This window comes from Callorhinus ursinus, unplaced genomic scaffold, assembly GCF_003265705.2.
Source record: "Callorhinus ursinus isolate GAN/ISIS: 27379988/994484 unplaced genomic scaffold, GSC_fseal_2.0 scaffold24, whole genome shotgun sequence".
NCBI lineage: Eukaryota > Metazoa > Chordata > Mammalia > Carnivora > Otariidae > Callorhinus > Callorhinus ursinus.
The window spans coordinates 1,183,704-1,317,957 of record NW_027397086.1 but is presented as its reverse complement, the minus strand read 5'-3'; the positions used below and the strand labels follow the sequence as shown (position 1 = coordinate 1,317,957).

Below are 134,254 nucleotides of genomic sequence, written 5' to 3'. Positions count from 1 at the left end.
TCGGCTCTGCCCCACTCCCACTCCGTGTGCATTTTCTGCTCACTCCTTCTGTCCCTAACTTTATCGCCCACCCATGGAGGATCCGCTGGGTCCCTGTGTGGCGAGGGCCACCCTGACCGGGGAGCACTCAGGGGGCCCTAGAGGCTGCTGGATGGCCTATAGAGCTGTACGTGGGTGTCCCTGCATCGTGCCTGGTACCCCAGTCCAGTCAGCTGTGGTCCTGAGAATGGCCTTCCACGTTAGCAAGACTCAGAACGGTCTGCAGAGGAAGGGGGCTGAGGGAGCAGGGAGTGGGAGGCCCCCTGCGGCCCTGCGGCTCCCCAGCCAGTGACCTTCTTGCTTGGCCAGGCCCCAGCCGCAAGAACAGTCCTTGCCTTCAAGGAGTTTCTGGTTTCTTGAGCAAACTGAGATTTCCCCATCTGTAAAATGGGGTGGCGGCAGTACGACCTGTCCCTGGAGTTGTGGGCAGACTCGGAGACCCCATGGGTGTTCAGCACAGCGCCTGGCTTGTGGCGAGCGCTTGGAATGGACCAACTGCGTAGGGATGGTGGGGATTTCTGTAGGGAATCCCACAGCCAAAGGTTTTGGGAGAGCAGGGAGCAAGGGCCTTACCCTGGGCTTCAGGACAGCCAGGAGCTTCCCAACCAGCAGGGAGGGAAAGCCATTCATGGGCGTTTTCCTGGGAAGGTGTCCAGATTCTCAGAGGGGTCTGTGACTCAAGATAAAAACCCATCTGCATGGAGAGGAGGAAGCCCCCTGCCCCTCAGCTGAGCCACTCAAGAAGGACCGCTCGAGTGAAGTCAAGTGATTTCTGAGCACCCACTCTGTGCTGCTCACAGCCCTGCCACCTGAAGCAGGGGTGCGTCCGTCTCAGCCTGGAGATGCACCGGGGAGCTGAAGAGACATGGATGGGGGAGTAAGTGGTGAGCGAGGATGCTGGGGGGTTGAGAGGGGACCTCCTGTTGGAGGGCACAGGGCTGGCCCAGAATTAGGATATCAAACAGTAGGATGCATGACAGCCACCAAGGAAGAATCCCTTTTTTAGGGACCAGTAGACGCCAGAAAGTATTTGGTAGCATCAAATAGCCACAACTTTAATTACTAAACTCTTAAGGAAAATCACCGATAGGAAGAAATCGTCTAGACCAGCATTCCTTGAACATGATGTAGGAAATACCTGGCAAATCTTGTTAACGTGCGGGTTCTGGTTCAGGCAGCAGGACAGGCACTGACAGCAAATGGCACATTAGGTGGAAAATTACTAAAACCATTAAAAGCCATTATAACCAGGACCAAGCTGTGGATGCCCCCTAGTGAGGTTCTAGCTAATGTAGAAAACATCAAAGTGAAATCTGTTGTATTAAAAACTAGGAAGAGACCATGGTTGTCTAGCTGGAATATCTAAGAGGCAGTGGTGGGATATAAAAATCTACAAAGAGTCAACAGCAATAATTAGTTACAAGTGGAAAAAAATAAAAAATTCCATGCACCATAGTATAAAAACAGCAAGATCTAGATCCAAATGAAGGATGATTTTTAAAAAATACCGAAAGACAAAAAACAAACAAACAAACAAACAAACACACCACAAAATATCTGGGTAGGAAAATATAATGTAAGGATATTTAAGCCTTCTTAAATGGAGATTTAATTAAGTTCCCACAAGGAAACCATGCTTTTAAGACTATGGAAAAAATGTTTTTAAAATTAATATGAAAGGAAAATGTGCAACAGTTGCGAATATATATTTTTTTAAGTTTAATGAGGGAGAACTTTCTGCACTTGATGCTAAAACTTAACTATAAAGCTACAGTAATCAGGATAGCATGGGGTGCCTGGGTGGCTCAGTGGGTTAAACCTCTGCCTTCGGCTCAGGTCATGATCCTGGGGTCCTGGGATCGAGCCCCAAGTAACAGGCTACCTGCTCAGAGGGGAGTCTGCTTCTCCCTCTCCATCTGCATTTGTGTTCTCTCTCTTAAATAAATAAAATCTTAAAAAAAAAAAAGATCAGAGAGGAAGGGGGAGAGGCAGAGGGAGAAGCAGAATCCCCGCTGAGCAGGGAGCCCCGACATGGAACAGGGGACCCTGGGATCATGACCTGAGCCGAAGGCAGACGCTTCACCGACTGAGCCACCCAGGTGCCCCTCAAATAAATAAAATCTTAAAAAAAAAAAAACAAACCCGGGGCAGCATGACTTTGCCACAGAGATAGGTCAGTGAAAAATAGAAAGTCCAGAAAACATTTCGAGTGTGTGTATCTGTCAAAATGGCATTTAAATTGGGAGAGTCAAGGAAGGCTCATAATATGCAGAGTTGGTTATCTGGTTATCTGAAAAAATAATTCTCTTTATAATTGTACGCAAAACTAAATTCCAGGTAGGGCTAAAGAGCTAAGTGTAAAATAGACCTCCACTGGCGACAGAGGAAGGTGGAGGAGGTCTGTAACTCGGGGTGCTAGGTGGGACGGAGGGGAGCCTGCTTACGTCTGGAAAACCACTCGGAAAGACTGTATGGTCCAGGGAATACTGATCTGGACCACGAGGTGGCTTCTATTGTTGGACGGGAAAACTTGATGGAATACATCCAGCGTTGGCGAGGGACCCAACTCAGACTCTCATTTATTGCTGGTGTGTGTGCTGCCACGGTGTTTGTGGCAAGTAGATAGCTGGCCTCTCTGAATAGTACACGCACCCCGTGTTCACATGCCTGTATGTGCAAAGAACAGTCTAGAAGGACACATTCTCAACTGCTGACAGTGGCTGGCTTTGAGGAGGGAGCAGGGTGAGGAGGGTTTGCACTACATGCCGCACTTTAGAACAGAACTGCGCTTGTGCTTTGTGTAATTAAAAGTAACTGAAAACGTGCGTGGCTTTTGACCTGGCAGGTCCAGTTTTAGGGTTCGCAGCAGTGAAGGGGGACAGTCTGTTTTCCTGAAGCTTCCAGTCAGACCGTGTAGATTCCACCTGTGCCAGTGTGCCACGGGGGCGGGCGCCGGGCAAGTCTGAAATGTCGAGTGGAACCGAGGAGGAATGGGTTCGGGTGCATCCTGATTGCACAGATGTCGCTCTCGGGCGGCATTGAGGTGTTTGCCCAGAACGTGGTAAAGGAAGGCTTTCCTGCAGACTGTGGGGTCCATTAAAAAGTGCAAGGAGATGCTGCCAACCTGCACCCTCAAGTGGACTGTATCATCCTGCATCCTCCCCACCCCTCAGCAACGGAGGGGGCGGCGGTGGCTCCCCTTCTCAACCCTGGGATCTGTCTTTAAGTTGTGGGGTCAGTGTGGCTTTAATCTGCATCTCTCTGATGACGGTGATGCTGGGCCTCTTAACATATGCTTGTCATCTCTTCATTATGTGCCTCTGCAAGACTTGGGCCCATTTGTGTGCTGGGCTGTCGTCTTATCAAACGAGGTTTTTTTTTTTTTTTTAAAGATTTTACTTATTTGACAGAGAGAGACACCGCGAGAGAGGGAACACAAGCAGGGGGAGTGGGAGAGGGAGAAGCAGGCTTCCCGCGGAGCAGGGAGCCCGATGCGGGGCTCGATCCCAGGACCCTGGGACCATGACCTGAGCCGAAGGCAGACGCTTGACTGAGCCACCCAGGCGCCCCAAGAGGAGTTCTTTATGTATTCTGGCAATGAGTCCTATAGTCTCCCTTTTTTTTTTTTTTAAAGATTTTATTTATTTATTCATGAGAGACAGAGGAGGAGAGAGAGAGAGAGAGAGAGAGAGGGAGAAGCAGGCTCCCAAGGAGCAGGGAGCCTGATGCGGGACTCGATCCCAGGACCCTGGGATCATGACCTGAGCCGAAGGCAGACGCTTAACCATCTGAGCCACCCAGGCGCCCTATAGTCTCCCTTTTCACTCTCTGTAGGGTCACCTGATGAAAACAAGTTCTCAGTTGTAATATATACCAATGTATCTTTTCCTTTACAGATAATGCTTTTTGTGGCTTAAGAAAAATTCCCCTATTCCGAGGTCATGAAGATAGACTCTTCTGTTGTCTGCTAGATCTAGATTTACTGGTGGTGTATTTTCACACCTGGATCTGTCACCTACCTGGAGTAGACTCCAGAGGTCCATTTGTCTATTCTTGTTCCATGTCCTGCTTCATTTACTGTGGCAGGATAGTAAGTCTTGATATCGGGGAGGTCAAGCCCTCCCACCATCTTTAAGGGTCTTGGCCATTTAAAATCATTTCTATTTATAATGAACTTTAGAATTAACTTGTCAATTTTCACCAAAATAAAGATTGGGATTTTGACTAGAATTGCTTTAAATCTATGGATTAATTTGGGAACAACTGGTATTTTTATAGTGCTAACTTTTCCAACAAAAAAATGGTGAATTTCCTTATTTGTTTAGGTCTTTAAAACATTTTCCCCTGATTTTTGTCATTTGTGCAGAAATACTGTACATATTTTGTTAGTATCCCTGGATATTTGATTTGATGCTATTATAAATATCATTTTAATATTTTTCTTTTATTACTTGCTAGTATACAGAAATACAACTGATTCTTTTTTTTTATAAAGATTTTTATTTATTTGACAGAGAGAGACACAGCGAGAGAGGGAACACAAGCAGGGGGAGTGGGAGAGGGAGAAGCAGACTTCCTGCTGAGCAGGGAGCCCGATGCGGGGCTCGATCCCAGGACCCTGGGATCATGACCCGAGCCGAAGGCAGATGCTTAATGACTGAGCCACCCAGGTGCCCCTACAATTAACTGATTGTTGACTTTGTATCCAGCAATCTTTCTAAATTCACTTATAATTTATCTGTAGGTTCTGTTGAATTTTCTGTTTACACAGGATTATCTGTGTAATGAGTTGTCTTACTTCCCAACACTTACCCCTTTGTGTGTGTGTGTGTGTGTGTGTGTGTGTTTGCCTTCCTGCACTGGCCTGGACCCCCAGAACAATCCTGGGAAGAGGTGCCAACAATGGCAGCCTTACCTTTCTCCCAGTCTCAAAAGGAAGACTTTCAACATTCTGCCTTTTAAAAATAATAGATAAGCTTTTTCAGATTAAGGAAGTACCCTTTTATTCCTAGTTTGCTAAGAGTTATAAAAAAAATCACACATGGATATTGCATTTTACTAAATTACTTTCATGTATCCTTGGAGAAAATTATGATCTATTTTGTTAATGTTGTGAATTAGCATTGATTTTCAAACGTTAAAGTCGCTTCTCCCTCCTAGAATAAACCCATCTTGATATGATGTATTATCCTTTCTACGTATCACTAGATTCAGTTAGTGGTTTGTGTAGGAGTTTTGCATCTGTGTTCATGAGTGAAATGGTCTGTAATTTCATTCTTGTTATGGTTTTGGTATCAGAATTTTGTTGGCCTTGTCACAAGAGTTTGGAAATGCTTCTCATTTTCTTCTTTTTTTGGGAAGTGTTGTATAAGATTACAGTCCTTTCTTACATGTCCCTGAGAGAAGTGTGTTAAAACCTCCCACCAGGATCACAGATTTGTCTGTTTCATCTTGTAGTTCTGTTGGCTTTTGCTTGAGATATTTTGAGACTATGTAATTAGATGCATATAGATTTAGAAATTAAGTCTTTTGGTTGAATATACTTCATATATTGTCAAGTGTATCTTTATAATTCTAGTAATACCTTTTGCCTTAAAGTCTACTTCTGCTATTAATAACAGCTATGCTAACTTTTTGGGGGGGCTGTATTTGTGGAGTGTATCTTTTCCCAATTTTTACTTTCAACCTTTGTACCATTACATTTTAGATAAATACATTTTGTTAACAGCATGTACATTAAAAAAAAATTGGCCTTTCAACTGGAGAATTTAGTCCATTTAGGTTTTTTTTTTTTTTTAAAGTCATCTCTACACCCAATGTGGGTCTTGAACTCAAAACCCCAAGAGCAAGAGTCATATGTTCCACTGACTGAGACAGACAACCTGTTTAATGTAGTTTATTTATTTAAAGATTGTATTTATTTTAGAGAGAGTGTGTGTAGAGAGGGAGGGAAAATGAATGTGAAGCAGACTCCACACTGAGTGTGGAGCCCAACTCAGGGCTCGATCCCATGACTGTGAGAGCATGACCTGAGCCGAAACCAAGAGTCAGACACTTAACCGACTGAGCCACCCAGGAGCAACAAAAAAAGGTGTTTGGTGTGTCTGGGTGGCTCAGTCAGTTGAGTGTCCAACTCTTAGTTGGATGCTCAGCAGGGAGTCTGCTTGAAGATTCTCTCCCTCTTCCCCCCCGACCCCCAACTTGCACATGCATGCTGTCTCTCTCAAATAAGTAAATCTTAAAAAAATGTGTTTGGGTGGGGGGGGCGCCTGGGTGGCTCAGTCAGTTAAGCTTCTGCCGCTTGATCTCAGCTCAGGTCTTTTTTTTTTTTGACAGAAGGAACAAGCAGGGGGAGTGGCAGGCAAAGGCAGAGGGAGAAGCAGGCTCCCCGCTGAGCTCCCTGCTCCCGCTGAGCAGGGAGCCCGATGCGGGGCTCGATCCCAGGACCCTGGGATCATGACCTGAGCTGAAGGCAGACGCTTAACTGACTGAGCCACCCAGGCGTGCCCTGTTCAGCTCAGATCTTAATCTCAGGGTCATGAACTTAAGCCCCATGTTGGGCTCCATGCTGGTGTGGAGCCTACTTAAAACACGATGTGTTTGGGTTTGAATCCCCCCACCCTCCTATTTGCTTTCTCCTGGGTCCACCTGTACTGTGTTTCAGTCTCTCTCCCTTCCTGCCTCCTTTTGGATCAGCTGTTGTTATTCCATTTCTTCCTATCAGCTTGGCAGTTAGACAACCTTTTGCAGCTTTAGTGGTTCCCTAGAGATTACATCTTACGTTCCCTTCTCAAAGCCAAATGTTCTTGGTACCTGTATCTTTTTCCTAGACAATTTAAGAACTAATTCAAAAATACCTCCATGCATCTCCTTCCTGAGCCCCACGCCATTGTGTTAGGTATGTTGATTCTCTATATTTTAAACTGCTGAGACATTGTTGTTGTTTGATACAGTTGATGCTTATTTATCCACATATTGGCTGTTTTTTATTCCTTCTTGCACGTTGGACCTTCCATTTGGGATTATTTTCCTTCTTCTTGAAAACATTTTGTTTTTTCTTAGTGTAGACCTGAGGACGGATTCTGTTTTTGGCCGACAATATCTTGATTTTTACCTTCATTCTTGAAAGATATTTTGAGTGGATGTAGAAGTTTGGTGGGTTTTCTTTCAGCACTTGAAGATCTCATCCCATTGACTTCTGTCCCCTTGCTTCTGTTGAGTCTAATTGTTGTACCTTTGAAGCTAATGTGCCCTTTTTGTGCTTCTCTGTCTGCTTAAAGATGCTCTTTTTGTCGTTGGTTTTCAGAAGTTTAACCGTGCTGTGCTTAGATACATATTTCTTTTTAATTATCCTGCTTGGGATAAGGCTTCTTGACTCTAGGGCTTGGTTTTTTTTAGTCCATTTGATAGGAGACATAAACAATGGAGTAATTTGAACAGAGAAAGATTAATAGAATTTTGAACTATGACAGGAGAGAACACGGAAGGTAGAAAGAGAATGATAAAAGTTACCCTAGGGCTGAAGGTGAATACCTAAGGAAGGCAGACGTAGGAGGGCCCAATTCCCAAGGCTGGGATTCAGAAGTCCCTGGAGAAGGTGTGGTTGTAAAGAAACTCACTGTGTTGTGTTGCCCGGACCAGAGCTGGGGCAGGGCTGGATGAGCAGGACTGATCCCTTGGAGGTACAGATGGGCTAGCTCTGGTAGGTGAGCATGCGTGTGGAACTGGGAACCTGCTTGTCAGCCGGTGCACGAGTCTGAGGTTTGCACTGTCCATGTCTGGGGGTGCCGCAGCGAGCTGGTCCCCAGGCCCTGGGCTGAGCAGCAAGCTTGCTGAGAGACTGCAGGGTGTGGGTGCATAGCTGGGCAGGATGCCACTGGATGTCTCTGCACACGTGTGTCTAGCAGCTGTATGGTCAGAGCAGGAGCGAGCTGAGCGCCACAACCACAGCCCTTCCCCTCCGCGTTCCTCCAGGGCTCCCCTCTGACAAAACGCTGCAAAGGGGAAATGCAAGGAAAGCGTAGGCCAGGGCACGAAAAGCAGCAAACTGATAACTGGTACGATCAGTTTTGGAGTTTTGTTTGTTTTTTAAGAATAGCTTTACTGAACTATAATTTACAGATCCTAAAACTCACTCATTTTTGAGTGCACAGTTCAGTTATATTTAGTAAAGTTACCATCATCATGATCCAGTTTTTAAAAAAGTCCATCACCCCAAAGCTGCCTCATGCCCACGTGCAGTCTATCTGCTGCGCCCCCAGGCACCCACCCATCCGCTTTCGGTCTCTATGATGCGTTTCTCTGCACACTTCATAGAAATGGAAGCAGGGAATATGTCGTCTTTCGCGTCTGTGTTTTTGAGGTTCATCCGTGCCGTGGCATGATGGCACGTCATTTCTTGTTAAGTAGCGCTCTGTTGTATGGAGATGGTCTGTCCATCCTTTTACAAGTCGCTGGGCGTTCGAACTGTTTCCATTTGGGGCTGTTACGAATAAGAATGCTGCTCTGTCTACTGTCTGCTCTAACCTTCCTGTTCTTCTGGTGCTCCAGTTACACTTCGGATTTTTATTTTTTTATTTTTAAAGTTTTACTTATTTTTCTTAAAAAATTTTTTTTAATTTAAATTTCCATGAGTTAATATTCAGTGCAGTACTCGTTTCTCGATCCTGTTACACTTTGGGCACGCCCAGGTCTCTTCCCACCTGTGGTGTCCGTCCTTCTCTCCCGGGGCTTCATTCTACCTGGGGCTCCTCCTCTGTCTCCAGGTCACTGAATCTGTTAAGCATATTCACTGAGTTCTTCTTGGCAGTTACTGTATATTTCGGTTCTGGAATTTCCACTTGTCCTGTATTTATATTTCCCTATTATTCACCCAAATTCTCAATCTCTTACTTCTAGAACACAGTAAGCACTGTGCTTCCCAAATCCCAGCCCCTGTGGGTATTTTTTTATTTAAGATTTTATTTATTTGTATTTATTTTACAGAGAGCGTGCACGCACGCATGAGTGGGAGGAGGAGCAGGGGGAAAGAATCTCAAGCAGACTCTGCTCTGAGCATGGAGCCCAATGCGGGGCTCAGTCTCAAGACCCGAGATCATGACCTGAGCTGAAAGCCAAGAGTCGGATGCTCAACCAACTGGGCCCGGGTCTTTTTCTGTTCGTACTTCTTGTCTCCTTGCGTCCTTGGTTATTTTTTTACTGTATATGAAAAACTAAAGAACTAATTTGAGGCCTAGGATGATGTTCACCTCTTCTGGTGAGGCTTTGTTTTTATTTGCTTCTGGCCGGTGCCCGGGATGCCAGCAGTCCACTTTCAGGATTGAGAGGATTGGAAGCGGGCTCAGTCCCTTTGGGGGCCAGTATACTTGTAGTCTCCCTTACAGCCGGAGGGTGCTTCCTTGGGTTCTCAATTCAAGGCACAGTGAGTTCTAGACTCTCTTATTTTAAATTCCCTTTTATCAGAAGTGCTGCAGAGCTTCCCGGCTACCCCTTCTGAAATTGGCAGGTGCCTTTACTATGTGGCCCCAAATGTCAGGCTTACTTCCCTGGGTTTCTATCTCCTCCTGATGCCAGGCCCAATAATTCATTCATTTGCTGGCCTTCTGATGAATTCAGGCAGTGATTAAAAATATTTTGTACAGCTTTCCTAGCAGGAGGGCTGGTCTGAATGACCAAGTCTGCCACTACCATACGTAGAATTTTTTTTTTTTTTTTTTAGATTTTATTATTTATTTGACAGAGACACAACGAGAGAGGGAACACAGGCAGGGGGAGTAGGAGAGGGAGAAGCAGGCTTCCCGCCGAGCAGGGAGCCCGATGTGGGGCTCGATCCCAGGACTCTGGGATCATGACCAGAGCCGAAGGCAGATGCCCAACAACTGAGCCATGCAGGCACCCCTCATATGGTAGTTCTATTCTTAGTATCTTTGGGAAGCTCTGTACTGTTTTCCACAGCAGTTACACAGGCTTACATTCCCAACTGGGCGCAAGGGTTCCTTTTTCTCCATATCCTCACCAACACTTGTTATGTTTCTCATACTAGCCATCCTAACAGGTGTGAGGTGATAGCTCAATGCAATTTTGATTTGCAGTTCCCTGATGATGAGTGATGCTGAACATCTTTTCATCTACCTGTTGACCATTTGTACGTTTTTAAGAAAAATGTCTATTCGGATCTTCTGCCCATTTTTTTCGTCAGATTGGGGGTTTTGCTTTTTTTCTTTGAAGGTTTAAAAAAATTATTTGACAGAGACAGAGAGTACAAGCGGCAGGGAGGGGGCAGAGGGAGAGGGAGAAGCAGACTCCCTGCTGAGCAGGGAGCCCGACTCGGGGCTCAATCCCAGGACCTGAGATCATGACCTGAGCCGAAGGCAGCTGCTTAACTGACTGAGCCACCCAGGTGGCTCATTAGATTGGTTTTTGCTATGAAGTTGTAGAAGTGCTTTATGTAGTCTGGATATTAGCCCTGTATCAGGTATGATTTGCAAATATTTTCTCACATTCAGTACGTTGCCTTTTCATTTTGTTGGTTTCTTTTGCTGTGCAGAAGCTTTTTAGTTTGATGTAGTCCCGCGTGCTTATTTTTACTTCTGTTGCTTTTGCTTTTGGTGTTAAATCCAAAAAAATCATTGCCAAGACTGATGTCAAGGAGTTTTCTGCTTATGTTTTCCTCTAGAAGCTTTATGGTTTGTCTTAAATTCAAGTCTTTAATCTATTTTGAGTTAATTTTTGTGTATGGTGTAAGAAAGTGGTCCCGTTTTTCTTTCTTTTTTAAGTAGCCTCCACACCCAGTGTGGAGCCCAATGTGGGGCTTGAAGTCATGATCCTGAGATCAAGATCTGAGTGGAGATCAAGAGTTGGATGCTTAACTGACTGAGCCACCCAAGAGCCCATGTCCAGTTTCATTCTTTTGGATGTAGCTGTTCAGTTTTCCCAGCACTATTAATTAAAGAGACTCTCCTTTCTCCACTGTCTGTTCTTGGCTCCTCTGCCGTAAATTAACTGACCATATACTCATGGGTTTATTTCTGGGCTCCTTGTTTCATGGATCTGTGTTTTTTGTTTGTTTGTTTGGTTTTTTTAATTACAATCTCAGGGCACCTGGGTAGCTCAGTTGTTAAGTGTCTGCCTGTGGCTCGGGTCATGATCCCAGCATCCTGGGATCAAGTCCCCCACTGGGCTCCCTGCTCGGCGGGAGGCCTGCTTCTCCCTCTCCCCCTCCCCCTGCTTGTGTTCCCTCTCTCACTGTGTTTCTCTCTGTTGAAAAATAAAATCTTTAAAAATAAATACATTAATTAAATTACAATCTCTCTGACATATAGTATGAAATCAGGGAGTGTGATGCTTTATTCTTCTTTCTCAAGATTGCTTTGGCTGTTCAGGGTCTTTTGTGGTTCCATACAAATTTTAGGATCACTATTTCTGTGGAAAATGCCATTAGGATTTTGACAGAGATTGCACTGAACCTGTGCATTGCTTTGGGCAGAATGGGTATTTTAACGTGTTCTTCCCACAAGCACGGGGTAGCTTTCCGTTTATTTGTCTTCAATTTCTTTTATTAATATCGTCTTATTTTCAGAGTACAGGTAGGTCTCTTTCACCTTCTTGGTTAAATTTATTCCTAGGTATTTTCTTTTGATGCGATTGTAAATGTGTTAATTAATGTCTTTTTCTCATAGGTCGTTAGTAGTGGCTAGAAATGCAATGGAGTTTTGGCTTTGATTTTGTATCCTGCAACTTCACTGAATTCATTCATTAGTTTCAAGTTTTTTTTGGCAGACCTTTTAGGGTTTTCTATATATGATATCGTCTCATCTGCAAATTATGAGTTTTACTTCTTCCTTTTCAATGTACATGCCTTCTGTTTCTTTTTGGTGCCTAATTGCTGTGGCTAGGACTTCCAGGACTACGTCAAACAACAGTGGTGAGGGTGGGCATCCTCGACTTGTTCCTGATCTTCGAGGAAAAGCTCTCAGCTTTTCACCAGTGAGAATGATCCTCGGTGTGGACTTGTCGTGTAGGGTGGCCTTTCTTATGTTGAGGTGTGTTCCCTCTATCCCCACTTCGTTGAGAGTTATCATAAATCGATGTTGACTTTTGTCACTTTTTCTGCATCTACTGGGATGGTCCTATGATTTTTTCCTTCATTTTGTTAATGTAGTGAGTGTATCACATTTGTGTGTGTTGAACCCTCCCTGGAATCCCATTCCACTTGGGTCATGGTGCGTGATCCTTTTAACGTATTGTTGAATTTGGTTTGCTATCATTTATTGAGGATGTTTGCATGTGTGTGAATCAGGGCCACTGGCCTGTGATTTTCTTTTTTCTTAAGATTTTATTTGACAGAGAGAGTGAGCACACACATGAAGGGCGGGAGAAGCAGGCAGAGGAAGCAGGCTCCCCATGGAGCAGGGAGCCCGATGCAGGGCTCGATCCCAGGACCCTGGAACCATGACCCGAGCCGAAGGCAGATGCTTAACCGACGGAGCCACCCAGGTGCCCCGGCCTGTGATTTTCTCTTCTTGTGGACTGCTCGTCTTGTTTTGGTATTAGGGTAATGGCCTCGTAAACGGAGTGTGGGCGTGTTCCCTCTGCTTCTATTTTCTGACTGTTTGGTAGAGTTCATCAGTGGAGCCATGTGGTTCTGGACTTGTGTTTGTTGGGAGGTTTTTGATGAACTGACTCGGTCTCCTTACTAGTAGTTGGTCTATTCAGTTTTCTTTAATTTTCACGATTCTGTCTTGATAGGTTTTATGTTTCTAGGAATTTATTGACCTCTTCTAGGTTGTCAAATTATTGGCATATAATTGTTCATAATAGTCTCTTTACGATCCTTTGTATTTCTGTGGTATCTGTTGTAACATCAATTTTTTTTAAGTAAGCTCCAAGGTGCACTTCCCCTCCCCTTTTTAGTTGTAACATCATTTTCATTTCTGATTGAGTACTCTCTTGGGGAGTCTAGCTAAAGGTTTGTCAATTTTGTCTTTTTAGTCTCTATTCCTGATCTTTGTTATTTCCTTCCTCCTTCTAACTTTGGGCTTCATTTGTTCTCTTCCTAGTTCCTTGAGGTTGCTTCTAAGTCAGGTTGTTTTAGTGTTTTCCTATCATCTTCCCCCTTAGAACTGCTTTTGCTACACCCCGTATGTTTGATACGTTGTTTCCATTTTCGTATGTTTGATACGTTGTTTCCATTTTCATTTGTTCAAGGTATTTTTTTAAAGATTTTATTTATTTGAGAGAGAGAGAGCAAGAGAGAAAGAGCATGAGACGGGGGAGGATCAGAGGGAGAGGCAGACTCCCCGCTGAGCAGGGAGCCCGATGCGGACTCGATCCCAGGACTCCAGGATCATGACCTGAGCCGAAGGCAGTCACTTAACCAGCTGAGCCACCCGGGCGCCCTGTTCAAGGTACCTTCTGACTTCTCCTTTGACCGGCTGGTTGTTCAGTTATATGTTGTTTACTCTCCACGTTTTTCTTTTTGTAACTGATTTCTAGTTCCATTATTATTCTGGTTAGAAAAGATGCTTGATAGGATTTCAATCTTCTTAAATTAAGACTTGTTTTGTGGCCTAACATCTGTGTTCCATGGAGAGTGTTTCATGTGCGTTTGAGAATGTGTATTCTGTTGCTTTTGGATGGAACGTTCTAGCAAGTCCTTCTAGTCTATTGTGTCCTTCAAGGCTGATGGTTCCTTACTGGTTTTCTGTTTGGATGACCTGTCGATGTGAATGGCATACTTAAATCCTTTATTATTCTATTGCTGTCCTTTCCCCCCTTTAGGTCTATTAATATTTGCTGTGTATAAAGGTGTTCCTATGTTGGTACCAAAGTATTTACAATTGCTATATCCTCTTTTTTTTGGAGGATAAATCTTTCACTTAAGACCTGTGATGCCAGCATAAATGGGAGCCTTCAAGAATTGGTTTTTAATTGTTGATTGTATTATCGAAACATATTCAATTTTTTTTTCTGACTCTATAGCTAACTACCTTCGAAGATTCCTTTTTATTTTTTGAGAGAGAGAGTGCACAAGTTGGGGGGGGGAAGGACAGAGAGAGAGAATCCCAAGCAGGCTCCATGCCCAGTGCAGAGCCCAATGAAAGGCTCAGTCTCATGACCCTGAGATCATGACCTGAACCGAAATCAAGAGTCAAATGCTTAACTGACTGAGCCATCCAGGCGCCCCTAAATTTCATTTTTTTTTTTTTTTTTAGAAGTAGGCTCTATGCCCAACATGGGGCTTGCAGCCACAGCCTTGCGATGAAGAGTCGCATGCTCTACCATCTGAGCCAGCCAGGCAGCCCAGGAGATTTTCTTAGTAATAATTTTTTTTTCTTTTCCTGCCACATTGGCTAGAGTCTCCAGTACAAGTAGGATCCTTAACTTGTTGATTTTAAAGGAAATGCTCTGAGTATTTTAACGTTAAGTATAACGTTTGCATAGGATTTTTGGAAGGTGACTTTTATCAGATTAAAAGTTTTTGATTTTCTAAGAGTTTTGAACGAAAATTATGGGTATTGCATTTCTAACAAAGGCCTTTCTGACGACTGAGGTGATTATGTGGTGTTCTTCCTTTAATGTGTTAATATGGTGCATTCAGGAGCAGCTAGGCCATGTTGTGAAAATTTATAAACCCTGACATCTCAGTAGATTAGTTCGCACAAGTTCATTTTCTGTTTATGTATAGTCTAGTGTGGGACACTGGGGGGTGGTCCCTGTCTGGTCTCCCTCCACTTGGAACTCTGTCATCTAAGTGTGTCATGGTGGAGAAAGAGAAAGCATGAAGGTGGCACACGTGCTGAGTTCCCAGGCCCAAGTGACATGTGTCTGGCTCCTCATGGACCTCCCTGCGGGGGGGCTGGGAAGCAAAGTTTCCCCTGTGCCCAGGAAGGAGAGGTGCTCCGGATGTGGGCACCCGAATAAGCTGTTGAGCATAAGAATTCTAGAACGTTCACCAGCTTACTGACATTCCATCCTTGCATTTGCGGGTAAGCCCAGCGTGGCCAGGGAGTACTGATTTTTATATGCTGCTGGTTTGGGGTTGCTAAGATTATTTTAGAAGTTTTGCGCAAGTATTTGTAATTTTTCTTGGACTGTTGTCTGGGTTTGATGTCAAGACTGTATTCTACTCAAGACGAGTTGAGAGGTGTTTCCCCTTTTGTTCTCAGGGGCGTGTGTGTTAAGACGGAAGCTACTTGTTCGGGACGACTTGCTGGTAAGCCTGTCTGGACTTGATGCAAATGAAGTACCTCTTCTCTGTAGCACTTTACCATGGCTGTGATAGTTCATGGGGTGCGGCGGGGGGGGCGGATTTTGGTTAAGAAGAGTGAATGAAGTAAAGTGGTCTGCAGAGTGCTTGGGACCTAGGATCTCTGTGTATGTGCATATAAATAATCTTGCCAGACCCTGTTCTAGGTATTAACTCCCTGAGCCTTACAGACCTGTGAGGTAGAAGCTGTTATTACCCCCACCCCCAGCTGGAAAAACTGGGAAACAGAGCGGGGGCCACTTACCTATAAGCTGCAGAACCAGGACCAGAGCCCTTATTAGAAGTTCCTCCAGTGCATCCCCAGCAAATGCAGGACTAGAATGACCCAAACCCTGCCTGACCGGGTTCCTAAATCATGTACCCCTAGTGAATGAAACAAATTGATGAGTGAGTGATGGTTTAAATGAATGTGCAAGGCTCTGCCTCTCACCCTGCTGGAGGGAACCGGGTGGGGCCATCACACCCCCAGAAGACTGGCCCTGTACCACCCATGGCTGGACATGGATTTGAGGTTATCTGAGCCTCCTGAACTGCTGGGTTAAGCATGCAGGTTCCTAGTCCCCTCTGGGGGTGGCAGGCTCAGCCCAGACATCCGCACTTGGCCTGTGACCTCCTAGTCACCTGCAGGGAAGTTAGGGCCAGACCAGGCTGGTTCTTGGTATTGGCAGCGAGTAGAGGACTCAGCAGCTGACTGCTTCTTTCTTTCTTGGACACTGGGAGATGGGCAGGACAGTGAAGGGGGATGACACACAGGCTGGGATTAAGTCCACGGCTCATCATGAGTGGAGGAGAGGTAGCCCACGTCAGACAGAGGGAAGACCGGAACCTATGGGGCTATTTCCAAGCCTGTGCGTGTTGCCTTGGGGGTGGGAGGGGGATGGAATCTTACAGAAGGCGTGCCTTCAAAGACCTTGCTTTAGGGGCTTTGAAAAGTAGCTCCAGGTACCTCTGTGTCCCCTGAATTCCACCCTAGAAATTTCAGTTTTACCAGACTGCTGGGGAGGGGGGAGGCGCGCAGCAAAGGACTTCTGCATTAATCCACTTACAGAGCACAAGAGCGAGGAGGGAAAATCCAGACGGGCTGGTGGACTCCGTCCCACCCTCCCCAGATGGCCCCAAGAGCCGCACACGGGTGTGGGAACTGGGACGTGTGCAGGGGCAGCTCGGATTGTCACGTGAACGCAGCTTTCATTGTGTTTATTTTCCTTTCATATAAAAGTTACAGGTTTGAAATGTCTGCAGGAAGATGCCACCATCAGCCAGGTTAGTGGGGATATATATATATATATATTACAATGTAACAGGGGCGAGGCATGGAGGAGAGGGAGGTGCTTCTGAAGACTTGGGTTCCTTCTGACCTGGCATGTGCCCACCCTTCCCCGGCTTCAGCCCCACCTGCAGGGACACCCGGTCCTGGTCCCCCAAGACCAATCACAGCCCGGCTGCGGGGCTGGCACAGGGTGGGGCAACTCCCAGAGCCAGGAGGATGTCTTAAGGAGGCGCGGGATGGGGAGCCTGTCAACCAATAAGTTAAACACATACAGCCCCTGCGGTCCTCACGCAGGGGCTACCCTGACCCACGGGCTCCCCGTCCCCCGAACACTGCTCCCTCCACCTGGCAGGGCTACCAGAAGAGAGGGGAGGGAAAGTAAAGCCCCCCCACCATCTGCTGACAGGTGCGGGAGGCGGAGAGTCCGCATCAGTACTGGGGCTGTAGCGGCGCCCGCACGTGCATGCAGCAGCATCCAGCAGAGCGATGGGAAGGGAGACGACAAGACCGCAGTGAGGGGACTCAAAGTGGGCACCAAGCCCACCCCAGCACCGCTGAAGAACAAAGACCACACGCTTTAAATAAGAAAGTGACACGTTTGGCCTGCAGCGGCCAGCCTGCTTCGCGAGGGGGCTCCACTGGCAGTTCTGGATGTCCTCCCCTCTATGTCCAGGACCCCAAAACAAGAGTGGAGAAAGCTGCTCAAAACTCAGGAAGGACTCAAAGTGACATGGTTGTTTAAGAAGTTCGATCCTGGCATTTGCTTGGCCAAGTCCCAAGCCCAGGAGAAGCAAGCACTCAGTCACGCAAACCAGCACCCAAGGGGTGTGGGGGCAGCGGCCCGGCCCGTGTGCAGGGACCTCCCTGCAAACCTGCCTCCGACGGTCCACCTCACCAGCGAGCGCCATTTCCAACAAGGAAGGTGGAGAGAGCAAGTACGCCCCGGGGTGGGAGCCGGGGCCGGTCAGCCTCAGCGGGCGCCCCCGTCCATCAGGGACCTCCCGTCCTTCCCTGGGCAGAGCTCACTGTGCACTGGTGGAAAGGGCAGGGCAGCACCCCCCCTGGCTCTGCCAGGATGGAGCAGGGTAGGAGGGGAGCCCATGGGGGCGGCGGGGGGGGGGCAGGAGATGGAGTTTAAGGCACACAGCAAGCGAAAGAAGAGGGGTCTGCCGGCCTTCCCCAAGACAGAAAGGCCCCTCCACTCTCCCACTTCACTCACCCCGGAACTCCTGGCCCCGGCTCAGGTACAACCACGTCCTCCCTTGCTCCATCTTCTTCCTAGCTCCCCGAAGCGCCAGGCGGTCGGGGACATGAAGGGACGGGAAGATGACGGTTCTGAGGGCCAGTACCGTGACGGGAGCGCCAGCCCCAGGCCTACTGGAAGGCCACCTGGTGAACCCCTCTGGGTCACATCAAAAGCTCACACCATCTTGCATTTAAAAAGCAGGACAAGGAAAGTAAAAGGAGCCTCCCCGGTCTTCTCTGCTTTCTGCCCACCCTACTGAAAGTCCCTCTGCTTCCAGGTCCCCCACCTCTCAGGGTCCTCCACTCTTGTCATTTCAGCAGGTTCAGGACCCCAGAATGTAGGGAGGGGTGAGGAGCGTCCCACTGTGCCTTGGTCTGCCCATCTCCCTGTGCGGCTCCCAAGTGGGAGGGGGGCGGAGAGAGGACAACGGGAAAGCAGAAACCGAAACCGAAACCGAAACCGAAACCGAACCCGAACCACGGGTTCACAAATCAGGACGAGACCTGCCTGCTGGCTCCACGGTGGGCCTGGCGACCGCTCCCGCGGAGGAGCGCAGCAGGAAGCTGCTGGGGCTCCTGCCCCGCACGGCAGAGGGCTGGCTGGGCCCTGGGGCCGGGACACGTGCAGCCTGCCCGGGGACAGGTGCAAAGTCCCTCCCGGTCTCGGAGCCTCTCTCGAGCGTTCTCCTCGCTCACGGCACCTACTTCTAGGTCTTCTCCTCCCGGTCTGTTTTTCTTCTTGTTATGTTCCTAGGTTTGATTTTCAGAGAAAGTTCCCACAGGGCCTCCTCCGCCAGGTGGTCGCTGAAGTCATTGAAGAAGTTTATGATGTCATCATTTCTTCGGATATCGTAGTGCCTGTGGGGGGGGCGTCCGGTCAGGGCCGGTGTGGGGCCAGCAGCCCGACGGCCCCCCCGGAGGGGCTGTGCGCACGGTCCCAGCACCAGAGCTCCGCACAGGTGGAGGGCTGGCAGCAGAAGCCTGTCGCCCCTCTACCTGCTGCCCCCACTTCTTGGGCCCATGCCCTGCACCCTCCCTGGATGTGGTGTGTGGAGAACCAGCTGGGTACAGACCCCAGTGCTCCTTTGTCCCCCCGCCCGCTCCGGCACTCACGCTTGCTGGAAGCACCGCATGCTGTCCAGAATGTTGAACTGCTGCCACCGTTTGGAAAAATTCACCTTCCCGTCAATATAGTCTGGGTTTCCCAGGTGAACAAAGGTGAGGTCCTGCAGGATAAGCCCCCTGGGAGGATGGAGAAGCCCAGTTACTGCTTCAGAGGGCACGTCTGGCCTGTGTTGGTCTCTTCCTGCTTGAACTCCTGACCTAGAAACTGTGGGTCCCTGGGAAAGCCAGCTCAGGTACGGCAGGGGAGCCTTGTAAAATTAATACATGAACAGGAAAAAAAAAATAACCCAAACCCAGGGGGGAGGCAGGCACGGACAGCCTCTTTGTTAACAGGTGCTTCTCATTACAGAGGACGCGAAGCCATAAGGGTAGCGATGGGGCCCAGACGACATGCTCCCAGGAGCCCAGCCAGCCACCCCCCAGGGGAAAGCAAGGTAGCATTCTGGGAGGGCAGCCCCCACCCCGGGCCACTGTGGAGTCTTCTGGCCCCCTCATGGAGGTTCCCAGTATCTACCAGCTTAGTAAGGGCTCTGACAACAAAGAAACCTGTCTAGCTTTGACTTTTTCCACTATTTCCTTCAGCCAATGTGACTAGGACTGCTTTCCCCAAACCCCTCATTTCCTCAATGCCATGGCTCACACTTGGGGAAACGCTCTCAGGGCTCCTGGGTGACTGACTGTAAGGTGCAGCCAAGTCTGAGGACCCTTGGTGGGGGGAAGCCTGGCAGATGCAGGAAGGAAACGGTAGCGGGACTGGGAGATGGGACAGCAGGACTGTTTTCATTGGACCCTTCCTTTCTGTTTTAAAAGTAGAACCTGCTCCTTGTTACGTAGTTTAGAGTTAAAACAGAAGTCTAATTGTCTGAGCTGGAAACCCTTAAGGGAGGATTACTCTGTCTACACCTACGTCTCCCCCAGAGCAGCCGGGGAGCAAACCTGCAGGGGCTCTACTCACAGGTAGGGGATGCAGGGTGGCTCCACCTCGGAGAGGGCGGCCCGGTAGGCGCGGAAGGAGGATGAGCTGTCGATCAGTGTACAGTACTCGGCCAGGCCCTGGGTGGGAGGGACAGTGTGAGGGCTGAGACCATGCTGGGGCCCCAGTGCCAGCCTCCGCCCCGACCCACCCGCCGCTGCCCAGCCCTGGGCCCTGCCTCAGCTACAGGGAGACTGGGCCTGCTGCGGAGAACTGGCTCCCAGGCCCGCATGTGCCTGCTGCAGAACCACGGCTCAGAGGGCCTGGGGCTGGGCCTCCTGCTGGGTGCCACCCCGCACTGTAGCCCAGGGGGGCTTGCACACCAGGAATGGGCCATCCCTGGCTCCTAGCCTGCCTTTGATCCTCGCTGCGCTCAAGGCAGAGCTGTCTAGGCTTAGCAGGTGACCTCACCGAGCTGCTGCCGCCCCTCCCACCCACTGCTTGCCTCTTCACCTTTTAGCTGCCTTGGACCCGGAGCGTCACCTCCTCAGGACCTCCTAGGTGTTTCTGTGGCAGCCAGTGTGAAGGTCCCACGCTTCTCCATACAACAGACTTTCAACTGTCTCTTTCTGTCACCCCTTAAGATAACACTTGGGTGGCCCGGCTAACACCCAGCCCCTATGGGCTTTGCCTCTCTTCTCAAGGAACCTCCCCACACAAGGATAAAGGTCTAGTTCCTTGCCAGGCCTCCCCCAAAGCCCTCCTGGTCCAGAGCGGGTCCCCTCCCCAGTGACACGACCACACTGGCCTCTGTTCTGCTGCTTGAGCGTGCCAGTCTCTAGACGTTTCTGTCCCCTCTGACCGGAATTCCCTTCCTTCCCAGCAAACTCTTCCTATTTCGGTCTTGGCGTGACTGACCCTTCCTCAGGGGACCTCCCTGACCCTTGAACGGGCCAGACGACCCCATACTTTCCCCTTTGGCAATTACCCTAAAGAAATCATCAACAGGTCTGGCCTGTTCACAGTATGTTCCTAAGGACTAATGCTGCTGGCAGCCCAGAGCAGCCCCTCCGGAAGCATGGGTGCAAGGAAGGAAGGAAGAAAGCAGCGAAGCAGGGACCCAGGTATGATCCTGCAGCCCAGGCAGCAGGACCCTGTGAGGGGACAATCCCAGCACCAACCACACCAACCACAGCCCCTCCAGGCCCAAAGATCGGAGATTAGCCACAGCAAACTGGGGGGTGGGGTTGGGGGGTGGTTGGCGGCCAAGCAGACACATGAGCACCTTCCCCAACGGCTGGCTCGCCAGAGGCCGGGCAGGGCCTCCCACCTCCTCCCTCCCCGCCACTCACCTCCGAGGTCTGCTTCTGCCACTCCAGCCTGCGGATGGGAGCCGAGTCCAGGGCTGAGAGGATGGCCAGGTAGGAGTTAAAGTTGTTCAGCTTCCGTAAGTGCTGCAGGGAGGGGGAGGCGGCCGTGAGGTAGGCCCAGGGCTGCTGGGCAGGGCCTGAAGGAGGAGACTCTGGGGAGGGCAGCCACCGTTACCTTCATGATCTTGATGAACTTCAACAGGAGCCGCTCCCTGTCCTGGGCTTTTTCTTGTAACATGATTATTGACCGGACCCTGCAGGAACCCATGGGAAAAAAAGATGGCTGAACTGACCGGTCTCCTTCTAGGAACCCCTAGGTGGTCCTAGTGGAGAGAGAGGGATGTGGACACCTGCACCACATGCCCAGGGCTTTTGAGGTGCTAAGCACAGCCCCCCCCCCCATTTCTGCTCTCGAGGAGCTCATAGCATCCCAGGGGTAGGCTGAGAGGTCACATAGCCTGATGAGGACCCCGGGCCGTGTGTGCAGATGGAGGCTTTGTAACATCCAAGCAGAGATTTCCTGACAAGTGCTGACCTGAGCACCACTGGGGCTGGAAATGCTCCTCACGTGGCCTGGAGACCCTCTGGCTTCACATGGCCACGGCCAGTCCCCTCAGAGGGGGCCCCCCCCGCACCTCCTCCTTGGAACCCCGAGGCGTGTGCTGAACCCCGAGGCGTGTGCCCAGTAGGGGGCTGGGTCGGAGGCTGGGCTCAGGGCTGTGTGCAGTTTCTGTCTGCCCTACAAGCCCCTGCCTCCTGTGGTGGCTTGCTACAGTTCAGCTCACGTTCCTGAGGAGCGGAGCACTTCCTGTGGTGGGGAGAAAAGCCGGCAAAGTGGAACATGACCCAGGTTCCCTCCAACAAGCAGTCCTCAGAGCGTTTAACAAATCTTAGATGTTCCGTCAGTGGCAGCAATGGGCGGGGTGCAGGGTGGGGTTGGATGCAGTGTGGGCTCCGTGGCTACCACGCTCTGACCATCCTCTGTTTGATGCAGAGAGGCTGGGGGCACCTTTAAGTCACATCTTGAAAAGCCAACCATTCTGTTACACATTATGGTATAAGTGTACCTTCGGGCTTCATTTTGCTTTAAGAATTCAGGCCTAATTAAAGTATTAACAGAAGGCACTCCTTTGCTGTTCTCTTTCAGGCAGCATCTGTGTGAGGCTCAGCCCTGAGGTCGCCAGGCAGTGGGGAGCTGGGCCATGACCAGCGCAGGATGGCACAGTGAACACCCCTGCCCCTGCCGCCACCTACGGCAGACATTACTAATCAATCCCGGCTCTCTTCCCTGTCCCAGGCTCCTCCTCAGCCAGCGTGCTCTCTGCTGCCTGCAGTTCCAAGTAAAGCCCAGGGTCTCGGAAGGAGCTGGGAGGAAAAGGGCACCTCCTCCTTGTGTGAAGGAGAGCACAGGGACCGAGCCAGACGTGCTGGGATAGAGAACCGGGGCTTCGCACAGCCGCCGCTTCTTACCAGTAGGACATATTGTTGAAGTGCTCCGTGAACTGGGTCAAGTTGGGGCTCTTCTCCTCATTCTGCTCTTTTGCCCAAAGCAAAACCTCAGGAATCTGAAAAAGGAAGTAGACCGGATGGAGCTGGAGCCCTATGGCTTCCCGATGACGGGCACTTTCTCCTCCTTAGGGACCAGCAGCAGCTGCTCACCCCGGGGCAAGGGACAGCCTTCTTCCCAGCCCTGCTCAACACCATACCTCTATTTTATAAAAGAGCTCAGCATCCAGCAGGGTCAGCTGCTCGGCTATTTCATGGCTGTGAAAGTCATGCAAAGTCCCCGGCCTAGAAGACAGAGGCATGAGATGAGTGGTGGGGACAGGGACAGCGGGAGCTGGCTGGGCGCCGTCCTGCGGCCTCAGAGCTGGGCGGCCAGAGCGAGCAGCCGCCCCAAGCCTGGCCTCACAGCAGGAGGACGGCAGCTTCAGAGCCGACCAGTGGCAGGGCAGGACCAGACTGCACTCCTGCTGGGGACCGTGGTGCCTCTGCCCGGTGGGTCCCATGGCTCCCACAGGCAGTTGTGCTGCCTGAGAATTCAGCCTGGCCCCACGGCCGGGGCCCAGCGGGAACAGAGATGGCTCCACAGGGATGAAGACTGAAGCACTCGCCGACAAGGAAGTGATGCTTCAACACCTATGACTAGGGCACAGGTAACAGACTAGAGCCTGTACAGGTTAGGAATGTTCAGGATGGCCTGGGGGGTGGGGGTGGTCCAGAATTCACAGCTACCACGTTAGTGCCGGGAAGACAAGAGCTGACCACAGCCCGGAATGCATTCACCTGTCCCTTGTCCTAGTAAGTGTCCCCAGGTCCTGCTTCCTCACTTCCAGGTTGAAAATGGGAGTTTTTTAAATCACCCATCATGACACCCCTGGAGGAGAGGCCCAGGCCCTCGGGAACCCACTGGGCTGTCCACAAGAACCGCCCCCCCCCCCCCCCCCCCCCCCCATTGCAGGGCCTGGTCAGAACCAGGAAGAGAGGCTCTAGGGCTGGGGAGGTGGCTACCGGGCACCACTCCTGTGGAGGAGGGCCGGAGAAGCCATGGGCAGACAGCTGGTGGCTCACCTGGCGGCCACCCCCCGGGCTGCCAGGGGCTGGTCGGAGTTGGCACACCTGAGCAGCTTCTTCTGGTCCACCTTGTCCAGGATGTTCTTCCGGAGCACGCGGGCCAGGCTGAGCTCCCCGTTGCACACCAAGCGGAAGACCAGCTCCATCAGCAGCTTCAAGATCTCTTCTGTCAACTCCACGAGGCTAGAGGGCCAAAGGCCACACAGTGAGGGGCCAAGACACGGCCCAGGAAGAGAACGGCTGCCATCGGGCCCAGAATCCACCTCAGAATACCCAAGGGTCACAGGGCAGCGACCAGCAGGTCTAGGAAACCTCTTCAGGGAAGAGAGGAAGAAAAGGTGTCGGGATGGCCACCCGGAGCCTCAAAAGCGCCAGGAAAGGTCCCGTCCTGCCGGTGACACAGAACGGCCCCGCTCTCAGCAAATGCTTGCTGGCACTGGACAAGCTCCAGGGCCCCCGTCTGGGCCCGGGGCCACGGAGACACTCCCACTCCGATCCTGCCCCAGAGGAGGCCCCTGGTCCTGCCTGGGTGGTGAATCACTACGAGGCCCCTCAGAGCGGCCGCCCACAGGCCGCTCCTGAACTCCCTCTGCACAGCACTTTCCGTGCCTGGTGGTCTCGGTGCTGGCCTGGGCTGAGGCCATTCTCCCCGCAGAAAGGAAGTGCCTTGAAGGCAGGGCCGGCAGTTTCCTTCACCACGGCTCTCCAGACCTAGGAGACTGAGCGGCTGGACGTGCACTTGTTAAGTGAATGGTGACGGTGACTGCTGAGTCTGGGGAGAGGTGGGGGTGACTAGGCTACGCTGCATGTGCGAGGGACGGCCCCCCCACGAGGAAAGCGGTGTGGCCCGTGGCTGGTATGGGTACCTGGGTCATTCTCCCCAAGGGTCTTGTTCAGGTGGGCGGGAGCAAGCCCGTATCAGAGCTGCAGGGTGGGGCTCTGTGGGCACACAGCTTGGGAGAAGCGGGGGGGGGGGGATGGGACGGGATGTCCCCAGCTCAGCAAGGAAGCCTGCAGCCCCGGTGGGGAGCCGTGAGGTGCCCCGGCCTGCCTGCCACCTCCTGGGCATAAGCACTCACCACAGCTCATCCACCACCCGCACCAGCACAAAGAATGTGTTCTTGCTGACGCGCTTCTTGAATGTGTCGGCGAAGGGAGAGAACTTCTCGTACGTGGAGCGTAGGTTAAGGAAAGCCATTCTCACACAGGCAGGGATGGGCTGAGGAGAGAGGACAGCTACTTCTCCCAGCTGCCGTTTCCAGGGTGCTTATGATGTACAGGAGCCCTGCTTCCACTGCCTTTCCGTCCAGTCCCCCCAAGCTTCCCGGGGGACTTACTGAAACGCCGCGGGCTGCCCTGCTGAGCCTCAGGTGGAAAAAGGTGGTCAAAAACCACATGCCCTAAACACCCTCTCAGTGGGACTGGGGGGGGGGTCCCCAGGTGCCTCCTGCACTCCTGCCCCGAGTTTCCTCCCAGCCGTCTCTCCGCAGCTTCAGACGCCCCTGCCCCTCAGCAGCCACACACCAGGCCACCTCTAGCTCCTCGCCAAGGTAGTGGTTTCTGCCTGGAGGGGCAGAGATTCTCGCCATCCTCTCAGACCCTGCTCTGGCTGTCCTTCCTGCTCTTCAGATATCCACGGGTGCTCAGGAAGGGGCCTCGCGCCAAGGATTGTCCCCAGAGCCTGCAGTTGCCGTGCAGGGTAGGGGCTGGGAACCTGAGCTCAGGAGTGTGTATGGGTCACTTAAGCTCTCCGAGGCTGTTTTCCTGAATCACGTAATAGGTAGTAATTTAACAGCATATGTAATACAGTAATAATATATCAAGTAGTTTTATAGCTAAGTGAGCCTTCACGTGCACGGGCTTAGCGTCCTGTCCGACGCTAGGAAGTTCTCAACAAGTGTGAGTTACTATCACTTGTTGAGCCAGGCCTGGGAGCAACTGAACGTGTGAGGCTATAGGGAACATAAGTCTCTGCAGTGGGGGCTCCTTCCATCTTGAGGGACCAGGTCCTCTAGGGCTGGGGCACGGGGACGGTGAAAGGAGCCACAGAGGTCCAGAGGAGACAAGAGGTCGAGCCTCAGGGCACGCAGGAAGGGAAGGGGGACAGCCTGGAGGACTCAGGACTTCCTGCCCCGGGTAGTAGCAGCTTCCAGCAGATGGCAGTCGTGGGCTGTGACATGGGAAGGTGGCCCGCTGTTAATAGCAGCAGCTCAGGTGAGCCTCTGCAGGAGGAGCAGGTTTGAGATAAAAGTCAATGACGCTGGGTCCTAGGGCCTGGGGTCTTCCTCAACCATTATTGCACGGTCATCCTTGAAAGGGTGAGCCCGTGAGGCAGATACGGGTGACGGGTAGGAGCCAATTCTGTCTGGACATGGTCTGTCAACTGCTGGGTCTGCCACCAGGCAGAGTGACTGTGCCTTCCCCCGAGGCTGTTCATGTGAGTCTTGGCTCCCATAAGCCCCGCACACTTGGGACCTATCACCTCAATGGCCTGGGGCTCGGCTCAGAAGCTGCAGGTGCCAGCGACCTGGGCCTCCACCGGAGCCTGAGTGCGTTCTCCCTCTTGCGGTGTGTCAGCTCCTTCTAACTCCTTTTCAGGACTTCCGAGTGACCACAACTGCTGTCGGGCAGCATACCCATGATCTGGCACCTCCTGTCATCCCACTCAGCACTCAGACAAGGAAGGAGACTGGAAGAGAAAGCCTGGCCTGAGGTCCCAAAGCTAGGGTGCGGGGGAGCCAGCAAAAAAGGCCCTCTCTCTCCTGGCTGGCTCCCAAGGCTCCATGCTGGGAGGGGTGTGGGGCCAGGGCTGGGGGACCACGGGAAAGGATATCTGTACTGCAGCTTCTTGATGAGCTCCTCCGGGGTGATGAAGGTCCTGTAGGTGGTCAAGAAGGCCTCACAGTACAACACCAAATCTAGAGCGAAGAACAACTGATGAGTGATGCCCGCCACTGGCAGGAGACAAAGATGGGCAGCTCGCCTGCCGCACATACCTGCCATCCCTGACCACACCTCAAGAGCTTCTTATCTGTCCTAAGACTCGATGATTCAAAGGGTATTAATTGTGGGCAAAGAGAAAATAATTCAAACTCATCAGCAGAATTCTGAAGCTAAATCATAGGTGATACTTTAGACGGGAGGGCCCAGGAACAAAAATCTTGGGAATTTCCACATCTTGAGAGACCTAAGATAAGGCTGTTCTTCTCTGGACACGGACCCCCTTCTCCTGTCTTCTCTCATTCATTCCCCAGCTCGCCAGGTGGAAGACGCGAGAGGGTCCCCGCTTCTCCAGCGCAGCAGTGCAGGCTCCCGTGCCCTGGCCAGTCAGCTCCAGGACAATTGAAAGCAAAAGCAACACCTGCTCCGGCATCTGGGATCTGGGGTCTGTGCAGGGGTGGGCCTGGCTGGAAGCACAGAGCATGGCCCGACAGCATCCTGCTCAGGCTCCTCCTTCCTGGATCCTAAACTCACCAGCTCCCTGCCCACTGGGACTTTTGTTCAAAGACGGGCTAGGTGAGGAGGCAGAGATGGGCCCAGCACAGGCCACTGCCTGCTTCTGGAAGAACAGATCCAAGGCTGCATGCCCTAAGCCGTGGGTGATCCAGTGTAGTACCACTAGGGTGGTCTCCGGTCCACAGGACGCCAACGGCCCAAGGAACGTGGTATGTGGCCCAGGGCCTCTGCCCCCACCATCCATCCACGTACAAATGACTTTGTTTCCCCGCAGCCTCAGAATCTCTCCGTGACTGAAATCAAGTGGAGGTCCCTGCTGGCAGCAGCGCCTCCTTTCCTGGGCACCGCTGGCCACCTGGAAGGCCCTGGACTGCCCTGCCCACGGGGCTCCCTCTGGCCGGGGCTGCAGCTGGCTGCACTGCAGGAAGCAGAGCTTGCTGCTCCAAGCTGGGGACAGAGCCAGCTCCCACTTCAGTCCTTAGGATAAAAATGAAAACTGTTCCTCTTGCCCAGCTGAGGCTGGTGCTCAGGCTCGCGTGGAGGAGGGTCTGCTGCAGAGCAGCAGAGCGAGGGCTGCTCCTGAGCATGGCCTCACGTCAGCTCCACGCATCTCCCTGTCCACTGGGGACCTCTTCAAACAGCTGGGTCAGCTGAGGTCGGGCCGGGCCGGGCCGGGGCGTGCCTGACTTTGAACTCAGTCCCCAGGACCGGGTTCTGCCCCAGTCCAAAGAAACCAGGGGTGGGGGCGCCTGGGTGGCTCAGTCGTTAAGCATCTGCCTTCGGCTCAGGTCATGATCCCAGGGTCCTGGGATCAAGCCCCACATCAGGCTCCTGGCTCAGCGGGGAGCCTGCTTCTCCTTCTGCCTCTGCCTCTCTCCCTGCTCATGCTCTCTCTCTCTATCTCTGAGTCTCAAATGAATAAATAAAATATTTAATAAATAAATAAATAAATAAACAAACAAACCCCAAAGAAACCAGGGGTGAAGAAACCCCAGAAGGCAAAACAGTGGCTACAGTGAGTTTGTTGGGGTTTCTTCTTTTTCTCTATTCTTTAAATTCTCTGCAACATGACCATTTCTGTACTACTTTCATAATTTAAAAATTCCCAGAATCATTCTGTGTAACACATTTGGGGAAATCTGCTGTAAAAATGGGGACATGGTCATATATAAAAGTAAAGTTGGTGGGTGAGGGTTTCAGGATTGGGGCATTTTAATTCTTCCCAGAACTGGCTTTAATACTGTTGTCATATCCCCTTTTTAATAACTTTCAAAGATGCAGAAGGGAGAGGAGTATGGGGAGCCCCCCACTGTGTGGGCCCTGCAGCGCCCCTCCCCCGTCCTGGCAGAGGTCAAGGTCATGGCACCTCCTCTCCCCCTTTCTGCCAGAACCGGAGGTGGAGTGAGCACGCTTTTGCTAGCACAGAGTCCACCCAACAGCAGGTCCCCTGCTTTTCCAGCCCGGTCAATGGATCAGAAGCCCGTCCTAGGACGGTGCCACCACTGCTCTAAGACCGGGCTCCGGACAGAACATGTGCCGGGGTCCGCTTGTGGAGGCCACGAGTGAAATCCTGTCTAGTGTCTGGAATAACACAGTGGGTCAGACATCAGGAAAAGCTGAAACAGCTACCTACGTGTTGCCGTAACGTTAACATCGTTGGACGTGTTGTTACTTGAGGTGCCGTTGGCAGAGAACCTAACTAGGTTCTGCACTCGCAGCAAACCCTCTGACGCCTCTGGGGGCCCTTGGGGTCGTCACTACCCTTTACCCGTGGAGGGTGCACCCTGAGAGGGCTGGTCCCATCCCCAGGGTGGGCTCTCCGCACAGTGGCCACAGGGCACCAAGACCACGTTCTAACCCCCGGAGGGCTGTGACAGAGACCAAGGCCCCTGCCCAGAGCACTGCTGCACCTTTCCTGTCTGTCTCAGTAGCGTGCACCAGTAGGATATCTCCAGACCCGCCGCGGACGTCCGGCCCGTCGTCACCCTGCAAGGACAAAGCAAAGGAGGGCGTGCAGCAGAATTCAGCCATGAAAAGAGTCGGATCAGGAAGTTGTAGGCAGAGACGAGATGACCGAGCCGCTGCACTGCGGAGAGCCCGGGGCCACCTTCCCTCTGCCCCCCCTCACCTGGGAGCAGTGTGACCGAGGGCAGAGCCTGCTCTGCACTCTGCAGACAGGACAGACCAGAACTCCTCTGGGAGGTGGACGGCCCTGGGAGCTGTCCAGACACCAGGGCACGTTGCACTGGGTCACTCCAGAGTTGGGGGACGATGGCACCATTAGATCTCTCCCTCTTCACCCACCCAGGGGGCAGGGAGGTGAGGAGGGGAGTTCTCATGCTGGGACGGTGGGACCCACAGGGAGGCAGGCAGGACGGCCACCAGGCACTCCCAAGAAGACTGTAGAGGCAGCAGGGCTATTTCCAAGTACAGTCACGTTCCTAAAACTGCAGCAAGCCATCCTAAATTTACATCTGTTTCCCCAGGTGCAAGGAGAAGTCACTTGTCATAACCTCACAAATTCTTCCACAGGGAGCCCTTAGAGGAGTGTAAAGCGTCACAAAGACGTTCAATTGTGCCTGACGTCGCTTCTATGATACCAGCTGCCCTCTGCCAATTAAGTAAAGAGTCTTACTTTCATGTGGGCAAACAGAAGCTTTAGTCCATAAGGCAGAGCGAGTGGTCAGCAGGGCCAGGAATGGGAGCCCAGCAGCACAGCACCAGGCCTGCCTGAGTGCCGCCCCCCGCCTCAACCTCTGGTTCTGAAGGAAACCAACCTCATGAGCCCCCATGGGTTCACGGCCCTCAATTTCGGAGATGCACCTGCCGCTCCAGGGCATCCGTGTTTTCACCCCTGGACTCCAGAGTCCCGAGAGCATCTTGGATTTCCAGCTAAGGCTGAGGGTAGCTATGCCCAGGACCTGATTTTTCAGAAGGACTTTCTGGCAAGGGTCATGAAGCATCACTTCTCTCTGCAGAGAAGCCAGCTGCCCCACTGTCCCCGCCTGCCCTGCCCTGCCTGTTCCGCTCGGCCCAGCCCGACACTGTGCAAAGGGCAGAATCCGCTTGCTTGTCTGTGCGTCCGTGTGTGCGCTGCCATGGAGCCGGAGCCCAGAAACACAGTCACTTCCCCAGGGCTGGGTCGGGGCTATCACATTAAGAGGCTCCTCTGTGTTTCCAGAATCGCACAAGGCCCTTCTGAGAAGCCACAGGACAGAGGCAGCTGCAGGCCAGAGATTTCTGAATCAGACTGTGCCTCCCACCAAAACTACAGTGGGTTATTTGGTCAATACAAATGTGAAGGCAGCTTATGCTAATGAGGGCTCACCACGCTCAGGCTCTATGCTGAGCACCCTACACGGGTTTCACTGTTATAATATCCTCCAGAGTCCTGTCCTCTGGGGCTTAGAGATGTGACGTGACTTGCCCAAGATGACTCTCTAGAAGTGTCAGAGAAGGGGACAGTGCACTTTCTCCAGGAGGCCATCCATTTGCCCAGGATCCTTCAGCACCCCCGGTGGGCCAGGCACAGGTCAGGATAAACGCCGTGCACAGAGCCCACGAGATGTGGGGTGGCCACCTCATGTGTTGGTGCCTTGCATGCGTCCTTCTGTTTGAGACACCTCAAGGTTACACTGTCCTCAAAGCCCCCTCACCCCTTTATGGACCAGACCGCACAAGGCCTGTACTCACCTCCTGCTTGAGTGTCAGCCTTGCCATAATCTCATTGTGGTCGATGAGGGACAGCTCATCCACTTCCTCCTCCGATCGAGCCAACTCTGAACCATCTGGTGACCTTGAGGCCCTAGAGAGAGAAGTGGTTTGTGTTGCAAGGGTCCAGCAGACCCTGGGGTCCAGAACACCAGGGGGCTGAGGTAGTGCAGCCCTTTGCATGACTCCGAGTTATGACTGCCCCTAACAGGTTCTCCTGGAACTGCAGCTCCCACGTGAAGGCCACACTGCTCCCCACCCCAGCACAGGGGGCCTGAGTGGGGGCCGGAAGCCAGGGCACGGACTGGATTTCCAGCACCACTACTAATGACTTGTGTGACCTTGGGACATTTCTTGCTCTCTGTGGATGCTCTGTCAATGGAAGGGATTAAGAAAGAGACTGGGGCGCCTGGGTGGCTCAGGGGGTTAAGCATCCGACTCTTGATCTCAGCTTAGTTCTTGATCTCAGGGTCATGAGTTCAAGTCCTGCGTTGGGCTCCATGCTGGGCGTGGAGCCTACTTTAAAAAAAAAAAAAAAGAGAATAAAAAAAAGAAAAAAACGAAAAGAAAAAAAAGATCAAGAAGGTTTCATTGAGCTATTTAAGTAAGTGATGGGATGAGTCGCTCTGTCAAGGCCACCATATGCACAGTCAGTATCCAGGGACAGGAAGAGCAAAAGGGCAAGCGGGTGGGGAGAGTGTGCATGGCTATTAATGTCGTTCCTCAAGTCTTTTCCAAGGGCCACCTTTCTGTGGGACCGAGAAGCATGAACCAGGCAGACTGGCCCTTGTCCTTGGGGTGCTGGGTGTGGCAGGAGAGACTGACGTTAAAACGAGCAGTAGGGGCAGTAGCCTGAGCAGAAAGCCCAGGCCGGTGTGAAGGGCAGCAGGCCCCTGCGGCAGGACAGCCGAGCGGAGACCTGCGGCACTGAGCAGGAGTTTGCTGGTGAAGGGGGAGGAGGAGAGAACCCCCAGCAGAGGGGAAATGTGGGGCAGCGAGGGGGCATTCCAGGAGCAGACGGATGCTGGTGTGCAGGCACCTTGCTTCCCTAGCATTTCCTCCCGTATCCCCATTTCATTCTGATGATTTCCACCGTGCTGGCCTTGCGGTCATAGGCTACATTTTTAACCCTAAGTATGTGAGACATAAAAATTTATGCCTTCAGTAAGACAAGGATGGCCCAGAGCAAAATCACACATGGTCCTGGGAGGAACCATCTGCTACATGTCCCTCCAGTGTCGGGTCTGCGCTCTGGCCTTCGTGGAAAGAGGACAACATTTTCACAATTTCTTCTAAGCAGTCAATGTGCTCATCCTTCTGTTTTTTTTTTTTTACAAAGGCCATCTGCAACTCTGAAAAATGGTGCTCTTGGGTTCAGTGCGGCTGGAGGCAGAACCCGTGGGCTCCTGTCGCTTGGCGCAGACCCCGTTTGCTACTAGGTGTTCAACTACAAAACCCATCACCCCCTGCTTAACCCGTGGGGCGATCTTCGCCTGGGTAGATGGATCAGGCAGACTCACGGATAGCACCTAGGACTGGCCACGAGCAGCCTGGGTGGGCAGCCCTCTGCAGCAGGCCCCTACAGAATGAATGCTTTCTATTTTTATCCCTGTCTCTTGCTATTTCATTTTTACCACCTCTTCAACCATTTATGCTTAGGCCTGACAAGTGGGTACTGCCTGGCTCTGCGCCCAGAACCCCAGAGGTAGCTGAACCTTGGCCTAGAGAGGCAGGAAAAGCTTGAACTTGCGGAACAGTTCCCTAAGAAGGCGATGTCAACATGACGTTGTGGACGGCAGAGTGGATCTGCAGGCCCCACACATGGAGATATTTACTAGATATTTCTAAACCTGGTCCGGTGTGACTTGTGCTAATACTGAAAAATGTTACAAAAGATTAAAGAGACACACAACTAAATGTACTGACTCCTGACTGGTCTTGGTTCTAAAAAAAATAAGCTACACAAGTTAGTTTTAGGGAGAACTGGGGAAGATGGTTTGCGTATCAGATGGTACGGGGGGGTCCATTATCACTTTTCTTAGGTGTGATGGTGGTATCGTCATCTGGTAGGCTTTTAAACTATTTTAGGAGGAGGGGTGCCTGGGTGGTTCAGTCAGTTGAGCACCCAACTCTTTTTTTTTTTTTTTTAAAGATATTTCTTTATTGAGAGAGAGCGTGAGAGCGAGCACAGGCAGGGGAGGGGTACAGAGAGAGGGAGAAGCAGACTCCCCGCGGAGCAGGGAGCCCTGTGCGGGGCTGGATCCCAGGACCCTGGGATCGTGACCTGAGCCGAAGGCAGATGCATAACTGACTGGGCCAGCCAGGCGCCCTAAGCGTCCAACTCTTGATTTCGGCTCAGGTCATGATCTCAGGGTCGTGAGATCAAGCTCTGCGTCGGGCTCTGTTCTGGATGGGGAATCTGCTTGAGATTCTCTCTCTCTCCCCCTCTTGCCCGCACCCCGACCCCCACATGCTCACACTCTCTCTCTAAAGTAAATAAGCCGTTTTAAAAAATTAAAATATTTTAGGAGGCACACTGAAGTACTCAGGGGCTGTGTGTCATGTCTGTAACTTACTTTCAAATGGTTTAATAACACAATATACACACCACATCTAGTAACTCACAGTAAGTTTTTGGGGGGGTGGTCTTTGACACCCCCTTAGTGCGCCTGAACTTGGAAGAGGCCGAGGAAGGTTGGCCTGGGATTTAAGACTGTCATGGGTCATTTGTAGAGCAGATCGTATGTGAACACATAATCAGGAAGTAAGGCAGACTGCATGCCAGAATGAAGGCCTTTAAGGGTGGGATTATCAGTGACGTATCCGGTTGACTCACACATTTCTGTACTTGCTATGTTTTCTACCCTGAACACACAGAATTGCGCGAGTCAGAAGAAAGGAAAGGGTGTACACCTCAAGCTCCCGCAGGCCCGGAGTGCTGGCGGGCAAGGGGCCGCCCTCCCCAGCCGGGCCTGCAGCTTTCAAGGAACCTGCTCCACCTGGTCACTCCCTACCTGTCACTGTCTCTGCTCTCCTTCCCGGCCGTGCTGCTGGCCGACGAGGGATCTCTGGGATGTCCGTCTTTCATAGCTGGTGATTCCTGAAAAGAGAAGTCAGTACTGGGTTTGTGACAGGTGCCCCATGCTGGGAGGATCTGTTTCCCAGCATTCCCGCCTGCAAGTGGCTTCCGAGCGCAAGTTCCTACGGAGCAATCCGACATGTGAACAAGGTAACCGTGAATGTGGTTAATGACACAGGAAGGGCAAGGCCCTCTTCGGACTAGCATCTTGCCTTTATGGACAGTGAAGGTGCCCCTACTTAGGACCTCTGTCAGCTGCCAACCTAGATGAAGCCATCTCAAGCACCTCCTAGAAGAAAGGACTGTCACGGTTGCCACTACTCGGCCAGGCTCAGCCAAGCACTGTGCTAAGGGCTTCATGTACCTCTTCTCACCTGGCCCTGACCAAGACCCTGTCTGTTCAGTGGCGTCACTGTGCCCACTCACACACAGAGACACAGGCTGGGAGCGATTAAAGGCCCTGCCCAAGACCACACAGCTAGAAGGCTACAGACTGCATTCAAACCCAGGGTTGTCTGCCTCCAAAACCTGTGTCTTTAACCACGGTGCCCTGCCGGCATGCAGCAAACCTTTGCTGACTTCCTAGTTAAACCAAGTCCTCAGGACTGCCATGTTCAACTGCCTCCCAGTATGGTTCCAAGGGGTCTAACTGCTCAAGTGCATGAGTGCAACCCCCTCTCCTCCAGCGGCCTGGCCCTGGTAATCTGGGCCCACCCCACTCAGTGACAACATGGCTATCTGGCATCCCTGGTCTGCCACCGAGGCCACAACAGAGAGCAGGGCGGCATGAATACACGGATTATCCTCAGGGACAGTGCTCTGAGGAAAAGTCAGCACTGAACGTGGTCATGGGTGGAGGGGGAGAGCCACGGAAGGCCAGCTAGGGATAGGCTCCATCGTGTGGAGGCTAAACTGGATGACGCGGGGGCACAGGTGACCAGAGCGGACAGGCGAGGAGCGAACATCGGAAGAGAAACAGCTTCCAGGGACAGGGTCAAATCCCACCGGAGTGAAAACTCCAATGTTCTATGACTTGCTAATGCCTAAAGTGGGGCTTGCTTTTGTGTGGACAGCTAAGATCCTGTGGGGATGCCCTTGGTGTGGGGGGGCATCTTACAAGGAGTGACCATACTTTTAATGGTCTGGGCCCCGTGAGCTGATCACCAGGGTGGACTCGAGTCCTCATAGCACCTCCTCTCAAGGGACTCACTATTTTTTGAAGCTTTTGAACTTGTTCATGTTTTGCTGCAGCAAAACCCAGAGAGCTGACCGCTCAGCAGAACGGCCGTATCGAGCTGGGACAGAAGTCAACCAAAGGTGGCCACATCAGGTGTTTCTCTACGCTCTCAGGAGGGAGGTGCACTAACACAGCAGGGGCTCAATGCCAGACCCACCCGGCTTCTGAGGAAGCTGTTCCTGTGGGGGTGAAGAAGAGTGCCGGGGGGGAGCATGAGGGGGCGAAGGCTCGGGAGGCTTGGTGGTGTAGGAGAAAAGACTCCCGCCCTCTGGGTAGGGGACAGAAGATGGACCTCAACACTAGAAGACAAGATAGAAAGAAATCCCGGAGAGCAACCAATGTGTGGCCAGGCCAACACCATGCTGCCTCTGCAGATTTCCAGAAGACCCCTGTGGCCTGAAGAGTGCCACACGCACTGAAAGCAGAGGGAGGACCTCCTCCAGGAGCCATGTCCTCTCCCCACGGAGCCATGCTGGCTCTCGGCAAGGCGGCAGGGCCCCAGCCTGCTAGTGACCGGGAGGCTCAGCCAGGCAGAAGCAGGGCCCAACCCTGCCAGGCCAGGCCACATGCACGAGGCAGCCCCGAGGTTACTTACTCCTCGAGAGTGAACCAGCTCCTCGCTGCCCTGGCCAGAGGAATACAGATTGACGTATTCACCCTCACCAGCCTCCTCACTGGTGTTTTCACTCTGGGGGAGACAGGATGAGAGGAAGTGCACATGTGACAGGCCCCCTAGGCAGCCGGCACGGCTCGGAGAGAGTGGCCTACCGGGCTGGCCCTGCCTGGGGCCCTCCTCCCGTGGGGAGGCAAAGGGGCAGCAGCGGGCCCTTGCTGCTCCTTGGGAAGCTTCCCCCCTGGCCAGAGAACGCTGCCGCTTTTGCCACCTCTTGCCTCTGTGTTACAGGGGACGCAACCTTCCTGCTGGATCTTCCCCAAAGGGGGGGAGGGCCATTCAAACTGCCCCAGAGGCGCACTCCTCTCTGAGCTGCCCCAGAGGGGGCTCCCAGTGCCATGGGAGCGGCAGGCCGAAGAAGGAGAGAGGCAACACCAGACAGGTCAACACGCGGCCGCGCCCTGCGCCCTGCAAGGTGGTGGCCCCGTGCCCCGATGAAGAACTCAGCGAGCGCAACGGCACAGGCAGCAGACCCTCCATCAGCACCACATACAGCAGCAGAGGCCACTACCCCTGACCTCCGTCAGGGTCCTGTCTGCATCTGTCTTCCAAACGCGTCGGTGGCTTTCTCTAACAACGCACAACCCAACGGACAAGCGGGAGCATTTTCTGCCTCATGCGCATCAGGACTGTCTCTGACTGGTCACTAATCTGTTGGTGGAAAATCAGATTCCCCATCTGACGGGAACTTCGTACGGAAGGTTCCCACTTCTGTTCTGGAGACAGACAGGCTACTACCGCACTTTGTGACCTTCCGGGGACCCGGACCTAGCCCCGCGGCTACCGGGCACGTGCCAGCAACGGGCGGTGATGGCGGGCTCGTGAGCGGCCATCCTGCTTTCTCAGAACGGGCAGCCCCACGTGGAGGGCGGTGTGTGCTGAGTTCTCACCGAAGGCGTCTGGGGCGAGTCAGTGAGAGAGATTTCGGAAGGAAGGCGGACAGTGTTCCCATGAAAGTTGCTCTCCTGAGAAGATGAGAGAGGCCCGTCCACGGTGCTGGGAGGCAGACTGGCCACGGCTGGCACCACTAAGTCAGAGCTCTGAGGCTGGTGGACGGGGGGGAAATGTGCAGAGGAAGAGGAGGTAGGCGGAAGGAAAGGCTGAGCAGAAGCTTGGCCGTGAGGCACGAAGTCCTGGGAGTAGGACCTAAACACAGACTTACACTACGGATCCGGGTGGAAGACACACAAAAACGGGAAGACGGGAAGAAGAAAACAGACAAGAGAAAAAGTCGTTAGATTAACTCAGCTGAGCTGCGGCAGGCTGTTCACAGCAATTCTGACGAGGACCACCGACCAGGCCAACCCAACCCCCGCACTCCTCTGGCCGAGGTCCCCCAACCTGGGCACATCCTCCCTTGAGAAGGGCCTGAGAACCGGCCAGCCCCTTCTTCGGCGTCTGAACAGTGGGACGTGGGCACCCGCAAAGAAGCGCCAGCCCTGCATGCTGTCCAGGTGGTCCAGCTCCGTGCTCCGCCAAACCCAACCCGTGCCCTGGTCCCTTCAGAACTTGTGGCTAAATTCAGCACGTGCACCCAGACACCTGGGTCCTATTTACTCATTTTGAATCTTCTGCATGAATCTCTGCGGTTTTATCCCTTGAAAGTCAAACACTACAGCCTTTTAAATGCCGTAATGCACCTGAAATGCTTTTGGAAGGGTTAGGCCTTAAAAATGGTTGGAAGGACTGTGCTATCAAAATGCTAAAAATTTCTGAGTTCACGCCCCTTCCCATACAATCTTTTCCTTTTTTTTTTTTTTTTTAAACAAATGAAGGGGTCTTGCAATGCTTCTGATACCACCCTACAGGGGCAAGGCTACACTCTCCCAGATTCTCATCAGGAGAGAGGTCTGGGGCGCCTGGGTGGCTCAGTTGGTTAAGCGACTGACTGCCTTCGGCTCAGGTCGTGATCCCGGAGTCCCGGGATCGAGTCCCGCATCGGGCTCCCTGTTCGGCGAGGAGCCTGCTTCTCCCTCTGACCCTCTCCCCTCTCATGTGCTCTCTCTCTCTCATTCTCGCTCTCTCAAATAAATAAATCTTAAAAAAAAAAAAAAAAGAGAGAGAGAGGTCCGGAGCCAGGCTGAGGGGTGACAGTGAATGCCCGCAGCTTCTTAGTCAACGAGCACTGTCCAGGGCCTGGGCTCTGCTGCAGGAGGAAGGACAAAGGAGCTCTGGGACCAGGGGCCACCAGGCTCAGAACCTGACAATGTCACTATGTCCCATAAAGGGCCTGACAACCTGATGCTGTCTCAGGGTAATGGGAGAGGGGCATGTGGAAGGGTCTGTATCCAAAGTCCTTGCCAGGCCCACTTTCCCACTATAGATGCCGGAATCTGACAAGAGCCAAGTTCAACGCAAATGTGCACATCACTCACTCAAACGTTCTCTGCATTTTGCCACTGGATTTCAGAACCCAGGACAAGGAAAAGGGGGGAAGAAGAAATAAAATTTCCAACAGGAGGTTAAAACCACTCACATCCTTAAGTGCTTTTACAAAGTTATACTTTGCCCTGGACTGAGAGTGGCCACAACTCAAGTGACAGGCACGCTCCCCCTCCGTCCCACCCGCTGCTGGCCTGGCCCTGGCTTCTTCCTGGCTGGGCTGATTAAAACTTCCTTTGGCTTGGATGGTTTACATCAAACTCAGGACACCTGCCCGTGGTGCCTACTCCCTCTCACACATTCTATTTCTCCATCTAACTCCCCAAATCAAGATCAACCCTGTATGTGGCCAAACGAGTCGGTGCGGAGTGCCATCCATGTTCTGAGTGACAGACACTGAAGGTTTAGCTTCTTGGTAAGAAGCTCCGTGCCCAACCTTCTTTCTGAACGAGCTGCATGAGGGGATCCCCAGCCCCGAGGCTCTCATACGGGGAGCTGAGGCACCGGAGTATCCACAGTGCCCTCACCAGCCAGGTGCCACATTTCACCAGCCTTTCCCAGCGACCACCCAGGCCTGCGGGACTCACCCTAGGCCTTGCTGGGGATGGCAGTGGGGTAAAGTGTTTGGCTTCTGGGACTCTCCCCCTCATAGTGAGGCTCTCACTGGCTGGGAAAGGCCACAGAGAAGACAGTGTGGGGGAACGCACTGGCCAGGGGATGGCAGGGCCCGGTCCTGGGAGGCCACGCCGAGGGAAGCCCACACCGCCGCTTCAGGCAGTGGCTTCGGTCTCATGCAGGGGCCCGGTTCTCAGATCTCTTGCCTGCGCATCTCCAAGGGTAGGTGCTGCCTTGAGATCTGACAGAGGCCTTTCCCTTGCGCATGAATTCAACTAGTTTAAGATCAATGTTGCTGAATGTTTGTATCTCTCAATTCATATGCTGAAATCCTAACTTGCATACATGGTGGTATCAGGACGTTATCAGGTTTGGGAGGCTCTTAAGACCTCTCATAAATGTGATTAGTGCCATATAAAAGAGGATCCAGAGAGATCCCTTGCCCTTCCACCACGTGAGAATACAATGAAAAGTCTGTGACCAGAAGGGGCACCAGCCCTGTTGGCAGCCTGACCTTGGACCTCCCGCTCTAGAACCGTGCTGTGTATTACCACCCAGTCTGTGGAACTGCGTTCGAGCAGCCTGAACAGACTGAGGCATATGCCAGCTCTTTCAAGAGCCCTGACACTGCCCTCGCTGACCGCCCCCACCCAATGTAAGCTTACTCAGCACTCGAGCAGGCCCTGCAGTGACTGAGCACCTGACGTATCTACGTACGCGGTTTCTGCACAATCACATGACGTTGTCAAGTCTGATAGGGCCTTCTGAACAAGCTCTGATCTGAGTCGGGTGGCCTACCCACACACACCGTGGGTGTCTCTTCTGGGAGATGGTACAAGGATGACTACTGAGGGCACAATCTCAAGTCACACAGACTGGGCTCTGGGCCATCTCTTTCTACCTGTGTGACCTTGGGTAAGTAACTGAAGTTCCTGAGCCTCGGTTTCTTTCTTTATTTATTTAAGTCACCTCTACACTCAACGTGGGCCTCGAACTCACGGCCCTGAGATCAAGAGCTGCACGCTCCTCCAACTGAGCCAGCCGGGCACCCTGGTTTCTTCATCTTTAAAACGGGGATGGAAACATGTAATAATGTATGTTAATTACACTTGAATAAAAAAACAAATAAAAATAAATGAACCGGGTATGAAAACACCAGCACTCCTCTCGGAGGGTCTGTGTGGATTTACTGAGCTGGCGCCCTGCAGTCCTGAGCACGGTGGTGGCACGTGATGCACACTCTCAGCTCTCCTCCCTCACCTGCCAAAGTACCAGTCTGGGAGCCACTGCAAACCACAGAGCTGAGGGGCTTCACGGGGTCTACTACCTATTTCCCCAATGAAGGACTACGTACGCACTGACTCTAATGTTATAACTGAAGCGCCCAGAATACCGCCTGACTCGCAGCAGTGTCTCGGCTCCGAGCGGGGAAGGTAACCGACAAGCTTCCCCCGCCACACTGGGAGACTGGGGACGGGCGGAGAGGCTCTGGATGCCCCCAAGGACGTGTGCTGCAGGGGAGAGGCAGCCACCAAAGAGAAGGCAAGGCGGCCGGCCCCCATCTCCAGGACAAAGCCTCCCCAGCCGGCCTGCCATCCCTCAGCAGCCCCAGCCTGTGAGCAGCTCTGGTATTCCAGCTATGCAGTCCTGCTGGCACAAAAGCCAAGCTTGAAAAATACCTTCAAGGGGGTGGGGAGATGCAAGGCACGGCTCTCTAAGCACACAAAGCACCCTCAGTGCCCCTCCTGCAACTCGGGAGGGGAGGGCCGCATTGGGGCTCATCATCACACCACTGTCCACAAGGCCAGTCTCTGCAGAAGTACTTCTAGCCTGTAAGACCACATTCTTCATCGCGGCAGGGAGAAAGGCAGGCGGGCCGCCGAGGAGAAACACCACTTCATCACTGCCTGGAGTTTACTCTAGGACCTGGCTGGTGCCTGGCTGTGCTTCTGACAGAGAGCTGTTGTGCTCTCTGTAGCAGGAATTTTTATTTATAGCCAGAGTAAGCCTGTTTGGGCTGAGGATTTTATACCACGAGGGGGGCTGCCTGGCTGGAGACTGCAGATTTCTGCGGAAAATCTGGGAGTGCCAGAGCAAGTTCCTGGGAAAGAGAGCAGTTAGGAGGGGCTGCCTGGTCCCCAATGTCAGCCTCGATCACACCATCAGTCAAAGTGCCAGCAAGGACCATCTGGGAAGGACGATGCCTGCTGGTCAGATGAGATGCTAAGGGTTTGCACAGATCATCTCATTTCATCTACACAAAGGGCTGTTATGATCCTTATCACAAAGATGAAGAAGCAGGCTGAAAGTGCAGGCCACACACCTCAAAACACACAGCTTGGCTCCTAAGAGAGGTGCGGGGGATGCCCCGCTCACCGAACATTCTGGGCATGTGACAGGCCCCAAACGTATAATCCTACAGCTCTGTGGGATACACATACTATCTGGCTAGGAGAGCTCCCTGGCTCGGTGTTTTGTGATGACCAGCAAGCAACAGGCAGGGAGCTGAGGCTTGACACACAAGCAGGGGATGCAGAGACAACATCTGCCCTCACGAGAGATGCAGGAACTGGCAATCTGCTCTTTTGAAAACAGACATGTGAACGAACCGCTGAGTCTTCTGGGTGGAAAAATGATGGCTGATAACCCAATATGTCCATGTGTGCACACGCTAGAGAAAGCAAAGCCCCCCGAAGCTGGCCAGGCGTCAGTTTTCAAGGATACGTTGTCTCCACTCTAGTCTTGGCACGAAAGATGACTAGGGATGAGCCCTGTGCTGGCAAGAAAGCAGGAATAGAGATCTTTAAATGCAAAATTCTGATTCCTCACTGTAACAGACATTCCATTTAATTCCTGTGACTGTCGGGACGAACGGTGGTGCCCGAGGGGGCAGAGAGTGCCAGCAGCCGTGGGCCAGAGCCACAGGCCAGTGACCCTGCCGGCTCTGCAGTCGCAGTGACTGGAGCTCCGAGCTTTGAGGAACTTTCAACCCTCCCAATTACGGGGCGATGCCATCATTTGAGTGAATGGACTTACTGTCATAAAGTGTCTGGGAAGCACAGAAGTTGCCAGAGATTGGTCATTACTGCATAGTCTTGGCTCAAGCAAGGCTTATGACTTCAGTGTTTCTGGATGCTGCTTACCAACACAGAGAAGCTATTGGACGGCTAGTTTTCAGGCTTACATTCGTCTCCATCATTTGTGAAGAAAACACACCCAAGGGCAACTGCTGCTTTAGTGTGGTTTGGGCTTCCTTCCCGTACGGAGAAGCACTCGGAACCACAGCTCAGCACTGGTCCTGGGCCCACACTTCCCTTAAACCAGAGACCGCGAGTGTCAATACAACACGGGGCTAAGTGCTTTCTCTTGGAAGGAAGTCAAGCTTTCAGCCACTGCACAACACCCTCCACCATCTCCGGGGGATCGGTCTCCTGGAGAGAAGCAGGCCTGGTTTGGCTCTTAAGAGAAGGAAAGTCACCAGGAAGGACCCTTGATAACATTCCTCGTCACTCTGTGTGGCACACTGGGAGGAAGCCTGCTCGATGTGTCTCCTCTCTCCTTCCTGGTCCCAGTCAACTACTCTTTACCAAAGCCTTCCTTCCGGGGGCCCCCTTAGGCCCAGAAGCAACTTCCTTCTTTGATGCCTTTGTGTTGATTTATAACAACTATGTTTTACATAACGTCAAAGGGTAAGTTTCCAAAGCCAAGCAGCAGCTTCTGAGGCCCAAGCCACCAGCACCTGCCCCGGGGACCTCTCTCTGCTCCTGGCAAGGAGAGCCACTTTTGTTGGCCCTGTTGTAGGAGTGATGGGACAGTGCTCATCAAAGAAAGGCAACATCAGCATCACCCTGGATCCAAAAAGTACCTTCTCTCTTTTTGAATAAACTTCTTAGTGGAATCTATTTTTAAAAACCATTTGAACTGGGGCGCCTGGGTGGCTCAGTCGTTAAGCGTCTGCCTTCAGCTCAGGTCATGAACCCAGGGTCCTGGGATCGAGTCCCGCATCGGGCTCCCTGCTCCACGGGAAGCCTGCTTCTCCCTCTCCCACTCCCCCTGCTTGTGTTCCCTCTCTCGCTGTCTCTGTCAGATAAATAAAATCTTAAAAAACAAAAACATCTGAACATTCTAATTAACAAAGGATGTAAAAAAAACAAACAAAAAACCCAAAAATGTTTTGCTGGGGAGAATTTTAGGTAGTAAGATGGGTGAAAGTGGAAATGTACTGCATTTCTTCTCGTGTAACATATTTTTGCAACCCGAATCACAAGATCCTCCTTGAAAACAACAGATTCTGGGCTAATGGTTTCATGGCCAATAATATTCTTGCAAAAACCTCCAACACATTTTAGGATGCTCTGTATATTCACTAAATATCGACCTTAAGAGCAGCGACTCTTTATAGAAAGATCTAGTACAGATTAAAAAATGATTTGAATTCGGTTCTAGAAATCTGACTGAACTATTTTTACTCAGTTTGGATTTAAACAGCATGCCAGGGACTCTAATTTATACTTATTCTTAGAACTCTATTTAGAGCTGTGGCTACACTCTGTAATGTGTCAGAACATGAAGGACAAAAACCCTCTTCTGGATGTCCAGCCTACATGTGGGCTTTTCTTTTTATGTAGCTTTGCCAGGCCTCCATTATTTACTGGCAGTTATGCTGTTCATAAATGTCAAATGGACACTGTTCTTCACAGGGCAGATCTGGATTCTTAACCTTAGCTCTAACTAAGACTGAATAAATGAAACTTTCAGCTTCTCTATTCCGGTTTCCCCATCTCTAGAGTGGAGTAAACACTCCATCACAGAGCAGTGACAAGCAGCCTGAAATGTGAAGGTACAGGTGAGTCTGTGTGTGTGGATGGCACCCTTAGGGTTCATGTCACCACAGGACCTTCACAGGGACCAAGGGGGTCCTTTTGGTGCCAGACCACCCGGACTGTCACGGATGGAGTCAGAAGCATGTCTGCCAAGGGGCTACAGCTATTTCCTGGGTCTGAAGTTGGTCCAAGAGCAATGACCATCCAAAATGCCATGAGCACCAGCAAAAAGCAGCAAGAAGTCTTCAAAATGAGGGGCAGAAATGGCTGAGTCACAGTGGCTACTTCGGCAAGTGTCCAAGGCCAAGGGTCTCCAAGCTCTGGGGACAGCCAGCAGCCAGGGCCGTATGGGTTAGCAGAGAAGGAAAATGAGAAAGAAATTGGGTTTTTGGCCACAGTCTGGAACCAGTATGTCTGATGCAAGGAAGTGGATGAGTCAGCATCATGTTGTTGTAATGAAATGTGGGGAAGTAGGGAAAGATGGATGTGGTGACGGGTAGAGGAAGAGAGCTAGATGCCTCCTTGGTCCCTGCTAACTGCTTTTGGGTGAGTTAAGATCCTTCCAGTCAGTTCGGCATCAGAGCACCTGCCACTTGCTGGCTCGGCCCTGACCTACATACTGAGGCCGCAAGCACATCATAAGCCTCGTCCTTACCCTTAAGAGGATTTATGACCTTGAGAAAAAAGAACTTGAGCATTACAAAAGAAAGAAACACTTTCTCAGTGTGGAAATAAATATTATAATGCCTCCCTTCTTATTAAACACCGGTTGTGTGCCTTACACTATGCTATATGCTTTATGTCAGGACAATTCCAGGCTCTCATCACTGGACAGGAAATGGAGGTCTACTGATTTGGGGACAGCATGCTCAGGTCCACACAGCAAGTTAAGGAAAAACATGGTGCGGAAGGGGATGGAAGACATCAGGAAGGGTGGAACAGAAAACAGAAGAAGTACGTGTGGGAGAGCTGAGGGGTTGCTACCAGGAGAAAGTGGGGGGTACGGAGGGCCCCGGCATGGAGACAGATGAGCAGAAGTAGCTGGTGAGGCCACAGAAGGCTCCGTAGTGCTGAGGGGACACGGGAATCTGACTAGTGCTGAGAAGGGGACGTGGTGGCAGGAAGGCCAGCAGGGAGGCCACAGAGGCGGCACTGGGGCAGGGGAGTGATGACAAGGTTGGAGAAGAGGACCAGCTCAGGGCGTATGCTAGGAGTGCAGCAGGGCTTGGTGAGTGGGCGTGTATGTCACATGTAAACGTGGTGTGTGTGTGTGTGTGTGTGTGTGTGTGTGTGTGTGTGGCGGAGGTGGGGGGAGACAGTACCTCATTTCCTTGCCCAGGCAACTCAGCGGATAGTGGAAACATGCACAGAAATAACAAGGATGCAGGGCGCCTGGCGGGCTCAGGTTGTGATCTCAGGGTTGTGGGATCAGGCCCCACATAGGGCTCTCCACTGGGAGGGGGTCTGCTTGAGATTCTCTCTCTCCCTCTCCCCGCTGCTTGCATGTGTGCTCTCTATATAAATAAATAAATCGAAGAAGAAAGAAGGAGGAAGAAGAAAGAAGAAAAAGAAGGGGCGCCTGGGTGGCTCAATTGGTTAAGCGACTGCCTTCAGCTCAGGTCATGATCCTGGAGTCCCGGGATCGAGTCCCGCATCGGGCTCCCTGCTCAGCGCGGAGTCTGCTTCTCCCTCTGACCCTCCGCCCTCTCATGCTCTTTCTCTCTTTCGCTCTCTTTCAAATAAAAATAAATAAAATCTTAAAAAAAGAAAAGAAAAAGAAGAAATAACAAGGATGGGAGCAGAAGGGTTTGGCTGTTCCTGTCATCCATTAGTTGTGTGGGGTCTAATTCCCTATCCCAGAAAGTCCAGAGTCTAGCGAGATGCCTGCACTTGTGGCTGTAGACTATACTCTGTGGTAAGGCCCCCCAAGAATGGGGTAGAGTATGAGAGTCTACAAGTTGCAGGACCTGAAACACCCACCAGCTCCCGAGCCTCGCATACAGCACAGCCCTCACTCTCCCTGAGCCAACAGTGCCGGGCCACTCCGAAGGAAACCCCTGGCATGTCTGGCAGGCCAGCAGAACAAAGCACCCCCAGGAGAGATGGAGCTTGGAGAAATACTCCCCCTCCCTGGGCTGCAAGTGCTGTCCGTGGACACTCCCCCGCTCTCACCTCTCAGAGTGAGTGAGCTCTAAGCAGGGCAGGAAGCCATAAAGATAAGGTGACCTCAGGAAGAAGCAAGGGACAGAGGCGAGGGAGGCAGGGGCTTATTTTTTTCCAGCAGAAGACACACAGTGTGTTGTGCCAAGCAAGCCGAGCCCATGGACTCTGCTTGTCTCCGGGCGATTCTCTTCTCTTTGCCCCGCTCCAGCGTCTCTCCTTTACTCTTTCCCTTCCCGTGTGGCCGTTAGACCCGTCTTTCAGCCCCCAGTCTCCGTGGCAGCTGCTGGGTACTGCTCAGGGCAGAAAAGGCGAGGGACAGATGCGGCAGTGGGCCTTCAGGAGCTGCCATGTGTCTCAGGGAGTGGGCCCTCGCTGCTGCACCGCTGGGGGACGGCACGGCGGAGAGACAGGGCAGGCCCTCCAGTGAGAGCATGTGTGCTGATGTCCAAAGACCCGAGTTCCACACTCGATCACCATCTGCCCAGAATGGGACACTGGTGGCTCTAGGGAGCCTCGCCCTGCCCTTTGTAACTGACGTCCTCAAGATGATACAGACTTGACTTCCTGACTCCGAAGAGTTTTTTTTTTTTTTTTTTTTTTTTAAACAAATGACAGTTCCTATGGATACTCCTCAAGTTCTTCACAAAACCTGGGTCTTCTGGCAGTTTTACTTACTCAGAATCTTCTGGAAGCCAAAATGGTAAAGAAGTATTTCCACAGATTCCCAGCACCTGAACAGACCTCTTGGTGACAGTAAAAACCTGCACCTTGCAGTCAGCAAAGAAAGGATGTACCAGAAGACAGTTTGGGGGTGCGGGAAGGTGACTTCTCCGACATCAACATTTCCATTCCTGAAGAGCACTGGCAACCCTAATGGTTACTGATTTTTTTAATTAAAAAAAAAAAATTTTTTTTTTTTGAGAGAGAGAGAGAGAGAGAGAGGTGGGGAGGGGCAGAGCGGCAGAGGAAGAAACAGACTCCTTGCTGAGCAGGGAGCCCGAAGCGGGGCTCGATCCCAGGACCCTGGGATCATGACCTGAGCTGAAGGCAGACGCTTCACTGACTGAGCCAGCCAGGCGCCCCATGAGAGGTTTTCACTTCCTTGGTCAAGAGTAAAGTGAACGTAGACCCCATCCAACTTTTAAGATTCTTTTTTAGATTCACAAGACCAGGGTTCAGAACCAGAGCCAATGCAAACCAGAGAAGGGCCAGGAAAAGGAGACAGCACATGGGAATTCAGTGCGGAGGGTAAGGGCTGATGCCGCAGCGACCAGAGCTGGAGTGGAGGCGGAAGGCAGCCAACGTGGTGGGGCTGCAGTGAGAACATGGCAGGCAGCCCCAGGGTTACCAGTAACCAAGAGACGGTCTGGGGACAGGACCCCAGCGTTCTGTCAGAGAGCCATCTGTAGGAAGGCACATCACTGAAACACCTCCCAGCGCCCCCATGGGGCAGGCACATTGATTGCCAAGGCCCAGCGGGATCAGACCAGGAACAGGGGCCCAGCCTCCCTGGGCCTTGCAGTGGCTGCCCAAGGCTCTCTACATCTTTCCTGCCTCTCACTCAGTCCTAGTTTCCCTAAACACCTTCCTCTACTGAACCCGGCATAACGGCCCAGAGGCCACACATCAGGGCTGGATGCCTGTCTGCACAGATGCTCCAGTTTCCTAGGATGCAGCACGAGCTGGGCTGGACAGCAAGTCTGTGGACTGCAAGCAAACACTTCTGTGGGATGAGAGAGCTGAGCAGATGCGGTGGAAGATGCCGAGGGGGCAGGGGGGTGCGGGGGGGCACCCCCTGGCCTGACCCCCAAGGGCCATGCTCAGGAGGGAGCAGCTGGGGAAGCAGTCGGTTTCAGTTAAGGTGTGCTGACCCTGAGGACACACGGAAGGGCTGACTACGGGCACCACCCTTCAGCTGGCTCCCCCATAACCTTGATCGCTGAGCACTTACACTGGAGGCCACCTTCCAGAATGCACACTAGGCTTTCTAGCCCCCATCCTCCAGGTAGATCCTTTTGTGTGGAACATCTTGGACTCGTTCTCCTTGACCTTTACTCCTGATCTCCCTGAAATCCTAACTGTTCTTCAGGCCACAGTTCAAATGCCACCTCCCCCCATGGAGCTCTGCCTGACCTTGTCCCAGCTCCACGGCCCAGGGGGTTCCCGCTGACGGCCTGTGATTCCCCTGGCCTAACTCACACCGTGCCTCAGGACGCCTCCTGCTGCGTGACCCGCACACTCCCTGTGCTTGCTGTATTATACTCAACCCGGAACACCGAGGAGACTGAACAAGATGCTTTTTCAGCCCCTACTTCAATTAAGCTTGGTCAAAGCAGCTTTCCTGCTCGAACTCAAGAGGTTTTCTTTTTTAGAAAGAGAACGTGTGCGACTGCGTGCATGGGTGGGGGGAGGGGCAGAGTAGAGAGAGATTCTTAAGCAGGCCCCACGCTCAGGACAGAGCCCGATGTGAGGCTTAAGCTCACGACCCTGAGATCATGACCTAAGCTGAAATCAAGAGTTGGACACTTAACTGACTGAGCCACCAGATGCCCCAAGAGGTTTTTAACGGTTAGACTCTTCCCCGTCAGAAGTAACAGGTCGCTGAGAGGGTGAGGTGTCTTCACATTTGACCAATGCTGTATTCCTAAGGGGCACCCCTTCAGAATTCCATGTTGGAAGGATAACACAGGCCCAGGAACGACAGAATGATGAGATTCAGGAATAAAGGGCCGCTCTGAGAGCAACCCACAGCCCTTTATCTGGGGCTCATGTCAGAATGCAAGCAGAGAACACAGGAAGAATATGTTGGCATTGCACTAAACCACTTCTCTGGGGTTTCAGCACATCAGATGTCAAATGTTCCAAACATTCAGGCCATTACTAACATCTCTGGAGGCTGGGGGACTTTCCTTTTAAGAAATAAAGCCCCTTTAGTAGCTCACTCCCTTGGACTCTGTACCTTGGCGTTGGTACAGAGAATGTGGTCTTTCCAATGCAAGGTGCCCTGAGACTCCCCTGTGTCCCAAGGGATAAAAACCATGACACACTCATGCCCAAACTTCATTGAAATGCCCTCAAACTTTCATCAACTCTGTAGCAAACAGTTCTGCTCACTGACAAGCCCTTTAACCCCAAACTGTTCAAAAGGCACACTGTAGATGCTTTCTTAGGATAACTCACACTTACTTTCTGTTCATAGAGGAGAAAAAACAGTCAAGAGCTGGATTATGTAAAGGCCAAGTTTTGCACGATTTGTGAAAGGAGCTTGCCAGAAGTGCCTGCTGAGGATACAGAGGGTGTCTGTGTGCCAGGGCAGGGCCGGGAGTGGGGAGGGAGGGGTGTTTAGCCTTTCTACGGCAAGCACAGGGTTGCTGAGGGCTCTAAAAAGTTCGGCCCTAGCACCCACAGGAACAGTGCATTCCTCACAGCAGGCAGGACCGTCTCAACCTGGGCCCCGGACGGATGATTCTCAAAGACAGAAACCAGACAAGACCACACAGGGAGCCTGAGCTTGGCTAGGTCTCTGCGAGTCACCTGGTCAACCAGTCACGAGGTCATAGAGGGAAAAGGAAGTCCAGGTAGGTGAAGCCATTTGTCCAAGCTGTCACGTGCAGAATGAGGACGGAGCCGAGCCTAGAACCGCGGACTCTGAGACCAAGAGCTGCAATAATCAACTTCCCTACCTGATTTTACTTAATCCTCACAACCACAAAATAAGAGGCAAGCGTAATCTCGAAGGAAAGAAGAGGAGACCAGGAGGGATAAATAAACTCCCTAAAGGCAAAACTGATTTTAAGCAGAACCCAAACATGGCCCCATCCAAGCTCTTCCCCTGCTGCTCAGTCTCATCTTAACAGATTAAAGGAAGAACGGTAGCCCTCTAGGTTCCCGGGCAGATGCAGATTTCAGCAAAAGATAACAGACCAGTACTGTGCCTCCCAAAGTGTCAGTGTCCCCCAAGTTTCAGAAGTAAACTATTTACAAAATTGGCTGCACTCATTCCCTTCCCACGGCCACGTCCCTCGGCAAGGTGATCGGGCAGCAGCCCCCGCAAGGGGCGGAGTCCAGCTCCCTCCTCCTGGAATCCCAGGCTGGCCTCGTGGCTCGACGGAGAGAATGCCAGGAAGTGACAGACAGTGAGCCGGTTCTGAGCCTAGGCCTGAAGATACCTTGCCTGCTCCCATCAGTTCCCCAGGCACCCCGCTGGCTGCCGTGGGAGCAAGCCCGGGCTGGCCTCACGGAGGCTGGGGGGGTCAGCAATAGCACTGCCACAGCAGGCCGCTGTCCCAGCCGAGGTTCCAGAGATGTTGGTGAGGCCAGCCACAATCAGATGGGCCGTCACCCTGCCAACCCATGTCCGAAGCAATGACAAAGGGTTACTGTTGTTTTAAGGCACTGAGTTTTGGAGTGGTTTGCTACACAGCAGAAGTTAGCCGACAAGGCCCTCAGACTTGGACTCTGTCATGTCCTGGTAAAGCCTGCTCTCCCTGGCCTTGCTTCCTATGGGAGGAAGACTTCTTTTTAAATACAGAACACTTACAGGGCTGACCCACGGCCAAATGGGAGACCAGAATAAAAAGGTCAAAACACTTCTGCCAGTTTACTCCTGAGTGGTGATGCCGAGAGCGTGGCCACTAACATTTCCCGGTGCCCACCGCCACCCCACCCACCCCGCCCCTTCACGTAGTCCTCGGGCCATGGAGAACCAACCATGCATGCCCCTTCCCGTCTAGGGCAGGGTCTACAAGAGGACAGAGTCAGGGCTGGGCAGCAGCACACAGGTCGGGAGGCACAGGCGACAAATGAAAGCTCGCACTCACGTTTCCAAGCAAAGAGCAGCAGGCAGCGACTCACCGAGGGCACTGGCAAGTTGCCGTGCCGGCTGAGAAAGGGGTTAGAGACGGACACACTGATGCCCTGAGTGGCACTGCCGTCCTCGGGGGTGAAGGCCACTTTAGTTTGCTGGACACAGTAGGAGACAGAGGAGAAGGAAGCAGCAGCATAGGAGGCCTGCTGGACAGAAGGGACGAGAGAGGACAGGGAAGGAGGGAGAAAAGCAGAGAACAGTCAGGCAGGTACACATGAAGGCTCCGTAGGCTGCCACCTAGTTCTGCTTGGACATTCTGGAGAGGGATGGCTTCTTGGCTCGGCTGAGGAATCACAGACGCCTGCCAGAGTCCACCTGGACAAGAGAGTGCCCTCCTTCACCTCCTTGTGAGGGATTTAAAAAGCTAACTTTCACACAAGTTGTGGCCACTGGAAGTGGCGGCAAGGTGGAAGGAGGCCAAGCGGGCTCGGAGCCCCGCGGGCCTGGCCTGCACTGACCTAGGGCCTCACATTCCTCCCCTGGGGAGCAGAGCCTGCACTTATCCATGCTTCTGCAGAGTGTGCTCCTGGAGCCAGGCCGCCTGGTCTTGAACCTGGGCCTCACCATCTGGGACTTGTTTGGCTTCGGGCATTATTTAAAGGTCCCCGCGGCTTAGGTTCTTGATTTGTAAAATGGGGACACCTGTCTAGGACCGTCTGTGCATAGAACACTCAGAACTGTGCCTGCCACACTGTACAGGGGCCAACACAATTATGACTACCATTTTTGCTGGGAAAATGGAGTATAAGCCTTCCTGCTGCGTCTGAGAGAGGGCAGCCACGCAGCAGGCACAGGGCATGTCACGAGCCGTGCCGGGCTTCAGCCAGAGTTGGGCTTGGTCCCCCATCTTCTACTTCCAGCGCTGCGTGGGCTCCAGTGAAGTCTCTCTGGCTTCCTCAGCCTCAGTTGACTTAACATGGGGGTGACAGAGGCTGTGGGGAGGATCACGTGAAGCCAAACCAAGCTGCAGGGCTCAGCAGGGTGTCTGCATCGCTCCTGGGCCCCTCGCTACTGCCCGGCTGGCATGCGGAGTGCTCGGTGGGCTCTCTCACACAGGCTCCGAGTCCGAGAGCGCTCCCTAGGGACCTGTGTGAAGCCTGTGGGCTCCATGGTGCAGAGAAGGTGCGCAAGGATGACCGATGGGCACCTGTGGACACTGGCAGGAGGGGCTGAGACTGTTTCAGATCTCAACGAAATCCAGTTCAGCCGCTGAACCAAACATTTTAGGTCAGGGCTCCCTGGGGCAGGCATTTCTATTTCCATGCTAAAGATCCCTTTCTGAAACATTTTCAGAGCCATTTAGATTCATACTGGGGCATATTCAGGGGTTCCTGGGGGTGGGCAGGGTGGGTGAAGAACTGAGGGCCTGAGTCGTGAGACACAGCTAGTCCTGGGCTCTGCCTGGTCAGCCCCTGAGCTTCCCGAAGGCAGGAAGGCTCAGGGGCCCCTGGGGCAGGGCAGACACTCGAGGAGTAACCCGGGGTCTTGGCTGTCCAGTTGGCAGCTGCCTCCCAGAAGAGGCAGGCCAGCACCTTCACGTCCTCTCACGAAGGACAGAAGATGGCTGGGCCCCTCTGCGGTGAAAACACTACCAAGCTGGTCAGCCTATGAGCAAAACAGCACATGCAGCTCTGAACAGGCCAAGAATCCCTTTCTGAGGTGCACTCTTCCCGGCGAGATGCTTGGACTCCACCACCCGACCACGGTCCACTTGGCTGGTAGACTGGGAGCCGCAGGAACAGGGTTCAGGTGCGCAGCAGACACACCCGACCTGCCCACCCGCCTGGTCCCACGCAGGACAGCCTGTCTTCTGTGCTGACTTGGGCTTCATTACCTACAGGGACTCCTCACACGGGAGGCTTTTCAGAGGAGGTAGGGTGCCATGCTGGGAACACAGACGGCTCTGTGTAAGGCCATCGTGCTTCAATAGAGCTTGTTTCCACGGGGCCATCGCTGGCCAGGGTGGGGTGTCAGCCACTCTGTGTAGTTGGGCCATTATGTAAATCAAGTTCACAGATGGCGGTACACAGACCAGGCCCTGTGCCTTGATTGAGTCCCTCCTTTCTGGGAGGTCTATATTGGAGCCCAAGAAGAGAGGAAAAATACAAGAGACTGTCAGCAGAGAGAGCAGACATTCTGAGTACAAGCCAGGCCCAGCTGCGTGGGGCTGCTCTGGAAGAGAAAGGCGCCGCCACCCCCAGGGCGGGGAGGCGGGGGAGCCTGTCGGGAGGAAGTGGGAGCACCCATGTGGGAAGCCGCGTGGTCCCTGGCAACAGAGGGTCGCGGCGGCGGGGCAGGGGTGCGGCTTACCAGCTGCCGCTGCTTGGGGGGCAGGGCGGGGGGCGGCGCCAGGTCCTGCGAGGCCTCGGTGCTGAACGAGTCATTGAAGCCGTACACCTCCATGAGCAGCTTGTTCTTCTGCTGGTAGATGTGCTCGCTCTGCGGCGTCTGGTAGAACATGGACGGCTGTGGTTCTGAGTAGTCCTCCAGCAGCTGCATGTAGGCTAGCACTGTGGGGCAGACGGGGTGGGGGGGGGGCCGGTGTTACTGGGGGGCAGCTGGGGCTGCGTGGCCCACGGCTACCCCCCCTGCCACCGAGCGGGCCCCGCCCTGCTCCCCTGGCACGGCCAGGCCCAGGCCCACAGAGACCCCTGCCGACGCCACACCACGGACGCCACCATGTTGCCCACAGGCCAAAACCTATGGACACATAGCAAGGGTGAGCCCTACGAAGGCTGTGGCTCTGGCCGGCAGGGACACGCCCGTGCAGGCTGGGTGACTGACACATAGCACTCTGGCGGAGAGGTGACAGTGGGGGAGGCCGGGACCTGCGGGAACTCCCTGTACTTTCCGCTCAGTGTTGCCGTAAACCTAAAACCACTCTAAAAAAACAGTCTTTAACCACTCTAAAAAATAGTCTCTTTTTAGAAAAAGCATATGGGGGGCGCCCACCCCCCCTCTGCTGAAAAGCCCTGGGGGTTTCCTGGCACCCCGTGGCCGCGGCGGACACTAGGTGCCACTTCCCACGCCTCTGACCCCAGGCGCGTGGTCTTCCTCCGTTCTCTGGAGCACTCAGGGAAGTGTGCACCCGCTGTTCCCCCGAGTCCTGCTGAGCAGGCTCTCCCCTGCCTGTGGCTCGGCAGGAGCCGTCCGCCCAGCAGCCCCTCCTTGTCCCTTCACGGCGTCCTCTTAGCTCTTCCCACAGCAGGAGCCACCTGTGGCACTGTCCCACGTATGTGATTTTACTGAGCACCTATGTGTTGGGCACCAGCTCAGGGGCCAGCAAGCAAGTCTTCTGGCCACGTGAGGCTCACACCCTCCCAGGAGACAGAAAACAGACCAGGTGTGAATGCTGGGGTGAGAGAGTGAAGCGGGCTGGTGGTGGGGGCTTCTCCAGAATATGGATAAGCTACATGACGCCTTCCACACCGAGGCTACGGGCTGGGCAAAGGCTAAGGCCGGGCCAGGGGTCTGGTGAGCAGAGCACAGCCAGCAAGGGGAGGCTGGAAGGAGCGAGGCAATCATTTGGGAGGTCATGAGAGGCTGTGGGAACGGGGCAAGGAGGCCGGCCCGCTGCCATGCCGGGGGGACCCCACGAAGGGTTCCCCTCTGGGCCTGCCTGGAGCTGTTTGTCTCGAGAAAACAACTCTGGGGCCGCCGCGGTTGTTTAGGTGGCAGATTGTGGTGTGGGTGGAGGTGGTGAGGTTGATCTGATTCAGGATATATTTTCAAAGCTGATGCAACAGGATTTACTGCTTGTCGCTGGAGAGTTGAAGCTCCCAGGGGACAGGGACCATGTCTGCTGCTGCACCATCAGTGCCTGACACACAGCAGGTGTCCACCGATATTTGCAGAACGAATGAGTGAATGAAACACACATCATCTATCCCGACCAAGTGACTTGCTAAGCCAGGCGATGGCCCTGGGTGGGTCTTGTAAAGCACCCACCGGGTAAACAAGAAGTAACAGCCACTAAGCTCCACTCTCCCCTTCCAGCTGAGAGGCTACAACCTCGGGGGAGGGACAGACGGTGAGGAAAGACACGCTTGAATTCAAACACGTGCGCCCTCTCCTCCCTCTATCTCTTTCAGAAAGCCTGGCCCCTGCCACCCTGCCACCTGACGCCACGCTGCTCCCTCTGGGTGGCCCTGCCTGTAGCTTCGAGGCCGCCCAGTGGCAGGCTCCCTGCCTGAGCCGTGAGCCCTCGCAGCCAACAGGGGCCTCGCCCACCTGGGGAGGCGCAACACCTCAGGCATCCATCCTCACAGGCACCCTTTCCTGAAGCAGGCGTGGAGCCCTCAGCCCCTGCGCCTTACTCCCAACTGGGTTAGCAACTGGAGCCCTGACTCCAGAGCCAGGCCCTTCTGACGACTCCACAGGTTCGGGGCAAGTGACAGCTTGGAGCCGACTGTCCGGCCCTCTGGCACCTTTACGAAGCTGGGAGGCTGGGTGGGAGTAGGCCCTTCTCCAATCCCCGTCTCTCTGTGGGACTGGAACCCACATTGGACACTCCCCACAGCAAAGTCTAGGTCAAGGCTGGCCTGAAATGCAGTCCAAACCTGGGCCGCTTTTTCTTACTAGCTAGCTCCCTCCCAGGTTTGGGAGCAAAGGAACTTAGGTACGTGTGCAGCAGAGGTCCGTACAGAGGTACCATCCAGAGTTGGGTGCTGTCCTCCTGGAGCACCTGCTAGATACCAAGCAAAAGTGGCCAGGACAATTTTGCAGGGCTTCATTCTGTATTTTCACATAGCCTCAAAGTTGGGGGCTTAACTGGAGACCCTCAACTGGGGTCAAGGTAGATAAACAATGCCTTTCTCTAGGGCTGTCTTTCTGGTGCCCTCCACCGAAGGAGGGGGTTCAAAGTCATCTCCTTTATTTAAAAGAATCAATAAGAACGTCTTCACCCCAGCAAACACTGAGCAGGGCTTGGCCATAAAAGGCGGGTAGGTAAAGGCAGTCTTGCCCACGAGGGCTCTGCTGCCAGAAGGCAAGTGCAGCCCACCAACCCCCTCGAGCCCCACGACGCTGTTCTTCCACGCTGCACCACCACCACCACGAGGTTATAGAGGAAGGGGCAAGCCTTTGAAGGGGATCCCAAATGCCTACCAAGTGCTCCCTAAAAAGACTGAGCACACTTTTAGCTTGCCTCAAACAGGAAGCTTCAGTAAGAACTGACCTTCCAGCTGTTGAAGTCCTTGCAGAGACCTGCTCACCAAGCACAGAGACAGTAGTGAGGCTCAGGACCTTCCAGAAATAAGGAAGACCGGGTCCGTTTCAAAGGCAGCCCAGCACAGGAGCTCAGAGAAGGGAGCGGCCAGCATCACCGGGAATCTCGGCAGGCGGCGCTCCAGCAGGCACCCAGGACCGCGGGCAGTGATTAGGAAGCTTGTTGGGCACAAGGGGCTTGGAGGGCTGCCCTCAGCAAGGCGGGCCGACGACCCTCGAGACTCAAGACATCAGCGCAACCCAAAGGAGAAGGACACTCTATGATAGCAGGACTGTGTACATCTGAGCTTTGTCCAGCGTTATCCAAATATAAGGGATGATGATTATCTCCCTCCTTTCTCGCGAAGCCACTTTGCAAGTTTTCCACCAGGTCAAAGACTGGAACTCCCCAAGGGTCCCCTTGAGGAGTGAAGAGCGGCCTGGAGACTAGGACCAGGCCTCAAGTTCAGGGGTCCTTTCATGGGGCATAAAAAAAAGACTCCCTGCTGCCTGGCGGGGACTACTGAAACCCATACAGTGTCCACAAAGGAGGGCCAGATCCCTTCCTCCTTAGCGCGCTGGGAAAACACAGGCCCGCTCCAAAGCCCCGATCTGCCACCCACTTGCCAGCTGATCCTGGCAAGGCTCAGTTCCTTCGCACTCCGGTTCCTTCTTCTATAAACCGTGCTAATATCACTGCCTGGGGCCAGAACGTAAAGACTAAATATGATGGCGTGTGAAGCTTTAGCCCAGGGCATGCCACACCTTAAGTTCTTAGTCATTTTTCAAGGTTTGCAGACACAAGTGCTACAGACACTGATGGAAAAGATAAAGCCTAAAACTAGATGTCTGCAAATAGAAAATATTTTTAGCCACTGGAGACTTGAGGCTATTGGAAAGGGACAGCGGATGCCTCCCTTCCTCCTCCTCTCTGCAGCTCCATATAAGGGCCATGGCCCGCCCCTGCTCTAAAAAGCAGAGGTGAGGCCCCCAGCTCCATGGCCAGGCAACACCACACATCTGTTGTGGTTTGCACGGATGCAACCCTACCCTGTGTTCTGGGTTCAGAGAATTCCAAGGAAAGGAAAAGAGAGGAAAGGGTGTGAGCCCAGAGCGGCACACTGCTCAAGTCAAGGTAAGGTGGGTGGAGAGGGAAGGCCAACAGCTCCCTAGACACTTGCTGGTGCAGAGGGAGAGGCACAAAGGGAAATGTCCCCGGCGCTGCTGTTGGCAATCCCCTCTAGTAGCGCCCTGCTTCTCACGAGTGAACGACAGATGGGGATGACCTCATCAGCCCTCCAGAACCAGCTCTCCCTCCAGCTGGGGGATGAGACCACCCTAGGCTAGGATGCAGCCTGGGCGACACCCAGCAAGAAGCTGGGGGACAAGGCCCACCCAGTTGCCCTTGGGGCCACCCTTGCTGCATTTAACCACTCTCCCCTTCTTTGAGGGTGGGCCCCAGGCTAGCTGGGGCCAATCAGATGCTCTCATTTGGGAAATTGGAATGGAGAGTCAATTCCTAGTTGGTGGAAGTTCTCTGCTGGATGCTGCAACCGAGGCCAGGGAGCCCTGGGGCTGTGTGGCCCAGGTGACCACACACATACCCAAATAGTGATGGCCAGTCCACCAAAGACAGATGGAGCAGAAGTGCGCTAGTGGACTGGGGGAGGGGGCGCGGCAGAGAAAGCCTGAGATGGGGAGCCGTGAGGGGAGCCAGCAGAAAAACCATCTCTAGCAGGACTCTCTACCTAGGAATCTGATGGCAAAGTGACAGTCTGGAAATACTCCAACTACAAATATCTAAAATTTCAGCACCACCCCTGGACCCTAATAACATCCTGTATTAAAAATATGTGGTCTAAGAAATATCCTCGGCAGCTCCAACCAGGCAAGCTCAGGTTCTAAGTCATTCCGTGACAGTTCATGTCCGCAAACAGAAGACGAGGGGTACCAGGGACCTCTCTAAACAGCAACCCTGCACGCTCTCAGGGATCCTCAGAAAACCCCTCTGTGGATGCAGTGAGTTCTAACTGAATTCAAACGTCCATCCCACTTTACCCAGATGTCGCTCTGTAATGCTGTCCTGAAGCTGTGACACTCACTTCTCTTTGTTGCTGGGTGTTCGGGCCAAACACTCGGGCTCTGCAGGGGCCTGGCCTGAGAGCTGAGAGAGGCCGCAAGGACAGGTCGGCTTATCAAGCTCTACAAACCCTCACCAGTACCGACAAAACAAGGCTCCCCGAAGTGTCCACGTACCGCGGGCCCCACCTTTTATGAAATTACGAGGCCACTGGTGCCACTCCGGCCCAATGCTTAGATGCTCAGATAAAACGCACCCCCATGTTAGATTACAGAACGTGCTTCCTGACAACAGCTCGACAAAAGCTTACTGTGTTTGTTTTTCTTCTCTGGTAGAGGAGGCGGTTTTTCCGGGTCACCCGTTGATTCAGAAACAGCGAAATCACCCACAAATTCGACAGAGGCTGAGGACCCTCCTTGCTGAAAGGGGAGAATAGCAGCAAAGGGCGTGAAGGGGACGGACGGGCCCGAGGCTGGGTTCTGCGGGTCATCCTCGGAGATGTTGTCGTACTGGGAGGGGTGCCGCCCGTAGGACACCCTGCAGCCCAAGCTGTCCGTGGTCTGGGAGGCTGCACTCCTGCGCTTCTTCTCGGGGAGAGCAGGGGGCATGTCCACCTGCTGTCCTGGGGCCGACGGCCCATCTGGCTGGGGACAGCTGCTGGGTGCTGGAGGCAACTGGAAAGGGCAGCCGAGAAACGGAGACCCAGACTCTCCCAAGGACTCCGGCAACGGGCTGAGGTGACAGGCCACTGGCTGAGGTATCTGGTCTGTGTTAGAGAGGTCTTGCTGAAGGAATTCGTAGTCAGGATCATAGTGATCTGCATTCACGACAGGAAAAACATGACCCGTTAGCCACAAGGCCCCGCAGAAAGCAGCGATCCTACCTAATCCCATTCATTCGTGTGTGACACAAACGTGATTCCTGTCTCATCTCTATGCTGTATTTTATATTCCTCATTCTTCTCCCTGCTTGAAAACGCAAACGTAAGTGGGAAAAGGGCTGTTTGCTACCCTGTTCTTTGTATCTTCCTGTATTTTTTGAATTTATTTTTAAAAAAAGAAAAATCCGTGACCACTGTAGAAAATGTGGCCAAAAAAAAAAAAAAAATCAAGAAAATAAAAATCATCCACAATCCCATAATTTAACTATAATCTGTTTACATTTTAATGTATTTCCATAAAAGTCTTTTTTTCCCTTAGGATTCTTTTTTTTTTTAAAAACCCAACTGAGAAAAATACTATGTCAGTGGTCTTGGATTTTGTCCATTGATCAATGTATCGTGACTGATGTTATTCCACCAAGCGGATGTACAACTCCTCAGATTTCCTACCACTGAGTCTCCAGTTTTACCACGACTCCCAATGATGCTGAGATTAACGTCCTTGTACAGAAATCCTGCTATAAATCTCTGATTAAGATAAAGTCTCGAAGTGGAATGTCTAGCTCCCGGGACAGGAACAGCTTAATGCTCTTGAGACTTCCTGCCAAGCTGCCTTTCAGACTTCCCTCCGGCCCCCATGGCACGCATCCCGCGCCAACCAGGAGGTCAGCACACGCTGCTCGCTTGCCTTCACCCTCCGTCAGGGGCTCTCTCCTTCACCTACAGCTCCGAGCACAGATGGCTCTTCATGTTGGCAAAGGGAGTCAAACTGCAAACTGACAGATTAACCGTAACAATGGCTACCATCTGAGCATCTCCTATGTGGATGCACATGGTTATTTCACTCAAACTTCCGACCTCCTTGAGAGAGGTGGATATTAGTCCCCTCACTCTACAGATGACAAAACAGACTCTGAATGACTTGGCCAGGGCCGTATGACCAGTGACTGGCCTCCGTGTGACCCCAAAGCAGCCACCAAGAAATGATGAGACAGGAGGTGTGACCAAGATGCCTGGTGCTCACCTAGTGTTTCACAGCTTGTGTTCCGGGAGCACTGGCCGCTGTCCCTGTCCAGAGAGGACAGCTGCTCGTCTGACTTGCTGAGCTTGCCTATGCTGCTGCAGGGGGAGAGGCGGGGCGACTCTCCGCCGTACGAGTGGCTGCCTCCTGAGAGTCGCCTTTGTGTGTAACAGTCCACGTCAAAGTCCTCGGGTGGAAAAATAAAAACAAGCCCCAGTCACTTCTGAGAAACGGTGGCAGAGCCCAGGGGAGAGGGATCAGTGCACTGACTCAGAGGAGACTGCCAAGCTCAGAAACTGGTTGGAAAGGCCCATCTTTGATGTAAGCAATAAAAAGCCAAGTCTGTGACTTCCGAGAAAGAAGCCTTTCCCAGTGCTGGGACTGTGAAAAGCGAGGGCCCTGGGGCCAGGCTCAGATGTCCTCGGGAGACACTCCTCAGCTCCAGCCTCTCCACCCCCGCCCCCTCCCCCACGCGGGAGCTTCCACCAGGTCCTGTAGTCCTGTCCAGGGAAGGAACGATCCTCGCATTGCCAGGGGCTGAAGACCACTGGGTTTCTTTTAGCTTCACGATTAAAGTTCCCAAACCCAAAGCCTTCCTCTGGCCTTGCCAGATGGGGCTACATTACCTGCCTATTAATTCCAACGGGCAAACTGGAGCCACTGGTGGCTCGACTCATGGGGGCAACGACAGCCACTCGGGTCGGGGATGGAGCTGACTGTCTTTTCTTCGGTGGCAATGCTGGTGGAGGGCTGAAACAGATCAAGAAATCCTATCAAACCGAATGACCCAAACAAAAGCTTTTTAAAAAGGTATTAGGGTGTAGAATGTGGGATTCTTTCATTATCAGACACTTTACACCTACTTTTCACACTTTCAACTCCTGTCCCACTCCACCGCTGCCAAAATAAAACCTACCAATGCCAAAAAACCAAAAATCAGAAAAATCCTTTCTTTTCCTTCCATCATAAATTGTACTGAGCCTAAAAGGCTCTCCACTGGGAGTTCTTGGAGCGTGTGGCAAGGGAAGTTACTGGGGCCGGGCTCACGTCCTCCACAGACGCCCTTCCCAAGGAAGATCAAGATTGCAAAGCCTTCCAAAGAGCGAGGGGCTGGGTTCGAAGTTCTTACCCTAATGGCACCATCTTCACTTTCGTTCATCTACCATCCTTTCATCAGATTATATCTTAAGTAGAAGGGGGTGCTAGAAAAATAAAAATTACCTGTTATCAACCACCCGGATGCCAGGTAAGGGGGGCTTGGGGGGTGCGACCTCCTCATCTGTAGAGTCTGGGAGAAGCTCGGCTGACTGGGACAGGCCAGTTGTCTTGTTTAGAATCTCCATCTCTCGATCTGTCAGGGGGAGCTCAGACTGGCTGGAGAATGAGAAGAACTTGGGATTACAGAAGGTTACAGAGCACACATAGGTCCTGGGAGGCGCAGAAGGGCACCAGGGCATGGGAATGATGGGGGGCACCAGGCTGAGAAGCAGGAGCCCTGGACACTATGCCTGGAGCTCCACGGCAGGGATGGGGTTTCGAGTCTGGATTGATCACCAACACACAGCAGGAGCCTGGCCAAGTCCCCCTGACTGCATCTCAGTTTCCTTGTCTATAAGAGGAAACTTCAGACTACATGATCTAAAGGCTCTCTAAATGCTCCAAATTTATGTTTTATATTTTGTCTAAGGACTTGCAGTAGAACTTGTTGCAAGGCCTTAGAACTGTCCACATTGCCCTCACTTTACTTTCTTGATAAAGCTCAAAGTTTTCAAGCCAAATCCCCCAAACCCAACCCTTCAAAGTTCTTTCTAATGATGAAAGGAAGTTGCTCTGGAGAAGCACAGGTGTGGGTCACGTGAACGCTCACATGGTATCCTGAGAGTCACACTGACTGTTAACCTTGAGATCAGGCAACACTTCAAAACGTGGGTGAGCTATACACACTTTAAAGTAATACAGGTACTCGCCCAGAGGTCACTGAGAAAGGAATGCAGGCCTTAAACAGCCTCCCTGCTTGGCTTCCATTCTCTCTCCAATGACTGGAGGGTTTAGTCAGAACTCACCCGTCGGGTTTGCAGGCTGGGGAACTGGGTTTCACTGGGCTGGTTGGAGACGGATGCCCCTGCTTCTCGATGGTTAGCCTGACCAGCTCCTAGACCCCACACAAGAGAGAAGTCAGAGGTGCTAAGAAAGCTCCTCGCTGCTTGGTTTTCACCGCAAGGTAGGTCACTTGTTTCTCCCCACCACCTCATCTCTTTTTGTGCCTACACATTTTCCGCACACGAGAAATGCAAGTATTATTTGACTTAGATGAGCTGCACGACTTCTCAAAATGTCCCCTACCCTCCAAAGATACCTTCATAGCACATTGAGAAGTTTCAAATGCATAATGGCACTTCCTCTTAGAAGGGGAAATGACGAACCCCACAGTCTCAAAATGACTAAGTTCAATATACAAATTAAATTCCCGTGGAACCGATTCCCAGTTTGGGGGCGGGGGGGAGAACTCCTCTTTAGTTCCTAAAAACCACTGCGTTCTATAATGTGCAGGACGCTGCCTATGCTAACGAGCAAACCTCTGGCGTGGGGAAGGTGGTTTCTCAGTGAGCGGGCGCTGGGCGTGGCGGCAGCTGGTATATGACTGGCTGGCATCTTTGTCAACAGACAGAAAGTTAACGGCATATCACTCAGCAGAGACATGACTTATGAAAATATTTTTTTTATATAGAAAAAAAGAAAAAAGATTAGGACCTACTCTTCCCCCCCCAATTAGAATGTATTTCCCCCCAGTTTGATGGGTTCTGATGATCACAAATCCCCGTGTACGCACCACTCAAAAAATACTGAACATTTCCATCGCTCTCTGGTCCATCTGCCCACCCCAGTATTGTTTCACTTCTATTTCTTAGATGACTTTTGCCTAGAACTCGATATAAATGGGACCACTGCAGTATGCACTCTTCTGCACTCATCGTTCTCTGAATAGCGTTATGGACAGCTACTTCCCATGCCACAAAATCCAACCACTGACTGTGGACAGCCCCACGGCTTTTTTTTTTTTTTTAATATTTTTTATTTATTTTTTAACATAGAGAGAGACAGCGAGAGAGGGAACACAAGCAGGGAGCGTGGGAGAGGGAGAAGCAGGCTTCCCGCCGAGCAGGGAGCCCGATGTGGGACTCGATCCCAGGACCCTGGGATCATGACCTGAGCCAAAGGCAGACGCTTAACGACTGAGCCACCCAGGCGCCCAGCCCCACGGCTTTTGTCTGCTCAAGAGTTGAGCCACACCAGCACAGCTGCTTTTACAACTTTGCATCTCCTACAAACGGAACCAGCCCCGTTACCAGTCCCTCTCACTTCCCCCAGCCTCCACAGCCCTACTCTCTGTCACCATTCTGTTCATCTTCTTTTGCTCAGTATGACAATCCATGTTTTTGTGTGCACGAGTAGTTTGCTCCTTTTCATTGCTGAGCTGTATTCCAACACATGGACAAACCTCCATTTCTTTATCCCTTCTCTTATCTGTTGATGGGCATCTGGATAGGACCTACTTGTGTAGGGGAGGAGGGTGGTTTCAGCTGCCAGCAAGACTATTTCTAAAGTTACAGAGGAGGCAGCAATGGGCATAAATGAGCAATAGCAACATGTCCCTAAATCAGAATGCAAAGCCTCTCCAAAGTCAAAATGCCACACACGGGAATCACAACGTAGAGAGTATCAACGGAGTTATCCCTAGAGAAAGGATTCTTTCAGAAACACGAAAACTAGAAAAAGGATGACCACACCAAAACTAATACCAAAGAGGAAACTCACAAATGTACACACCAGTGTTCAGTAATCAGAGACTCTCCAGCTTTGATGGTGATAAGATAGAACCTTCCAGACACGGTGGGTGGGAGTAATGCTTTGAACAGCCTTTTTGGATGATCTGTCAGTATGTGTCCAAGTTAAATATCTGTCTTTTTATAATAATTTAGTCCAGGGAAAAGGTCACAGAGGTATGCGAAAAATAAGCTACAAAGGATGGTCATCATGGCATTATATGTAATAGATAAAATTAGACTACTCAATACTCCATAATTGAACAGTTAATACCATGAACTGATTATGCAAATTATGACAGAACCAAACAACAGACCATTACATTGCCAATAAAAAACTAATGAGAATATATGATAGCATGGAAAGACAACATAATACAATGTGAGTCAGAAAAATAGCCCCAGGTGGTAGACGGCATGTGTGCGTGTGTGTGTGTGTGTGTGTTTGTGTGTGTGTAGTATGTTCTGGAAATAAAATGGAACCAAGAATACATGCCTAGAAAAAAAGTATGGCTATAAAACACCCCTTATTTTCTTGAGTTTTTTTTTTTTTTAAAGATTTTTATTTGACAGAGAGAGACACAGCGAGAGAGGAAACACAAGCAGGGGGAGTGGGAGAGGGAGAAGGCGGCTTCCTGCGGAGCAGGGAGCCCGACGCAGGGCTCGATCCCAGGACCCTGGGATCATGACCCGAGCCGAAGGCAGACGCTTAACGACTGAGCCACCCAGGCGCCCCTCTTGTGAATGTTCTACAGTGAACACGTATTACTTCTGAAATGCTAATTAAAAAAGAAAATACAACCAAAGGCATACACAGTAAGCCGGAATCAGCGCCACCCTCCCCACCCTGTGACAGCTGATGCCTTTCTTGGAGAAACAGAGAGAAGTAAGATCTCTAAGGGTCAAGTACTAGAAGAAGAAAGGAGAATGTTCATATGTTCCTGTTACCACAATTTAGAAGTTAAATGGGATCTCATGGAAAGTTAAAGACTAGCTACCTAGCTGGTGATTACGGATACGCTAAGACAGAAAGACGGGAGACAAAGTGCTGAGCAGAGACAGCAGGCAGTGGGAGGGTGGGAGAGGCAGCTTGTCGGCAGGCTGCACGGAAGAGCATTACAGAAGCAGAGGGGTCAGAGGGCCAGACCAGAGTGTCCTGGAAGGCGCGCATCCATGCTCCCTCTTCTCTACAAGCAGGGCCAAAGAACAGAGAGAAGTCTGCATACTTGCATCTGCTGACGTACGAAAAAAATTCCACTAATTCTTCACTGATTCACGAGCAATTATAATTAGAATGTCAGCTTTCTGGAGAGGCAGCTGTGTGAACTCAACTAGTGAGCGATGGCCCAAGAGTCGCGGGATGACAGGCACATGTGTGCAGGCGTGCGCCCGAATTCCGACGACGACACGATCACAGTAACCCCCTCGCACCGGCATGCTGGCCTTGGCCTGCAGGGCGTGTAAAAGGGGCAGGCAGCTTCCTGCCCCCAGCGGCCTTCCAGGCCGAACGGCGAGACGGAAGAGAGCCCTAAGAAGGTGCACATACCTGGCTCTTACGCCAACGACCGCATCCCATTCAAAGCTGACCATCCGCAACTCGGCAGGGGCCCAGCTCCTCCTGCTGACAGGCACGTCAGCCTCTGCAGTCCTCGTGAGGCACAGGTTTGGAGAGGACTGGGCAAGGCGGCACCTGTGTCCACGCCGGCAGCCATAAGCCAGACAGCTGCCAGGTCACTGAAAAGCAGTTTCAAAGGCCAAACGGTATTTGGAAAGGTATCTTTCTAAGTGCATCATACTTATTTCGGTGCTCATTTTATTCACACTGCAAATGATCACAGGGATGTTTCCATCTTAAATGACCTTCATCAAGTCAAAGTATGAGCTGTGGTGCTCAAGTAAGAGAGGAACCGTCCCATCTGCTCCCGGCTTCTCCTTGGCACTAAGACAGAGCTCCTGTCTGGCAGGGAAGACACGGGTGGCACGAGAAAGGGCTCCTTACGAGATGTGCCCTCGGGCACTCACATCGTAAGACTCACTGCCATGCTGCCCCCGCCACAAGGACACCACACCATGGCCGACGTCCTCCAGGTTCCCACACGCTGTAACCGAAGTGCGCACCATCCCACAACTGAGGCCCTGCCGCGCCGGCCCCCACCTCATCCCGTCTCCTCGCTGTCTATCCTCCGTCACTCTCCGGCCCTGCGAGAATTCTGGGTTCGGGCCATGACACGGCCCCTCTACCGATGAGCATGCTCGAAGACAAGTCCTTCACTAAGTACACTGAATGAGGCCACCAGGGGGGACTTCCCTGTACTGAAGCAGCAGAATGAAATCACAGGGCTGTCCAGCTTTTTTATGGTGACAGAAAGGGACCTTCCCACCCACATCCAAAGTGTGAGGGGCGTGAGGCAGCAAGAGAGCAGAGGAAGTGTCCTCCTCCTCCCGCAGTTAGGAACAGGCAGTGCTCCACAGGCAAGGTGGCGAGTGACTCCTGAAGTCAGCTCTCGGGGTTTCGGTCCAGCCACGAGGCCCTGGCTGGCATGCCTCCAATGGTCTAAGGACAAGGCAGCCAGAGGGGACCTCAAATTCAGTGTGGGAGGAAAAAAAAATAAGACACAGGTTTGATGAGGGGCACCTGAGTGGCTCAGATGGTTAAGCGTCTGCCTTCGGCTCAGGTCATGATCCCAGGGTCCTGGGATCGAGCCCTGCATCAGGCTCCCTGCTTGGCGGGGAGCCTGCCTCTCCCTCTACTGTTCCCCCTGCTTGTGCTCTCTTTCTCTCTCTCTGTCAAATAAATAAATAAAATCTTCAAAAAAAAAAAAAAAAAAAGACAGGTTTAAGGAGGTTAAGTGAAAACCCCAGCAGGCCTGAATGTGAGTTGGAAGGACTAGTAAAAACTCCAGATGTGTTTTGTCTTAGAGAAACTGTGTGACCAAGCAGTAGCGATGAGAATGTTGGCCCTCAGTGGGGTCTCTAAACACCATTTCCCAGCAAAGGGAACCAGGGCTCCTTTAAGGAATGGCTGATTCCAGTTCCATGGTAAGAAATGGACAAGATGCCTTATAACTCAGTAATAAAAAGACAACCCAATTAAAAACTGGGCAAAGGATTCGAACAGACATTTCTCCAAAGAGATATATAAATGGCCAAGAAGCACACGAAGAGACTCGACATCATTAGCCCTCAGGGAAGTGCAGATCCAAACCACCGTTGAGACCCCACTTCATGCCCCCGGAGGTGGCGGCATTGAAGAGGCACGTGGGAGCTGTGAGGAGGTGGAGGAGCTAGAGCAGCTGGAAGCCGCAGACGCTGCTGGTGGGGATGTCAGGTGACGCAGCTGCTTTAGAAAACACAAGCTTGAACGTAGAGGTACAGTAGGGCCTGGCACCTGCGCTCCTAGGTGCACAACCGACAGAGAGGAAGATACACGCCCACGTGCAGCTGTGTGCGGGAGAAGTGCTCAGTGCTCACAGCAGCGTTACCCCTATTTTGCCAAAAGGTGGAAACCACTCAGACATCCAGATGTCCACAAATAAACAGTACGTGGTATATCCACACAATGGAATATTCTTTGGCAATAAAAAGAATACATGCTCTAACATGGGTGAGGTCTGAAACCGTGACACGCACAGGAGTTGGTCATGAGAGGCCACAGAGGATGCGATTCCATGTAGATGAAAAATGTCCAAAACCGGCGAATCTGTAAGACGGGAAGCACGCCGGTGGCCGGCGGATGGAAAGAAACGGAGGAGACAGCAAGTGGGGGACACACAGGTATGAGGTTACCTGAGGTGATGAGAACGTTCTAAAATTGACCGTGGTGATGGCCGTACAACCTGTGAATACACTAAGAAAAAAAATCACTATATTATACATTGTAAGCAAGCAAATTCTATGGTGTGGGAATTAGATCTCAATAAAGCTGTTTCCCAGCACCGCGTCCAAGGAAAATAAGTATCAGAGGGGCCTGGAATATCTTTTCACACCAAAAGGTAAGAGAACTATCGAAGACCTCTAGGGTCATGTCACAGGGAACTCAGGAAACAGCCTAAAGATGTCTTCAGTGGCCCAAGATGGGGCCTGGGCCCCAGGAAGAGTGACAGCCGCAGCGGACGGGAACATGGCCGGCCCAGTCACAGCCAGGGGCACAAAATCATATCTGAAAAAGCTCACTTCACTGGTCACGTTAAAGGATGTTAGGAAACACTATTTCGATAACTGGTAAATAAGGGATGGAATTAAGCACTGATCCTGCCTTTTCTCCAAGAATTAGAACTCAGGATAACCACAAATTGACATGGGAAGTCTGCCATTTAAGGGTATCCCAGCTGAGTAATGATGAAAGAATGGCACAAAGAATTAGAATGGCATCATTTTGCAACCCCTAATCAATTAATGGATCTAGGCAATAATCATCAGTGGCTACTAACATCAAAAAGGGAAAGATGCCTCTTGATGGAGGTGCAGGGCGGCACCTAGGGAGGATTCAAAATACGAAAACCCGAATCTGATGCAGCCTCTAGTTTTACAGGAAATTCAAGGGACAGAGGAACATACTGAACAACACAGTACAGATGTCATCAGCATAATCCAGAATGTGGGAGACTTTCAGCAGCAGTAACCAACCCCTTCTAAAAAAACAAATAAGTTGCAAGGACAAAAACCACAGAGAAAAGGGATCTTTAGACACAACTGATGAACTAGTAAGTGTATGAGCTTTAATTTTTTTTTAATTTTATTTATTTTTTGGAGAGAGAGAGAGAGAGAGAGAGAGAGAGAGAGAGAGATGGGAGAGCAGAGAGGGAGAGGAAGGAGCAGACTCCCCACTGAGCAGAGAGCCTGACTTGGGACTCTATCCCACGACCCTGAGATCATGACCCAAGCCAAAGGCAGACGCTTAACTGCCTGAGCCACCCAGGCACCCCTTTATTATGTAGAAAACTACACACTGCGTGCAGGCCAGGTCCAGGCCAGGGCTTGCTTTCTGGAAGGCCCTCAAGGTAAGAATGCTTTGTTAAGGGAGCACCAGGGTGGCTCCGCTGGTTAAGGGTCCGGCTCTTGATTCCGGTTCAGGTCACGATCTCAGGATCCTGGATCAAGCCCCTCGGCTCCCCCTTCAGGCTCCGTGCTCGGCAGGCAGGGAGTCTGCTGCTGGCCTCCTCCCTCTGCCTCTCCCCCCACTCATTCTCTCTCTCTCTCTCAAATAAAATCTTTTTTTTTTTTTTTTTTTTTAAAGATTTTATTTATTTATTTGAGAGAGAGAGAGAATGAGAGATAGAAAGCACGAGAGGGAAGAGGGTCAGAGGGAGAAGCAGACTCCCTGCTGAGCAGGAAGCCCGATGCGGGACTCGATCCTGGGACTCCAGGATCATGACCTGAGCCGAAGGCAGTCGCTTAACCAACTGAGCCACCCAGGCACCCCTCAAATAAAATCTTTTAAAAATTAAAATAATCAAACAAACAACTAAGAATATGCAACAGAGACCAATATGCAGCAGAAATCACCTGCTGAAATAGCCTGAGAGGCTTCAAATATTTACTACCTGGCCCCTCACAGAAAAAGCTTGCCTTGTCCTAGCGCTATGCACTAAGGCATTTACAGATGAAAGGACAGACGTCTGGGGTTTGCTTCCCATGATGCAGGGGAGGGGGCAGACGTACAGAAGAACACTGGCCGTGAGCAGACAACTGTGGAAGCTCTCTGAAGGGGCTTCACTGTACTGTTTTTTTCTTTGCAAATGTTTGAAGTTTTTCATCAAAAAATGTAAAATAGGCTGAACGAGGAATAAAAGAGATGGCTTATTTGAGATGTCAGTGTGCCAGAGACAGCTAGTTGCCCCATGCTACCTGTTCTTCCTTATTAGAATTTCAGCTGGGCATGCGACCAAATTCTGGTCAATAAAATGTGAGTTCTGTGAGGCCTTTGAGGAAGCATCCTTAAATGGAGAAGGCACACCCTCTTACTCTCTCTTCCTCCTCGTGGCTGGAATGTAGTCATGATGGATGGAGACTGAGCAGTCATTCTGGACCATGAGGTGGAATCCATGTGCTAAGGATGGCAGGAAAGCAAGAGGGGAGAAGACCACATCCCTGACCACTGTATGAAAATGTCATTAGCCTGAGACTGCCTATCTATGAACTTCTCGTACATGAAGGAGAAATAAAGTAGAAATAAAGTTTTATCTTTTAAAAACCAGTATTATTTTGGATTTTCTTACAGTCAAACCTAATCCTAACTGATACAGTCAGAAAAATATTTCTTTCAAAATATTCTTGTTGTAAGTGAAAACTGATAAAGGGAAACCTTATCACTAAAGTGGAGCTGGGAGGCCAGAAAGGGGACCCACACCACTGCCATCAATCCCAGGAAGAACCATCACTTAGAGACCCCAGCAGAGGCCCCCGCCACAGGAGGGAATCATGACTACAGACCCAACAGGGAAGGATGGACGCTGCTTCTCCGACAAGAAATCCACGACCCCAGCAACTCAGCCAGTGAGGAACCACCCTCGCCCTGAACTCCTGCTTTTCTCCAGTGGACTTTGGTTTAGGACAGCCCCTCCCAATCTCTTCTTCCTTCTCCATAAAACCACGCTCCTCTCCTTTCTTTGTTGGACTTGCCTGTGGTTTTGCTGTAGCTTGCATATCCCAAATTGCAAGTCTCTGCTATTCCCAAATAAACCCATTTTGCTGGTAAAATAACTGGCTGTTTTATTTTTTAGGTTAACATATACGAAGGGAGTCTGGCATGGTACACAAGCCCAATTTTGGGTGGTAATGGTTAAATGACAGAACTGCAGGTGTTCCACATTTTCCCCCAAGGCTGTCTGCATGAGAAGGTTTAAGAAATAAAAGTGTGAGTGTAAATGGTGTGTGTGTGGGGGGGGGGCCGGGGAGGAAGCTGGAGGTCAGGGGAAGAGGCTCTAGGTCTGCGAACCAACATCCCTGGAAGGTCTGCAAAGAGGGCAAAGCGGAGCCCAGGGAGGTGGGTGAGAGACTGTGCAACTGAGATAAGAAGAGAGGCTGACATTTAGATGGCAAAGGTGGGGACAGCTGGGGCGCTGGGTGCAAAAGGACAACCCGGGTTACTCGCTGGAGCCTGAGGAGCCGGGCTCCCAACAGCCAGGTGCTCGGGAAAGTTAGGGCCTTCACATTCCTTCCTTGGGGAGTCACCGTCCTCTCTGAACTTCAGGGCCCGTGAGCAGAGCACCTGCCTGGGCCAGATCAGATAGTAACAGGTCTGTCTTGACATGAGATGACTGGAGAAGAGCCACAACCACTGTCAAGAATTGCTAAATGTGAGCCATCCTGGGTATGAACATTTCTATGGTTAATAGTACTTACTCACAGTTTACTGGGCACCTCGCACTTACCAGGTACTTTATATATATTATCTTACTTAATCTTTCTTCAGTTCTTCAGAGTAAATATTGTAAGACCTACTTGAAACTCACAGAAGTAACTTGCCCAAGGTTACAGAGCTAACAAGTGACATTTATGCAAGCCTTTAAATAATAAATGGTACTAAACAAAGTAATCCTGTTTTAAAACACTTCAACCTTTCAAAAAAAAGAATTCCATTTACCAACTGAATGAGTTACTTGAAAGACGGTGACTCAGTTTAAAGGAACGTGCCAACATTTCTCCTACAAGTGGGATGACGACATCCTCACAAATCTGTTTTACTTCTGCAGGGCCCTGTCCTTCCCAGCCAACTGAGGCTCGCACAGCACCAGGACACGGGCTTATAAGGGGTGCTCAGCCTGATGGGGACACCGGGAGAGCAGCTGGAGGCCAGCCGGCGTGGAGGCAGGCTCACGGTCGGCCCCTCACGTGGGAGGCGGCTGAGGGTGACGGGGGGAGCACAGGGCCTGGGGTCCAGCAGGCCTGGGTGCAAGGCGCGACCTTACCCCTGACAACTGTCTGCCTGAGCCTGTTCCCTGCGCCCACCTTCAGAGCTGTTATGAGCATGAGGAGGGAAAAAGTGTCAGCTATTGTTACTATGAGGCCCCAACAGCCCAGTGTCTGGACTGATTCCAACTACTAAAAGCTTCCAAGAATAGGCCAACTCCTGCACACCCCTCTGGCTTTGGCCTGTCTCTCAGGGAAGAGTCTCAGACCACCCTGAAAAAGGAAGGTCACCCAAACAGCCAAGGAAGACCACGTGCCATTTTTCTTTTACAACCCTCGTCCCAGTTATAATTACAGATTACAAACTCTGTTGTCCTTTTCCCTCTTTCAATTATAAGCGGCATCGGGTCCAGGACGGTACCAGTTTTAATGCCATCACACCATCTGGCACACAGGTGCGTCTCCATAAATGCTTCCTGAGTAAATGAGATGGAACTGAATTCACAGAGCTCATCACCTAGAGAGTCTTCGTTCTGGGTCAAGTATTTTAAAAACAACTGAGGAAAAATTGTTTCCAGACATGTATGGGTTCATAATCTGTCAGTTTCTCTCTCTCCCCCTCTCTCTCACTGGTCAATTTGAAAACTCAGAGAAATGTTTCTTTCAGACATGTCTTTCAATGGACACCATGGTGCTTTAATGATTCCATAGTGGAAACTGGCTTGGGAACGTGAGAAAGCTCTACACACAGAAACTCCATCTCGTCTGTTTTGGGCACTCTAACTTGTTTCGAACATCTCATTACAATCTGGCAGAAGGAAACCTGAACAATGTCACCTGCAGAATAACAATTTTCAATAACAACATTTCCAGAAGCCTGGACAGGAAGAGCTAGGGGGGGATGAGCCAGAACTCTACACACTCTGCTGATGAAGTGTGGACCCAGGTCACGTCTCATTCGGCCCTGCCGACCTCGAAGAGCTGCAGGGAAGATCGAATGGGATAATGCGTATGACTGCACTCCAAAATCCAGAAAGTGACAAAGGTCTGGCATGACAGCCACTCTGGGCTATATATATGCTTAAGTCTCACTGGCGAAAACAGAGGATATAGGACCGAATAAATTTTGGGGAATGAAGAGAACCTGGAGCCATCAGAGGAGACTTGGTGCCACCCAGCCACGCCTCCCTCTAAATGAACTCCACGAGGCCCTGAGCAGACACGGCAGCTACTGACCTGGTGCAGGAGGCAGGGAGCCACCAAGACTTCCCCAATTGACACAATTCATTCTGGAGCAATTCGTTAACGTTAAGCAATGCTTTCTTAGCCTTCCCCCTGTAAGTTTTTACCACGTAGGGGGTCCTTAGTCTACTCTCCAGAACTTCCGGGGGATGGCAATCCAAGGAGACAGCTTTTAGGAATCTGACAGCATGGCTGAGTGGAGAAGGAATTTTTTACGTACCTCAGCTACAGTTTTGGACTGAAGGGGGTAGAGAAAGGAGGATGACACAGCTGTTTTGTTTTTTTTTAATTCCCCCAAGCCAAGAGATAAGAGATTACTTTCTAAAGCATATACCTAGCACCACAAAATTAGTAAAAAACAGCAGCTAAAGTCTGAGTGCTTAGTATGTGCCTGGCTTTGTTCTAAAAGCTTTGTATGTAGAAACTAATACTTCCCACAACCCTAGGATATGTGGCACTATTATTATACCCATTTTATAGATGAGTTAATTAAGGTACAGAGCCTTTGACTGAGCAAACTGCTCAAGTTCACAGACTAGTAAGCAGTGAACTTGGGATTCAAACCCAGCCAGGTCCCCGACTAGCCCTCTTTCCACTACATAATATGGCCTCACAAAATAGCAGGGTCTCTACTTCCCCACTGCTCACAGCCCTAATCCTGACCCAAAGGCCCTCACCCACTTCCACTGCTTATATTGCTTATATTCTGCCTTGCTCCTCACCCACTAGGACTTACTGTCTCTAAATCAGAGTCTGTCCCACGGACCCCAATTCCAGACCCTCTATGGCCTTCGCCTCCTACCTTACCTATGACTCACAATTTCCCGTCACGTTGTTTCCGACTTCCCTGGCTAGTAAAGTCACAGACTGTGTCAAGGATTTCCAATCCAGACGGCTTCATTTCTTACTCATTTCAATCCCCCTTCTCTACCAAGAATCCCAGAAGTTCTTATAACATGAAAAGGTAGAGATTGACTTGCTGAGAATTTTGCTAAGTCAGTGCACATTCCTCTGCATTTTGTCTAGCCGGCAAGCATGCACAGCCCGGGCTGTAATATAAAGACTCACTGAAGATTTAATACGTGCTCCATAAAGGCTGATTGCTTCTGGCAGCTTTTCCAGCTATGGAGATGAGCACTCCAAAGGCTTCTACTGCCGTGAGAGCCATTTGTACCAGAGAGAAATAAATGGCTATGGGACAGAGCAGCGCACCCACACCAGAGATGCTGGAAGACATTCATTCTAATGTGTCCAGTTTGCGAACAAGGTTTTGTGTAACAGACGCCCAGCAGGGAGGCTGCCTGGCGCCTGCATCCTACCTTCACTCCGTCCAACACAGCCTTGATGACCCCCTTCACGGTTGTCACTGTCTCTTTATCTTCTGAGTTCACACCTTCTAGCATCACTTGGTCAGACCAACGGATGAGGTTGGCGAGACTTTGGTACACTCGGCTATAGCAGGAGGAGAGGGCTGAGCTAGGGGGAAGAGAAGAGTTTGTAAAGAAAGTTAAAACATCTAAAGCATGACCACCACCTGAAGCAACTGTTTAGTACAGAACCAGTTTCTCGGTGATGAGGGCATGTTCCTCAATCTTTCTGTAAGAGCCACACCCCCTTTCTGATAACACATCCCCCCACCCCCCCGAACCTACGCCCTTACATCCCACAAACACTGTACAGAGCTTTATATTCTAGTCTTGTTCTAAAATTTTTTTTCATTTCCCAAATAGAACATATAAAAATTCCATCATGATAGTTTTTATACTCCTTCAAACTTCACACCCCCTGCAAGATTCTGGCCTCTGTCAAGGAATGCCCCATCTTCCGCTCCTCCTTGCTGCTAATCATTGGTCAAAGCACCGTACACTTCTTGTTTTCGATCAGACTAACATGGTAAATGTGTCACAAGGAGCCAACAGGTTTGCAGAATTTTAGCAGGCAGGATCCTTTCGCGAAACAGCCTCTAAACACGAGCTCTGACAGATCTATAACTCACTAGAAGTCCTTCTAACACGGGCTCGGCTTCATCATCCTCTGCACTGACTTCATGGAGCAGTGCACTAATGAAGAGCATTTCAAGATGACAGCTGAGAGGAAAGGAGGCCTGTGGCGGGGGAGACATCGACTGCACACCATGATGCCCACACACGCAGAGCTGCAAGGCCTGGAGACTTCGGGATGCCTCAGCGACTGGGGAAGGGAGGCCCAAACGTAGACTTTTTAGATCCCCTACACATTTTTAAGTAACTAGAGATAATTTTCTCTAGGAATTATGGAAAGGATTATTTTTCCATTTTAAATATTATGGATTATAAGAGAAGAAGAGCAAAATTATGGAAAATTTTGGGGATGTCCCTTCTTCCACTCAAAAAAAAAGGGGGGGGGAGAAAAAGAATGAGGTAGACATTTAGGAGCCAAAGACAGAATTCTGAGAAAAAGATATAATATTGTAAAATATGATTAAAACAGGTTCTAAAAGGGCGCCTGGGTGGCTCAGTCAGTTAAGCGTCTGCCTTCGGCTCAGGTCATGATCCCAGGGTCCTGGGATGGAGCCCCGCATCGGGCTCCCTGCTCAGTTGGGAGCCTGCTTCTCCCTCTCTCCTCTGCCCACCGCCCCCACCCCCGGCCCCACCTGGTGCTTACACACTCTCTCAAATAAACAAATAAACAAAATCTAAAAAAAAACCAGGCTCTAAAAACAAACCTATTTAAAACAAAAACCTGAACCAAACAATGCTCTGGTGAGAAGTTCTTCAAAATCAGGTAAGGAGGAAAAAACTTTTCCAGGACGTCTACGGTTTCCATGCAGCCAGCCATTCCGCTCTGTGCATGTTCCAACAGGAGAAACAGAACAGTCTGAAAGAATGAAAGCCAACTCCTCGAGTCCCATGAGAAACAAGAACAGTTTACCAAAGGGGACCCAAGAGAGCCAGGGCTTGGCTGCCTCACCGAGTAACAGGAGTGACAAGTACTTGGTGTTGGACCCACTCTCTTGGGAAGGAGGGTCAAGGGAGGGAGACAAGAACTCAGTCTTCCCTGGGGGCCGGATGGGGAGGTGGCGCCATCCTGCGGGGGTGGGGGGGTGTGCATTGCTAGCACCCTGACCACCCCCCTTCAGGCAGGGCCAGGTGAGGCCTCTGTGAACAAAGACTGCCGCCTTCTGCCAAAGCGCCCGTGGGGGATTCCACCAAAGTGCCAATCACACTGTTGAATTACTGGCAAGGATTAGCTGAAAAGGAGGCGGGGAGACATTTCTCTGTAATACTTAATTTCTACCTGCACTGAATGGTAATGCTTCCCTGAAAGCACCCGAAGAAGCCGGCAACTGTGGCCACCCTTCACAGTATTACCTTGGAAGCAGAATATTCCTGTATCAGGGGCGGCTAAGACATTAAGAAAGAAAGAAGGGTCCTGGATTGTGACAGTGTCCACTGGACCAGTGGCTGGTGTGTTTCTGAAATGCAGTGAAGCCGTCAACACCGAAGGCAAGCGGAGGTCCTGTTCTCAAACACCTCTGGACCTTCCACCGTGCGGGAGAAGCCTCCCCGCACTGCTCACACTCAGCGGCCCAGCTGCTTGCTCTAAGGCCAGCCCTCCACTGTGCCAGCACCCTAGGGGAGGGCGACCAAGAGCCCCCCAGCTAGGACCCAACCCACAGAGAAAGCTCCGAGCAGAAGACAGGAAAACACCTTCCCAGCTTATAAACTGCACTGGGAGGGTGAGAGGATGGAAGGAATCGAAGAGGAAACTTCGAGGCGGAGATACCAGGGTGACCAAGAAAAGTATCAGTTGGCTTTGTAAGAATTTCAGGAGGAAAAGTCCTGGAAGTGGTATTAGCCAAAGGACTACCAGAAGAAAGAGTCATCGCGCCTTATGGCCACATCCACGTGTTTGCTTCCCTCTAGGAAATTGTTCTAGACATTTTACTGCTAGTGTGTCAACTACAAAATAGCTATAGAACATCCCCATAGACAAAAAATGCCCCCAAACCACTGTGCTATGGCTTGATCCATTCTCGACTCCTCCTGAGAGGCTCAGCGCCTGAGCCCCGACTCCCCACGGCCCCTCGGTCCATGCCCCAGAGCGGCCACACTCTCCACCCCCGTTGGGAGCACCCTGTGCCCTGCCGGCCTAAGGCCCTTCCTTGGCTTTCCTTCTCCCCTGCCCCGACGGCCAATCCAATGCCTACCCTTCCCTCAGGCCCCGCCCCAGCATCTCCTGCTCCGGGAGGTTTAACTGGACCATAGGGCTCTCCTCTAACTCTCCGTCCTTCAAATCCCAAAAGAGCTTCCATTCGGTACCATAAAATTAGTGCCTCACCACACGTGGGGAAGTTGATTTTTTCCACTAGATTCTAATTCTTCCATGGTAGGGGCCATCTCATGAGTAGAGGTGCAGGAGCACAGTGCTTAAAAAGTCGTCCACACATCTGGCCCGAGCATCCTGTGAGGCACAGTCCCTCAAAGGAGAACAACGCTGGGCCTTCTACGAGCTGGGCTCAGGGCTAGCCACCAGGGAGATGCAGTCCCCCTCTGGGACAGCAGCATGGCCCGGACAAGTGAAGACAGTAGCAGGGCACAGCCAGACCACTGTCTTATCCTCCGCCACCAACTGGCCCAAAGGGCACAGTCTGCAGGGGTCAGCTGAGACTCCAGGGCGGAAGTCCCAGCGCAGAGAGCTTCTTGGAAATAAAGATGCTGTTTGCACTATCTCCCAGAAGAAGAAAACTATGCACTTCACTGCCAAGTTCTGAAAGCGGTTCATAAAAGCTCAGTCTCACGAGGCTGTATGAACGTTAAACCATCTCAAGGAACTGAAAACAGAGATGAGTTTATCCTGAGCAGGTACGAGAAAAGAAACACAAAGCCAGCAGGCAACTGACAGCCTCTCAAAGGAGAAGCGCCTGCTAGGCTCTCACTTTAAGATTACATTTAATATTCCTTTCCTTTCTGTACTTAACAATAGATATGGGGGCAAGGTGCTCCCAACCTTTAGGGGGAAAATGCACTCTAGCCATAAAAGCATTCCCCCACAAAAGCTCCCTGGGACGAAGATGGACTCCACCCCACATACTTGGCTTCCAGTGACTCCAGGCGCTGTCTGGGAGATCCTGGCTTGACACAGTTAAATGTCTCATTAATCCATGCTCTAATGGGATTCTTTTCTACCTCTTTTGGCCTAATCGGCTAAGCAGTCAAGGTCTCTACCAGGTTAGATATTAGTAAGATTTAATGCTGCAATAAACCCAAGGAAGGGTGCGAGATATGTGTCCAAATCTTAATGTGATTATTGCCAATGACCTAAGGCAAAGAAACAATCACAGACTTACCCTGTGGCTATATCGCTAGCAAGGGGAGAGATCTCCCTCAGTGTCAAGGCCTCATGAGCAACATCAACCTCAACCTTGGGAGAGCATCAAGTCACAGCTATGGGGCTCCTTTCCCTCCCAACACTCTCCCCTATTTCTAGAAGCCCTGAGTTTACAGTGCCCCCAAACCAAGATGCCCGTAGGCCTCCCTTGCTCTGACACAGCCAAGGACTTCAGGGCAACTCACCTGTGTTGAATTCGAGGATCACTCTGCACCAGGGGTAAGATGGCCTCCAGCACCTTGCTGGCTGACCCTGGAAGCATCTCCAGCACCTTCTTATCAATAGCCATTTTGTCCACAATGGTCTTAAAGTAGCGCAAGGCACTAACAACTTCCTTCTCTTTCTCTTCCAGCCAGCTCAGGTTCTGAAAGGAAATGTTAAGCATAAGGAGGGAGGAGAGAGATTAACGGGAGCTATTTTGAAAAAAATAAAGTACGATTTCCTATAAACTAGCTTGAGACTGATGCAAACAGAAAAAGCTTCTTGCTGCAGAAACCAAGCCAAATTACTCTCTAAGGATTGCAAACAGGATACAGAGGTTAGGCTTGAAGGAAGGAGAAGGGAGCTTGGACCAAGGAAGTTCACTGAGATACTCCTGAATTCCCTTCCTCGTACAGACTGATGTGGCCTGAGGTCTTGAAAATTGCTTCTCTTTCTCTACCACACTGAGATGGCACCGCTAATCTCACGAAGCCTAGGGAGGACTAATTTGCTGATGGCTGTAGGAAGCTTAGAGAACCAACAGTTAGGTCTCATCATGGTGCATATCTATCCAGTAAATCAAATCAAGAAATCCCAGGCCTTTCAAAGATCTGAGGGACTGTGTAAGACAGGCAGAGGCATTTGTGTTCAAAACCCATTTCTCCAGGACCCCTCACTAGATCCCCACATTCAACCCAAAGATGCAGCCCCCTCTCAATGAAATGACATGGCTCTCTCAAAGGGTCTGGAAACCCCAGGGTTAGAAGGGGTGGATGCTCGGGGGTGAAAAGGCAAAGAAGCTCGAGCAGGTGGTAATGGTTCAATCACTACTGGTGCAGCAAATGCGAACAGCATTCACAGTCCTTCTGCGCCCGAAGAAAGCCCAGCTGGGAGGAAAATAACGCACAGAGCCTTACACTTACCAGCATTCAAATTCTCATGCCCAAATCTTTTCTCTGTGACTACAGGGTATCCCGAATCCACAGTCAGTGGGCACATACACCCCTCGGTTCCTTTCCCCAACCTCTCTCTCTATTGGCCCTAATGTCAGCGACCCGGGTCCCAGCTGGCTGGCAGGGAAGGGAGATCAAGGACGACCTATAAAACGGATACCCTACCCAAGTGAAACTGATTACATGTCCAGTGCAAATTAAGATCCCTGTATATGAGGAAAACTGCCACCTGTGGGCTCTTTGGGGTCCAGCGAATACATAAATAGAAGTGACCAAGGGCAAGAAGAACATTCTAGAAAAAGTTGATTTAAACAATAATCTATAAATAAATAAATGGTATGTAATAAGAAGTGATTACGATTCTGAACACTAGCTCTTCTTAAACGATGGGGAAATGTCAGTTTAAATTTATTTAAATTGCCATGTTTAATGCGTGGGAATATCAAAAGACAAATACACAAATGGGATCAAGAAGTAAATAGCTTCTTTGGTCAGGCAACTTCCGAAGACCTGACTCACTTTCTCTCAATGGGATACTTCCCCAAAGGTGGTCTATAGACCCCAAAGATGAGGTTCTCTGAGTGGGCGGGGGAGCACCTCTTCCCCACCCCCATCACTAGCCAAATACCTTTTCTCTGTTTTTTACGACCAGACACATTTATTTACTTTTTCCAAGAAGCCAAGCTCTTGTTTCCCATCTCATGGACAACAGTGTTCTGCTCTGCCATCACCCGCCGGGGCCAGGAAGAACGTGACTATGAAGGAATCATACCCAGACATCAATGTGACTGAAACCCCAGCTGGCCAGAGGACCCTGACCGCAGCCCTGCCATCTCAGCACATCAGGATGTGTCTGGAGCCAGGGATGATGAAAGATGGGGAAGAAGCAGGAAACATTGTAAGAAAATGTGTCATCAGGTTTGCTAGGGAGACAGGGGCTGACCTGGAGATGGGGGGAACCCAAAAGGGGCAGGAAGGCACTTCTGAGCACAAAGAATCTTCCTGTCATTTGCAGAGAGATCAAATGAGCCACTGAAGAGCCAGGCTGCCCTGGGCTCCTACTAAAGGAGCCGACAATTTAGCAGCATCAGGTTTCATCCATTAACCCTCCAGCAAACCGCACTCCCAGAATCAATTGTCCGTTCACAGTCCCTCTGCTCCCGAACAGCTCTGGCTGTTCAACTCTGGCGTCTTGCAAGTACAGCCAGCAGTCGAAGAGTTTACAGAGAGACACCCAGATGGGAGCACGTGCTAGAACTGGGAGCCCAAAGCCTTAGCTCTGCTGAAGTTGCCCGGGTGTACTGGGGCATCCCCTCCCGCCGTCCACAAACCTGGAAACTACCTGAGGGTCGTGGTGCTGGGGCAGGGCCTAGACCCGAAGCCACTGCGGGGCTCGGGGACCACTGGCTTCGGGATCCTCATCTGCAAAACGGGGAGGCTAATACCTAACCCGGGTAATCGAAAGGGCCTGATGTGGGGAAGTGAATGAGAAAGCACATGGAAGTAGTTCACAAAATAAAACCAGATTCTGATGGAGAAAACTTGGGCCAGAGCCCAAACTCTGTACATGAGGAATAATAAAAGCTTTTGCACGCAGTTATGGTGAGGAGTAAATAGGATGTGCAATCACCCAGGGCAGGGCCTGGGCAAAGAGAGACCTTCAGGGAGCTGCAGATCAATCTGAATCTGGGATCTACGGAGCTGCAGTTTCCCCTGTATTTAAACAGGGACTGCTGGGGCACCTGGCTGGCCCGAGCAGTAGAGCACATGACTCGTGATCTCAGGGTCATGAGTTCAAGCCCCACATTGGAGGTGGAACCTACTTAAATTTAAAAAAATAAATAAATAAACAGGGAATGCCATGCATATAAACTGGGACTAAAATGAGAACATATATGGAAATATCCTCTAAGAGGTAAGAGAGCTAATAAGTAATCAATAATGATGAGAGCAAATGACAGTTGTATTTTCAGATTTCTCCGACAGCATCTTCTAAGTTCACACGTGTTGGCAGATTCCCCAAGATTTCCAGTTCTGCCTGTGGGCTTCTACTAAACAGGAGGTTGGTACTCACATGGTCTCGGGCAGCTCACCTGGGGCAGAGCAGAGTAATTCAACCCTTCTTAAAGGGTGACAACCAACAACCAGAGTAACATTCTTCCCTGGGTAAAAATCATACCTACAGTCCCCTGCTACAGCACGGGTTCTCAGCTGTGGCTCTGCCATCTTGGGGTGGATAATTCTCGCTGCAGGGAGGGCTGTCCTGTGTAGGATGTTCACCAGCATCCCCGGCTTCTACCCACCAGATCCAGTAGCACCTGCTTCACCTTCCTAGTGGTGACAACCAAAAATGTCTCCAGACATTGCCAATGTCCCCTGGAATTTGTGGGAACCCACACTGAGTGAAGGACACTTTCGCACTGAATGTCCCCCCACGACCTCTCTTGGGAGTGATGAAGAAAGGGGGGAAAGCTCCAAGAACTGAGTGGCTGAGACAGTCTCTTACCAGAGCTAACTAGCAGAACACGGTTGTTCTAAGTCGCTTTACTCTGGGCTGCCTGCGCTGTGCTACACGGCCACGGACACTCTGCTTGGGGTTTTTGTTTTGTTTTTTTAACCAAACTCAGCTCCAAGCGATTGTTAAACAGACTGAACCAGAAAGTAACTATGGTGCACACCAAATCTTCTACTTTCCTACTCTGCAGTCTGGGATTTCATCAATCTGGCAAACACTGAACATTTTGAGTCTTCTTCTTCAGCCTCTTTTTGCTAAGAGATGAGGCAGGCCTGGTAAGTACTTGGATGGGAGGGAAAAGGGTTATTCAACAAAAGACTCTTGGACTTCAGACTTTAATGTTCTCCACTTTTAACTAGAATTTTAGGATATTCTGCTGGTCAAAATAAAAACAAAAACAGAGGTACACTACAAAATTCAAGAATTCTGCGCTTATGTAACAGGACAGTGTTTGCCGGTGGCGGTCAACTGATGGCCGTGACAAGACCATGCTGCGGACAATCCCTGGAGCATGAGGATGTATCTCTCTATAGGCTTCTTTTGATTTTACATTGCTAAGGTTAATTTTGTTTTTCTGTTTCGTTGTGTGAGAGTTACCACTTGGATTTGTGGGACACTCCAACATAAATTCTGGCTTTCATAAAGAGGAAACATTAGTGTCCCGAGGGTATTGACTTGGGTGTCAGACAGCCTGAGCTCAAGTCAGCTTCACTGCCTCTTCCTGCGTGATGGTGGCTAATGCTTCCTACCTCTACAGCCTCAGTTTCCGCTTCTGCAAAATAAGTTTCCACCTCCCAGGGCTGTTACGAGTGTTCAGTAAGAGAGTAAGTAAGCGCAAAGCACTGAGCACGCACGAGGCTAAGGAAAGTCTGGATAAATGTTAGCAGCACAAAAGGTGTCCCTGGTTCTGAGTACTTGGTTCTGTGCGCTCTCACCACACTGAATACTGCCAGATGTCTAACACAGCACCTTTTACTGCAGACGCTCCTCCCTGTCCTAACTCTTCAGATCGCCTGAGCAACTCAAGGAACGAAGAGCCGGTCTTGGGAGATGAGACTCACCCACTTCCCCCAGAACCCACTCAACCCAAGTGGCACACCCAAACCAACCCCAGAAAGGACCCCCAAGCTTCCGTCAGGGAGTGTGCGCCCTCTCCAAAGACCACAGAGGCTTGGATAAACTCTTAATTTTACCCAAGGCCCCTTGGACTGTTTCCTGAAGAGTGAAACCCACAGTCGCCACCCAACTGAACACAAGGATATTGTAATAGATTTTTCTTTCCATCCCCAAAACCATGGCCCAGGATTCTGCAGTAGAAGGCAAGGCAAACCCAATTGTTCTTAGCGTCACACTGACCTTCTGCCTCTGAGACCTGGAAGCCACAGCACTGGTGGACATAAACTCTACTGTCTGCTGCTCCAGATCCAAGGGGAGGGGGCAGCCCTCTGGTAGAAATCTGTCTGTTGCCTCCTGGAAGAGAGGAAACCTGGATTCCTACAGAGCTTGGAATGGCCGTTCGAGGCTGAAGGGAGGGGCTGGTGAGTATCTGCTGCCGTTTCAACATATCTGGTTTGACTGGCCCTGCTGAGGTTACTCGTGCTTGAGGACATCCTTGGCCGGGTTTCAAGGATTTGGCATGTCTCAGAGCATGGGCCCTAAAGCCAAATGAAGGATGTTCTGGACGTCACAAACCTCCCTCTACGTGTGTGCATGCCAGGGCAACACGGGGCTGTCTGGGGCAGGGAGGCAGCATGGTGGGGTATGAACATGGTGCACTGAGCTGTTTTACATGCCCAGAGGATGACACATCTGGAAAAGGAGAACTGTTCTAGCCGAATGAACTCGACTCTGATTAACAGGAGAAACACTCACCATCCTAAAGGCTCATATTTCACAAGGACGCTGAAGGCCCCTGCCTGGAAGCATGGAATGCTATGGAGTAGGTGTTCTGCACTGAAAGCTGAATCCCCAGGGAATGAACTTAAAAACAGCACAAACTCATACTGCCTGAAGTAGGCGAAGGCCAGGAGGAACACCTAGAGAGAGTTGGCTTACTTTGCTCACAGGCTTCTCCGGATTTTTCACAGACACCTCAGCTGGTTTTCCCTTCTTTGACGGCGTCCTCTTGATTTTGGGCGAGTGGAATTTGTCCATCAGCTTCATGGTGAAGGAGGAGAGATGGGAGCGCTGAGAGTCTGGAAACAAGGAGCGTCCTAATGGTTAGAAGCGGGGCGGGAAGGAGCCGCACTCCGCTGACCTTTTGTGAAAATGAGTATCCTCCCTGAACAAATCTTCCCTGGCTGTTTAGTTACAAAGGAAAGGAAAGATGGATCTATTGAAACGCTTCTGCTTACATGTTTTAATTCCTGCAGTTTCCACCTAAATTAGGTTGTTCAGAATTGTGGAAGTCAAAGGCAGTCAAAATGGCTATGGAAAAAGAATTTGCAAATATTTCCAGTCCTCTGTATAGAGTCTGTATGGTGAGCTAACTGAAGTCTGAGGGAACTGGCTAAGAAGCAAGAACATCAAAGCAGAATCACAGAAGTGTAGGACGTATGAACTGGAAAGGAAGGCCCTTTTGAATCAACCTCCTCATTTTTGTTCATTTAGGGGACAGCAACAAGCATCATGGGCAAGGCCTCAGAGTTGGCACGGGAGACTGAAATAGCACTAAAGTGTTCAAAATCCTCCGGAACACAGTGCAAGACTGGATGGTTTCTCTCCAAGATCAGGAACAAGCCCAGCATGTCCGATCTCACCATTCCTATTCAATACTAAACTCCAATACCCTAACAAAGTCGTCTGGCCTGGGAAGGAAGACATAAAACTCTGTTTGTAGGTGAACTTGTATATGGAAAATCCCAAGCAATTCACTAAAAAACTATTAGCACTAATAAACCAATTCAGTAAAGTCACAGGATACAAGATCAATATACAAAACTCTGTTGGATTTCTATACAGAAATGAATGTTCCAAAATGAAATTTTAACAAGCTTTCATTTAGGGCACCTGGGTGGCTCAGTTGGTTAAGTGTCCAACCCTTGATTTTGGCTCTGGTCATGATCTCAGGGTCGTGAGACAGAGCTCTGTGTAGGGCTCAGTGCTCAGCACAGAGTCTGCTTGGGATTCTCTTTCTCCCTCCCTCTCTCTAAAATAAATAAATAAGATCTTAAAACAACAACAACAACAACAACAAACTTCCATTTACACTACAGGGAACTGATGGTGGTTGCCAGAGGGAAGGGGGATGAGAAGATGGGCAAAATGGGGGATAGGGAGTGAGTGGGAGACACAGGCTTCCAGTTATGGAATGAATAAGCCATTGGAATTAAAAGCACAGCATAGGGAATACAGTCAATGGTACTGTAATAGCGCTGTACGGTGACAGATGGAAGCTACACTGATGGTGAGCACAGCCTAACACTTACTATGTTGTACACCTGAAACTAGTAAAACATTGCATATCAACTACACTTCAATAAAAACAAAACAAAAACAAACAAAAAGCTTCGACTGACAATATCATCAAAAAGAATAAAATAATTAGGCATAAATTTAACACAAAAAGTGCAAGAGATATACTAAAAACTACAAAGCATTGTTGAAAGAAATTGAGACAATCTAAATAAATGCAAAGGCATACCATGTTCATGAATCAAGATTAATAGTATTAAAATGTCAATAGTCCCCAAACTGATCTACAGATTCAATGTAATCCCTATGAGAATCCCAGCTGGCTTTTTTGCAGAAATTGATAATCTAATCCTAAAATAAGCATGGAAATATAAGGGACACAGAATAGCCAAAACAATGTGGAAAATAAGAATAAAATTAGAAGACTCATGCTTCCTGACTTTAAAACTTACTATTAAGGGGCGCCTGGGTGGCTCAGTTGGTTAAGCGACTGCCTTTGGCTCAGGTCATGATCCTGGAGTCCCGGGATCGAGTCCCGCATCGGGCTCCTTGTCCAGTGGGGAGCCTGCTTCTCCCTCTACCCTCCCCCCTCTCATGCTCTCTCTCTTTCTTCTTCTCTCTCTCAAATAAATAAAATCTTAAAAAAACAAAAAACAAACAAACAAAAAACTTACTATTAAGAAGTTACAGTAGTCAAGACAGCATGGTACTGGCATAAGGATAGGCATACAGAACAATGGAATGGAATTGAGAGTCCAGAATAAATTGGCCATGTGTCTATGGCCAATGTTTTTTTTGAAGATTTTATTTATTTATTTGTCAGAAAGATCACAAGCAGGGGGAGCAGCAGGCAGAGCAGGCAGCGGGAGAAGCAGGTTCCCCACTGAGCAAGGAGCCCAAGGCAGGACTCGATCCCAGGACCCTGGGATCATGACCTGAGCCAAAGGCAGACACCTAACCAACTGAGTCACCCAGGCGTCCCTGGCCAATCAACTCTTAACAAGGATGTCAGGCCATTCAATGGAGGAATGAATTTCTTTTCAACAGATAGTGCTGGCATGACTGGATATTTCACATACAAAAGAATGAGAGTGAACCTGGGCCCTTACCTCACACCACATGCAAAAATTAATTCAAAATGGATCAAAGACCTGAATGTAAGAGTTAAAACTATAAACTTTTAGAACAAAACATAGGGATAAAATTTTTGTGACCTTGGTTTGGTAATGGTTTCTTAGAATGCCAAAAGCACCAGTGACAACGGAAAAATCAGATGAATTGAACTTCATCAAAATGTAAAACTTTAAACTAGACTTACTGTGGTCATCATTTTGCAATACCTACAAATATCAAATCATCAAGTTGTACATCTGAAACTAACATGATATTATATATCAATTAAAATGTCTGTGCTGCAAATGATACCACCAAGAAAATGAAAAGACAAACTAAGAATGGGAGAAAATATTTGCAAGTCATACACCTGATAAGGATCTGCATACAGAAAACATAAGCAACTCTTATAATTCAACAACAAAAGACAATCCAATTAAAAATGACCAAAGGATTTCAATAAGCATTTCTCCAAATAAGATACACAAATGAGCTATAAACATATGAAAAGATGCTCAACATCATTAGTCATCAGGGAAATGCCAAAACCAACATAAGTTATTACTTCAAACCCACTATTTATAATAAAAAAGACACGTAATAACCAAGTGTTGCTGATGGTTGGGGAACTGGAACCCTCCTACACTGCTGCTAAAATGTAAAATAGTGCAGCGGCTGTGGAAAATATCTGGCAGTTCCTCACAAGGTCAAACACAGTTACTGGACGACCCAGCAATTCTATTCCTAGGCATATACCCAAGAGAAATGAAAACATACATCCATATGATTTGTACACAAACGTTCACAGCAGCATTATTCATAAGAATCAATAGGTGGAAATAACTCAAATGTCCAGGAACAAATAAATAAAACGTGGCATGCCCATACAACAGAATATTGCCTGACAATAAAAAGAAATGAAATCCTGACACCTGCTACAACATGGATGAATCTTAATAAAATTATGCTAAGTGAAAGAAGCCAGTCACAAAGACCACTTATTGTATCTTCTATTTATTGGAAATGTCCAGGATAGGCAAATTTATAGGGACAGAAAGTAGATTAGTGGCTAAGAAAGAGGGAATGGGAGAGGGAAGGAGAGGGACTGCTAATGAGTATGAGGTTTCTTTTGATGGGGGGACATAAATGTTCTAAAATTAGAATCTGGTGATGGATGCACCGAAACCCAGTGATTTACTACACAAACACATGCACACACTGAATTTTACACTTTAAATGAGTCAAGTGTGTGTGTGTGTGTGTGTGTGTGTGTATCAATGAAGCTGTTTTTAAAAAAAAAAGCAAAGCCCACTGAGGAGTTACTTCCTCTCACCATTTACCTCAGTGCCTTCCAGTGTCTGAAACTATCTTATTAAGTGATTTATTTATGTGCAAACTCACCGAGGACCACACCTGTCCTGTTCATGCCTGCACCGTCCCATGCTGACATGGTACCTGGCCCATAGAAGATGCTCAGTAAACAGTCACTCAACAGATGAACAATCAACCAATCAGGAAATACCCCACAAATCGGACTGCTTCTTTTGATACTATCTGAAATTCACAGAAAATACTTGAAAGTGGTTGACAATTAGGGTACAGAACATGATCCCATGCAATAGAAAAATAAATACTTTGTAGTTTTAAAACTATAAGTCACCCCCTTTCAATTTTTCCAGCTATTTACTACTAAAACACCCTTCCAAATAGATGACATAGCACCCTGTGCTCCAGGCCTGTCACATGTTTATTATTATCCCATGTGACTTCACAGGGACAGGGTTCAATTCCTTTGTCAAAGACCTTCCAGGTGGCAGGCAGGATCAGATAAACTATCTGCTCTTTGCAAACTACCTAGAAGCCCACTGCACTCCAGACCAAAGAGAAAAGTCAGAGCCTGACCTTCGTTCACATGCAGAGTCAAACCAAACATGGTTTTGCAGCTGCCTGCCTGCCAGCAGGAAGCCCCTCTTGGACCCCAAAGGTGTACAGAAATCCACAGGAAGCTGGTGCACCTCTCTCCTCACACAGAACAGGGTAAGGAGGGGCTCTCAGCACCTGCCCTTACATGCCACGGTCATCCCTGGGATTCAGAGCAGGTAAGCATGGTGCAGTTTCTCCATCCTCCCTCTGCCTTGCCTCTTCTTCTCCACCCAAGCAGGGTGGGTCCCCTATACAGTTTATACATCCTTCTTTATACTTCAAAATGATGTGACCGGTCTAATCATACACACGGTGGTTAAAAGGGTGAGCTCTGTAGTCAGACTGTTTGGGTTAAAATACTTCAAAGTCACCTCTCCAAGTCGTTGAGAAAGAAACAAGGTTTCTTTGTCTGGAAAACGGGGCTGATGACACTGTTCCTGAGATGGCCGATGTGATGCAGAATAAATGAGGCGCTGCCTGTGGATAACGCAATGAGGTTCTTAGCCAAGTGCCGGGCACATGGTGCCTCCATACTGGGAGCTGACCAAACCAGACGAGTTGGATGGGTAGCAAGGTTGGTCAGACTCTGAATTCTCATCTCCCATCTGCTTACAGATCTGAATCAGGCTATTGGGCAGCACTGAACTTTTTTTAAGTTATGACCCTAAGTAACTGAGGGCCTTACAAATGCCATCCTCATCTTCCTCTAACACGGACCAGAAGTCTCGGTCGGCTTCCCTCTGTGGTTGAGTGTCTCCTCTGCCTTAGCCCGTACTGCCGCCTGCCTCAGTGTCCCTACAATCACGGCACTGACCAGGCAGGTTCCCGAGCCAGATGGGATGTTAGAGTAATGTACTAATCTGTGTGACTTCCACCAGAGCAACTAAGACTGAAAGCAGGGCCAGAAAAGCAGACACAAATGGGGAAGTCTAGGCAGGATGCACGGTTTCTCTGGTGGTCACAGACCTCCAGAGACCTGGGCTGGGCGAGCCAACTTCCACTTTTGCCCGTCTGCAACTCTGAGCTGCTGTCCGGACAGGCCAGGTTCACAGCCCTGCCATCACGACCAGGGCAGAACTGGGGTATGCAAGCAAGGCACGGTGGGCCCCCCAAAAACCTCTCAGGTTCCTGCACTCACAGAGCCAGCCCTGGTCATGACTCAAGGGCCGAGTAAGGGCACCTCCACCTGAGAGCAAACTGAAGGAGGGAAGTATATTACAGCCCTCTCTCTACCTCAGCCTGAAAGCCTAGTCTGCCTGGGGGCACAGCTGGGAATCCCTATCATCATTTAAAGAAAGAACTGCATCCACCAGTAAATCTCTCTCCTGGGAGTATTTAACAGCCTAAAAACAGCTACCTTTAGCACACAAGGTAATCAAGTGGAGAAAGCAGGTTCTTTGTAATGGTAAGGGACCTCCTCAACTCTGGAAATAGAAGACAGCACCCACTAGGACAGATCTTGACCTGGAGGCTGCTTGTCATCTTTTCCTTGAAACAACTGGTTGACAACGCAGACTTCAGGGGACTTGCAAGGTCACTCAAACTATTCTTCTGAGTGCCAGTAAATACTACAGCGACCGGTGACAGCAGGGCGGAAGGACGCAACAGGTAGCATCGCTGTCGGGGTAAGTCTCACCAACGGCACCAGACACGCGCGCGCACACTTCCTGCCCTCTTCTGGAGTCCCTCAAGTGTATCAATCATCTGATGGAGGCCAAGGCCAAAGAGACGCTCCCACCCTACTGGAGTCTCAGGCAGCTTTATCAACCACTCTCTTATTATTCCCTGACTTTTCACTTAGAAAGTTGTACTTCAGATTTCATATATGTATGTTTTTAGATATACTGAAATTAAAACAGAATTTTGAAAAATTCCATACACACACACACACACACGAGTTAGAATTAAACACATGCATCCACCAACCTAGCCTATCAAATAGAACTTTGAGCAATGATGGAAATGTTCTGTATCTGCACCATCCCACATGACAGCGCTTGTGTCTATGAGTACTTGAATTGTGGCTGGTGGCTGCCATATCAGACAACAAAGCTCTAGAAGCAGGGGCGCCCGGGTGGCTCAGTCGTTAAGCGTCTGCCTTCGGCTCAGGTCACGATCTCAGGGTCCTGGGATCGAGCCCTGCATCGGGCTCCCTGCTCCGTGGGAAGCCTGCTTCTCCCTCTCCCGCTCCCCCTTCTTGGGTTCCCTCCCTCGCTGTGTCTCTCTCTCTCTGTGTCAAATAAATATATAAAATCTTAAAAAAAAAAAAAAAAGCTCTAGAAGCAGAAAGTTATCAAATCCACTGATGCCACCACATGCCCTTTCGTGATCATAACTCTCTTCCCAACAACCGGTAACTGTGATTATGATTTTTTTTTAAAAGATCTATTTATCCACTTTAGAGGGAGAGAGAGAGTCCCAAGCAGACTCCGCCATAAGGACGGAGCCCAATGCGGGGCTCAATCCCACGACCCTGAGATCATGACCTGAGCTGAAACCAAGAGCTGGCTGCTCAACCAACCAAGCCACCCAGGCGCGCCTGCCCCCGCCCCATGATTCTGGTTTTTGTACGTATCATCCCTTACTTTTTTTGACAGTTTATAAGTATAACTTACAGCTTTGTGAACTTTACATAAATGGAAATATATTGTAAATATTCTCATGTTCTTTTTCACTCAGTGGTAGGTCTGACATTTAACCATGCTGAAGTATATATAAGAGCTTTCATTTTCAGTGGACACTGGGCTGTTTGCAGCTTCTATAAACAACACTGCTATGAACATTCTCATACATGTCTCCCGGAACACAGGGCAAGAGCTTGCCGTGAGCAAAACTGCTTACTGATAGAGTATATACTATATTTAATTTTGTGGATTTTGCCAAATGATTTTCCAAAATGGCTGTGCCACTTTGCAATTCCACTATCAAGGTCCCAGTTGCTCCATATCCCCACCAACAGCTGGGATTGCCAGACTAGTCCACTTTCCTTATGGCAATACCTCACCAAAGGAAATAAAAACCCTCCTTCACATAAGAAGGAAATCATGTAAGAAGGAACTGCCATAAGCTGCTATTTGATTGTAATTTATCAAACCTGTGAGAGCAACATCAAAGGTCATTGACAGAACTTAAGAAAACAAAGCCTCAGGCCACCGCTCAGGGTGGCATTTACACCATGGAAGGTCAGGAACTTCCAGTGACTAACCTGCTAGTCATTTCTTCCAGAGGAAGGGTGGCTTACGCAGCCTCATGACTTCTGTATAAACGGCCACGGTGTTACTAAGGGCAGGCACTTTCTTGGGCAACCACGGCAGGACACAGACCCAGCTGTCAGATGAATGTCAGAGGAAGGACAGGCTGGAAGAGAGGCACGTAGCCTGCTCACAGAATCAAATCTTAACAGAACCCCCAAACCCCAAAAGTCACACCAATTTTTTCCTGAGAAGTTTGCCGGAGACCAATATTTCATTCTTAGATTTTCAATTTGACCCTCAGTCAAGCCTAACAACGGTCTCTGCCCGGGCTGACAAATGTAGGTATCAACTGGCCTTTCAAATGTCACTTGTAGCAGCAGCTGGGATCCCAACTTAGCAGTGGTTTCTGTCAGGGCTTAATTTCGCTCTGGATAAGGGCAGTCTCTAAATATCAGCCACACAAGGAACCACAATGTCAGGGTCATGGCGGATAACACTTTGAGGCAGTTCCAGAATTATTGCAGCCAATGTTGAGAAACACCGTGGCTGTCAATTTCTTGTTACCCACAGTGTACAGGGTACAGAACTGTGGCACAACCGGGAAGGACCTCCATTCGTCCACTTACATGAGTTCCATGTGAAGCTACCTACCAATCCACAATCCCCCATTTTCCAAATGTGTAAAAAGGACAACTATAGCAGAGAAGTGGCTTGAGGACATTAGGAAGAACTTTTTAAAGTTTTTTTTTTTTTTTTTTTTAAGTAATCTCTACACCCAACGTGGGGCTCGAACTCACAACCCGGAGATCAAAAGATGTGTATTCTATGGACTGAGCCAGCCAGGTGCCCCAGGAAGAACTTTTTTAAAGCTAGGATTTCAGATTGTTACTTATTTAAAATGTTACAGACTAATGTAAAGATAAAGACAAGAGTTCAGGCTGCGCGGGCTTTGGAGTCAGGCAGTCTCTGTTCTAACCCAAGCTCAGGCATAGACACGGGCAAACTCTGAGCTGCAGGTTCCTCACCTATAGAAAAGCATAACCTTGGGATTAAACATGATCCTCTGTGTCAAGCATTTAGCCAGGGACATGATCTATAGCAAATGCTCAATAAATAGAGGCCATTCCTGTTATCTGATAACATCACCAGGCCTCTGCCAACACTTAGCTAAAAATAACCACAGCCTAGTAGAACGGAAAGCAATCTGATGTTTCATTTTTTTCCAACAATTTCCATGTTAAAAGATCCTCTCTCTTACTTAATATAGAACTCTTCATGTTAAAACAGAGGGAAAATACTATTTAGAGTTTTGCAACACCTAAGCTTCTTCTGACATGAAAGCCTGTTCGTGCCACCCACGTGTTGAGGCAGTCTATGGGTAACTTTGAGCTGCTGTGGGTGCTGATGGAAGTAGTAATTATATAATTTTTTTTTCCAGCAACAAAAGTAAAACAACCTTGTTATAAAAATCCAAGCCCTGCAAAAATATATAACATAGAAAGTGAAAAATCCCTCATAACTGTACATATGGCAGAGCTGAAATATTTCTCAACTTAACAATATGTTGTGGGCATTTTTTCACATGAGCACAGCTAATGGTTGAATAATGTTCTGCTGAAACCTATTTAACCAGTCACCTGGCTGATGGTTTTTAACTTTTGCTCTTCAAACCATGCTGAATTGATGAACACTCTCATGTTTACCTTTCTAGACCTGTAATAATGAGACAGGCCCCTGGAAATGGAATTGTTAGGTCAAAGGTAAGCTACTATCCAGATGCCTGAGCTGGATGCAGACCAGCAAGGGACTGAGCCAAAGAGTGAGGCTCAGGGCAGAGGCAGAAGGGGTGGGGTGAAGAGTGAGGCTAGGCCTACTACCTACAGAAGAAACCAAGCTTCACCTTGGATTTGGGCTCAAATCTGATAGAGCCACCATTTTGGTTCTCTTTGCATAACTGGTAATGATTAAAAATACACTCAGGATTTAACAGACACTTCATAATAGATGATATCCAAACGGCCAACAGATGACGAGGTGCTCAACTCCAGCAGTCACCAGGAAACACTCAATTAAAACCACAATGTGATACCACTACATACATACTTGAATGGCTAAAAAGAGAAAATAGGAAACACTAAGCACTAAGGAGGCTGAAGAACAATGGGCAGTGTCCCCCCGCCACTGTGGAGAGAGTGAATGGGATGACAGCTGACACAAGTTTCCCTGGGGGCCCGTGATCCCACTCCCAGGTGTGCACTCTGGAGAAACGCCTACATAAAATCACAAGAAGACAGATACCAGAATATTCAAAGCAGTGCTACCCAAACGCCTGCTGACAGGAGAATGGATACACTGAGACAGCTGCACGTGTGGAACACTATGCAGCAGTAAGAACATATAACCTACACCTACACACAAAAATATGGATGCATCTTACAAACGTAGAAAGAAGGCACACACACAAAAAGTACATTTTGTATGATTCCATTTATACAAACACAAAAACAAGCAAAATTAATCTATGATTTTAGGAGTGAAGACAGCAGTTATGCTTGGGGTGGGGGGCAGTAAGCTGCAGGGGACAGGAGGGAGCTATGGTCTATTTCTCTTTTTGTTTTTTAAAGATCCATTTATTTATTTCAGAGAGTGCATGTGCATGTGCATGAGGAAGGGAAGAGGGAGAGAATCTCAAGCAGACTCCGCCCTGAGCGTGGAACCTGACACAGAGCTCAATCTAACGACCCTGAGATCATGACCTGAGCTGAAACCAAAAGTCGGATGCTTAACCTACTGAGCCACCCAGGCCTCCCAGTCTATTTCTTGATTGGAGCTGGTTACACTCTTGCGTTCAATGTGTTAAAGTTCTCCAAGCTGCATACTTAAAGCCAGATGTACTTTTTCTGATTCATGGTATACATCAATAAAAAGTTGGAATAAAGTAGACACAAGGCTCTAAAGTTCTTCTAAAAGAGTGACTTTTACATGGGTCAGATTAACAGATCATTTACAATTCAAGGAAATCCTAGTCCCTGAAACAAACAAATGTATTTAACCACGAACAGTCCGGAATGAGTGTCTTCCCTTCACCACTGAGTGTCTCAGGAAGAATCTGTGGATATCTTAGGAAGTTTTTGTTTCATTTTTGTAAAAATAATAAAAGAACCTATATAAATATTTTTATGATCTTAAATCACCAGTAAATAACTGTTTTCTAATTTCCTTTCCCTTGTTGTATGGAAAATTTAAAGAACTTAATATAAATACATTTGTATCCTATAATTTCTTTGGTTTTTAACCAAGACTGAATCAATGTATTTTTGTATAATAATAATAATACCTATTCATGAGGTTAGTCTAAGAAATAAACAATATTCATGCTCAACAAAAACTTGAGCATCTCATCCGTGCCAGGCCCTGTAACGCAACAGAGGAACCCTCCTCTGCAGATATCCAGGGGAACTTGAATTAGGCAGTTGGATCGATGAGTCTGAGGTAAGGAGGCAGACGGAGGCTGGAGGTATACATGTGAATACTGGTAGCATAGAGATGACAAAGGAAGTCGAGAAACCAGATGAGAAGCCCAGGGGCCTGTGCAGACAAAGAAGAGGTCTGCACTGCTCAACTGTTGACTAGTCTCTTTGCACACACAAGCTACTGGTCATTGCCCTGGATGTCTAGATCAGGCAGCACAAGCACAAAACTCTTCTGATACTCCCTCCCAAACCTGCTGCCACCTCATCTTGGTAAACAGGAAACTCTACCCTTCCAGGCACTCAGGTCAAAATTTTTGACTCTGTTCTTTTGCTCACATCCACCATCCAATCCTTCAGCAAATTCTGTGCATCCCACCTTAATGGTATATTCAGAATCTCACCACTATAACCACTGGCACCACTGATGCCCTGACCCAAACCACAGCCACTTCATGCCTAAACCACTACCGTACCTGTCCAATAGCCCCCTTAAGTCTTTTCAGCCCAGTAACCAGCGTGATCCTTGTAAAAGGTTAGTCCTGTTACGTTGCCCCTCTGCTCAAAACCCTCCTGTGGCATCTCTTCTCACTCAGAGAAAAAAGCAAAGCCCTTCAGAGGTCCACAGCCCCTCACACACACCGTCAGAGAGGGCTCTGAATAGATCCACACAAAGAGTTTTCCCCAAGACTTAGTCCTTTTATCAAACATTCATCAAATATTGGACAGATATCCCAAGAGGAGATGAAAGGGGAGCCTCCAGGCTTGAGAGCTGCTTCTCTCCTGGAGTCTAATCAAATGGCTAAGCAGCTCCAGTTTTAAACATCCCGTTACAAGTCAAGCACTGTGCGGGGAAGCTCTAGGTTACCCCTACCCTCACACTAACACTGGAAGGAGTGTTTTCATTACCCTTAGATATATGAGGAAACCAAGTCACAGGGCGCCAGCACCATCTCCCAATCCATGCACCTCTCTCTCTCTCTCTCTCTCTCTCTCTCTCTCTCTCACACACACACACACACACACACCACAGACAAGGCAACTGGAGCCCTAACACGTGCTGTGAGCATTCAAGGTCAGCCCGTCCCAGGGTGGCCTCCTCTCAAGGAAGTATTTTTTCTCATCACCGTTTGGAAATGGCCTAGAGATTCTTAAAGCCACAGACTTCATAGACATCCAGAGATGCGAATTAGTCATTTTCTCCAGAGTTTTATTTCTAGAGATGAGAGACTCAGAGAGAGAGAGAAGGGAGTGGGGAGGGAATGAGACAAGGGGGAATAACAGTTTATTCTGAGTAAACATACCACTGCACTGGGCAGAAAGTAAGCAGGGCCGAAGCGCACCACATCATCCAGGCTCCTGGCTACAACAGGAAGCAGAGTCCGCCCTGACCTTTGTCCCTTAGGTGGAGTTGTTTGGAGCCGCCTCTGTCCCTCAGAGGAACTTGCACGTTAGGACTGGTGCCAGTTTAGAATTCAAACAATGCTCCTCAAGGGCCTCAGAGCATATTTTTTTAACATCATGTCACCAGCAAAGCCGCCCAAGTTGGGGGCAGGAAGGCCTGTTTATTTGGGGCCAGGCCACAGCGACGGGGCCCAGGGAGGCGCTCCGCGACACTGGAGGCTGTGACACACCAGGGCTCTGTCAGCCTTGGCAGCACTGCGCCCTGCTCAGGGACCCTGAGAGCTCATTATTTGTCAGGCTACTTTCTGGACCTCCAGAGGAGAAACATTTTCATTTGTCAGCAGGTACGTATTTATTTATTTCCCGGGCAACAGGGGAAGGAGAGGAGAGCCACGAGCCCCAGCAGCTTCGGATACTACAGAAGGTGCTCACTGGGCAGAGAAGGAAGAAAGTGAAAGGACAAGGGTCACCTGGAGAGTCCCTCCCCTTGCCTACCTATCACCTGGGGAAACAGGGTGCATCAGATAACACACAGCAGGCCCCGTAGGGCATCCACATTCACTCATTCATTCCATTTATCTTTACATGCCAAACATGTGCAAAGCACTAGGGTCAAGAAAGAGCAAGACAGCTCCTCCCTCCATGGAGCTCCTCCTAATCCCGTGGGGGGGAGAGCTGGGAAAAGTCCTCCGTCAGGACAGAGTGAGGAGTCCCAGGATGGAGACGTGACCAGCAAAGGCAGGGGCTTTTCAGCTGCTCACAGCCCTGTTCGGGAGGAGGACGGCTCCAGGTGCCCATGGATGTGCTCTGAGGCCCAGGGTCCTTGAAAGAAAACCCAGCCGGCTCCTCAGGGCAGGAGGAAGGGCTGGGCTTACAAGAACAGCTTCAGGCTTCATTTCACACGGGGACCCACAAAAAGCATCAGAGTCAGCAAACAGGTGCTGGCTTGGAAAAGGCTACAGAAGTCTCTGAGGACCACAGAGGGATCTGAAAACGACCACTTCTCCAAAGGCATCCTTCTGGCTTCCCAGGCACGTGGGTGGAGGGCAGTAAGGGGTGGGGGTGAAGGAGAGGTAGCCTTTAGTCTCACCCAACCAGCGGCAGCAGATTTTTCTCTGGAACAAAATGAGCAAAGGCTCTTCTCAGCTGTTCTTCGATGAGTGTTTCTTCCTGGACCTTGACCCTCTGTTCCTGTCTCTCAAATATGTTTGTGGCCCGGGGGCCTGTTCTGGAGGAAATATTATGTATGACAGTCCAGACATACATGGAGGGAAAAAACCAACCCTACTCTGCTCTACACACTCAGAAGCAAGTGCTGATCAATCCCAATCCCTCCACAGGAATGGCCAAGGTGGCACCCCTGGGCAGGTGCCAAGTGAGTGGTGGGGCTCTCCGCTTCCATGCGGTGTGAGAACTCGAAAGGATCCTAAGTCCACCTGCAGAGGAAGCGGAGGCCCTGGGATCGGATGTGCCCCCAGCCCAGGACTCAGGCACCCTGAACCAGGCCAGTCCAGGGCTCCTTCCTCAGTAATGGCTGATAAAGTAGCAACCAACCTCCCAGACATTTCTCCTCCTCATGAGACAACTTCAGAGTCATAAGTAAACACATGTAGAGGGCCAGGAAAAAAGCCAGCCTACTCGGGTACTGGTGACACACAGCTATTCTCTGAGAAACACTTATAGTCGCAGGCAGTCTCACCACCCACCAGAGGCTGTGAGGGCCCTCGACATTCTGGGACTAAAATCGGGAGACACGCTGGTTTAGTCAAAGCCAGAATTTCATCGGCTTAGAGCCGAACATCCAAACCAATTCACCTCTAGTCAGATGTATCAGTTCTGCGTGCAGCCGGCACTAGGCACTGAGTGAGCACACAGCAACAGCTGGGACCATGAGCATCTAGCGCCGCCCCAGGGGCCTCATGGGCCTCCCTCATTTAATCCTCACAGTGACCCTCCATGGTAGGGACACTGAGGCTGAGGTGAGAGACTCTGGATTTGAGTCCAGTGACACCAGCCAGTGTCCTAATGTGGGAGGGAGAAGTGAGTAAGTACCCTAAAGATGGCTCAAAGAAAGCTTAAAACGGGCTTGGGAGAAGGACTCATGTAACTCTTTTGTCCCCTGAACGAACAGTCTATCGTCTCTGGTCGGTGTTCCACTTCTAACAAACCAGCACCTACAAGGTACCGGGCTCTGCGTCTGGCTGTGTGCACCACCACCCTGTCCCTGCCCCGAGCCTCCGACTAAGATGGCGCATCTCAGCATAGGCTCTTGCTCTTCCCAAAACTAAAGCCTAGCAAATACACTGTTTATTAGATGTGTTCACAACTTTGATGCCCAGGTAAGCAAGTCACCACAAGAGTAGAAGACAAGACTTTCAGGCCAGTACTGCTCATAAAAGTGAATCACACCCTTCTGGAAAAGTCCAAGAGCAGGATGGCTCACTCACGGCAGCAGCACATCAAAGACCTCCTTGCTGCGCTAGCTCCTAGTCTAAAAATACTCCTGCTGGTGAAATCTCAGGCAGTCTTTCAGCCCATGGGGGAGAGGCCAAAGTTACAGCACCACCTCTCTCACCTTGGGAGGCGGGATTATAGATGGAACCCAAGACGCTATTTTTAAACAATTCCAAAAACAATGGGTTGTGGAAGAATATGTATTTGAGTGACGGCTGGAGTTGCCGTTTGGCTAGGAAGCATTAGAAAGGGACTTTCCAAAGTCAAAAAGGCCTCCCAGTTCTCATGAATTTATACCTTTCCAGTCTGTGATTAATAACAAAATGGCGTCACAATGTGTGCTTTTAAAAGACAGTTCTTCGGTGGTTGGCCATCTCCCTTCTTGGGTCTTAGACTCAGCCAAATAACATTCCTTTAACTCTCTCCAAAGTCTCTCTTGTTCAGCTCCCTCCAAAAACCCACCCCACCCCAAAGAATGCCTTTAGGAAAAATCCAGTTGCTTCATTCTAGAATCCTCAGAGCAGGACACTATGTGCATTTTCCGAGAAGGACTGTCGTTTTCCCTTGTTCTCTCTGAGCAGCTGTATCCTTTACATCCCCTAGAACTGAAGTTCTTTGTAAAGGACCAAAACTTTCCACAGGAGGAGGCCTCTGTCTCAGCACGCCAAGGAGGAAGAACAAGCACAGGCCACACGGGGAGAAGGAAGGAGGCAGAGACTTGTCTTCCCAAGGTCAGTTGCTTGGAATCAGAACACACTTTCCCAGTGAAACAAGGTTAGAAAGCGAATTTGGGCCCTGTGGCCATTGACACAATGGAGCACAACTTGGCTGAGCTTCTTCCACCGGCCCCATGCTGGGCATTTGGTGCCAAAGAAGATCTGGTCCGGTCCATGGCTGGACGGGAATATAGGCCCTGCCCTCACATGGTTTATAAGCTAACAGAGAAATAAAACCATACACCCAGAGCTCCAACACACAGCAGAGCAAGTCAAATGCTGAAGAAATAAAGGGTTTCCTTCTGGAAAGATACAGGAAAAATTCATGAAGAAAGCCCTAAGGCTGTAAGCCGAGCAGACGTTATGGGATATGACCATGAAACATGTGAAGAGATGGGGTCGCCTTGGGTAAGAGAGGCATCTCTGGGAGATGGAACGGAGTGAGCATCAGCAGAAGGGCACTGGCTGCACAGGTGGGGAGACGTGTGGTCTATTTCTCCTGTTCACATTTACTCCAAGTCACGACCCATTAGCAGGTCCCCAAACCAATTCTGTGGATTAAAACAGGAAACAGAATAGAAACAATCAGAGGGCACTAAGGCTAAATATCACTTCATGAAATTTATTTCCATCATAACTAACTTGAAACGCTGAAGACCCTTCTCCTTGGGGAGTGTGGAATGGAGGATTTTCTCACTAGGACACCTCATGTCCTAGTGAAAACACTGCACGTCCTCCTCACTAGGACAATGAGGAGCCGCTCCCGGTCAGGGGGCCTGTAGGGGTGATCAAGACCGCAAATCCAGTCCCTTCCCAGAGTCAGCAGGACCCTGACTGACTTGCTGCTCTGGGTCTGGAACTAAGGATCATGCACAGGTGTAGCGTCAGCAAGTGGACCATTTCCAAGGTGGAGGCAAACAGTAGCTTCCCGGCCTTTTTTGACCACAACCCACAGAAAGAAATACTGTGATCATGTACACAAAGTGTATCAAAAATCTAAAAGACTTAAATTCAATTTCACTTTGTAATCCTATGAATTAGTTCTCTGACCAAACAGTGTCTTGATCCTTTCCCCGACTGAGAGTGAGGGGCAGAGGAAGGGTCTGGGTCATGAAGAAAAGCATCGACATGAGCTGGAACTGGTCAGGATACCAGTTCTCTACTCCAACCCCCAACACAGACCCAGACCTAATGAATCAAGATCTCTGGGGGAGGGACCCAGGAACCTGGGCTTTCATTAGTCCTCCAGGGGAACAAAGGTCTGGGGGGAAAGAGAGAAACCGTTAAGAAATTCCAAATCTTGAGTGGGAGATGGGGAAGCTCGGCAGAGCCTAGCACACACACAAAGTGACAGGCAGGTGCATCCTTGGACTCTTAACAGGGAAATTCAAATCTCACATCAAAACATTCCTCGGGACAAGCCCCTTCTGATGGGGAGACGGATTTGTAAACACTGTGCCTAGAACAGGCCTGCATGAGCACAGCCATGGGGCTTGGGGGGAAGGGGTGACTACTAGTCCCAGGCACCAAGTTCTAACTAGCCAACCACCCCAAGCAAAGACATTTGGCTGAACCAGGTCTCTTTAATACAAGGCTCAGAACACAAGTAAGCCAGTAAATATTTCTGAAGACCTACTGTGTGCATGAGTGCTTCGGACAACAAATCTCACCCAGAAGTGGTGGACCAAAGTGATCAGTCACTGCTCTTCCTTCTGTTTCCTGCTATATTTGTTTATATCTGGCTGCAATATTTGTTTAGCATCTACTTTGTGCTGGAAAAAAACATGGTTTCTGTCCTCAAGTCATTGCTCTAAGGCAGTGATTCTCACAAGGGTAGAGAAGTGGGTCAATAAGAAGGTGTCCGTCAGGGCGCCCGGGTGGCTCAGTCGGTTGGGCGGCTGCCTTCGGCTCAGGTCATGATCCTGGAGTCCCGGGATCGAGTCCCACATCGGGCTCCCTGCTCAGCGGGGAGTCTGCTTCTCCCTCTGACCCTCTTCCCTCTCGTGCTGTCTCTCATTCTCTCTCTCTCAAATAAATAAAATCTTTAAAAGTAAATAAATAAAGCTTATCTTAAAAAAAAAAAAAGGTGTCCGTCAAAAGCATACACAAGGCAACTATACACGTTCATATTTGCAATCAGAAGAAAGCAAACCTGGGGCGCCTAGGTGGCTCAGTTGGTTAAGCATCCATCCGACTCTTGCTTTCAGCTCAGGACATGATCCCAGGGTCGTGAGCTCAGGCTCCACACTGGGCATGGAGCCTGCTTAAGACTCTCTCTCTCCCTCTCCCTCACAACCCCCAGCTCACACCTCTCTCTCTCTCTCTCTCTTTCTCTCAGGAGAAGGAGAAGGAGAAGAAAGCAAACCTGGACAAAATACACAGAAGCTAAAAGGGGAGGGGCTGAGGTGTCACAGTGTCCAAGATTAGGGCTGGGTGAAAAGCTACCACTGCCTGGCCTAGGGGCCTGGCCTGAACTCTGCTGGGTCCTTAATGGGTTGGGTCCTTATTCTATGCTGACTCCAATCCACGAATTAAGGTTTTCTTAGTGGAAAACAAAAGTATCTTTAAAGTCCTTAGAACACATTCTAAATTGGTAACCACATTTTTATATTTAAAATGGAAAACCTGAATTTTCTGGACAGGAAAACAAAGCCAACTGGGAAGGAAAGCAACCTGCCGAGTATCCGGCATCCCCAAGCCCAGGTTCCTATTATGTGAGCTGTGTGGGGTCTGTGAAACCCTTCCTTAGGAAGAAGGAGGAATGACAGGGGAAAGTCCCATGGTGTTTAACCAAAAGTGTCTAGGAGCCACCAAGTGACCATGGAGAAAACAGTGTCACTTCATTTTCTTCCAGGATGTCTGGGCCCATCGTGTACTCACCCTGACTCAAATCTCCTAAAGACAGTTTTTGTTCTGCCGACCCCAATGTCCTCAGAACTAAGGGCGCCTTAATAATAAAAATATGCGGCTGCCAGAAAGCTAGTGGATATGTTTGAAAAAATGCACGAAAATCAGTGGATTGAATCTATAAACGGGTCTACACTCTGCAGGAAGTTCAGCACGTGTTTGAAGGTCACCTCTTAAAGTGTTTTTGGTTCCAACTTTCTTTGACACATTTTTTCTCCTACATGATTTTCCCCTTCCAGGGCTGTGGCCAGGAATGGCACATAGCAGTGATGTAACTCTGCCGGCTCAGGGATGGCAGAGCTTGGAGAAGCATAAGCCCTTTGATGACGTTCAGTCTGGTGAATGTCAATGTCCCCAGCACTGCCCCCCACCTGTGCGGGTGAGGAGGGCTTCCACATGACCCCAAGTGAAGAAGGTTCCTGATAAGCAAAGTCCAGTCTGAGCTGGCTATGTGCCAGGGAGGATCCTGTCACATTCCCGCTCTCCTCTTTGGACAGAAGGGAACCCTGTGGAGGATGACTGTACGAGGTAATATGGCCCAGTGCATTTTTCAAGCCCCCAGTGCTCGGTGCCCGGGGTGCAACAGTGAGTCAGGCAGACAAGACACCAGTGCTTGGGAGGAACAGGGAAGGGACCTGAAACACACCATTACAAGTGGCCCAAGGCCCCCTTACCCAATGGAGATCAAGTGCTGAAGGCCTGGACCTTGGCCTGGATGCCTCTCTGGATGCCCCCAGAGGCAGATGGAGCCAGGGCTCTAGCGCAAGCAGCTTCCATGGAAGTGCAAGGAACACTGATGCGGGGGGGGGGTAAGGCAGGAAAGGGTGCTCTAAAGCCATCTTCCACCCGGGCAACCACCCTTGACCCTGCAAAAAAAAACCTGATTTAAACCAAAGCCTGAAAGATTCACAGCAGTGGGCCAGATTTTCATTTTCTTGAGGGGGTGGGGGGGATGTGGACTGAGGAAAAGTTTCTGGCAGAGGGAAGAGCATGTTTGGAAGGCCCTGGGCCAGGAGGGTCAAGATGAATCAGGAGACCGGGTACCTGGGTGGCTCAGTTGGTTAAGCAACTGCCTTCGGCTCAGGTCATGATCCTGGAGTCCCGGGATCGAGTCCCGCATCGGGCTCCCTGCTCAGCGGGGAGTCTGCTTCTCCCTCTGACCCTCTTCCCTCTGGTGCTCTCTGTCTCTCATTCTCTCTCTCTCAAATAAATAAATAAAATCTTTTTTTTTTTTTTTTTTTTTAAAAAAGATGAATCAGGAGACCTAGTCAGTATGGCAGAGGGAGGGAGTGGGGAGAGGGAACGGGGCCAGCCTGGGCCAGGCAGGTGAGTCCTGCTGGATCCAGGAGCCTGCCTCCCTCCCAGTGGTGCTGGGAAGTGTGTTCTAGAGAGGGTGAGAGAGCGCAGGGTTCAATGCACACCTTCTTCACCTGCCATGAGAAAGAAATCTAAACATGCTACCCACAGGGTGAGAAGGCAGCCACCCTGAAGTCATCTTCCTTTCAACAACAAGATCCTTTCCCCAATGTGTGGGTGATGTTTATAGACAAAATGAACTCCCCCCAACCTTGTCGTAACAGCAAGCTGCCACAAGGCGAAATCCAAATGTGCAGGCCTGGTGCTTACACTGACAGAGGCCACAGGAAGTGAGGGGAAAGAGCAATTTAAGGCAAGTGTTAGTCAAGTACTGCCTATACTCCACCCTATTCCACACCACGTTCTCTGGAAAACAGCCCACAATCTACTGAGCACTTCCTATGTCAGCTCTGACAGGCAGGCAGTACCTCAGTGGCCATCTCACAGACGAAGACCCCGAGGCTCAGAGCAAGTAACCAGGCCCAGAGTTACATCGTGCTTGCAAACAGCCTGCACCCAGAACCCGCTCACTGTGACTCCAAGCTCACCCTCTTCCTCATGACGTTCACGTGTCCTCAAGTGTCACCAGTGCGCCTGTCGGTCAGAGGACGGTGGTGCTAGGGTGACAGGTGCCAGCAGTACACATGCTGCATGGGAAACGGAAGAGAAAAGTATGGGCCGGAAATGCCTACAATTACCTCCTCTGCCCAGACCGAACAGCTTCTGCTCCAAGGCTGCCTGCCCACCACAGATTCTTAGCATCTCACCCAGAGGAAAGAGAGAAGGGCCAGGAGGAAAAGAGCCTCAGAAGCCCAGGGGTCTGTCGAGAGCGCACCTCCCACCCCAACTTCGGGGCCTCCCATGCTGTAGGGAAATGACCTGTGAGGGCGGCTGACGTGGCCCTGACGCAGTGTGTCCCACCCACAGCTGACCAAGCTTGAGGGTTGTGCTAAGACCTCCAAGATGGGCAAGACACTTCAGGAACACGACTGGCCACAGTGAGGCGGCTTTAATCGGCCTCCAAACAAATCACTTCCTTTCATGGGTGGCGGATGTCGTCTGGTCACAAATGGGCAGCTGGTACGGGGCACGTGTGTAGGATTAACTAGTGAACATCCGGAACAACACCTCTTCTCTTGTCCTGACCCAAAGTTGTCAGTTACCTGGGATTCCATCCCAAGAAAGAAACTAGGGCATGTGGCCACCTTAGCAGTTTGCCAATTTAAGGACATCAGGACACGCTTCTCTCTCCTGAAGTTAGGAAATGGGAGGCTGGCTTTTCATGTAGGTTCTGCCACGAACTGGTTTGGTCAGTTAGGCAAAGCACACTTCCTCTCAGGCTCTTTTCTCATCTGGAAAAGGCCAATAAGCCTAGATCAGTGGTTCTCAAAGTATGGCCCTGAAACAGCAGCAGCAACAGCGGCCTCACCCATGGAATGGTTAGAAGCGGAATCTCTTGGGCCCCACACCATACGCACTGGATCAGAAACTCTGGGGGTGCGGCCCAGGGATCGGCTTTCACCAGCCCTCCAGGTGATTCTGACACACACTAAGTCTGAGGCCCACTGGCCTGGCTGATTTCCCTGCTTTGTTTTAGAAAACCATCCTTCTTTAACCCTTCGCTGCCTGTACTGCTACTGACTTCATTTATCCCACAAGTACTGACAAAGTGTCTACGCTGTGCCAGACACCGGGGACCCCTGGGGCACAAGCCGGAGCCCACTTCGTGACAGGCACATGTGTAAAGCTCTAATGACGATGGACGTGCACACGGCCTGTTTTCCAGCTACTTTCTTTAACTGTGGTCTTCCTACAAAACTTACTGTACTTTTAAAAATAAGCTGTTCAGCTTACAAAGAGAGATGCATGGTGCCAGCAAATAAAACGTTATTATATTGCTACTGATGAAAGAAACAGTTTATGTATGTCCAATTAAATAAGCACACAAAATCAACTGGAAAATTTCTAGACGGAAATACAGACTAACACAGATAACATTTCTTTTCTCCTAAAACTATTTTAGTGACTCACAGTGTTCACAAGTCTTGAATGTTATTCTAGGCACAACATAAAACACTAAGTGACATTTTTAGCAGTCCATTTTGCTTTGGGAGGTATACACAGGAAATGCAAAAGCAAAAACAAAAGCTCAAATGCTCTACCCTAAGAGGAAAGACGCAACCAAACTACCTTAACATTAAAAATGGAACTAAGATTAGCTTCCTCCGTCACGCCTCAGGGTCCTGCTAAAAGCAGCTGCCAAGAATTGTCCTCCTCTCCCCTCTGTCCAGCAACCAAGGAGGGCAAAGGAAACATGGCCAGAAGGCAAACGGGCGGCGCAGCTGCAACCGCCAGTCGTTAACACACCCTGCAGAGTCTTTGGTCGGTAGGGTCCCACATTCAGTCTCGCTCAGAACAAAATTCTCCTCAGTCAATACTGTGCCGTGGGACTGGACTCCTGAGAGGAGACGCGGACATCAGAGCTCTCCCTCAGTGCACAGGTCAACAAGCTCTTGTCTACATGGGTTAAAACATGTACCTAATCGTTGACATAACACACAGCTGCTTCTACCCAGAGTTGGGGGTCAAAGCAAACCACAGAACTAATGCACAAAGTGACAAAGCAATTCTCCCCCCAACTGTAGGTATTTCTTTAGCCAACACGAACCACAAAACAAGTAAGAGGGTTTAAAAGAGAACAGAATCAGAAGCTTGGAACACAAGATTTACTGCAACTGAGCCATGGCCGGTTGGCTCTGAGTTTCCTAGTAGTGAAGGTAAAAAGGTACACAAAAGGGATTAATTTGACCATTCAAAGAAAAGATATGAACTCAACAGAAGAGGGAAACTTTTCCTGGTACGACATTCCACAAGAAATTTCGGGGAGGATATAAAGTAACATTGTGAATTGGGTCTTCAATCTTGGTTTTACACGATCTACAATGTTCTTCAAGTAGCCACTTAATATCTGTTCTCTATTAAAAAGAATCAACAGCTCAAGAACTTTATATTTGTGAATACATTTCTATGTTTAACCTCAATTATTAACATGACCCTGTTGTTTCCAGGAGCCCTGAGTTAATACAGAAACCACCCTTAAAGAACTAATGGAAACCGGGGTTTTCCCTACCTATTTGTGGCAGACTTGAGGTGTCAGTCACATCGACAGAGTTCTGAGGCCCAAACTCGGTGTGGTCAAAGCACTGATGACTAAGGCCGGATGCGGCCTGCGCCCACATGGACAGAGCGCACTCTGGGTGTCAGCAGAACCTCAGGGTGCAGAAGCAAGCCCAACCGGACAGCTCCTCTGGAGGCCAGCCCTCACGGCTGCGGAAGGTGGGGGACTGGGGCCGGAGAACCAGAAGCCCGCTTGCCCCTCAGAGAATCTTTCTTCAAAGAGCCCAACATTCAGTCAGGCAGCCAGGACTCCAGAGGGAGGCTGCAGGTGTGGCTGTACCGTTTTCCCCAGCGTATGAGGAAAACTGGGTAAGGCCTGGAAGGGCAGCAGCCAGCCAAACAGACCAGCAGGCTCAAGACAAATCACAGGGTCAGGAGTTCTTCAGCTGGGAGGAACGGCACGGGCAGAACAGGGTGAATGAGAATACCACTGTCCGTACGGCCCCCAGGTGCTGGAAGAAGGACCCCTGCCCCCGCTCTGAAGCTCCAGTGAAGGAGGCCCCAAACGGGGACTCGGTGTGGACAAGAAGGGGGCAGGTGGGCAGCTGCATGAAGGAGGGATGGTGAACTTGGCAGCGGAGGCTGACTTCTGGGGGGACAAGCACAAGGGCAGGCCCCGTCCTCCACGTGTGCTTCGTAAAAGAACGCTGGGCTGGCTGGTGTGGCGCGCCCACCTCTTCCACTGTGGCCACAAGCAGGGCATCGGCCGTGTCTCGTCAGCGATCCCTAGTCGGTGCCACGGAAACGGCTGCAGGGGCCACCTGTGGATTTGCCGGTGAGCCGAGACACGGACTAACGAGGGGCTACAGGCTCACCAGGGCCGTGACCAGAGCTCCCAGCGGAAGGCGGGCTGTGGGCTCGGCGTCACGCCAGCAGCTCGGCCTCTTCCCGGGGGCCACCTTCTTTGAAGGGGAACAAGAGAGCAGCGCTCGTGCGGCAAAGGTCCGTGGTAACCAGTCAGGGACAGGACCGGGGGTCCTGCTTGCAGTCAGGCCTGGCTCCACCTCTGACTCGCTCCGACAACTTGGACAATCAGTAACACCCTTGACCAGCAAAACGGAGACAAAGAGCACCCACAACAAAGGGCTGTTGTGAGTAGCAAATGAGAAAACATTTACCTGAGAATTAAGCTTTTTTACGTGAGTAACCACAGCAGATAGGGGGGCCTACATCTGCTAGCCTCCCCTGCTTCAGCACAAGATAACAAACACCAAGTGATATTTTTAGCATCCCACTTTGCTTCAGGAGGTATACAGAGGAAAAGTAAAAACAAAAGGTAAAATGCTTTACCCTACCAGGAAAGACCTAGACCTTCTCGGATTGAAGTTTTAAAAAGCAGGGGGTTAACCACCACACAGTCACACACAGACATACTTACAATACATATATTTTTTTTTCTGAACCACGTGAGAGTAAATTTCATACACCACAGTGTGTTCCCTTAAATTCTTCAGGGAGTACTTCCTACGAACATGGATGTTCTAACACCGCAGCGCCGTTGTCAATACCATTAAACATTGATGCAATACTATTATCTAAGCTACCATTCATTCATTTTCCAATTTGGTCAAGTGACCCAATAATTTAAGGACAACTTTCGGGGAGCCGGGGGGGAGGCCAAACCTACTGCAGATTCCTGGAATTAGCTTGGATTTTTATAATGTTCAATATGAACCAATAACAACTGGGGTAAACTCTTTATGCTTTGTATTAATTTTCTATTGCTGTGTAACAGAAAACATGTACGTTTATTATGTCACACTCTCTGTGGGTCAGGGTCTGAGGATGTGCATTAGATGGGTCCTCTGCAAGGCTGCGGTCAAGGTACTGGCAGGGCTGAGGTCTCCTGTGGGGGATTAACCAGGGAAGGGCCTGTGTCCAAGCTCCCTCAGGTAGCTGGCAGAGTTAATTTCCTTGCGGCTATAAGGTTGGAGGCTTCTTGCTGGTTGGAGGCTGGAGGCTGCCCTCAGTTCCTTGTGACATGGAACCTCTTACTTCTCCAATGCAAGGGACACACTCTCCAGAGTGTGTCCACTAGCAAGAGTCACATATAACACAACATAATTAGGGGAGTGACATCCCATCACCTTTGCTATATTCTGTTGGTTGGACCTATTCATAGGTCCATCCACACTCAAGGATCAAAGGTGTGAACATGAGGAGACGGCTCTGAGGAAGCCATCTGAAAGTCCGGCGGCCACATGATCAGTTTCCTTACAACTATCAAATCAAATCACATTTATAATTCAAAGCAAATAAAACTAAAACCTTCCCGGGGCGCCTGGTGGCTCAGTCATTAAGCGTCTGCCTTCGGCTCAGGTCATGATCCCGGGGTCCTGGGATCGAGCCCCGCATCGGGCTCCCTGCTCCGCGGGAAGCCTGCTTCTCCCTCTCCCACTCCCCCTGCTTGTGTTCCCTCTCTCGCTGGGTCTCTCTCTGTCAAATAAATAAAATCTTTAAAAACAAAAAACAAAACAAAACAAAAAAAACTAAAACCTTCCCAACACTGAGAGGAACAATACTGACTGAGCGTACGGACAATGGTTTCTTGAGGCTGCATCACCGGGCACAATGTGAACAGTGTGGGGGGCTGCAGGACAGTGTTGTGGGTTCTTGTTCTTTACCACTTTTCTCTACTGAAATCACTAGGACACATTTCAGCTTCCGGGGAGTAGAACCACATCATCTGCAAATCAAGTCTTAACTCTTGGCTGTTCTTTTCTTCACCAGCTCACCACATTTGAAGTACAAAGAGTATATAGGGATTCCACTGACCTCAGATCAACCCAATTATGTGCACTTGAAAAAACAGAGAGATGGGCAGAAAGTGGAGGAAGGAAGGGGGAGGGAGAAGGGTAGCTATTTCAGGCAAATCACTCTCTCTTCCGTTAATAAGCATATGACCCCCGGTGACAGTAGGCAAGAGAGGCGCAGAGACTGATTCCTCCGTTCCTTCTTGCCCTGTGCTGCGAACAGCTCACCTCACTAACAGGATTCTAGTGTTTAAAGATAACAGTCTTCTTTTTAGAACATGGTGCCTAAATATAAAACGAATTCCTACATTTGCTCAAAGGAGGAGTCAGCAAATGTTTTCTTTAAAGGGCAAGAGAGTAAATATTTTCAGCTTTGTGGGGCACAGAATCTTTGTTAAACTACTTGACTCTGACACTTTAGTGGGAAAGCAGCTCAGATGATTTGTAAATAAATGGGCATGGCTGTGTTCCAATAAAACTTTATTTACAAAAGCAGGGAGCCAAGTGGATTTGGCCCTGATGGAGGGGGGAAGGAGTGCTGACCCCTGCTCTAAAGAAATAGCATCCTGTTTCAATTTTAAAGGGATAACTGACTTCGTCAGTCTTCAACTGGGATTTTCAAGGGTAATGATGACTATACACTACTATCGCCTTGTGTACTTTTTTTTATGTTATGTTAATCACCGTACATTACACCATTCGTTTGTGATGCAGTGTTCCATGATTCGCGTATGTACTTTCATTCCTACCCAACCCCTCTGCCTATTACCAAGTACAACTCCACTACACAACTGGACATCGACACAAAGAGCTGTCAAATCAGCCCTGGGATCAACGTGAAGTTGCCATCCAGACCATCTAGAATATGCTCAGCTCCTTCTGCTTAAGCAACTGCTTCATCTCGGACACCTTTCTTGACCTCCTGGACTAGGTAACTAGGGCAGAGATCCTGTGACCACCCCACTGTGCCGCTGGTTAAGTTGATGGCCTCTCTCTCTCTTCCACTGGGCAGTGAGGCATGGCTTTGTCTGTCTTGCTCACTGCCGTGTTCCCAGTGCCCAGGATAATGCTGGATACATAGGAAGTCCTCATTAATATTTGCTGAATGAAGTAAAAGACTGGGTCCCATCACATGCTTTCTGAGGAACTCTTTATTCTTGGCACTTAAATGTAACTGCACTGGCACACTATAATTACTTAGGTAAACTATGAGTGGGGCTCTGGTAAAAAGATACAAAAGAAGCTGAACATTTCAACTGTTGAGGTTCAAAACCATACAAAAATAATAAAATTACCATAGTATCAGTTATGCTTATTAAAAAAAAAAAAAAGAAAGAAAGAAAGAAAGAAAAAAGGAAAGGAAGAACAGGCCCCAAACGGAGTCACTGGCCCCCGTGATGGCAAACCAAGATGTGACACCAGGAATGGGACCATTAACCACTCAAGCTGGAATTCCCTGACCCACCCTGGAGAGGTAACCTGCATGGCAGACTCCCACCCTGCCCCAAAGGAAGATGGCCAGGCCTGAAACAATCCTTTCTTTTCTTTTACTAATAGCCCCCTTGTCCCGCCCTCCTTCTGCCTCTAAAGGCCTTCCATTTCCTACAGCTCCTCGGAGCTCCTTTCTACTTGCTAGCTGGGATGGTGCCCATTTCATGAATGTTCAGTAAAGCCCATCAGATCTTCATTTACTCAGTTGGATTTTGTTCAACACGTTAAATCAAACTGTTAGCCAGTGGCTTCTCAACAAGACTGGAAAATCTGAGAAGGCAAGCCCAAGCAATGGATTCAGTTAATCATCTATTTTTTAGTGGCCAATAAAGTAACCTACACAGGGAATTGTCTTCACCCTCCCCTCACGCCTGTTCTCCGCTGAGTATGTTCCCCTTAGATTTCATTTTTTAAAATGTCTCAGGACACCTGGGTGGCTCAGCTGGTTATGCACCTGCCTTTGGCGCAGCAGGTTCATGATCCCAGGTCCTGGGATGGAGTCCCGCATCGGGCTCCCTGCTCCGCGGGGAGCCTGCCTCTCCCTCTGCCTGCTGCTCCGCCTGCTTGCGCTTGTGCACTCTCTCTCCTTCTCTCACTCTCTGACAAATCAATCTTTAAAAAAAAAAAAGTCTCAAGAGTAAAGTGTAAGGTGGTTCCTCAGCTTTCCTAATTGGAAGAAGCAAAGGAGACACATAGAAGGACATCAGCCCATTTGTACAACCAGCTTCCAGTGATCCTTTTTAGAACTCAGAGCGTGCCCAGCTCCTGGGACAATGCCAAGGATGACAAGTTTAAATGTAGTTGGCAAATACTTAATGCCAAGTCAGAGATCCTGTCTTCCCTCCCTTCCCACCAACCATCCAAGGGTCTCCACCAGCACGCCTTAAAAGATAAATAGAAAGATCAACTTGTCAACCTTGATGCCCCACCATCATGGGTCCCATTCACTGGATGGCAACACCCTGGTGGCTGCCTGCAGCAAGCGTTAGCTACCCACAGGAGCACATTTGACAACAGCAGTTCTGCCGATAAATCCTATGAGTCACTCATGAATGGAGGCTTCCTGGGACCGCCTAATGGAAAACATTCTCATTAGGAGCCCAATTGTCCATGAAAAGAAATAAAAATGAGCCACAGCCAGATCTCTTGCCCCTTCTGAAGGTCAGGATATGCCCAGTTATCTCCCTGGGCAGAGCTCTGTAGATGGGCTGCACTAGAGATGTCATGCCAGGCAAAGGGAGGACCTCTCAACATGGACTTGGAGCACCATCCCTCCACACTGCTCCCTTTAGCAGCCCCTCAAATCCCACAAGTTAGGAACTTCAAGAACTAACCTGCAAACACCTGCAACAAACAGTTTTTGCTCCCGGGGTTAACAAAAATAGAAAAAGCCCTAAAGGAACCATAATTCACTGTTTATATTTAAACCAAATAAACAATGGGGTTTCCTCCCATACTTATCTCGATGGACCAATGGACAGTGAGCACCCGTTAACACGAGCCAGAAATCTGGCTGTCTTCCCTGACCCACTTCACTTCCTGCTTTCCTTCAGATCCCATCGTTAGCAAGTCCTACCCATTCACCCTCCAAACCAGTGAATCTGTCCAGTGCCGCCATCCCATCCACACTGCATCATCTACTGGGATGGCTCACTCAGCCGCCAGGTCCCCCTGCTGCCCCAGTGCACTCTCCCACTGAAGCTGGGGTGATCCTGGCAGAGCACAAACCTGATGTCCATTCTCAGTCTTACACACACACACACATCCCACTTGAAACACTCAATGGGGGGCGCCTGGGTGGCTCAGTCGGTTGGGCCTCTGCCTTCGGCTCAGGTCATGATCCCAGAGTCCCAGGGCTGAGTCCCGCATCGGGCTCCCTGCTCCGCGGGGAGTCTGCTTCTCCCTCTGCCCCTCACCCCACTCGTGCTCTCTCTCAAATAAAAATCTTAAAAATAATAATAATAATAATAAAGTATGCTCTTGAAAAAACAAAACACAACACTTAATGGCTTTTCAGCTTGTCAAGAAGGCCCCACAACATCTCCCCCTCTCCCCTCCCCACGCTTTTGCCTCAGGACCTTTACACAAAGGTTTCCCCATCTAGACAAGGTCCTCCCCCTCCCCCCACCACACACACACAGGTCCACCTCACTTCACCTGGTTAACCCTGACTTAACCCTTCAGATCTCAGCTCTGACCTTTCACGGTAGTTCCTGGTCTGCAACTAGGAACCAACTTGGGGGCTATTTGGGTTTCTGCCTTTCTCAACTAAGGACGGTAACAGGAGGGAACGAAGCCTCAGATCCGAAGGCATCTACTGGATGTAATGAATTCATCCTCTCTACTGCAACTAGAATGACACCAGCTGTGTACCATCCCTGGAAGATCTGAGAGAACAGTCACTCCAACAATTCTGTGTTCTGTGCTTCAGGTGAGGAACTCTGGTGCAGAAAGGTTTGTGCCTAACGGTATCTCACACGGAGGAGATGCTGAAATCGTTGTCGACAGAAAATGAAAAAAGAAATTAATCAATGAACTACCCACTCAGTGCTTCAACTCCTCGTACTGCATTGGGACCCCTGAAATTTCAAGCTCAAGCCAATGATCTCTCAGGCTGGGCACCACACCCCCCAGGCTCCTCATCTGCGCGAGACACTTTAAACCATTCAAATGATACTAAACACCACACACCGCACAACAGTCACCCACAGCTCAGAGCAACGGGATCCCAGTACCCCACACAAGCTTTGTACACTGTGCACAGGCCAGCGGGGGGTGGGTGCGGGTTCCATCTAGGCCACTCGGGATAACCTTGAGTAAGTTTAACCCCAAAACCCGTTTCCTACCTGGAAATGGGGATGACACCACCATTTTGTCCACAGCTCTTCGGTACCAAGGAACAGAAACCCAATGAACATGTTCAAGTAAAAAGGAAGGTTTATGATAAATAAGAATGCAAGGAGACTTCCGGGAATCCAAGGACAGCTAAACATCCAGCTGTCGGGAAGGCCAAGAACGAAGAACGCGGCGCACTCCCCATCTCTTGCCTCTCTCTGTCTCCCTGTCCCTGCCTCTATTCTCCACTGAGGCTCACTCCCTCAGACGATCTTTAGGGGCGCCTGGGGGGCTCAGTCGTTGAGCGTCTGCCTTCGGTTCAGGTCGTGGTCCCAGGGCCCTGGGATCGAGCCCCGCGTCGGGCTCCCTGCTCCGCGGGAGGCCCGCTTCTCCCTCTCCCGCTCCCCCTGCTTGTGTTCCCTCTCTCGCTGTGTCTCTCTCTGTCAAATAAATAAATAAAGTCTTTAAAGATAAATAAATAAAGACAATCTTTAATCTGTAAGTCAGATTATCTCACTGTTCTGCTCACAACTCTGCCACAGTTCCCCACTTCTTTCACATTAAAGTCAAAGCCTTTACCCGGGTCCTCCAGGCCTGCTGAGATGTTGCTCTCTGTTCCAGTGCTACCAGCTTCCTCACTCCTTGAACACACCTACCTGATCTCCCTGCCTGGAAGGCTTGTCCCTCAGATGTCTGCTTGGCCAACACCCTCTCCTCCTCCAAGACTTGACAGCACATCTCACTTTCCCAAAGAGGCCGCCCCCCGTCTGCCCTAGTTAACTCTGCGATCTAACCCCTCAGGCCTGGGAACTCCTGATGCCCCTCATGCTTCCCACAGCACTTCTCCCCACCTCACGTTCTTTGTAACCCACTCACGTATAGTGTGTACTATCCATTGTCCATTTCCCCCTACTCGAAACCTAAGTGCCACAAGGATGGAGGCCTGTAATCTAAGTGACTGAAACAATGCCCAGGACACAACAGGTGGTCAAATCAGTATCTGTTAAATACACGCACAAGACACTTCTTCTGAACTACCACTCCCCCTCATAATTTGGGACTACAGCATGGTTGCCTGCCTCTAATTCTGTAAGCCTCTTTAGCTCAAGTGCCCAACAGTGATCACACAGTCTAACTTCTGGATCAAATTCCTGAGCCAGAACCAGTTGACCCAGCTCATCTTTCCAAGACAGGCCACAGGACATAGGTCAATGGCCAGCTGCCCGGGGAAGAGCCATTAAGTACAGAAGGTCGTCTGGGTGAAACTGAAGAGGAGCAAGGCCATCTGGGGCCATTCAGTGCGGGAGCACAAGCTCTCCACAGACGACGAGCGCACTGCTGTATTACAGCTCAGGGCCGGGATGAGGACCAGTGAAAGCCTAGAAGGGCTTGGGAACACGGCAGATCAAACCAGACGCTTGGGGCGCCTGGGTGGCTCAGTCGTTAAGTGTCTGCCTTCGGCTCAGGTCATGATCCCAGGGTCCTGGGATTGAGCCCCACATGGGGCTCCCTGCTCAGCGGGAAGCCTGCTTCTCCCTCTCCTGCTCCCCCTGCTTGTGTTCCCTCTCTCGCTGTGTCTCTCTCTGTCAAATAAATAAAATCTTTAAAAACAACAACAACAACAACAACAACAACAAAAACCAGACGCTTAGCCGCCGGTACTGACCTTGGTGGGAGTTGTGGCTATTAAGTGGTGGTTCAATGTCTGGCCCGCCCGGAAGAGCTGCATCTTACTCTCAGGTCAACATTAACTATCCATAAACAGACTTGGTGACATGGTGAATTGGTACAGAAACTTAGTATCAGAGGAACTGATTGATTTGCGGGCAAGCAGGCGTTCTTTAAAATTCCTCACTGTTCCCTTTCACTGCTGAGGATTTGATAATCACCCACAGACAGGATGATTTCAATGAGCTGGAGGTCCTGGCTCAGGTCTTGGCCAGGGCTGCTTCACCCGAGGCTTAACCAGCGCCGGAGGAGCTGTTTCCAAGCTCACCGCCCACCCCTGTGCTGTTGGCAGGGAGCCTCGGCTCCTCACCTCCTGGGCCTCTCCTTTCGACCTGGCAGCTGCCCTTCCCCAGAGCAGAGGATCCAAGGCAGCGAGGGAGAACCCACCCACAGTCAGAAATCACACACCATGCACTGCTTCTGCAGTAGTCACCCGGTCACAAGATCAACCCGAGACAAAACGGGAGGGGACTACATCTGGGCTTGTGGATATCAAGAGGCAGGGAACTCTGGGCTGTCTTGGAGGCTGCCCACCACAGGCTGTTCCCATAGACCAAGGCTTGTTTCTGGAAGGCTCAGAAAATGAAGAATATGTGAGAGACGATATGTAGCCTGCAAAGCCAGTATTTAGTACATGGTTCTGTAGAGAAAAGGTTTGATCACCCCCAGATGTATTACAGATTTAAGGGGTTTCAAGGGTAATTTTGACTATACGCAATGTTCCCCTTATGCCCTGATTTTAGAAGCTACCATCTAGGTAAACAATTCTACTGACATGGGTGCTCAGCAAACCATAGCTCTGGCTATGATAATGTCAACCACTAAGAAATGAACCCAAGCAAGAGGAAAATAATCTATAGTACCCTGCCCATAAGTAGGTGCTTGATAAACACAAGCTCAGTGAATGAATGACTAAATGAGTAAGAACTACAAGGACACACCTTCAAAGTAGAGAGTAATCATGGAAGTATGAAAAATCTTTTACAAATGATTTACAACGTAAACAAGACGTGACTCTTATATAATAACTACAGTCACAGCTGAGCTGCACCGTGGGCTAGCTCTCTGCCAAATCCTCCCTTACTCACTCCTCACACTCTCAGGCAGGCGTCATTAGCTGCCTTCCTTTTACAGACAAGCAGATCGAAGCTGACAGAAATTAAGTAATTTCCCCAAGGTTACATGATAAATAAGTAGCAGGACTATTTACTCTTACAGCAAAGTATATCAGAATAAAGACCAATGCTGTGTCCGGAATCCCATGCCCGTGCACGAGCTTGCGGAAAGGTCAGCGGACAGACAGAAGCCCTGCCTCCCCCTCAACTCGACGGGATCCGAACCAGGGACTTTAAAGAAGGGCAAAGCTCCCAGGCTCCCCATCAGCAAGGTTAGAGAGACTGGAAATGCTTGATTTCATCTAACGACTCACTTATCTGCTCCCTTTACCCAAGAGAGCTTTAAAGAAAGTATCTTCACTGTGGTTTTTGCTTTCAAACCAAATACCATCTTTTCTGAGATTGTAGAATCAGCACCCAGACCAGCCCCGTCTCCAGCTGCTTTCCCAGTGCATGACGCGGAGGGCGGCTACTGTAGCCACGCAGCCCACAAAGTTTTGATGCTGGAGTGATGAGGGCGGCCACACACAGCCTGCATGGCTCGCTCACACACCCACCCACCCACCCACCCACCCACACCCCCGCACACAGCGAGTCAGGACCCAGGACACACAGGAAGCCGCTGCGCACAGAACTGCGCTCTAGGCCGAGGGTTTCCTATGTGGACACAAGTAGACCCTGTTCTCCCTGAGTGGTCTGTTCTTCTCAGATTCGTGAACCTGAGGGAAAATGACTTGCCCAAGGCTACACGACCAGTGACAGAGCCAAAGTTCCCTGAGGCCGATGCTATTTTTTCTGCTTTTTGGAGTCCTCTCTTGGAGAGCCTGAAGTCCAGCTGGCTGAGGAGGAGACTGATGTTGATTATCACGTGTTCTGGAGGGAGGAGGACCTGAGTAGAGGGGGCTAACCCTGGACCAGAGGCAGGGGTCCCAACGCCAAAGACAGAAAGAGTTAGGGATAACGGCAGATATAGAGTCAGAAGGCCTGGAGGCAAAGGGGTTTGAAGGAGGCCTTGGAGGCAGTGGTGACTATCTCGAGAGGCCGCTACAGGGAACAGGAGGGTCAGAGAACCAAGGCAAGAGGAAAGACTGTCAAAGGGACTGGAGGGTCCAGCTGAGAGTGGGGACATGAATTTCTGTCAACAAAAGACCTAATTACGGGGCGCCTGGGTGCTCAGTCGTTAAGCGTCTGCCTTCGGCTCAGGTCATGATCCCAGGGTCCTGGGATCGAGCCCCACGTCGGGTTCCCTGCTCTGCGGGAAGCCTGCTTCTCCCTCTCCCACTCCCCTTGCTTGTGTTCCCTCTCTCGCTGTGTCTGTCTCTGTCAAATAAATAAATAAAATCTTAAAAAAAAAAAAAGACCTAATTACACACACCACTATGTCTTCAATGGGATTCTAATAAATACAGGTGTCCAGTCCCCACATAGTAAACACGTAAACCACACAAGATAACCACCTCCTTCAGTCCCTTCTGAGATAATAATCATTTACAAAAATATTCCCTTGCCAAACAAGAAAACAGAAGACTTGACACTCTAGTCTGCTCTTGTAAACCAGCACTGTCAGGAAGGCAGGACAAAGAAGGGGCTTTGCCATCAGGGAGACCAAGGACAAAGGTTTGGGTCCCAACTCTGGCACTCAGTAGCTGTGTGATCCTCAACAAGTTACCGAAGCCATTTCCCCATCTGTGAAATGAAGAGAAGCCCACCCTCCACACAGAAATCCAGTGAGGATCAAATGCACGTGCTCAGCTCACAGATGGCTGGAGGAGACTGTTGGGAAACAATGGCCAAAGTACTCCCGCCCGGTATCCACACCTCTTTGCAACGTGACTTGAGGCACCTCCCATCAAGAAGTGGTGTCCCTCTCCCTTCTCCTTGAGTCTGGACTGGCCTTAGGGCTTGCTTCCACCAATGACAGGAGCTGGTGGTGACACTGGGCCAGTTCTGACCCTGGGCCTCAAGAGGCCTCGTGCACCTCCCTCCTAGGAAACCTGCCGGGTGCCAGGTGAGTGACCCAGCCTAGCCTGCCGGAAACGAGCTCTCCCAGAGCTGACGGCAGACCCAGGAGGAACCCCAGCCTAAACCACCATCTGCAGAAGCCTGAACTACATAATTAGTTGTTGTTTTTACTCACTAAATACTGGCGGGATGTGTTAGTGCTGACCACCTGCAGGAGCAGTGCTTGATAAAAAGTAGCCATGACAGGTATGACACTCTCTTGTCTAGCAATTCCCCCCCCAATCCATCAGTCTTTCCTTCTCTACTGGGTCTTTCCTGCCAGCATTAAACATGCCATTATTCTTCCCTTTTTAAAAAGCTTTCCCTTGGGGGCGCCTGGGTGGCTCACTTGGTGAAGCATCTGCCTTCGGCTCAGGTCATGATCCCAGGGTCCTGGGATGGAGCCCTGCATCGGGCTCCTTGCTCTCTCCCTCTGCCCCGCCCCCTGCTCGTGCTCTCATTCTCTGTTTCAAATAAATAAATAAAATCTTAAAAAAAAAAAAAAGCTTTCCCTTGGCCCCACTATGTTTGACAACCACCACCTTGCCTTGGCTCCCTCTTGCAGCAAAACCCCTCAGAGAATCGGCCATGCTGTATCTAATTCTCCTCTGCCCGTTCTCCTCTAAGCCTCCCTGCTCCCAACCATGCACTGAAGCCTCATGTCAAGGTCCCCAGGGACCACCACGGTCCATCTCAGCCCTCATGTGATTTGACTCTACTCAGCATGACCTGTCCCCCATGCTCCATCCTCCCTCTCAAACTTCCTGCCCTTGGCTCCTGGGCCTCCACAGGCCCCAGCGTTCCCTCCTACCTTACCCGAGGGTGTTTCTCATCTCCTCGCCCTCCTAATGCTGGAGTGCTCCAGGGCTCTCCAGTCCATGGCCCCTTCTCTTCTCTTACTTACTTCCTTGGTAATCTCATCCAGTTTCACAGCTTTAAATACCATCTTTCGGTCAAAGACTCAAAGCCTAGGCTTTTCTGAACTCCAGATGCTTAACACTCGACTGCTTAACAGCCATCTTCCTTTTCTTTTTTTTTAGTTCTCTAAAAGACATCCTAAACTCAACTCAAACTCATCCCAAACTGTTCTACACACAGCTCCTGGTCTCCGCCCCCAGACCCCATCTGCTCCATTGGCGCTCCTGTGTTCGTAACACGCGCAACGCTCAGGCCTGCAGCAAGTCCCACCCTGCGTGATCTGCCACTCCCTGACCTCGTCTCTTACCACTCTCTCTGAGGCAACTCTACTCCAGCTGCGCCGGACTATGGTCTTCCTCAGGCCCTCTGCACCTGCTACGCCTTCTCCTAGAGTGTTCCTGCTCAGCTGCAGCTTCCACTCTTACTGCTGAGCAACTCCCACCCCTCGCCTCCATCCTCCTAAACGGACAACCACTCCCGCAGCCCTGGACTGCCTATCCCCTTCCCTGCCTTCTCTATACAATGCCTACCATCCAACAGACTGTATATTTACTTGTTTATATACACTATAAAATCCAGAGGGCAGTGAGGTCTCGCTTTTTAATTAGGCATTCCCCTGCGTCTAAAACAGTGTCTGACACAGGCCCCATTCAAGAAATACTTGCTGAGTGAATGAACATCCAACAATCAATGAATGAATTGACTATAGAAAATGGAGTTGTTTTTAGTACAGTGTCCCATTTAATGGTAAAGGAAGCCTACTTAAGGCGTTTATATTCCATAGCGCCAGGTTCTTCAAACCTCTGTCATCTATCTTCTCATCCCTGTAGTGATGAGGACGACTATTTTTATCAATAAAGACCTGAATGTGTGTGTGGAAGACCAGAAGCCAGAAGTCTCAGCTAAGTAATCCAGATTATAAAAATGAGACAGCTGGAAGATGATATTTAAGTCTGCTTCTGGCCTGAAAGTTCAAAGATTTTTTTTTTTTTTTGGTAACCGATGAATGACCAGTTTCAGAGCTCCAGAGTCATAATGACGACAGCAGAGGGCACCCAGATGGAAAATGACCCCGTAGAGGAGGGACTGGCAAACTTCTGCCGGTAGCCTGAAACCCACCAGCCTCCTGGTTGTTGGTGCGGGTTGCTTGTTTACAGCCTGCGAAGTAAAGAATGGTTTCCACACTTGGAGATGGTTTCATTTTTTGCTGCTTATGTAAGTACCTACGTAATTGTCTTGATTGTGCCTCCTGGCCCTGCAAGGTTGACAATAGTCACTATCTGGCACTTTACGAAACTGACCCGTCCCTGACCTCGATGACCACCCCCCCCCAGCTGTGGTCCACAAAGTCTCCACAAACAGCCATCTGTTATTTCAGCATGAAGTGACTTCTGAAATCAAGTGCGCTAGAAGCACTTGCCAAAATGTAATTAGATATAAAGTGGCCCCTGGCCACTGCTGTGATCTAAGGTAATGATAACACCCTCCCCGCAGCTGGAAAAGTAGTCGAACACGGAAACGTATTGTACGCATGTTCCCAGGGTGAAGCATAGCCTAAAGCCAAAGGCTAGGGATAGATATTGTTCTAAATTTGGAAATATCTGATGACAAAGCGAAGTTTCCTTCCCTTTTCTTACCCCACCCAAAACAACACCCCACATTTCTCACGAGAAAAATTCCTCACACTTATGTTTCCATTTCCTACATCTGATCTTTCACTTAACAAAAAACCGATTTATGGAAGTCCATTATGAATACAGATCTTTTAGGACCACACCTGGCATACAGGAAGCCGTCAGTGTTACTGTAACATTATATCCCAACATATTACTATTGGATTACTATTACATGTTATTGTATCATGTTGTATGCCATCTATATGATATAGTAATGTATCATATGTACAATGGACTGAACATGTTATTATATTCTATAGCATGAAAATATATGATAGGCAAAATATACACAATCATAATACACACAATATGTTGTGCTGTTCTGTATCTTTATTACACACATTATCACACTGCTGGTATACTACTATCCTAACACAGGAGGTACAAGCCACAAACTAGCCGCAGGACTTGAGACAAGTTACCTCATTTCTCTAAGCTTCAATTTCTTCACTGGTTAAACTAGGGAATCATTTTATTTATTTTTTTTAAAGATTTTATTTATTTGAGAGAGAGAATGAGAGAGAGAGAAAGAGAGAGCATGAGAGGGGGTTGGGATGCGGGACTCGATCCCGGGACTCCAGGATCATGACCTGAGCCGAAGGCAGTTGCTTAACCAACAGCCACCCAGGCGCCCACTAGGGAATCATTTTAGAAACTTTTTTTATCATTCTCTTCTAGCTCAAGGCATCTGTGATTCCATTAGCATGGTAAATAAACGCTGCTTCAAAAACTCTTTTTCTCCCACCCTATTTATGGTCACATCCAACCATGGCTTAGAGCCTCGCCGATGAACAGGCTTAGACATCACCTTCGTCCACTATATTTACTCTAACACCCCTGATGCCTGCATTCGTTGATTCAAACCACCTTGGCAACATGCCGTTTAATAGCAGTATGCCGATTTTAACAACTGAGTTGGTGGCCCATCATATGCAAGCAGTTGGGAGAAAATGGTAGGGGAGTAAGCCCTACAGAAGCTGAAAGGAAAAGGAGCCGGGTCATTAGTCACACTGCCTAACGGTCATCATTACACTAACGATGTGAACAACTTTTGTGGGCTCACTCTGTCCCTTTCACATGAGTTAACTGAATTATTTAATACTCACTGCTCCCTGGGAGGCAGGAGACAAAAGGTTGTGATGGTAAATGGCTATACTTGAATAAAATCTCATGCCTCTTTTCTATGAAATTCAGCACTTGAATGAGGATGAGCCAAGTCCCATGCAAAGGACTATGAGAGAAACAGAATCTTAAAACAAAACCAGATTCCTTTTTTTAAAAAAGATTTTATTTATTTACTTGACAGAGAGAGAGATAGTGAGAGCAGGAACATAAACAGAGGGAGAGGGAGAAGCAGGCTTCCCGCGGAGCAAGGAGCACAATGCAGGGCTCGATCTCAGGACCCTGGGATCATGACCTGAGCCGAAGGCAGACACTTAAGGACTGAGCCACCCAGGCGCCCCAAAAACCAGATTTTTTTTTTAAATTTTATTTATTTATTTGACAGAGAGAGACACAGTGAAAGAGGGAACACAAGCGGGGGGACTGGGAGAGGGAGAAGCAGGCTTCCCGTGGAGCAGGGAGCCCGATGCGGGGCTCGATTCCAGGACCCTGGGATCAATGACCTGAGCCGAAGGCAGAAGCTTAACGACTGAGCCACTCAGGCGCCCCCAAAACCCAGATTCTTAACATTGATAATGGGTTTTGAACTTCCCATGCCCGTCTCTGAGCCCCATGCCATTAGGTAACTCATCATTATGGCATTGTAAATATAAGTTGTTTTACAAGAGAAACAATTTCAAAATGATAATACTCAATGCTGATGTGCTTTGGCTAACAGATAAACTGATCACTCATGAAGATGTTGACAGATACATCCCTTAGAGCCTTCACACTATTCCTACATTCCTGGCTTGGAAATTTTACACTGGGGTCTTACCCTAAGGAAATTATGCAACAGAATCACAAATATATATGAATGAAGCTACTTATCATTGCCTCGCTTATAACAGCAAAAAGGGGAAATAATTTCAAAAGCAGCAGGTAGATGATTTAATAAGTTATGGAATATTGACATAATGGAAATATTAGTCATTACAGCAGTAGCTATGAAGACCACACAGAAGCATGAAATTAAAAAATGACTTGCACATGATCACAACTCTGAAAAATACGCATGCATGTGCAGCAGCTCTGGAAAAGATTCATAGTAACAGCTAACTCTTCTGCTCACTCACGATGTTTCAGGCCCTTTAGATTCAGACGCTCAACATGCATTTTTTTTGCATCTGCCCATTTTTTCTAACCTTTAATAAAGTACCATCTTTTCAATTAAAAGGAAATTCCTCTGATTTAACCTAAAAATCACACCAATAATAAACATTTATGGCACACTTACTATGTGCCAGTTATTCTAAGCACTTTACAGGTACTATTTACAGATGAGAAAACTGAGGTCTGGAAGTTAACCCACTCACGCAAGATCAGCCAACTAGCAAGTGGAGGAGCAAATATTTGACCCTGGCATCCAGGCTCCAGAGTCCATGCTCTTAATCACAATGTCATTATGAAAAAAACATTTCAACATCACAGTACTCAGAACAGGAAAATGGACAGTCCTGATTAGTTTAATACCCTAGTTAAGTAGGAATAGTTCGATTACGGTGGGTCCTGCAATAACCATTTTCAAAGAACTTCAACGCCATAAAAATCCCCCCTGTGCCCACGGTGCTTGGCATAACTGATGCCTACTCCAGACACTGAACCCCTAGAGAGCTTACAGACAGGAATGGCAGTGGCCAGTGCAGATGGTCACTGACTCAGACCTCACAAGCACCTCTGCGATCAGCTGACGTGTGATCTCTTACACTGAGAGAAGGAAACAGGCAGAATTAGGCAAACTCACACGGTTAGTTGGGGCTGGAACAGAGCCAGGCCCATGATCCACATTCGTGGACGTATAGTAACAAGAATTACTATCATTCATTAAGTGCTTGCTGTCCACTAAGGGCCGTATTATCTCATCTAATTCTCTCAACAGCCCTTCGAGGCAGACGTTCTTGTTAATAATCTCACTTAGAGACCAGGAAACAGGCTTGGAAACGTGAAGTCATGTGGCCCGCCTCACTCAGCTAGAAGGCACTGAGCTGGGTGGCCCGAGGGCAGCACCCAGCTGTTGCGCTTTCTGGTGTACTGGCTGAGAGGCCGACACCAGACACCACTGTGGCCCCAAAGCAATGGAAAAAAGGCCAGAAAATGGATGGTGGGAGGTGGGCCGGCCTCAGCTTTGGCCAGAAAAGCCATCAGTATTAATTACCTGGCACGCAGGCGTCCAGAGGCCCTGGATGCTTCTTCACTACCTAGCTTGCAGTGGCAAGTCTCAACACCACTGCTGACTGGAATCCAAACTATGCTGTCTTTGCCCCAGCAGAGGGACCAGGGAACGAGAGGAATTCATGAAAATCCGGACTCCCTACCCCCACCCCCACCCCAGCCAGCCAATCTCCTTCCCCCCAGTCAGCCCCCAGTCAGCCCTGGGGAAAGACACTTTTCCTCCCAGCTCTTCCACTGAGGGTGTTAATTTCATTCGCTCACGCCCAACTGTGTACAAACATGTAAATCATCAACATTTCCATTTACCAGGCTTGTATGGCCCCAAGCTGCTGGGATTTCTGAAGGAGATAACAATTCAATTTGCAATTACTGATGCAATTTTTAATTCCCCAGGAAACTTCTGCCTGTGTTATACTCCCAAGAGCCCAAAACGACCATTGTAAGCAACCCTTCAAATTAATTCTCAAGAAGAACCAATGAACAAGTCTTCTGAGAGGGCAGGATTATAGGTGTACTTCAGAGTTCAATTTAGCTCTAAATGGAAGGTTTCACCAGGTGTCTGGTTCAATGAATCAGCAACTAAACGTTCACTATGATTTAAGTGCTTTTTGTGAAGCAATCTTTTGCAAATGCAAACAATCATCAATAGGTTCACTCTTTGTAAATTCAGAATTGCTGTGGAATAGAGGAAGATGTACCTATTTTCAACCCCCGTGTCTCCTCTTTGAGCCGAGAAAGACAAAGAATGAACATTTCCAGGTCCACGTAACCACCATACACCTGCCAGCACTGGTAGCTAGCATTTACTGAGCACCTACTACACACCAGGAACCAGGCTCCCCCGTTCGTACCTCATTTATACCCGTGGTAACACAGACAGCCAGGGAGCATGTTTTGTCACCGAGGGCACTCACGAAGGGCACCAGGTAACAAGCAACGATCATGACAGACAGCCCTCAGGCGGTTTACAATCAGGTAGTATATAAACAGATCAATAAAAAAATACCTGCGGTGAGGGCTATAAGGAAATCACACAGGAAAACACAGTCATTTGGAAAAGCCGTGGGAGGTGGGCGCAGTGAGGGAATGAGGTGATCTGGGATTACAAAACCCAAGTGTTCAAGGTCTGACGGCAAGTGTGGGGCAGAGCTCTGGCTGGCTGGACTCCCAGGATCACACTGGAAGCCACTGCCTTCTCCTACCTCCCGTTCTTTTCTTTCTTTCTTTCTTCCTTTCTTTTTTGGCATGGGGGCCTGCTAGAACTCACTCTGCTATTACAGATGACTCACATCTATCAACCACTGCAAGCACCCGGTACTGTAAAACCAAAAAGAGCAGTACTGCTTTCTCCTTATGTTTTGGGTTCTGAGAGCTATGAGAAAAACAAGAATAAGAAAGAGCATAATGTGAGTCCCCTCAAAGGGTGCACACTGCACACTGTTTAAAATCATTACAGAGACATTTCTCTGCCAGGTATAAAATGCTCCTTAGGGGGACGGCCGGCAGAGGTGGTACGATTTACGTTTTTTAACTAGTATTCTGTCACTTTAATTTTTCAACTTTCCAGGCGCACAACCTGGAAACAGAAATGTAAATGACCTAAAGCGCAGATAACGATTTCCTTTAAATTTCCTTTCGGAATGTATTCTGGGCTTGACCTTCCTAATCACAAATATCTGACTCTGGTTAAAGTCTGTATTCCCAGGAGCCCCTGCCACTACAGGGCAACAGACAGGATGGAGAAGTCAGGGGCAGCCTGGGCTGTTCATACCAAATGCACACAAAGATGTGTTTCCTGTTCACTTGCCCCAAAAGCAGACACTGACACCATGTTGTTTTGCCTTGGAGCCTGGAGTCATCAGTCACACGCTGAGATTTCACAGTCATGTTGAGTGTGGACTATGGAAAATGTACTCAGATCAGGGTCACTCACAGTGGTGTCTGGGGTTCACTAAATCTGGTTCCTAAATACTGCTCTAAAATCCTATTTCCAAAACATCAACAACCCTTAAAGACAGAGACAACTATGAAAGACCACTGCACACCCTTGCTACTTTGAGTCCTTGGCAGGGCTTCACGGGACTCTGGATTAGGGAGACAAACTGCTATCCCAGGGTCTAATCTGCACAAACAAACAAACAAACAAACGAACAGATCCTGACACTGGCCAAGACATACTCCTGGTCAACGGGATCCATGCAGACTTAGAAATCAGGGCAGGGAGCTGCTCCTTCTTTTACCCCAACTTACTGTGGACCCTGCAATGCCTGCTGTCACTCACCGTGCTCCCACAACTCCTCTGCTGCAACTACTGAACACAAATGCACAAACTGCAGAATAAAACACAGAGGCTGGCTTTAATTTTTTCTGTAAACTCAGCGGCTTCCAGTGGAAATTTCAAGAAGTTTTAACTCATACATTTTTCTATGGAAAACCAGAGACTATCTGAAAGTAAATATATTAAATTCCTGTTATAATAAGTGGTGCTTCTGAGTTACCAGATTTTTATGACGATCTTCTTATTGGTGGCTAGAGATACCAGCCCACGTGGCACTGAGTACGAGTGCTGGATCCTGACCCACCTCCGTAAATAACCATGTCTGCTAAGATTCATTCTTCTGAAGGATACAGTACTACGATGCAACCAGCAACCATTTTTTTAATGGGTCCCCGCCATTAGTAAAAATACATTAAAGAAAGTATAACAGACCTCACAGATCCATTACCTGGAATCTAACATGTGTTAAACTTATCCTATTTTGCTTCTCTGTATGTATGTATGTATGCACACACTCATTCACCTGAACCATTTTGAAGTAAAATTACAAACAGTATAACCCTTCCCCCTAAATACTTCAGCATGACTATCCGAAGAAGGATATTCTCCTGCATGACTCATTACCACTATCAGACATAATAAAATTAGCAACAGTCCCCAGATATCATCTACTACCCAGTTCATATCAAATTTCCAGAACAGTCCCCCAAATGACTTTATCACTGTTTTGTTCAAACCAGGACCCAAAGACCGCTGGGGAATACTTGTCTCACGGTAACATGGGAGACAAAGAATGACTGATGGAAAGTCAGAGGCGCAGGAACTTGACATGAAATTAGCAGCCTACCTACTTTTCCCTTTTAAAAAGAAAAATAAACTACCCATAACCGGACCACAAAAAGACAACTGCTGTTAACACTTCCGTATGTTCTCTTCCAGGTTATATTTTCTGCGTAAACACACACCCGTATGTACAGTTGCAATCAAACTGTGTTGCTGCCGGTCAAGTGCTGGCTCTGCTTTTACAGGTGGCAAGTGGAGGTCTAAGAGCCAAGATGGGGAGTCCGGAAGGCCAAGGGCTGGCCTGCGGGGTTAATGACAGTGAAAAAGGCAGCCGGGTGCGGCTGGAAGGCCAAATTGCCCTGGGACACGGTTACATGGGCCCCCAGTTTCAAGCGTACCACGGCAGTACCTGTGGTCTCACTGGCTTCCTCCTGCCCAGAGCTGACACTAACACAAGCCCGAAGAGACACAGAGTGGATGTCGATGGATGCTGGCCGGCACCAGGGGCGTCTAGGATGGGTAAACGTGAGATTTCTTACAGAAAACACTCTGAATTCTTTGGAAGAAAGATGCTATATATTTAAAAGCTATTAATAACATTCTCTCACCAAACTGTTACAAAAGATTCAAACTCCTGGATATCAATTTTTTTAATTTTTTTTTTTTTTTTTAATTTGACAGAGAGAGACACAGTGAGAGAGGGAACACAAGTAGGGAGAGCGGGAGAGGGAGCAGGCTTCCCGCAGAACAGGGAGCCCGATGCAGGGCTCGATCCCAGGACCCTGGATCATGACCTGAGCCGAAGGCAGAAGCTCAACAACTGAGCTACCCAGGCGCCCCTGGATATCAAAATTTTTATTTGGGATATTTTTTAAAGCTTTAAATGTTCAATCAATGGACACATGCTGCACTGAACACAAACCTCAAGCCGAACTTCATTCTCAGCCAAGCTGTGATATCACATTGAGATACGAATCATTTTATTCCTTGGGAGAGCTGTCTGTTCATTTTCTTTAAACTATGCTGACCTGCAGAGCTTTCTGGTGTGGAAGGTGTTTCCCGAGCAGTTCTAGCTTTGGTTCTGAGCCAAAATATCCCAGTGCAAATCTCCCTCCTTCCTTCAGGAGACGAAGCCCAGGGCCTGCTTACCTTGCTTCCAGGGGCACAGACGGCTTCGTTTCCAGGACTTCTGTTTCTCAGCAGCATTGCCCATTCTAAAGTAAGGGGCTCACAGGGCCCTTCCAAGCCTAGGTGTCTTCACTGAACAGTGAGTAAGGACCGAGGCACCGGCTGAAAGGGGCTTCATCTCTCCCACATCCCAATCACCCAGCAGCAGCAAGCCCTGGCAAACCCTTCCAAGAAAAACCTGAATTCTGCTCAGAGCCGTCCTTGCCTCCTGCCTTTCAAACTCCCTTCACTCCCAGGGAGGAAGCTAGAAGAAAAGGCTTGTTATCGCCCTCCGGGTGGGTCTCCATCCCCATCCGTCCGTCCGTCTATATTAGGAAGCTCTTCCTTGGCCTTCCTTTGACACTCTATTACTCATCAGCACAGCAGCGGCCTCCAAGTGAACTGCATTTCCAAACACTTTCAATGCTGCCTTTCCTTGGGGGAGGAGTGGGGAATCAGGTGGTCAGAGAGCTGAAAGCTAGAAATGGACCAGTTTGGGGTGTGCCGTGAGAAACATTTTCCAAGCTGAGCTTTAGTGAGGAATTCTTAAGAACAGGCTATTCTATTTATCTTTACCTAGTACCCCCCAGAAAGTTTACATTTGAATCATTTGGGGAGGCCATGATTACTTGAGAAGCAGCTGAACCACAGGGTCCTCATTTCAATGCTGTTCTCTCAAGGCAATTTCTGGTTCATTTGTAGGGTTCATCAGTAAATCAACTGTTTCTAACTTGAGATGCATTTTCTCAAGAAAGCACTGTTAGGTTAGGTTAGGTTAGGTCAGGTTAGGTGGCAAGGGACCCATCTCCAGTCCGTACATTAGGGAGGCAACATGGGACTCTAACAGATGAGATGAATCAACAATGAAACGCTACCAGAAGTAGAATGCTCACCGCACGGCCAGTATGATGTGGTCCATGTTTTGCACTAATGCTTCAAGGATGCCGTGGACGTATGTACTGCGTAGCATCACACCCTACTTGGCCACATTTTATCAGTTACTCCTTGAGGTATCACTAGCACAAGCCCAAATCACTCATAGAAGGGCAAGGCCCACCAAACTCCTCCCCTGTTCCACAGATGGGACCAGGAGTGGATCAAGGCTACATAGCTGGAGAGACAGCTGGATCAAGCTCCATTTCTATCCCTGGCTAGGAAAGCCGCCACCCATTTCCTCATGACTGGAGAAGGTAGGAGAGCAGGGGGAAGGTGCTGGCCCTGGAGGGAAGCTGGCTTGATCTGAATCTCTGTGGGCATTTCCCAGCTGGGCAACTTTGGAACAAGAACTTAACCTCTCCTGGACCTGATTTTTTTCACTTATGCAACATGTGTAAAATCATGCTGCCTACTTCACAGGGCAGTTTAAAGGTTAAATATGATATTGAAGAAGTGCCTGGCACACAGCAGACACTCTTAAAGAACAGCTACTCTTGCTGTTTTTATTATTTTATTATCCGTAAACATCCAGCTCCAGATAAGTTAAAGAAAAATTATTTACCCTCACAAGGGATTTTTTTCCCCCCATATCACAGTAAGATCTGCTGCAATATTCTGGTAAACAACTCATTCCTTTAGTGCAAATAAAGCTTCATTTACAACATTTGTACCATCAGAATCACATTTCGATTGTGGAAAGTGACCTAAACCAGGGAGTATTGTAATACTGTGACGACCGAAGTTTTGAAAGAGACATTTTACGGAGAACCCTCCCCTCCATACAAGACACTACTGGATTCAGAAGGAACGTGAGTCAGGGAATCCAGCAGGGCACCGATCACTTCTTGAGGGAAATTAAGAGAGAAATCATGGGAAAAGCAAGTGATTGCTGTACTGTGCACATTCACCTCCCCCGGAGGCAAGGAGACAGAGACAGGTGCCCAACAGCTGACACGAGGCTTTGTACATGGACTTTGTGTGCTAGGAGGAAAGTCTGATGTTGGTCACTTCCCCTCTGGAGAAAAATACAACAATATGAGGAAGCGCCAAGCACTGTGGGAAGGCTCCAAGTGGGAGTTCCAGCTCAGTCTAGGACATAAACAAAGAGGAATGACCAGCCTGGAGGTCAGGCCCAACAGAGCACTAAGGCAGAAAGTCTGGGAGCCAGTCTTCTGAGCTCTCTAGGCCCCACTTTGAAGTGACTTCCCTGCTCAGCCCCGGAGGAACTCATCCAAGGCAAAAGCACATCTTGTGCTATGTGTCACAGGAAGCACCGACTGGTATTTTCTTACGACACACTCACATATTCAGAGATCGGTCACAGAATGTCACGGCCGGAGGGACCTCAGGGAGTTACCCAGCAAATACCAACACCGAGCGCAGGGAGAGCCAGATGTCATGTGCTAGGGCTCACTTAGTTACCACTGTGATCCGTGCTGAGAAGTTCAGGGTAAGAGAAACATGTCTAGCCGGGCAACCTAACCTAATCTGGGAGGTCAGGGAAGGGTGAGACTCAGAGGATGAGCAGGAGTTGACCAAGCAAAGGGGTGAAGAGTGTTTTGTGCAGGGCAGCATGTGCAAAGGCCCTGCTGTAGGTGGAGGTACATGAATGTGGGGAGGCAGAGCTGGGGCAGGGCCTTATAGGTCATCTCCTGAGCTTCAGGGGGTTCCTAAAGTGTTGGCCAAACCATGAGTGTTCAATCTGGGGGAAGAAAAGTCCATGGATTTCATCAAAGTCTCAAAGAGTCCCGAAGGTTAAGGGGCGCCTGGGTGGTAGAGCCGGTTAGGTGTGAGACTCTTGGTTTTGGCTCAGGTCGTGATCTCAGGGTCTTGAGATGGAGCCCTGCTTCGGGCTCTATGCTCAGCGGGAGTCTGCTTGGGATTCTCTCTTCCTCTCCCTCTGCCCTGCCCCCCCCGCCCCGCCCCCGCTCATGATCTCTGTCTCTCAAAAACAAAAACAGAAAGAGTTCCAAAGGTTAAGAAGCACAAAGTCAGTCCAACCCTCACATTCCAAAATGAGGAAACTGAGACCCACAGAGGGAGACATTTCCCCAAAGTTTCACAGACAGGCAGAGAGCCCAAATCACAGCCTCCCGGTCTGGTGTTTTTCCACATCTAGCCACTGCCTTATTTCTGGCAGGGGTGTGTCAACAACAACGAAGTACTAAACCTCACTGAATACTGATACTGTACCGAAACAAGGCTGCTTTGTTTCTGTTCGGGCAGGCCTAGAAGAGACCCTCCACAGAAATGAACTGTAAAGTCAGCCGCACCATCTTTCTTCGGGTCTAACCTAACCTGCAAAATACAGGGGATCAGAGCCTCTGGTTCCAAGGCATCCTCACGAGACGGCCATGTGGGTGCTGAGGACCTCAGTGAGGCCTGCTGGGTCACTATAGAGAGGGCCATCACAGCAGGCCCCTCACTGCTAAACCAGCACCCGGCCTTCTCAAGAAGCTGTTCATTTGTTGTTCTTCAAAGTCAGATTGGTCTGGGAATAAAATCTAGCCCACAGGACATGAAAGGAAGAAAGCCTACACCCCTAATTATATAATTCCACTGGGAAATGAGACAAACTATTTTTTTTAAGTGAACAATAGTCATTTTCCTCTCTGCCACTTATTTCATGATATTTAGAATACTCGGGAAAAGTCTAAATATGTGTGGGGAACACTTCTGAAACTTTTGACGCTTCCCAGAATACCTACAGGAGGAATTCTCCAGCGCCTGGACTGGCATTCGAGGCCCTGTGGAGTCTGACCCCCAAATGACCTTTCCCATCTTTGTCTCCCACATTCCCCACTCTGGGGCCTTTACTTTGGCCAAGGACTCAATATCATGCCCAAACCCACTCCTGCTTGCCGGCACTGTGCCTCACCACCTTCCTTTCCAGATAAGCAACGGAAACCAAACAGTCCACGTCTAGCAGACTGTCAGCGGGCAACCATAACAGGGTCCCACAGTCAACGTCCAGCAGACCCTCAGTGGGCAACCATAACGGGGTCCCACAGCCTCTGCTTTGCTCGAACCACGACAGCGGCAGTCGAGGCAAAGCCCTCACTGCGGAAAGGCTCCCGCCCCCTCCACCGGCCCTCCAGGATCTGCTGCCTCCTGCCCTCGACGGCTCCTGACTTCCAGAGACAGAGTCACCCAACCTGGCTAAGCAACTGACTCGCTAGAGCCTCTACCCTGAGCTGGGTGGGCATGGGGAGTCAGCCCTCGTTACGCTCTCTGAGCTCTTCGAGAAGCACACCCCTGTCCAGTAAGAGGCTGAGCCCACAACCAACATGTGCCTTTAACCACTCATTCAACAAAAATCAGCTCAAAAATGAGCTTCAGCTATAGGCCAGGCACCCTCTGGGCTCTGGAGAAACAGCATCTGACAGGAGCTTCCCTCCTAATGAGGGAAAAGATCATCAAAAAGCAGCAAACAAATGCAACGCTAAAAGAAAGGAAAAGAAAAGGCTGGGCTGAGGGGCCTGTGAGGGGACAGTGGCGGGAGAGCTACCTCAGCCCCCGGCGTCGGAGAGGCCCCTCTGAGTGACAGGCAAACAAGAGCCGGAAGGAGTCAGGGCACAAACACACACAGAAGAGCAGCCCGGGGTTCGTGGGCACTTAGGGTCTCAGTGCTTCCTGCCAGGAAGGCACATCGACCCAAACGCTGGCTCCACTTCTCTAATGAGAAATCAGATTTTAAGAGGCGGAGGGCTGAGCAACTCTCCAAGGCACACAGCCAGCGAACGACAGACGCCGCCTTTGGACACGGCCACCGACCACGGGCTCTCGGGAGGCACACCGTACTAGCTGAGGAACTGAACAGTGAGTGCAAAGGCCCCGAGGCAGGAGGAGACTTGGTATATTCCAGGAACACTTGAAGGAAAAGCTCAAAAGCCTGCTCGGGAGCCAGAGGATAGGGTGCCACTGGCCCTGGTAAGGACCGCGGCCTGACCCCCCAACGTGAGAGGACGCTATTCGACAACTGTGACTAGGCCTGATTCGATCTACCGAACGCTATGGCAGCTGAATAAAGACTGGACGATGGTGAGGCAGAAGTCGAAACTAAGAAGCCAGTGAGGAGGGGTGTCTGCGGTCCAGGAGAGACGGCGGTGGCCTGGAACAAGCGGCAGGGAGGCAGGTACATCAAAAGCAACCAAGGGGAC

The 134,254-nt window shown here is 50.1% G+C and overlaps 1 protein-coding gene across 4 annotated transcripts; it reads right to left on the bottom strand.

The window, feature by feature from the left end:
* Positions 1-16,489: 16,489 nt before the first annotated feature.
* RAPGEF1 (Rap guanine nucleotide exchange factor 1) lies at positions 16,490-129,553 on the bottom strand. 4 transcript variants are annotated; one of them, XM_073905584.1, is made up of 27 exons: positions 129,141-129,553; positions 84,008-84,147; positions 83,309-83,422; positions 78,469-78,647; positions 74,233-74,389; positions 62,060-62,148; positions 61,218-61,370; positions 60,623-60,746; positions 60,000-60,183; positions 58,406-58,912; positions 53,121-53,320; positions 50,798-50,956; positions 36,851-37,123; positions 35,883-35,975; positions 33,986-34,071; positions 30,954-31,065; positions 29,171-29,246; positions 26,638-26,722; positions 24,884-24,976; positions 23,802-23,987; positions 22,937-23,021; positions 22,701-22,795; positions 21,406-21,484; positions 21,213-21,314; positions 19,903-20,000; positions 18,936-19,064; positions 16,490-18,680 (listed from the first exon to the last, which is right to left on the bottom strand). In XM_073905584.1, exons 1-27 carry the CDS (start codon positions 129,202-129,204, stop codon positions 18,530-18,532), a joined length of 3,813 nt encoding a protein of 1,270 aa, XP_073761685.1. In that variant the 5' UTR covers positions 129,205-129,553; the 3' UTR covers positions 16,490-18,529. The 4 variants fall into 4 exon arrangements, with proteins under 4 accessions (XP_073761685.1, XP_073761686.1, XP_025744064.1 ...); XM_073905585.1 differs by lacking the exons at positions 50,798-50,956; positions 129,141-129,553 and adding an exon at positions 107,034-107,157; XM_025888279.2 differs by lacking the exons at positions 35,883-35,975; positions 36,851-37,123; positions 50,798-50,956; positions 129,141-129,553 and adding an exon at positions 107,034-107,157.
* Between the last annotated feature and the right edge of the window lie 4,701 nt (positions 129,554-134,254).

Excerpts from the sequence above, each read along its gene's own strand:
- RAPGEF1 (XM_073905584.1), bottom strand. The coding sequence starts at position 129,204 with ATGGGCAATGCTGCTGAGAAACAGAAGTCCTGGAAACGAAGCCGTCTG. Across the intron at positions 29,247-30,953 it reads GGCTGACACTCAAGCAGGAG|GGTGACGACGGGCCGGACGT; the intron begins GTGAGTACAGGC and ends TTGTCCTTGCAG. Across the intron at positions 19,065-19,902 it reads CCACCCTGCATCCCCTACCT|GGGGCTTATCCTGCAGGACC; the intron begins GTGAGTAGAGCC and ends CCATCCTCCCAG.